General features: G+C 36.3%; 1 protein-coding gene and 1 non-coding gene across 4 annotated transcripts; both read left to right on the forward strand.

Moving 5' to 3' along the window:
- The first annotated feature begins 37,139 nt into the window (after nucleotides 1-37,139).
- On the forward strand, nucleotides 37,140-111,734 carry LOC149080227 (homeobox protein engrailed-1-B-like). Of its 3 annotated transcripts, XM_089239291.1 has the most exons (3): nucleotides 37,140-38,681; nucleotides 91,349-91,435; nucleotides 109,007-111,734. In XM_089239291.1, exons 1-3 carry the CDS (start codon nucleotides 38,183-38,185, stop codon nucleotides 109,345-109,347), a joined length of 927 nt encoding a protein of 308 aa, XP_089095417.1. In that variant the 5' UTR covers nucleotides 37,140-38,182; the 3' UTR covers nucleotides 109,348-111,734. The 3 variants fall into 3 exon arrangements, 2 of the variants coding, with proteins under 2 accessions (XP_089095417.1, XP_089095418.1); XM_089239292.1 differs by lacking the exon at nucleotides 91,349-91,435; XR_016193553.1 differs by lacking the exons at nucleotides 37,140-38,681; nucleotides 109,007-111,734 and adding an exon at nucleotides 52,490-55,419 and having other exon boundaries at nucleotides 91,349-91,436.
- On the forward strand, nucleotides 84,189-84,262 carry TRNAP-GGG (transfer RNA proline (anticodon GGG)). Its single transcript has one exon. It is a non-coding gene; the product is annotated as a tRNA-Pro (tRNA).
- Nucleotides 111,735-144,179: the final 32,445 nt, after the last annotated feature.

A 144,179-nucleotide genomic window follows, 5' to 3' on the forward strand; every position in this document is an offset into this window, starting at 1 on the left:
TATCAAACTTTTATAGTGTAATCCCGACATGAGAAAAGTTGAGAATAGGAATGATAGTGAACGACGCTGAGACAGACACTGATGGGTTTTAACTGCCTTTCCAAATATTTTACATAAGCAATTAGGGACTAACGCCATTGTCCACCAGTAGGAAGAAAACGGTCAAACGTGCTCTTCTTTCTCAGTGACCCCCACAATACTTAAGATGGTCTACGTCCATTCAAGGGTGTCTAATATCTTATTTTACCAGTTACCCGTTATAGGGGTGGGGGCTACATAGTACCTTTCAAACTGAAATTCTACGTACTACATCGTATTTCTGGAAAAAAAAAGAAGTCGGGTTCTTGGAGGAAAAAACAGAGAGAGAGAGAAAAAAAGAAACAGGGTCTCAAGAAAGAAATTCGAAAATTTTCAGTGCCTCGAATTATCCGGAAACTCGAATTTTCGCGACTACTGTTTATTCTTTGGAATCACTCTCTTTAGAAAAAAAAAATTGTACATAAAAATTGTTATCTTTCAACAATACAATAAAAATTGTTGTCCTTCCAGAATATGTTTCGCGCTTGATGATGCATTCCGTTTTTCTATTATTTATATACAGATTTCATACTTTCTTTAACCATAAAAATCGTGTTTATTATCTTATTTATTTACTTTTCCAAAGTTTTTAGTGATTTCATTTTCCATGTCCGTTCTGAAAGAGTAGACTTACTGCAACACTTGGCTGAAGAAAAATCCAATGAATATTGATATTCCGTTGCACATATCCTCACTGAATAACGAGGGAAGGTGATCACTTGAGAGAAAACCTTGTGAACTCAACCAAATCAGAAAAGCAAAAAAAAGACATTTCAGCCATGCCACATACTCTGTAGCATTTCTCTCTCTCTCTCTCTCTCTCTCTCTCTCTCTCTTGCATTTCCCAACCTTCCAATCGTTTCTAGTGTGGAAGGTCTACTGGAGGATACCAAAGAGAAGATTGTAACCAACCTAGGAATGAGTTTTTCTGGAGCGGGTATTCACGCGCGAGAAATCGCCCCCTTCTTCCTCCACTTTGAAAATTGCATAACACAAGCTCAGTATAGCAGAAAAATTGCGTGAAACTTCCCTCCTCAACCTCTTTTTTTTTATATATCATCACACTTTTTTTTTGCTTGTGTGAAGCAGAAGCGCTGTGATCTCTCCCTTTTCTTTGGGAGTGAGTGCAAGTTCCACGAAAAAAAAAAGTAATAATAAGAGGGGATCATGTTGGGGGATCATATCAAAATTATTCCTTTTATTCATTATTTTTAATGCTTTATTTCCGCGTTTCTCAGCGTTTCTGAACCCGAGAACCAGCAGAATATCTGAAACAATTCGACGGACCACCAATTAATTTCCAGCATGAGCAAACGTGATCACATGTCCTGGATTTTACGGGACATTCCTGGTTTTTAATCCGTTCCGACTTTTTTATAAAATTGTTTTTTTTTTTTGTTCTTTTTCAAATTCAAATTTATAATTCCAAAATTAGTAACAGAAAATCATAAACACTCAAATTTCAATATTTGTCGTCGAGAGGCCAAAGACTGTACAGAAGTATCAATTAAAAAGGAAGACGAAAAGGTAAAAGTTAATACAAAAGTAATAAGTGAGCTCTAATTATAGGATCCAGGGAATTTTTCTTGGAAAACAATATAACGCGGAAGCAAAAGTGACGAAAAGTTTTTCGTTATATCCGAAGTCGTAGCATTTTCGTCGACGTTATAAGCAAGGTCCATGAACCTTTGATTTTGTACTGGAGTTTTTCTTAAAGTATGGGTCGTCAATCTTTCTCAGGGGTGTCACCACGATCCGGGAATATTGATGAGTGTATTTATTTATACGGGGTGATTATAAAAAAACCATCCCGACATATGGGCCCCTAACTATCATACCATTCACAGAAACTGAATGAAATTTTGGCATAAGGTATTTTGAGGTATGCGCTCAAGAATTATATGGAAAACAACAGTGTCACTCTAACAGTTACGGTTACAGTGGGAAAATATCAAATGGCAACACCAAGTTTTTTGTATTGGAAGGCGATCTCCATACTGAAAAACACTAAATAGCGTTGGAATGGCACCTGTAGCACGAAAATCCCCGGAGCTAGGCAAGGAAAAAGTAAAAAGGACTTTGCCGTGCACCAGAGCATTAACGTTCGTTTCATTCGTCCCACCGTTTCTTCGGCTGAGGCCTGATTAGTCCTCCACAAGGTCATGTGGAAAATTTGTGAAACACAATAAAATGCTTTATTTTATGCTGCTTCTCTGTCCTTATTGGTTGTCCTCACTTTTAGCCTATCTACCGCCGGTGATTTTCATGCTACAGTTGCCGTTCGAACGCTATTTAGGGTTTTTCACAATGGAGATCACATTCCAATACAAAAAACTTGGTGTTGCCATTTGATATTTTCGAAATTTTCTCACTGTAACCGTAATTGTTAGAGTGACACTGTTGTTTTCCATATCATTCTTGAGCGCATACATCAAAATACCTTATGCCAAAATTTCATTCAGTTTCTGTGAATGGTATGATAGTTAGGGGCCCATATGTCGGGATAGTTTTTTTATAATCACCCTGTACTTGGAGGTGGTTTTTTTATGAACACACAACATCTACTACACCATAGTTTCCCAAACATTTTTTTCCACTGCCAACTTCTTTAAAAAATTTTCTCTCATCGCCGCCAACTCAAGAGAGAGAGCCGACCCATAGAATGAATCCCATACTAAACCTTGCTTCTACCGCCCTCCGGACCATTCAACCGTTTCCCCAGGAGGCGAGATTGCCCACTTTGGGAAACACTGTTCTGCAAAAACTATTCTGGGGAGCCACAGATGAACCATTAATAGGTAAGAAAACCACGAGTGACAAAAAATGAGAACCACTGCCGATAATTATCGGAGCTTTAGGTGAAGTGTCGTTACATCCATGGTCGTTATAACCGAATTCAACTGTTTTCCATAAATTCACGGACATATTCATCGGAACGAAGTAAAATAGAATATCGGTAAGTTAAAACAGATCGAAACACATTGATCCGATTGTTGACATAAATTGCTTAGTCTCACATTATCAACACTTTAAATTCATAATTAAATCTGTTTCACCATGGGTTTGTACTAAATTCCACAAATACGGAAAAGGGATTGAAAGAAAACGTCACTTGTATGACGCAGACAAGGCAATGGCTCTATACCCTCAAGTTTTCTTCTAACTTTATTTACGGTCGCGGTTGCGTAGCTCAGATAAATCCGTATTTAATGCGATGCAGCAACAGGAAAACCTCATCCTTTATAAATTGTTGTCCCCCCCACCCCCCTATTGCCGTAATTGTGCGTTTAGATATAATAAAAACGTTCTCCTTCATGAGCTTATAGGTACTGCCAAAAAAAGACCCCTCGAGCTTCAGTGCTCTTTTTCCATTCCCCCCCCCCCCCGCCCGCTTTATATATCATCGAACAATAGGTTCTATATTTCTCCATTTGTTAGATACCATAGATACAGAGCTTCATAATAGGACTACCCCCTTCGATCATTTTTTTTTTTCATCGTCGACTGAAAAGTCGGAGCGATTGGCCATTTTAGTGAATCTATTATCTGTTTATTGGGAGAATTTTCGATCTGTTGCTCTGTGTGAAACATGGATTCGATACATGGAAGGCAGAAGGGGAATGAAGTGCTAGGGATATTTATATGGCAGAAGTGTTTTTCTTCTTTCCCCCCCCCCTCCTCAATCTTTCCTACCTAGGAATATTCCACCATCTGCACTAAATATGACCATCGCTGAATTGAAAATCTGTGGGGGGATGTGAGGAGGTACAGGGTGCTCCTATTGTGGTAGAGACACCCCGAAGACCCATTGTCGTCGTTCTTTTTCTCCCTTGCAGTGTCACTATCTGAAAGCAGATGCGACGGTGAGGTCTTTGTCACGGAGAAATAGTCTCCCACGATGGGTCTCAAAACAGAAAAGAGCCCATCATCTTTTTGTGGGAGATGAATCAGTTTTGGGTGCACGTATTTTTTTTTCACTGTAAAACAGACAACGGATGAGATTGGTTGCTGCGTATTCTATTCTTTTGGTCGAATCCCTCCCGCGTCGACTTTTTGACAGTGGAGCACGTAAGTTATCCTTTTTGGTTGACGTTTCGATCTATTGTTATGGGACCTTTGACTCGGAATCCGCCAGTGCTTAAGAAGAGATCCGATCAGGACATGTTTACCCACGTTGTCCAACAGATAGAGACAATCGAGACTTACTGGATAAAAGGCAAAACTTTTAGCGCCTTTCCCACCCTCTTTAACGCGTAATCGCTGTATTTCTTTCACTATCTCCCATTCTCCAGTTTCTACACAGGAAAAAGTCTCATCTATGGCTTAGTACGAGATCCTCTATAATCTGACTGATCGCTGGATTCATGTCTGCATCAATTGAACGTCTTCAGTACCTCCAGAGAGTTAGAAAAAAAACCAAATGGGGGGGGGGGGGGTGATTTTGAAAATAGCAACCGTGGAAGAAACCACTTTACTTTAGGCAGAGAGTGCATACTTCTACATGGACATGCTCGGATGGATTGGTCGCGTTTTACTTATTGATAATACGAAAACAAAAATTGAAAGAGCAGTAGGCTTTTTTGGTTGGAATGAAAAAAATAAAAAGATGAAGCTCGTTGACCAAACGTTTGACCAATAAATTTATAGTACCGTGCAATATATGAACTTATTATGAACACAGAATGAATATACAGGGTGATTCAAATTGTTTGTCCGTAGGACTAACTCTGTGAACTTAGACCAGAGTTTTCCAACGTGAAAACTCGCGCGGAACCCTTAATGATTACGATGCTATTCCGTGAAACCCTTATCAAATTTTGAATATTTCTTCAATATACAGGGTGTCCCAAAAGTCCGCATTCTCTCTCTGCGGAACAAGAATCGAAAGTTGTAGTAGATAAAAAGTGTCTAAAAAAATGTATACTCTATATTTTTGTGAGTTACACATAGTGTGACCATATGTTCCATATTTTACGGTACTGAATTATTTTTTCATAACATTTGGCTATTTCGTCGTTTTAGTAAAAATGTTAATTTTGTTAAGCTGGAAAAAAAAATGTCGGTTTTTTTTTCTTTATTTAGTCATCCTAGTTATACACATAGCTTCAGAATAACGAAAAGAAAACATGCTCATTTAATCTTCTTTTTTTTTTCTCCCCACGTTCATTTTCTGCACAATAGGACTAATTAGACAGTTACTTATACAGTTCACGGCCGATTTGAACGGCTTTTTTATGTTTCTCACCGAGAGGTCTGTACGTCAAACATTTGGTGCATAGACTTTCCTCAATAGCAATGTGCTGTTTGATCATCATATTGCTGTTTTTTTAATAGTTCGTGTATCACAAAAAACACTGGCAAGGACAAAAGAAGGGATCGAGCACACAACATCTCTGAGCCTCTTGTGTCACAGTTCGCGAATATACCTGGGCTACCATATTTTTTTTAATTAATTATTAATTTCTTTTTAGGGGAATTTGTTAGTGTTAGTAAACATCCATGCCTGAACCGGGATTCGAACCCAGACCTGCACAGTGAGAGGCTAGCTCTCTAACCACTCACTACCACTAACGAGTGGTAGTCCATATTCCATGCTCTGTAAGTAGTATTCCACAAATACCCACGGTTTTTTGATCATGGCAACCGATACACAAGTATCACTGTTTCGTTTAAGTATTTACACATTAAAATTCACGAAATGCAAGAAGCTGTCAAAAGAAAAAGAAAATATTGAAAAAATGTTTTTGATGAAATCTGGGCCGGAACTGGAGGGGGGCAACAGTCCCGGGTGTCAAATTTCAGGGGGGGGGCGACAAATATCAGGAAAGAACAAAACTACCGTTATAACATCACCGGAATTAAAAGCGGAAGGAGCGGCAAAATCAGGTTTGCCCTCCTCACAAAAATCTTAGCTACGACCCTGGATGAAAGGATGGAAATACAGAACAAGAGAAAGAAAGTTACTACTCACTGTGTGTGTGTGTGTTTGGTCAGCCGGGTTGAGTGTGAATTTTCCGTACACTATTCTCATCCGAAATGTTATTCAGATTTCAGGACAAATTGAAATCGTGGTCTCAGAGGAGGGAAAAATTCCAGCTTGAGCAAAAACACATGAAGTTGGAAGGTCAGATTTTAGCAATTGATCCCATGTAGGGTTTTTTTTCTGGAACATGCTAAATGTTTTCTTGTCACGTGATGTTACATGACCAGCATCGATTGGACATTGAGAGCGTTTATGTGTTACTGGGGTGCGGAATCTTGACATTTTCGGTGAACTCACCCAAATACAATAATGGTCATTCGTGGGAAATTTCTCTTACGCTTTTCTTTCAACATTAAACAAAAGAATAATGGAAGGGAAAATTTCAGTTCAATGTCAATGCCTTTCTCGAGTTCTTCTCATGTAGTTCAAATGATCCGAGTCGAGGCTGGAGCTAAAAATGAGACAACAGGATATTTAACGAGTCACAAAAACTTCAATTATTCGACGTTTTCACTTCAACTACCGGTTGTTTGAAAAATTATCATTTCTATACATTCAATTTATGTAATTATTGGGTATTACAAAAAAATGCGTCACTAGAAAAATTTTTCATTGCACACACACACACACATATTATCACCTGAAAACTCCCAAACTTTGAGGACTGACTAATTCACTGATTGTTGACAAAGATATCGTATCAAGGCCGCTACTCGATACTTAGCCGGGGCAAGCACGCATTTTGACGCCCTTTTTAATGTTGAGGGAGAGGTTAAAGGATGAAATTTGTGTCCTCTCTGGTCCGGCGCCCGGGTCACCAGACCCTCTAGTTGGAACCCCCAGTTGCCCCCAGCTTAGAACAGTTTAATAAAACACCCCTTCAAAGCACTAAAGAGGCAATCTGCAATGTTGACTGCTTGCCGCAACGCCTTTGACAAAGGGTGCGCACCAGGGGCTGTGCCTCCCGAGAGCCGCGATGCATGGTTTGAGAAACACTCATGGAGTGTTGCGGTTCTTTTCTTTTAGACAACTATTAAAGAGCTGGGCTCGATGCATTATCTGCTTTGCTTAGATATGGAAAAACAAAAAAACTTTTCTAAAAAAGTGAAAAATTACGTTTTTTCTTTCAAATCTTCAGGAAAAAAAATATAAGAATACTCAAGATTTTTAAATAACGGTGATCTCTGATGCGAATTACAGTTATTTAAGTAATTTATAAGGGGTCATTCAAGTATTACATCCCCGTCAGCATCGGGGAGGGGGTTTCGGATTTTCTAACTTTTGATGACAAGGGATGAAGGTTGCTTACGTCATCAACCACCCCTTTTTGAAGATATGAAATATTATATATGATATAATATATCTGCTGACGAAATTTTGCTGACAAGGGGGGAGGGGTCAAAAATGGCTAAAAATCTGCTTACGTAATACATGAATGGCCCCTAATATGATTTTTAAAAATTTATTGTTGGTAATTTTTCTCAAGAAGATTTCCCGTTAAAAGCGTTTTTCCGCTTACAACTTTTTCTTTCACGAAGGTTTTCTGAAAAACGTGATAAAAATTGTGATAAAAATTTAGCTGCAAGTAGAAAAAAATAGCATATTAGTTGACAGTAGCCTACTCCTTGACAATAGAAACCGGCTAGTCGGAAAACGCGCGTGAACTTATTTGGAAGTTCCATTCCTTAATTATATAGGCCTATATCACAGTATCGCATTCAATTTCACAGCAATTTAAAATGAACAATTGGGAAATATCCCGGAATTTTTTTTTTGAAATAGTATACTCAGAAATTTATATCGAGTTGTGGATATAAGCGATGGTTTTTTAATAATATTCAACGGGGTATAAAAAAGATTTTCACTCATGCTCCTATTCCAAACAAAATGTCTTGCAGGTTTGAAAAAAAAAATATATTAGACAATATCAATAGCATTACACGCACAAGCGAAATAAAACGTTTTTAAGTAAACATGTTTCAGGTATATTAAACACAAACGAGAATTTTCCTTTATTTTCCGATTGAAAGACCAAACGAGTTTCCGTCCAATATCCCGAGAATATAAATGTATTGATAAATTTCGTACATGCTAAAACAACTTCTCGTAGGTCAAAATTCAAAATTCGTACATGCTAAAACAATCTCGTAGGTATTGACCTACCATATTTACACGTATACTAAGAAAAAGGAAAAATAACAAAAGTTGGTTTCGCGGAATAATATTTTATAACATTTTTGTAACACCAGTACAAAATAAAAACCGGTAAACGATATATATGTATAGAACAGGGCTCTTAACCTATGGGTTACAGCCCAAACTTGGGTCTCAGAAGCTCCTGAGTCCCCCCCCCCCTTACAAGAACCCCCTTACAATTCCGGATTATACAAATACAAATACAAATACAACGCCACAACAGACAAAATGCCCAACGAGGTGGCTGATAATCAAAACCGTTTCTTAATTAATGAAAAATAATTCTAAAATTCATGAAAAATAATTCTAAAATTAATGAAAAATAATTCTAAAATTAATGAAAAATAATTCTAAAATTAATGAAAAATAATTCTAAAATTAATGAAAAATAATTCTAAAATTAATGAAAAATAATTCTAAAATTAATGAAAAATAGCTGAAAATTATAGAGAGAAACAATTCCAGAGAAATGATGAAAAAATTCCAGAATTGAAAAATTACTCAAGAGAACTAATGAAAAATTATTCTGAAATTTGTGGTGCTTCTTGTTTACTGAACCCATATTATAGTTTTACAGAGATTTATTTTTTGTGGCAGCAGTATTATTTTCAATTTGTGTAAATTTGAATGAAATTTGAATAAGCCTCTTTAAATTTTTTAAGAAGTCCAGTACTTTACCTATTTACCAAGCTCAGTCAAACTAACTACCAGTTATGCAAAAAAAAAAAACGCCTTCTAATTTAAAAAATATCTGCGAATATTATACCGATTGGAGTTTCCCAAATAAGTGGTGACAGCTGGGCATTTCCTGGCGATCATCGTTTCGTGCTTCATCGAACTGGTAGAGTACGTTTTACCCGAATGTTTTGAGCTTATTTCTAAATTTTCATTTTCGGACTGTTGCATTTATTAGCTACTAGCAAAAATACCCGGCGCTTCCCGGGTTTTCCTCAATTACTGGGAGGATTGAAAAAGTATCAAACCATTATAAAGGAATAAACTGTTATACATAATACTGGCAGCATCAAAGAAGTGACAAACCATTGTAAAGGCATGTGCATGTCTGAAACGCATTGTTAGGGAACCACGGTAACCGAAATAACAATTTCGAAAGTGACTGTTGGGGCCCAGGAACCATTGTTGTCGGACGTTTTTTCCGCCTATTTCGGGCATTTGCCTAGCTCTGACGAACTTTTAGAGTAACCTACGGTTCAATATACCAGTCCTATTTGGTATATGTGAAAAATTTGGCAACGATCGGTCTAAAATTGTAGATTTGTATAAAGAACAAACATACATACACACTTTCACACTTCTACATGAGATTCGTACTGCCATGTCTTTCAGTAAAGATAACTCTTCTAACGCAGAAAATGAGCTTTGTAGAGTAGCTTTCCATGTTCCTCGAAATTGGAAATCTGACGTGGACTTCGTGGAATTTGGTTGCAGAATTTCGGGCTTCACCAACCCGAAAACTCAATTTCATTGTGTAGCTTGTATGAGAGCATTAGTACACGATCTCGTTCTCGGCGATAAAAGCCATCGCAATTATTACACGAAATGACTTCATTGGCTGGTAGTGAAATTTCCGATGAAGTAAACCTACTCAAAACATTATGGTTGCAACCTCACCAATTCAAATGCAACAAATTCTCTCGGTAAGCGAAGATTGTTTGCAAGATTTGTCACAGCTGGCCGACAAAATTATCGATGTTACGAAAAGTTAAAATGAAATTTCAGCTGTTAGTAGAGCGATTCTATCAACTTGCATTCATTGCAAACACAAATTTCTAATTTGCAAATTGCTGTTGATCGTGTGTCACGAAATAGGCAAAAACATTTTTACAAATACAAATACAAGGCCACAACAGGAAAATTCCCAACGAGGGGGCTGAGAAAAAAATTTCCATAAGAAATATGGATGTCACATATTTCTAAAATACACAGCAGCCCAATTAAAATGCAATCATAAAACTGAAGACTATAATATACAATGCCTATAGAAAATATTTATGGTTGTCTTATCTAAGAATGCATAGCTTCTCGATTTACCCCAACATGTTTATCGTATTTCTTTTTAAACATTCCCATTGTGTTAGAATTTACTTTCCCCGGCGGTAAGCTATTCCATTTATTTAACAACCTTTTAGAGAAAATTTTCCTGCGACACCGCAACCTAGAATTGTCCCTTATTAATCGATACTGTCCCTTTGTCAAAGCAGTCGATTGACGGCGTAGTAATAATTCATGGCCCATTCTATCCATCCCGTCGAAAATGTTCAACACTTCAATCATATCCCCTCGACACCTGCATTCTTCCAGTGTAAACATATTCAAAAAATGAAGTAACTCTCCTCATTCCCGTGTGCCAACAAGGACACGCGTAGCTCTTTTCTGCATCCCCTTTAACCAAGTCTATATTCCTCGGTAGGTACGGTCTCCAAAACCTTACGGCATACTCCAGTTCAGGACGAACTAAGCCTCAATAAAGCGGAGAATGACTTTAGGAGAAGCGAAAAGACCTTTTTGAAAATGAAACCGATCATTCTATTCGCTTTTTAGACCACCGCTGAACAATGTTCAGAAAACCTAAGTCGCTCGTCAATGAGAATTCCCAAATTGGTGACCCTAGTCAGGGCCAGTAACTCGAATTTTTGACGGACGGGGCAAACATGATTTTGCCGCCCACATAACTTTAAAATTCGATAATTTTATAGCGGTGTTCTTTGTTCCCAAATAATAATGCCAACCCGATATTTTTCCGCCCGGGGCAGTTGTTCCCCCCCCCCTCCTCTAGTTCTGGCCCTGACAATAGTTGCATTCGGTATAGTGACACCATTCAACTCGTGAGAGAAACGTGGGTTGTTCGAACCAAAATGAGCAAGCGTAGGAAATCCCGATTAGGCTCATTTGTGGATCGATCCCGATTTGTGATCCCCCCGATTTGGGGATCGATCCGAAAAAACGAAAATTAAGCTGTTTTGTTAGTATTATTTTTCGTTTGGGGAAAAAGCTTCACAGTGTATTTTGCCAACACCATTTATAGCAGAAATCTTCCGCGCGAAGCTCGTGACGTCACTGACGAAGTCCATTTCACCTATAGCCGTTGGATATACTGCAAAAAAACGGTTAAAATATCGCATGCGTCGGCCTGCTATATCCAATGGCTACAGGTGAAATGGACTTCTTCGGTGACGTTAAAACTTCTCGCGGAGGCCTTCTGTTATAGATGGTGTTGGTTTTGCACGTTTTCGAAAACTATGTGATTCGTCCGTTTCGGGGACGACGGATGAAAGCCGACACATTTTTATTTACCATAGAAAATCAGGCGTGGGATTCCTAGTTGATGCAGGCGCTAGTAGGGGCGTACGGGCCCGAGTGTCATGGTGGTAGGATGCTCGTCTACAATCATCAAGGTTGTTGTCAGGATCCCGGGTTCGAACCCAAGGGAGGATATAAATAAGATATTTTCCCTAACGAACTCGAGGCGACCACCGATAGACAGCGTCTTCCACTTCCAACCTATCTCACTAATGGCAGTAAACTGCAATATAGCGATATGGCCAGAGGTGGTGTTTGGTGAAGTAGTAGTAGCGGCGTACGCAGAATCGATCTTTGGAGGGGGCACAAAAGGCTAGAGGAGTCCACAAAACTTTTCTTCCCAAGAAATTCCGAGACACCGCCCTTCGAAAGGCTTTTAAATTAACAGAAATTGGTTAATATAGTATATAAAAGGTATTTTCTTTCGATATCTCATTTTTATTACCGAAATAATAAATTTTTTCTTAATTTTTGGTCGGCTTGGGGGGGAGGGGGCATGGGCCCCTTAAGCATCCTTCAGTGTACGTCTCTGGGCGCTAGTGTTTCCGTGATACCTAGAAATACTCGAGTACATCGAGCTGCCAATAACGATTTTTGTTTAATGAACTGAAAATTCAAACTTACGGCAACAAATTGATATAACTTGACGCATTTTAAAAATATTCATTTAGAAAAACGCATAGACCTTGAATGCTCCTTTGTTATTGCAGATGTTAAATGGCCTATATTTTAGGCGCTGATTTTTTAGATTATTTTGGCTTACTCGTACGAGTGCATGTCCTCAACTCGTACTTTTGTGTGATATCCATCGTCGAATGGTGTGGTCAAGGGGTTCCACGGATATTTCAAGTATCATTCTTTGCCATGCCACGGAGCGCTGGACAAGTCTTGCCCATCGTCCTTCTGGGCGTTCCGGTAAATGCCAAGTCACATATCCAGGCATCCTCTGCCGAACTTGTCTACGGTACACCAATACGCCTTCCAGGTGATTTCTTTCATCGTTCCAGTACAGTACCACGATGTCATATCCCGAATTTATTCGTATGATCCGTGAGCAGATAAATTTGTTGCGTCCTTTTCCGACATCGCGTCATGGACAATAAGATGTGTTTGTTCATAAAGACGGCTTTTTCTACTCATGTGTTTTTGCAGTAAGATTGCTTGCGTAAACCACTGCAGCAGCCTTATCCAGCACCGTTAAAGTGCTTCAACGAACGATAAGGTTTACACGTTGAGCATGAAGGGTAAAAAGTATTTGTCGATCATCTCCATAAAAATAAAAACGTAAACATTAAATTTTTACACGGTCCCAGTGTGCTAAAAAAACCAAATAGAAAATTGTTGCTCTGTCTCTCTTGATGCTAACAAAAAACGTTCCACGTTTTTACATGCAATATTCACGGAGATATTTGAATTCAAAAATCGCAGTAAAGTTGGAAGCATAAATGAAAGAAAGGAGCATTGTGTCTTCTATTAGTTTATATATACTGCTCACGACGGTTTTCTGAAAAACGTTATAAACGGATCCACTATGATAAAAATTTAGTTGCAAGTAGAAAAAATAATATTAGTTAACAATAGCTTTCTTGACAATAGAAACCGGCTAGTCGGAAAACGCTCGTGGACACAAATTTGGAAATTCTATTCTTTAATTATTATAGGACTACTCACTGCAGACCCATCACAGTAATTTAAAATGAGCAGTTGAGAAATATCCCGGTGTGCGCGGAATCGAATCAGAAATTTATATCGAGTTGTGGAGGATAACAGGTGAACTAAATAGGCCTTAGTTCACATTAGTTTTTAATTTCAGTTTTGCATCAGTTATGCAAAAATAAAAACGCTTCCTCATTTAAAAAATGTTTGGGAATAATATACTGATTAAAGTCCCCCAAAAATTTATGAAAAGATTGAAAATTAGAGAGAGAAATAATTCCAAAATTAATGAAAATTCAGAAATTATGAAAGAAATAATTTGAGAATTATTGAAGGCTTTCAATGACCTGGGTGGGGGTGGGGGGGGGCTTGTTTGATTTGAGTGCCTGTGCTGTTAAGACACCATGGACTGTGTTTTACTAGATTCGAAAATTATATATATATATATATATATGCAAATTCTGTTAATCAGAAATATTTAACAAGAATTTTTTTTAATTACAAATAGCCGACGATGGGTCGTGAAATTTATCTTGTTGATTTTTGGTAGCGGCTGAAAAAAGGTTAAGAACCCCTGGTATAGAAGGTGAAAGCATTCGGCGGTTCGTCCACTCACCAAAGAGTGTTCCTGCTGTGAACATATAACTATTCAAGATGGTAGAATGAACACACACTGAGAAGAGAGGCCGACTGGCACAGTGTCCCGTGGTCTGTCAGCATTATAAATCTGTCCTCCGTTAACCACCGAACTAATCACCACTAAACCGCGATTAACGATGGTAGATAAGGGTCTATTGTTCAGTGTACCACCCCCGAGACTCTTTCTTGGTTTTTTTCCGAAGTACCCCCTGCGCGTGGCCTTCATCTTCCGACAGGTATCACTTACCTGCGAACAAAAGATAGCACCAGAAAGAAACTTTTCTTTCTTAATAGGAGAACACGGACCATCGTAAAGAAAGAGAATATAAAGGGATCCATCTATATATATCCAAACAGAACAAAAAAAAGACCCGTTGTTAAGATACGGAACCTGCAGGGTTTCACTTTTTTCTAAAACGAGTGGTTGGTACCACGAAGGGCGGTAAACTCCTTCGAAATTGCTGTCCTCCTACTGTCCCTAGGAAACGTGGGAAAGTGTCGTTTACTTGACGAAATTCTTGCGCCGCTGTTCGTGTAAAAAGGTATACGACCCCATCTGTGTTTGCTATTAGTTACCCTTTCATTCATCAAGTGTTTAAAGGTCCTGTGGTGCTATTCTTTCCAGCACGGATTCCGTGAATTTTTCTAGAAATCGTGGGAAACTCTTATTCCTTCGTAGATCAAATCTTGTACGATTTCAAGAAAAAAATCAACACGAGAAGATGAATACAGTGAAACCTCGATAAGTCGTCACTCAATTTATGGAGAAATTATGGCGGCTAAATGGGAGTGATAACTTGAGCGAAGTACTGTCAGTTTTAATGTGCAATACTGTGGAAATCATATAAATTCAAAACAATATAACATTTATCAAAATATGAATAAAAGTCACAATGTGTTAACAAAATTTATAGATTACAATAAAAAAACGAAATTTCTAGATTTTGAGCATTTAGTATTCAACTTATGGTAAAATATGATGGTACGCTTATGAATCATACCAGTATTTTTACAATTTATACTAATTAGAAAAACTGTTAGCATATATAATTAGCGTTTTTCTTTCGAATTTCATTATGCAAATCTACAAAAACTACTAGCGCATCTCAAACAGAAATCATTTCAAATATGTTCTGTATTTATCTTAGTAATTGCTTTCAGTGATTATACTTTTCTTGTGAAACCTGTATCAGACCCAGTGCCTGCTTGTTTCCCGCATGGGCAAACGGGGCACGGGCCCAGGACTCATAAAATTTTTGCCTTCGGCTCCCCTCCCCAAAATTGGCTGTCTTTCATAATTTAGTCCTTTTCCCACTTTCCGTAGAATATTGTTAAACGTGGATCTTATTTTGATAGTAATTATGTATAATTGTTACATAACAATAACCTACTCTGTAGCAATGCCTCAATGAACGCTGTATAAAAGAGAGCCCAAACAATTCATGTTTGAAGAGAGTCTGAACTCATAAGATCATAAACGATTGTTCCAATCATTCAGAAACTTAGGAACAGACCCTGATCGGACCTATGAATTTCTTATTGTGCACAAGGATATAGAAGAACCTTTAGTTACGAGTTTTTTTCATTACTGAAAGCTACTTATCTCTCGAAGCAAAAAAAAAAACTTTTCTAATATTAATATTAATAGGTTTGATTATTTCTACATCCCTACAGAATTAATACTATACTAGCATAAAAATCAATTAACACAGTAGCCTACATTACAAGTGGTCTATGCCGAATAAAAATAGTTTTTCTTAAAAGACAAGTAGCCTACAGTTCATATAGTACTTCGACTTGTTCAAAGCTTAAAAATTTTCATGTCACAAAGCTTCTCGTACGTTTCAAGCTCATAGCTCTAGCATTTTTTTGAAATCGGAACCATTTTTAAGTAATATCTTTTACCCATAACTTGATATATTCATAAAATGTTTGTTTATCATAGTATCAAATAATTAGTAGCCAGCAGCCTAACTCGAATGAAAAAGCTACGATTCTGAATTCGGAACTTGCCATACTCCCATCGCCTATAAATTAGAAATTTTCAGGGGCCACAATAATTTGATAGGCCAAAATGTCTGAGAGGTTGTGAAGAACTTTAACTGTGTAACCTCTAAGCATTGTTTGCGTAGATAACTCAAAATAGCTCGCTTGCCGTTAAATACCCTGCAATTACTTAGATACCCGTAGTATAGCTCTAATCTATAGAATCATACCTCATTATCTGTTCATCTATTGAATAAGTTGATTAGGAAATGCACTGACATTTGTTAATGTATATGTAATTACCAAATATAGTCTCAATACATAGGAGAAAGAAATGTAGAAGGTAAGAAGTTCTTCATATCGAATGGTAAAACCCTTTTGTTATATATATATATATATATATATGAGCTATATAATTATTTCTAATTCTACTGGCTTTATATTTGATGGTCTGATCAAAAGGGATGGAGTAAAAAGTAATGACGGATAAAAAAAACGTTGGCGCCAACTTAATGTGTGGTGAACCACGGTTATGAAGTATACGATATGATATAGGAAATTAGCAAATGTCCGGAAGGGGAGTTGAGTTAAGTGTTCGAAACATCTCGGTTCAAAGTAGATGATGAGCTCTTTCAGCTCAAAGTCAATGATGAGCCCTCTTTTCAGTTAAGCGCATTGAATAATTTACCAAATTTTTTCCCCATAAACCCTACGGTGTATCAAGAAAATGTAATTTTCTCCGTTCATGACCAAAAGCAAAGGATTTCAAGGCTTCGGCTACGGCATTTACCTATTATTTATCTCTTCGGAATTCGAACTGTATGGAGGCTGTCGTTCCGCACAGCGGTACTTATCCGCATAACAGGCCATTATGGCCTGCATAACTCTAAGTACACACACACACATTTACTCTTATAAAACTGCCAATTTCCGAGAGCTTGAAACTTGCCGACAATTAGCTAGGTTTTTAAGTGATCGGCTAACCTTCCAGTCCTGAGGAATCCTATCAGAAAAACCAACTGAAATGAGCAGCAAGTTTATTAAAAGCACCCTACGACGCTAACGCCTATAATATATACGTGCATACCTCCTCACTCTTCATTCTAAATAGCTTTAAGGAACACTCTATGCAGTCATAAAACTCCTGCACCGTTACCATATAAGTGATGCAGCAGGTGATTAGAAAGAAATCATTTTCGAATATTTCCATCCGATTACCATTCGCATCTCAGTAGGTGATGGGATTTTTAAAAAAGCAGCACGTGGCGCACGTGTCACACCTGCTACTCCCCCAGAATTTCGCAATTCCTTCATAGTATGTTTTTGAAGAGAATTAGCTTAAACACACTATCGACGATGAAACGATGCCCTGCTCGTGGGCCTACCCTGCGTTAAGATTAGATATTGAGATCTAATTAAATGTGTTGCTTCCAATCGAGAAAATTTAGCTGCTGTGATTTTTATGACCTTTATTTTTAATAAGCTGCCTTTGAAAAAAAAACGAATCTCATGTGAATACATATCACAAATAAGAATTTTTTTTCACTTGGAGAAAGGAATAAAAGTGTAGCCAACATACGCGCGTGCACAAATGATTTCTTGCAGATGTTATGCTCCAAACACATTATAATTATAACTTTCCAAAAAATCTTTACATTAAAAGGGCTTTTAATCTACCGAAAACTTTCTTTGAATCAGATTTTTTGTTTGACCTTTTCCCTGGCATAATCATTTTCACTGATTCGCATCAGAAATGGCATAGTAGAAATTACTTAACCCCCCCCCCCCCAGTAAAATTTAGTATCTTTTTCATGAAGTACCTATTTTCTTCCGATTTTTAGTTCGTGCAATGTAAGGCTGATAAGAAAACGTACCCCATTGTAATTGCTGAATAAGGGGCTCTTAGGAGGCGAGATATGTTTCAACGTCAATGCCGTTGAGATGGTAAAATTGAAGGCACTGATTTATCCCACCTGATGTATGAGGTAGTCTACAACTACACAATAGCCTGCTCTCTACTAATATACTGGAGTTGAACAATCCGATATTGCGAAAAATGTATATGTATGTCAGTATTAGAGAAGTTATAATTGAAGAGTGGAGTGTGTGATATATTTATTTAAATGTTTTGCAAATATTTCTTACATGTTTTTATATACAGGGCGGTAACTATCGACTTCCCAATAATGACACACGTGATTCCTTGTGAAAAACTGATGTGGAAAAGTGTTTTCCGTTTTTTGATCTGACCCATAATTAATGAGTTATAACGCTTTAAAAATTGATGGTCACTTCAAAATCCTGCCAAATTCACCGAACTTACATCAAACGTATAACTTGGCGTTTTTTAAACTGAACAATGATGTAACCCTAAAAATAGAGAAAGCAAACCAGTTTTTTTTTCGTCTCGTGTGTGTGTGCATGCTTTTTTTTTAATTTTTACGCTGTTGTTAATTATTACAATTTTTTCCAAGATTGCAGTTTTTGAGTTCATCCGTAAAAAAGATTGAAAAAAAACTACTTGCCTTCCCAAAAATTCTGAAATTTTGCAGAAATGTTTACTCGCCATGTGAACCTTACATTTAAAATAAAAGTTAACCCAAGTATTTTTAAAACAAATGTTGAATTCAGATTTTTGAAATTTATACATTTTTTCAAACTTTAAAATTCATAAAATTCTAACGGATGATCAGATATCGAAGTTCGATGTTCGATCTTACTAAAACATGCTGTATAAATATTTTTGCAAAATTTCAGAATTTTTATTGTAGTAGGTTTTTTCATGTCTTAAACGGATGAACTTTCAAAAACCTTACTTTGAGAAAATCGCGTTCAAAGCGTTTTTTCTCTTTCATGTGTACACTATAAGTCATTAATCTTTAATTTTATTTTGAAAAAACTATCACGATGAAGGCTAACAATTACCCAGTTTAAAATTTTGCGACATCTCATTTATGTTATGAATGTGCGTATGAAACAGTAAGCCCCTACTCAAAACCATATTTAGAACAGCACAAAGTAAGGACGTGGCTTTTATTTTGAAAATTGAGAGGTGGGTGGGGGGGGGGGAAGCATGATTTTTCGGAGAAAAATTAAGAAACGAAATGCACACACATGTAGGAACATCTCAAAGGTGCGGCAAAATCAGCAGTGCCTAGGGTGGCTACATCTTGAAGTCCATCTCTATTAAGAGGGGCTCGGGGCAACACCTTCTGCAGCAGAAAGCCTCCGCAAGAAGCTTTGACGTCACTGAAGTCGTCCATTTCACCTGTAGCCATTGAATATAGCAATCCGACGTATACGAAATTTTCACCTATTTTGCAGTAAGCCTATATCCAATGACTGTAGGTGAAATGGACGACTTCAGTGACGTCACGAGTTTCGCGCGGAGGCTTGCTGCTATAGAAGGTGTTGCCCAGACTCCTTTCACACGTCACATCAGAGACATCAACTGCCAACACCTTCTATAGCAGAAAGCCTCCGCGCGAAGCTCGTGACGTCACTGAAATCGTCCATTTCCCCTACAGTCATTGGATATACTGCAAAAAAGATTTCGCATACGTCGGCCTGCTATATTCAATGGCTACGAATGACATGGACGATTTCAGTGCCGTCAAAGCTTCGCGCTGAGGCTTTCTGCTATAGAAGGTGTTGCAACTGCCCCTTATAAATACGCCTCCTTTCCTGACACGACAAGGACAATTATTTTTAATTGGTCATTTGTTTTGGCACAGTTTGACCTAATTGGACCTTGCGCCACAAAAATCAAAATCCAATTCAATAAATACGCCCCAGAATAAACTTTCATCTGAAAAAAATCATGAAGGCTGGAATAAATTTCAAAGTAATCCAAATCTTTTTTGTGAAAAGGTAAAATAAAAATTTATTAATATTTCAACGCGATAAAAATGAATTTTAGTCAAAAGGAAATGAAAAATCTTGCAACATGCAGAAATCGGTTTGCAAATGTGACTCGATCAATAGAAAAAATCAGAAACCATTAATTATTTTGAAAATGTCAATTCATAAAATGACTGGCTTTATTAAAAGTTGCTGATTGTGTGAATTGTTCTTACTATTTCACTGTTTCCACAAGTCACACACACCTCTTCGTCATTTTTGCAATCTTCGTTGAAGTTTTTTTATATGTAACTGTGTGTTTCGATGAAATTTTAAAATAACGCAAAAATATTGTCCTATTTCATTGTAATCTGATTAAAAGACAGCGTATAGAAACTATCGCGTAGTGAACACTACGCACTGCATGCACCTTCCTTCAAAAAACTTGACTTGATAGTGAAAGAGAACAAATTACCACATTTTGGCAAAAAAGTGTTGATTTGGTTAAAAAAAATTTTCAAGTAGATCTCATTTGGCTAGCACTTTACAAATCTGGTGATAAATTTGCCAATATGGTGTATGAAACTAACACGTAATTACACGTAACAACAAGGTTATAATATCACACTACATTGAGAGGAAAAAGTGCCAGTCGTGAAAGAACAAGGCCGAACTTGACTTCTAATAGTAGTATTGAATATTTCAGTTCATTTTCAAAAAATGTCAACCCGCTGATGGCGGAACAAATTTACTTTCGTTGGGTTTTTGGCACGTAACTGACCGTTAGAAAAAAATGACACATCACAAAAATTCAAAGCGTCATAACTCATTAAATATCCGTCGGATCCTAAAACGGAAAACACTTTTCCGTATTATTTTTTCACAAGGAATCACGTGTGTAATTATTTGGTGGTCGATAGTTACCACCCCCTGTATATATTTCATACCCCGTCTAAACATTTCAGCATAGTAAAAATCCTATCCTATTTTCGGAAGAAACTGAATATTTTTATGGTAAACTAATGTATTTCATTAACATGAGTTTTTATTATTGGACTGGCAGCAAAATAGTCACGTCAGCCTCTGATTCTATTCGTCTTCGAGATCTTACGGGAATTTTGGTGCATTGTTCTTTGAAGCAAACTGAAACATGAAACATATGTGAGTGTTGTAAGTCTTGTAGAAACTAAATAATCCATCAAAAGTGATTGATGGTAAAACGCTGTCTGTTCTGAGAATTTTCCCCGATGTTCAAAGATGCACTATTAATACAGTACATTCGTTAAGATAGGTAGGTAGGGCTACTTTAACAAGACGCATGCAGCATGCATGAAATGTACGGTGAGATGTCATTTGGATCATGCAATGTACAAAAACGGGAGAGAAATAAGCAGAAAAAAGGGTTTTTTTTAGGAAGCTGGCACGCAATACTTCGCACTCGATTTGATAATAGAGTTCTAAGTACCAAAGGGCGGAGTTCAAGATTCCAAGACATCCAATTTCACAGATGCAACGTGACAGTTTCAAGAAATTTCCCAACTTTAAAATGCATGCCACCCAGTAGTTTTGCTGGCAGTTTTCATATACTCGGTTCTTGCTGCACCTATTAAATGCAAATCAACTAATGACGGCAGGCAAACGAGAAAACAACAGGTTCAATAAGAAAAGGAAAGAAAAAGAGAAATATGGAAATATAGAGGTATATATATGTTCGAAATGCCCGTAAAAATAGGAATCTGTTTTAAAGCAAGATGTATAGCGTCGTTTTCCTTTTCCCTTCAAGTAGAAAATGAGCTAGCTAATAACGCGGGGGGTGACAGATTTGCAGCTATGTAAGTGAATTCGACGTAAAATAAGTGGAAATGATATAAAAGCATTCGTTCGTTTCAGAACAAGAGACATCCGTAAATTATTGTGTGAAATTTGATTATAATTTCATTTTTCACTTTTCTTAAGTCGAAGAAACGTTGACGTGCCTCAGATCTGGCAGTATATAGAGTGATCTGTCAGAAACCCGCGGAAAGTTTTTAGGCAGCATTAAAGTCACGCGATCACGAAATGGAGTGACCATTCTTCTGGTGTTGTCGCTGTTGCTGTCCATGACACGACAGCACTTCGCTTCCATCACCAGCACGCACTACATCGCAGCAGACTGGGCCGCTTAATGTCTATATTTCAAAATTTACAGCTACGGAACCAGCACGAAAATCTTATTCTTTGGCTGCTCCACACCCTGTAAACATTCTTTTATTTCTTTTCCTGGATATTTTTCTTTCTGTTTCCATTTCCTGGGTGTGGTTAGTGAACGTATGATAATCATATAAGTCTTCTATAGGATCGTAAGTCATTCGTCATGCCGAATAAATCGTTTTTGCGTTATTTGTCCAAAAATGCAAACGAGGGAAAAAAAACGTCGTATCGATCCTTCGTATTTCTTTATGCTTGTTGTATGGAACCCGAAATAAATTCATCTTTTTTAAACCTTAAACCAAGTTATAGAGAAGAATTTCATGTATTTTTATCTAAGAAAGAGAATTTAAGAGTAAAGCATCCCAAAGAAGTTTGAGTAAATATCTTTCTAAAACATTTCTGGAATTCAGACAAATGTTACCAGCTTGGAGTAATTAACTTACATATTCAAAAATTAAATTTTTTCAAAATTAATTAAATTTAATTTTAAAAAAATCAGTGGGAAATACTTTAATGGAAAAAATTCCTGCAAAATATATTTTTTAATCTCAGATGTGAATGTTAAATGTGAGACATACTGTATTTAAGAAATGAGCAATAATGAATAAAAAATTCCACAGGCGAGCATGAAAAGGTAAATATAAAAACTCATAGAGAGAGATAGATGGCTTTTTCTCAGCCCAAGATATCAAGGAAACATTTTATTTTCTGGATATTATGCTGAGGTGAACTCGGAAAGAAAAGTCAGAGGCTACTCTCTACTTCAGTGCCTCACGCCACAGTGCGTGAAATAAGGAAGGCAGTGTCATGTTTCCAGTGGTGTAGAAGGTAGCCTGCTTGCCCAGTATGCAAGAGGGCCTGGGTTCGAGTCCCGGCGGAGACGCGATGAATTTTTTTTCCCAAGTTCACCTCAGCATAATATCCAGAAAATAAAATGTTTCCTTGATAAAAACTCATACTTTGAAATTTTAAAAATGATCTTCAAATTAGTCTAATAGGGTAATAATCTTTCTAAAAAACTATAGCTTTTTAAGTATTTTTACTTTTATAAATGAGTAAAAGTAACTGATGAATAAAGAATAAAGATATTATTCATACGATTGTGTTAACATTCTTCTGAGAATTTTTATTGAAAACACAATTTAAATAAAGATCTCATTGGCTTCAATTATGGTTTTCAAAAATATTCGACAGAAATAATGAAAACAAACTGCACGCTGACGAAAGATTATGCTCCTAAGCTCAAAGTTATGTGACGACGTAATATCTCACTTTATGAAACAATTTCCATGTTTAGGAAAATGCTATGTTCTCCCGTTTGCTTAGCTATGTCATTTGCTCATATTGTGTATCTCCCTCCATTCATATTTCAGGCATGAATCATTCTTGCTGCAAGTTCATGAAAGTCGGGGTCGAGCTACGGATTCTTGTCGTGATTACGATGTCGGTCTTCATCCAATTTTTCCCGAATCTCTCATCCCCTTCTCCCTCTATTTTAAAACGGCAGAAGGCTTTCATGAATAAAATATTAAAGATAAAAAGTGTGTTAGTGGAAGAGAATTAGCTGCTGATCGGTTTTGCAATTCCCATCTAACCGGAGAAATATTTAATACTTTACTAAACATTATAATTATTTGTGAGTACCGTGCCATGTTTGTAACCCCCCCCCCCGTAAATGTATACCCTACCTATCTATAGAGTAAAGAAAACAATTTTAATTTAGTTCTCAAAGAAATGGGGGAATTTTTGCTTTTACTGTATATATTTACAAACTCGGTGATATTTTATGTAAAAAAGTTACATAACACCAATTTCATAACTCTAAACCATTAGTAAATTTTTATTAAATATATGACGTCACCATTGATCTAACACAAGGGTGTTCAACCTTTAGGTGAGTGCAGGCGACTTCATTGATTTGAAAACGTGTCGTGGGCCACTTTAGTGATCTGCCATAGCATCGCAAAGTACTTATGTGATCTGTAAATGTGCCGCGAGTCGCTTGGGTGACCAGGAACTGTGCTGTGGGTAGCTTAACCTAGAATGTTTTTTTATTTTCTCCTTCTTTTCCATTGAAACGCATTTTTTCTTTCCCTAGCAAATATTCACCAATAATGGAAAATTCCCGATCGTATCGAGGAATCTGAGGAAAAGAATATGTGATTAGAGTGACTACATTCCATATTTATAATTTCAGCGGTTTCGGCTCAGCACGATTTCTCTATATAACCTTTGAACCCTCTCAGGGGTCGAATTTCAAAAAACTCTTCTTACATGATAAAATGATAGTGTCGACTAAATTTCATATTTATAATTTAAGCGGTTTTGGCTCGGTATGATTTCTCTATATAACCTTTTAACCTTCTTATCATCCCCTTAGGAGTCGAATTTCGAAAAACCCTTTCTTAGCGGGTCTTTACTTCATAAAATGAAACTACTGACTAAATTTCATATTCATAACTGCAGCGGTTTCGGCTCGGCGATGATGATCCAGTGAATCCGTCAGGACATGACATTATATATATACGGGGTGATTATAAAAAAAACCATCCCGGCATATGGGCCCCTAACTATCATACCATTCACAGAAACTGAATGAAATTTTGGCATAAGGTATTTTGAGGTATGCGCTCAAGAATGATATGGAAAACAACAGTGTCACTCTAACAGTTACGGTTACAGTGAGAAAATTTCGAAAATATCAAATGTCAATACCAAGTTTTTTGTATTGGAATGCGATCTCCATACTGAAAAGCACTAAATAGCGTTGGAATGGCACCTGTAGCACGAAAATCCCCGGAGCTAGGCAAGGAAAAAGTAAAAAGGACTTTGCCGTGCACCAGAGCATTAATGTTCGTTTCATTCGTCACACCGTTTCTTCGGCTGAGATCCCATCCTGATCCTCCACAAGCATGTGCAAAATTTGTGAAACACAATAAAATGCTTTATTTTATGCTGCTTCTCTGTCCTTATTGGTTGTCCTCACTTTTAGCCTATCTACCGCCGGTGATTTTCATGCTACAGTTGCCGTTCGAACGCTATTTAGGGTTTTTCACAATGGAGATCACGTTCCAATACAAAAAACTTGGTGTTGCCATTTGATATTTTCGAAATTTTCTCACTGTAACCGTAACTGTTAGAGTGACACTGTTGTTTTCCATATCATTCTTGAGCGCATACATCAAAATACCTTATGCCAAAATTTCATTCAGTTTCTGTGAATGGTATGATAGTTAGGGGCCATATGTCGGGATAGTTTTTTTATAATCACCCTGTATATAGATAGATTTCAGAACAAGTTTTCGAGACGGTTTGCTAAATGGAGATGAGGATATGTATATGAGTGGATATTCTCGTCATTACAGTAGGTAGTGATTTTCGACCGAAGAACGAGTATTTGTGTTCTCATTCGTTCCTCGTTCTAAAAAAAGCGTCGTGGGTACTTTTTCCTTTTAAACGAGAGGTTTTGGAATTAAAATCAAAGATCAGTATAATTAAATATTCATCACGATCCCTGGTGTATCTGGTGTATACGTATATGTGCACATATATATATAATAAGGACTATTATATACCTTTGTAGTGTAAGTATAAACTGTGGCATCAGTCGGGGTGCTATATTTATGAGCAACCATAGTTTTTTGCAGCACCGTGTCGAGCATATCCTGAAGGGGTTTATAATAGAATTTTCGCATCAAAATGAAAGATGAGCATCTAGATCTAAGGATGGGATTAATATTTGATAAAAGATGTTTTACAAAACTTGAAGAAAAAAAAAACCAATCAGCCTATTCGTTACATTCTCTAAAATGTAGTGTGAGCGACACAGCTCCTAAGGACGTCACCAGCATTTGATATATCAAATAAAGAATTAGAAATTAATTCTTAAGCTTAATATCACATCGAAAAAGAACTATCGGGTCTAATATAACGGACAAATAATATATAATGCCAAATAAACTGCTAGTGAACTATATAAGGACGTTGGGGTATACTTTTATTCGGTCCATGAGTCCGAGCCCAATCAATATTCAATATTTAGCACCATCTCGATAACATCTATGAAAATATTGGGTTTAGTCACGTCACACCCCACAATATTTTTGAGACCTTCAAACATTTTCAATAACTTCACGCCTTTGCATAATATTGTAAAGTACTTAATATCATTTCTAATTTGATAACGCACTAGTCAGTTTTAAATCCCTTTCTACGAAATTATTTTAATGTACGATCCCTCAACCGAAAAAAAGCATAAAAAAAGGGAAAAGAATATTTCGAGTGGAAAAAAACATTGTTATCTACCCACAAAAATTCTCAAGGCTACCTTAACTCAAATCGACGCACACCTTTGGCAAGCGAAAGTATGGCGTTTGTATTTCTTCCATAGAGAACTTCCGACGCAATATTACGCCACAAACATTAGACGGGTTAAGTGCTCTGGTAATTGGACGCAAGTCACTTAAGTGATCTGAAAATGTGCCACGGGCACATAAGTAATCTAGAACTGTACCGCGATGATCTGTAAATATGTTTTTTGCGTTGTTTGCCTCTAGAGTGATCTATAAATATGCTGCGAGGCATTTAAATGATCTAGAAATGTGCCACTTAGTTGATTTTCACAAAATTGGGATTGAGGTCGCGGGCTAAATCAGATGACTCCGAGGGCCAAAACTGGCCCGCTGGCCTTGAGTTGAGCATATATGATCTAGCAGATAAAAATATTCTTATATAACCGCTGGAAGGATATCTTAGTCCTTCTCTGGGTCACGCATTTTATTTATTTATTTTTGTGTTGCTGTTTTTTCGATTCTATTGTCTTTTGTAGTTCTGTTTGTCACGTTTTATAGAGAAATAAAGAAAATAAATTAAAATACATTATATATATATATATATATATATATATATATATATATATATATATATAAACGTTACTTTCTATGTCATCTTATGGATTAAAATACGCAGTTTCAATTTCAGTAAATGAATCTGTCACGAGTTACCGAGACGAAATTTGTTTAGCGAAAATCGAATATCAAACAACTATTCTGTAAAGAAACGTCTCCCGGTTTTTTAAAACGCTTCTTTTTTTTTTCATTGGCCTCGGTGCAGCTGAACCTTAGCTGGTGATAGACTACACGCGCCGTTTGCTTGCCTCTCTGTAGCCGAGGCGCTTACCCCCAACTGATAGATGTTTGTAGATTGTTTCTTCGGCTCAGAGCGAGTTTCCTCTTTCTCTCTATGATCCGGCTAATTTAATTTCAGAAAGATTTAGCGGGAAACCCCTCAATAGCGGGTAGAGCCCTTTTTCACAACTGGGTTGCATCACTTGATCTTTGCACCATTTATTCCTTTGAGGTAGTGGGGAGCTAGCTCCCTCCCTTTGTACCTCCCTGTGCTCACATTCCGTTATTGCCCTTTGCAATCGGGGGAAAAATAACTGATTTGGCGATACAAGAGGGGTGAGCGAGCTTGAATATAGAATTGTGGCAATGAAAGTGAGTCACAAATCCGGAGAGAGGTATGAGAAAGTGTCTTTATTCCCACTAGTATGTTTCCAGTTTCTCTTTCTAGAAAAATTTGTTTTTTAACACACTTTTTACTTTTCGAGAGGCTGAGATTCAAATTGAAAAGTAACTACAGTATAGTATAAAGACAAATGCATAAGTTGAAACAGAATTTCAACCTGCTTTCCAAAATCTATTTGCAGAATTTTAAAAAAGCACACATTGACTATATACTAGGAGAGAAATATAATAAATACGATAATTTAAATGGTAATACATGTATACTAAGAAAATTGATAAAATACCTAAGATAACTTTTTATAATTTTAGTTATATTTAATATCCATATGTTTTATTTTTTTTCAGCCAGTTCATTGGGGTAGTTTTCCTGTTGTGGCCTTTGTGTTTGTATTTGTATAACGTTTTCATGTTTCCCTCCCATTAGAGTTTTTAAATATAGAGGGGTCATTCAAGTATTACGTCAGCATCCATGGGGACAGGGTTTCCGATTTGCTGACTTTTGATGACAAGGGCGATGGGGGTTTGGATGATGCTTACGTCGTCATCAACCACCCTTTATGAAAAAATGAAATATTCTTAATGGCATCTTACCCAATGCGCCAAAAACGAGAAAACCCTTTCGCTAGTTTGTGGGTACCTGAACTAACACTAACATTCTCCCTAATGATAAATCCCTTACAGAGATACTTCAGCTATCTCTAAATGTTTCACGGATCCTTCAAGTGCTCGAGAAATGTTTCCGGGCCACTTAAGTGCTCTGGAAATGCTTCTGGGCCGATTAAGTGCTCTGGAACTGTGCCACGCATCACTCAAGTGCTCTGGAACTGTGCCACGCATCACTCAAGTGATCCGTAATTATGCCACGTATCACTTAAGTAATCTGGAAATGTTCCGCGGCTAACTTTAGTGATGTAGAACCGCATTAAGGGCTGCTTAAGTGCTCTAAAACTGTGCCACATGTCACTCAAGGGATCTCTAAATGTGCCACGGATCGTTTAAGTGTTCTGGAACTGTTACTTAAGTGATCTTTGAATGTGCCACGGGCCTACTTCAGTGATCTGAAAATGTGCCACGGGCCACTTAAATGCTCTGGAATTGTGCCACGGGCCATTTAAGCGATCTGTAAATGTGCCACTTAGTTCATTTTTACAAAATTTGGTTTCAGGGAGCAAGTCACATCAGATAACCTTCAGGGCTACATTTGGTTTGCGGGTCAAGGGTTTACCATATATGCTTAAAGGGTGGGTCGCAATAAATTTCTTAAAGAGAAATTTTCTGTTCTTACCCTTCAAATAGCATTGAAATCATCAGAAATCGATTATAATAACATATAAAGGTATTTTCTTTCGAAATTTTAATTTTTTTTAAATGTTTTTTTACATTAAAAAAATATTTTTTTTCGTCTGGGGGGGGGGGAGGACACGAGCCCCCATATTCCCCCCACCCGCGTACGTTTCTGATCCCACCAATATGCGTTAGGAGGTAGGGGGCAGTGCTGACGAAATTTTGCTGACGGGGGGGAGGGGGGTCAAAAATGGCTAAAAATTTGCTGACGTAATACGTCAACGGCCCCAGAGTAGGCCTACAGTATTTTGTCGTTGCAGTATATATCAAGGTTATTTAAACTTTATTCCTTTATTCACCTATGGCTTCTTTTCGAACATATTTAATTTTTGTGCCCCCTCCCTGTCTTATCCAGGGCCTCATTCAAGAGCGAGATACTTTTCACTTATTGAGAGAGTTGATTTTTTTTTCCCTTTGAATAAATTTATAGTGAACAAAAATGGAGTGTATATATCCAGTCAGTCAAAAAATGGATGGTCCAGACCCGTAGGGTAAGAGTCCAGTGAGCTTCTTTCTGGTGGAGTTTTTACGTAAGGTCGTCTCAAAATCACTGGGTCCCGAGTAAAATATTATGGGGGGCCCCACCTTAGCTGGACGTTAGCTTGCATATTTATGTATTTGCTCTCGAATGTCATTGTGGATTTCAGAATCCGATCTCATCATGTCCCCCATTACTTCACTCTTAAAAAAGTTTTATTTCTTCACATCTATATTTTTTGCACACAGCTCTGTTTCGTCCCTCCTCCCCATTACACAACTGTCACGGCTTTTATTTCACTCGATTTTCACCCAAGGTCCCCTTTAGAATATCCTTGGACCGCAGGGGAGCCAAATAGCCCAAGGTTTGGAATCGCTTTTCTGTATATGACAGTATTTATTTTTGCTGTTTATTATAGTTTTTATTTTGCTTAACATTTTTAAAGTATTTTCTTTCAAGCAACGAAAATTAAGAGAGAAGAAACGGTTTTAAAACGATAATTAAAACTTGTTTTGGCCGTAAAGAATTCAATAAAATCTTGAGCGTTAACTCAAACGGGACAAAGTTTTATACAGTTTTAATAAGGGTTCGTGATCATTATCAAAACGAGTGTTATATACATATATATTTATATTCATTTACTATCTGGATCTACCAGGGCCGCAAGGTGATGTCCCGATTCATCCTTTCCTCATTTCATCCTCTTGCTGAGATAGTGCCACTTCATCCTCAGGTGATAAATACCAGTTCAGTTTAATCCCCTCCCGTTCAATGTCGATGTCTTAAAACTAGGGTACGGAGTTGGACTTCAATACTTTAATTCAAGAGAACCCGTGCGTGCCCATCATTAGAAGACCAGCACCTATGTCAAAAGTGCTCAACCGTCAGAAGAATGTGGGTCATTTCATTGGTATGAAAACGTGTCCCGGACCGCTCTGGACTGTTCCGCAAGTCACTTAAGTGGTCTGTAAAGACAATGCGAGGCACTTGAGTGATCAGTAAATGTCCCACCTACTTAATTAATTTTTACAAAATCAGGCCGCGGGCTACATCAGATGACACCGAGAATGCATTTGGCCCGCGAGCCACGGGTTGAATACGTGTGTGACCTATGAATTCATATGCTTAATCCTTTATGAGATTTTTAAAATTTCCCTGATCCGCATTATAACTGCCACATTAGAAATAAAAGCGTGTTAAGAACCCAAGATATTTCGGAGTGACCGAAATGAAGCATATCAGGTTTGACGAGATATCTCGGGATTGCCGCTGCAAGGATTTAAACTCTGACCAACATATAAATGATGAATGCATGTACCTAAAACGAGTATCTATATCGCGAGTATAATAGAATTAGGCACATTGAGCACTCTTATAGTACTTTGTAAAGCACCACGCGGTGCTCGCAAATCGCGATTTTCGTGCAATATTTACTGGCATATTTGAAGTCGGAAAGAGGAAATTTTGGAAAAAAAACAGCATTAAATGAAATGCGGATAAAACTGTGTTTTTCGCACAAGTTAACACGCTGTTTTTCTCTACTTTCTTCCGTTTCTTGAATTCGAATATCTTTGTAAATATTGCACTTGAGAACGTGGGATTTTTTTTTTTTTTTTTTGGATGGCTTCAGGAGAGACAGGGCAACAACTTTCTAATTGAATTTTTGAGCACACGGGGACTGTATGAAAAGTTAATTCCTTCATTTTCTTCTGTGCACGACCCCTAAAATTAATTTTTCAGATTTTAAGTAACTGCAAGTCATTTAAAAACATTTTGCAATTCAAAGTATGTTTGTAACGTTAACGGTTACAGAGATATCCGATGTGCAAACAATTTGGGACAGCCTGTATAATCTAACTAAACGAATAATTTGAATAACTACATATCGAAGACAGCAGAAGGCTACCAAAGGATGTTTAGAGGTGTCGTGAATTCGATACTCGGTTCGTCCTTGTCAGAAACTTTCCTGGTTACAACAGAAACGATGACATAACCGTAGAAAAAGATTGCTACCGCAGGGAGTCTGACAACACACCAAGGGGTTAGTGCCAGGGCCGGACTTGAGTAGGTGCGAAGGGTGGGGCCGCACCGGGCCACAAAGTTTTGGAGCAAAAGAGGATAAAAATACTTTGATTACATTTGACTTCAACTTCTTAATTAAAAAATACCTAATTTTGACAGACCTGCTTCACACCCCCTCCGAAGCCAAGAAGGGTGCAAACGGATCGAGTGTCTTGGGCACTAGACCAGCGGTTCTCAACCGATGCTCCGCGGAACCCTTGCGGCTCCGTGTGCACTCTCCAGGGCCATTCGAGGAAAATAAAAAACAACGGTAAATTTGAAAAAAAAATAATTATAAATATTTTTAAATAAAATAAAAATAAATCAGTAACTTTGATGAATAAATAAAAAATAGGCCTACTGGGCTCCGCCAAAGAAATTTTTTACCAAAAGGGGCTCCGCGATTCAAAAAAGGTTGAGAACCGCTGCTGGACCATAGGGGACGCTAAATTCTTTTAACCACTTATTCAAAATTACATGAAGGAGGCTTCATGTGTACTTACCCATTTGAAAGAGTATCTAGTTTAGGCTCTGGGCCGATAATCGGTTTTTCAGTCCTCACAGCCCCAACCTTTAAGAGCCAGGTGGCACATTTGCGATTTTCCCGCTGGGCAGCGGCATAGGGGAAGATAGACTTGAAAGTCTGGGGGAGACACGGTCTTTATTGCTGGGGGGAACATGATGATGATGATGTCAATTCATATATACACATACACATTAGATAAGACGACTACATCTTTGACCAAGCTGGGGGGGGGGCGGGAATGCCCCCCATGCATTCCGTATCTCCGTCCATGGGCAGCGTGCACTATTGTCCATATTTATTACTAAATGGCTTCTTTTTATGGCCATCAAATAGTTGTTTGATAGTCAGTCTCGGGAGCCAATTTTGAACCTGGCAGGCATACCCATGGACAATGGGGTATTAGGAAAAAACCCCTCTGTTCAGAGGGACGCAAATCTTTTTTTGAACCGGACCGGAAAATACTTAAGCTCGTCCCCGGTTAGGGCACAAACCTCTCGGTGAGCATTAAAAAAAGCAAAAATTTATCGAACGCTGCCGTTCGAAATCGGCAATAAATTGTAGATCCCGATCTAATTAGCCCTCGTGTAGAAAATGACCGCGGTGTGACAAAAATGATCAAAAATGATTGAAGATTCCGCATTTGCTAGCGTAGAAAAATAGAAGTGTACGTTGTGAAAGAGTATAAAATGTATTCCTCTTTCGCGGAAATATCTTTTGGATATCCGAAATTTTAAAATCAATTTTTCTTTTCCATTCCGAAATATGCCCCCACATACACATCTGATCGCTACACTTGCTCTCTGCTCTGTACTATACTGATCATGTTGGTACGTTGCGGGTGGGTTTCTTTTTTGTATTTGTTGAGTAGTCAGGGGCACATAGGAATTCTTTGTCGGTCGCAGAGAAGCGAATCTTTTTTTCCACCTCTTTCAGGCTGCATGCCTTGCATATTTTGTTCGCTCTTCCCTTCCATTTTTCGATGCATTCCAATTTTTAAATATTTGACGATTGTGAACGTGAGTTGACCACTACCTACCATCTGCAAGAAAAATGGTTTTTACATATATATATATATATATTCCTTTTTCAGGTGGAATTCACCATTATTTGTATGCGTCATTTCTTTTATAAAAGAGTGGTCGATGCATTTTTCTGATGTATGTTCAATGTTTTCCCTTTACATCGTGTGTGAAAATTTCTTTTTCCGCCATACTCGAGAATCAAGAGATTAAGGTATGGTGGAAAAGACGTGAGATAGCAATAGTATGGGTTACAATTTTTTATACGTTTATAAGAGATATTGCAGAAATATTTCATCGGCTACGCACCTATATGTATTTTTATTTAAAGTCATTCATTTCATTCGAATCACTTAGGAACATTTTAATTATTATGCGTATATTAAATTTTGATTACAAATAAAGTACGTCTACAGTATAAAAAGATGTATATACAGTAGTTTTTTCATTGTTGTTCAGCTTAAAGAATAGGCTATAGTCAAACCCCGCTGCAGTGAAAGCAGCTTGCAGGATACCTCAGAATATAACGAACAAAATTTTGGTCCTTTCAGATTAAAAATAAGATTATGTGTTTAGTCAAAATTGTGCAGTGGACCTTAAAGTTATGGCAATTGCATGTAATGAAATTCATCGGTTGTATTCATGTTTTTTTGTATTTGAAATTTACACGATTTCTTTTAGCGTTATTTAAATTTAATCACATTAATATCTTCATATTACCTCACCCGTTCTCTTACTCTCCCACAACATTCCGTAATCATTGAAAGATTGAGAGTTTTGTCGGTAACGTGTTCAAAACACAATGAACTTATCTTTGAGAAGAGCTGTGAATTTCATTAGTCAGAAATGAACCGAATGATCAAGCTCAGATACAAAGAAATGAACATGATAACTAGGCCTACTGTATTTTTGTTGTAATTGACTCGTAATACAATAACACTCCAGTACACACATTGTGATTAATATACAGAGACCGAAAATTGAGATTTCATGATTGATTTCATTTCTCAATTCTTTATTTTAATATTTTCATGAACCTATGCAATATTTGAGCTACATGTACAGGGTGATTACTCAATTCCCCAGGCCACATTTTATTGGCAAACCGTTGATTCTGGAGGCATAGTTCCAATTAGAAAAATTATCCAAATAACGTGTACAGCTCATACTTCATTCATGTTGCAAGTGGTTTTATAGTTAAAATAAAACAATTACTTTACATACGAACACCCTGTTCTTAAAAATCCAATTGTAAAGTTGTCGCCCTGTCTCTCCTGAGGCCAATAAATAAAATTCCACATTTGTAAGTGAAATATTCGCCGGGATATTTGAATTGCAAAATGGAGAAAAATTGAGAAAAAAATAGCAAAAACTAACAGACAACGCTTCGTTTTCTTATTTTTATGTTGTTCTTTCTCAAATTTCCTCCGATTTTTGAATTTAAATATATGAATTACACTTAGAAAAGTGGAATTTCTTTGTTGGCCTCAGGAGAGACAGGGCGGCAACTTTCTAATTGAGTTTTTGAGGATAAAAAATGTCCGTATAAAAAATGTTAGTTTTTATATTTTAATAACTACACAACCCCTTTCAACATGAATGACGTACGAGCAGGGCTGTCTTAAGAGCATCATGGGCCCCCGGGCCAAGTGATTTTTCTAAGGCCCTACAAGGCAAATTCTCAAAAATTTCCACCAGATCTCATTTTTGTGAGGCCCCTATTATCTTGAGGCCCCCGGGCAGTGCCCGGGTGGGCCCATGCCTTAAGACGGCACTGCGTACGAGATCTACTCGTTATTTGGATAATTTTTCTAATTGGAGGTATGCCTCTAGGATCAACGATTCGCCAGTAAAATGTAGATAGGTGAATTATGGAATCACCCTGTATATTAACACAATAACAATTAAGTCTTTCCTGATAAATTTTGATTTTGCTCAAAGGGAATTTTTAGGCTCTGAATTTTTTTAGAAAAAAAATTGTTAGAAAGTTGTTTTACACAAATTGCTGTCATAACCAGAAATTACCAACTCGTTTCCTGAAGACTGTGAAATTTATAAACCATAATGTCTTATGACCATAATATAGGCCTACTATGTAGTCCACGGTAGCTCAGTCTGTCGTCATGAAATACTTATGCAGAAAAGAATAAATAAATGTATGAATTTTTTTCTAGAGATAAAGTAATAAAATGATTCATTTTATTTCAGGCCTACCGTTCTGATTTGATTTCTGATTTCAAAGCCAAATTAGTGATTCCATAGTGTAATTTAATTCAAACATCTAATGCTGAAAAGTAATACACTGTACAAGGTAGTTCGATTAAAGTGAATTCAAATGTTTTTAACTATAGGCTATTCGAGAACCAATTCATTCATTTATCGTAGCATTCATATTATGAATTTAGTGGCGGCTTGATTAAATCAGAGGCACACAGCTTCGAGCTGATTCCAGACAGCGTAACCTATTAATGATTTCACAAAGGCTCAAAAATACAATAATTTTTGACCAAGCGCTAGCGACATCAGACAATTTATTTCTCGATTGCATGATCAGATTTGAATTGACGTTTGGAGCATGGTTCTAGGTTTCTTATTGGTAATCTTGGTATAGCCCTACTTTGACACGGTAAACGTTGTACCTAGCATTTCACATTGGTTTTTCAAGTGCCTCACTCGTTGATTTTTCCACTAAAAATGGCCCAGGATCAACATATTGGCTTACAACGAAATTAAAAATGAGAATTTAGACTGGTCGTTAAGTCCATTTTATTTCGATAAAAATATCACTGGTTTTAGCATAGGCCTATAAGGTTTGTTTGCTTGAGTAAGTAGACCTACATTCCAATTTATTTCCGACTCTAAAACAATATTTTTCTTTTCGTTTGTGTGCAGTTATTCAGATGAATTATTTTAAGTCGATCATTTTTGTGTAAAAAAAATTATCTCGTAGGTGTTGGCTTTCCTGTAAAGAAATTTTAAACTCAAAATACTTCTTAAAGAAAATTAGAAAAAAGTTTCTAAAGTAAAAACATATTTTTAGTGAAATAGATGAAATAAACAAAAATTTCCGATGAGCCTTTAACTCCATAATTTCCCAAACTTTACGTTCCATCACCCCCCCCCCAAAAGATTTTTGTTCTCATAACCCCCCCCCCCACCTTCAACTATAATCTTCCCATATGACCCTATACTAAAATCACAGCTTCTACCGCCCCCTCCCCGGGGGCCGATATTGATCACTTTGGGGACCAATGTTTTAACCTTTTCACTACTGACGGTAGCATCCCTTACAAACGTTGTTGCGTATTGATATTTTGAAGTGTGGAGGCTGTGTAGCACACTTTTTTACAATTACCAGATGACAAAACAAGTGTGGGACAACTAGTTTTTTTAAAATATAATATTAATTTAATTAATATGTTAACAAAATTCAGTTAGATGTTTCACCCCTGTAAAAGTGTTTACTTCATTACTTTCGTGTAATGCAGTAAAGCACTGCGTGCCACAAAATGATCCCTAACAAATTTATAAAACAAATTATGGCTTTCTTTGTGGTAAAATGAATATCCTCTCTCTCTCTCTCTCTTTTGTGTTAATCAACCTATTTGAATTACAATTTTTTTTGTAAGTGTATAATGCTGACGAAACTCAAGTATCAGGTTAATTAATTTGTTGTGTGGCCTACTAAAAAAATTTCTGAAAAAATATAATTTTTTTGTTTTGTTTTTACAAGAACTAAAATGATATATGAAAAACTTCACATGATAATTATTTCATTTTTTCATAATCTGGTAGCGAAAAGGTCAGATAAAAAATATCTATCAACACACGGGTCTATTTTTTTCCCAACGAGTCAGTAGTTGGGAAAAATGCGAAACAACGGGATTGGTATATTTAATCTGTTAGAAGGTGGAGTAGTGTTTTTTTTTTAGAATTTTCCACAAAAAAGGTTTTCTTTCAAACACTCCTATACTATTCGTGGGAGCGTGGAGAGAGAGAAAGAGCCGAGAGCCTTCAAATTATCTCGTCACACACGAGATGTGAGGATTGAAATATCCACTTCGTCGCTCTGAAAATCCGGAGACAAGGGTTGGGGGTTTCTCACTCGCTCAAAGCAGTCGGTCAGTGAGGCGGAGCTGGCCCACACTGACATTTTAATAAAAATAGCCAATCTGAAGCAACACCGAACGCCCAGCCAGGTAGCGAATCGTCTTGCTATTGGATGCTTGCCACGTGGGGATTCGAGGAAGGCGGAGTTAGCAGCAGCAAGCGAACCGCGCACTTCTCGGGGCAGAGCAACTATAGGATCTTTAAGAAGAGGATGGAAACGATCCCGTGAATCGAGTCAGTAAAGTTTGAAACAACTTCAGATGTACCATAAGAACTTGTAAAAAGAGGTTATAAAACAAAGCATACGTACCTGAAAACAACCCGTCAGAACCGCTCCTCCAGAAAATTCCAAACCAGTTCCTAAGAAAGCACATTTTGCAACTGAAAGTCTTGCTGATCCACAGAGCGAGAGGGTGGGGAAAATACCGCATCTCCTATTTCCGTGGCGCTTGCTCCTCCCTTGGCTATTAGTGACTCAAGAGAAACCACCTCCCATAGACCGCTCACTTCAAATTCTGATTTTTTTTTGAGACAGGAGTACAGCAACATTCGACCTCAAGGCATTCATTGGAGAAACAAGACTATTTCGTTTTCGTCCACGTGCTGCTTTTCGGCTTGCTATTACTTAATTAGTCTGTGATTGTATGTTTTTTTTTGTTTGTTTTTTTTCACGGTGAATTATTATGGTGGAAAAGAAAAAATAGCATTCTCCCGTCCTCTGTGTTAGAACGTTCTTCAGAATCTTATCTTCAGGCCTCTTTGAATTTTGAAAACGTAGATCATTTTGCAAGACTTTCTATCGAATCAACGTAAGTTTGAAGAACTTCTAGGCGTGTTAGTTGATCAACACTTATTTAATGATCGCTTATTCCACATCAGTGATGAAGGAATGACGAGTGTGCCTGGAGAAGACTTTTCCCGAAGAGTCAGCAGGGCCTGATTCATATTCTCACTCAAGTGGCAAAAACGGAAAACATTTTGTCGCCACCTGCAGCCTCGAGTTATCAGTTTTGGTATCAACGTAGCAACCTGTTGTCTAATGCAAAGAATCCGTTTCCTTTCTGGGACTTTGCTACTTGCTCTTCGTCCGCTGGTGAGCCACTGACCGTGGACTCTTCTTTCCAGAGGTCGAAAATTCAGCCCAGCGATGAAACTGATCTCGATAATTTCCAGCTAAAGTTTGCTTCAAATATTGGACTGTCGTCTAGAATACCAGGATTTAGGACTATGGCTCTGGACATGGAGCGACCAAGCTCTGTGCACAGTCCAGAGCAGCATTCATTATCCGGCGGAAGTAGCCTCGGCGGTCTACCGGCCAGTCAAATGCACGAACGTCGGTCATCGGAAGGTCGCCGGTCGACGAGTCCTGAGGATGAGCGATCGAGCAGCGAAGGAACAGAACCGCCGCACAGAGCACACCACCCAGCGGTCCAGGGACAGCCGCTACCGACTACTGCGCATTCCCTTAAGTTTTCAATCGAAAAAATACTCTCTCCGGACTTTGGACGCTTGGTATCCAGGGACAGGAGAGATTCGTTTCGAGAAGAGACTTCCGTAGCGCTCAATAATAAAGTTAACTCCAAAGAATCTACGAACTCTAGCAAGCAAAGTTCGGAAAACAAAAATACGGCTCCTTTGGGACTCGCAGACCCTACCGATTCCGGAAAAAATGTATTGTGGCCAGCATGGTGCTATTGTACAAGGTTCAGCGATCGCCCCTCATCAGGTAAGTTCATATTAATTCAATAAAGCTAATGAGAAAATGGTGGGGCACTTAGGAATCGTATTCATATACGTTTGTGTGCGATAGTTTTTTCACCGCTCTTATATTTTTAAAAAATTTCCCGATAGCATTTTCTTCTTTAGTTGAAGGAAAAAATTGTAATCAAACTTTTTTTTAGTTTGTTTACATTTGCACTTCGTGCACGTGCATCAAGTCCATGTCCTTTTGAGTTGTATAACGAGTTTATTATTGCTCTTCACGGTTATTATTTCATGATTGACCAGGTGGAAAATATCAAAGATGTGAGTATGAGCACACGCTAGAAAACTAAAATTATGTACAATGCAATAGTTCTTATTTCCAATGATTAACGATGTGATTATAATCTGGAAGACAGATACAAAATCTTTTTTAAACAAAATCTAACCTTTTTTATACAAAATCTTCTTAATTTTCATGGAGGCAATGCATAATTCAGATTTGAGCGGCAATGGAGGCAAAGCATAATTCAGATTTGAGTGGTGTTGCGTGTTTATAAGGGATTGGGTTTGAATTCGTGAGTTGTGATGTTGGGTTTGTGATAATACGCATAAGAATATAAATTGTACAATCGGAGTATGAAAACAACCTGATCGCAAAACGATTATATTTTCTTCCGATCATAATCATTTGCTATGTATTTTACGTATCTATGCAGTGAGATTTTTTATTGGTCGTTTTCTCGAAGTGGCTCCTCGTCAACTAAAACGTTTCCACACTTCTGACCTATCAATAGCCTACTTATTGGCAAAAGTAACTTTTTTCATATGTGTATGTGTTTGTTGTATCACAGTTACCACAAAATTTGTTAGTGCTAATAAAAATATTTGGAGGGAAAAAAACAGTGAAAATATATTTTTATAACCACAAAAAGTGTAAACCTGAACAAGTCATCCACTATTATGTCAACCAACTCTATTGTAATTATGCTGCATCAGTTGCAAAGTTACCTCAAATATTACTCAAAAAATTTAATGAATGTAAAATACAAACTGCACAAAGTGCGTTCTTACCTCACTGTTCAATTAATGGCTTTTTCTGGCTTGTTACGAGTCAAGCGTTTGAAGCGGCAGGCTTCTCGAATTAAGGCTACTGTATGAGAAATGGCAAATCAAAGTAATAAAACATGGAGACAATACATGTATCAGAAACTAATTCTCAAAAATTTTGGAAATTTGCATTTTTCTACAATTCTCGCTTCTCAGTAGGCTATTTAAACTCATTTTTCACAAAATGAAAAATTTTTTCATTGCGCTTTATGATTTTTTAAAACCGGTTTGAATTTTTAAAACCACCATGAAATTTCTTCAGCTTACCAAACTCACATAGTGCTACAGAATAAACAAGAATCTTTGAGCCAATGTAAATTAAAAGTTTTATGAATGTTTGAAATTATCAAATTTTTTCAATATTTAATTTTTTTGAATTCAAATAGAAAAGTAATTTTCTCAATTTTACAAAACCCTTAGAGTTTGTGTAGATTTAACATTTATATCATTTGAAAAACTAAAGCCATAGGGCTAAGAAAATTAATAGGCTCATTTACGCAACACGATGTTTTGTGAGGGGCAAAATTCGTTGCACTAGTTGTTTGCTTCAAAACACATAAGAGAGTGTTTGAGAAATGTATAAATATTTTAACACCAACTACACACACAATAAATTTTTAAATACGAAATTTAATCTATTTGTGTTTAATCAGTTTAAAATAATCACTGTACATGCCTTGCAAGGAAGGCCTTACCAGTCCTGTGTTCCCACAAAAATATTTGATGCAACTTTCAACTAAAATTTGGAGGACCCCCTACTCGGTGCTGGCAATCTACTGAGCATTTGATATTTTTTGCAAGTACGGCAGAACGAGATGGCTTTTATTTCTATATTGTAATTTCGTGAATGGGCCAAAGTATGTGAACTAATTGGTTGGAAATTATATATATGTCCTGATATGAAGTTATATTACGTATAAAAAGAAATGGACGGAATTGTGTTTTGTTTAGCTGGTGTTTATTGGTTTTTGCTTTTATCCAGAAAAATAAGAAAAAAACTACATATTATTTTGTGATTTAATATATTTTAAAATTATTTTAAAATGGTTTTAACATGAAAAGTGAAATGAAAATGTGAAAGTCATTAAATTAGTTATTCTAGTCTAGGAAACTGCGGGGAACAGCTTGTATTCAAAGAGCATGTAGCAGTTAGAGCACAAAACCCTTTTCTGCTCCAACTTCTTTGGTTCAATACAGGAATCTGTCTGCTTAATTTTAAAGAAATATTTTTGTTTTTGCTAAAATATTGTCTGGAAGAAAAATGAATAAGAACTAGAAAGTGAAGGTCGAACGAACACTTGTTTGAAGTCGAGAATTCTCAAACTTCTGGAGCATTTTGAATCAGCGTAGAATTTGAATAGTTATTAAATAAATGATAATTTTTTGCTTCAAAAACAGTTTTTTAAAACATCGGTCTCATAATATAATGGAAATAAAATTATAGAATAACGGAATTTTAGTTCCCTGAAAATTGAAAGTTTTGCATACAATTCCAAATATTTTGTTTGAAATTTCAGGGAAAGACTTTCGGGATAGATTTCCAAAATTTAAAAGGATTAGTTTTTCTAACACACTCCTATTAATTGATTACTAACGTATCACTTTTTAACACTTTATTGACTTTGAAGAACACGAAATTTCTTTTACTTTCGTACGATCACATAGTATGTGCCGAATAGTTGTTGAATGAAGGATCAGTTGGCTTTCGAATTAGGTAGGCCATCGAGTTTGCATAATTTAATTCTAGAATGCTTGAACTACACACATATCTGTTTAACGAACTTCCATCAATGTCAGGAGAGAAAGATGAAAAAATAAAAAAAACGCAAAGCTTATACGTTTGCTCCTGATAATGACGTTCGAAAATAGGCAGGTGTGTTTAGTTCACCTTTGTTGTGCTTGCTGAAGCTATTTATATAGGTGCATTATACGTTCGGTTAGGCTACTATACATGGGAATAAAAAAAATTAAATTTCAAATAAACAGGTAGTTGGCCATATATCGTGCTGTTTGAATACTTCATTTATAAAAATGGGCAAAATATAAATTTGGCATTTTCATCTTATTGATGAAAAAAAGCACAGGGATAGATTTTTAGTCTTTGGCAGATATAGTAATCATATATAAAAGATATGAGGCAAGCTCTAAATTCTCGGGAAAGCGAAATAACTTTCTTTGCAATATTTTTGTTCGATAAGTAAATTGACTGCATTTGATGTAGCAGAAATCACTTCGTTTGAATTTTTTTCGCTCTCGTGAACACAAGATTGTCTGCAAACCAGCAGGTGCTGGTGAAAGCTATTTGCCTTTTCTCATTGGCAGGAGTTGCTGGGCAACCACTCTAATGTTTCAGGGTTTTCCCCAAAGTGCCCATGGCAATCGATAACTTGAAAAGGTGTGTGTATGCAAGAAGGGGGGAGTATTGTTTCCTGCGAATTGATTAACAAGACCCTTGTCGTCGGCTTCATAGCCCTTGAGAAATGTGACAACTAACACCTTCAATATTCTCGAATCTAGGATGGAATGTCTCTTTAATGAGTGCGATATTCGTGACAAGCTCGGCAATAAGGAAATAAATTTTGTCCCGTTAAAGTTCGAAACTTGAGTTTTCTCTATCAAAGCACAGCGGGAGCATATTTTTGTAACTTCCGTTGTCAGACTAATACGTTTTGGTTTCTTATTTATTTTAGAACAAAATCATGCACTTCAAAAATTCAACCAAAAATTTTGAACTTGAGAATGTGGAACTTGTTTGATACGAATAATTTGGCAGAAAAATCTGACAAAGCGTTGGAATGGAACGTAAGACAAAAACTGTAGCATCCTTTGCTTTTTGCTGCAGATAAAATGGAAACGGTGTGTATGGAATATCAAATACGATGTATTTCGGGAACAAAAGTGAAACGTTAGACATGCTCCAATTGTCAACCTATGTTTTTTCGCTTGAAATATTTGAAAAATTGGCAATTTATGATGACGGGGTGAATCTGATTTCAGTTGAAGACTCACATCTACATTCCAAATACCTATGCATGATTATTGACGTATTTTGGTATGTATCCAGAAACTCCAAGGCTCTTCGGGCTATCGCATCAAATTACGTACGCCAAAAAACATTATAAAATATTTTCCGGAGGAATTCAGAATTTATCAAGAATTACGTATGAGGCACTAAAAGTTCTAAGATTTAGGAATTTTAAGAACATTACTGTAGTTATTTTCGAAAAGTTGTCCACGTAAGGCATAGATTTTCAATTCATGCTTTTGATATCACTGAACTCTCCATGGTACCAAAAGCTGTGAACTTTTTTATTGGTGTTGCGATACCTATATTGAAGAAACGATTATATTTGTTCGGGTTCCATGGAATACTTTCGTAACTATCAAGGGTTCCGAACAAACTAAATCACTGAAAACCTCTGGCATTGGTGGTCCTTCGCTCCCTCTGACTAAGGAGTTTTCAAGTGGGGGCTAGTTGAATAACGTCTTATTACAATCATATGTAGGCTTACGGTAACTACGTACAATTTTGTTGGTGCATAAGATTTCCGATTCTGTTCCAGATTGATATATTTAGAAAAAAGAAGTTAATTACTCGCACACATAAGTATTTTGAATGCACTCTGATTAGGTAACTAAAATATTTAAAAATCAATGACTGTGTGCATATATTTCTCTACTTCATTCGAAAATTTTTCGCAATTTCTTCTCTTACGAGATCAGCTTCTACATTTTAATCCGATGTTTTTGCTACATTATTTTTTGAATACCACAAAATTTCATAATTTGTTCTGTTACCACTGTTGCATCAAAATAACAATAGACACACATTACAAGATCTATAAATTATAGGCCTACTTCCATAAAATTTAACTTTCGAAAAAGTACTTCGTATTTGCTTCCTAGACCTATAAGGAAATGAAAGTATATTTGTGTGGGTGTGTGTTTTATAGATCAAAATGGCATTCCAAAAGCAAATGAAATATTTAAAATTCCAAAATTTCATAATGTCAGTCAAATTAGAGGTAGAAAATTGCAATAGGCTACATTAATTCTAGTGTCACTATGTTATTCAATATGCGTCACTTTATTCATGAAGAGATTTCTTGCAAACACTTCAATTAACTTCGACAGTGTTGTTTTGAAAATTATATTTGAATACCAGGCTTTTCTCGAAGCTTTCCTATTTATGAATAGATAAATAATTATCTACACATATGATACAATTATTTACACATATGATACAATTATCTACACATATGATACAATTATCTACACATATGATACAATTATCTACACATATGATACAATTATCTACACATATGATACAATTATCTACACATATGATACAATTATCTACACATATGATACAATTATCTACACATATGATACAATTATCTACACATATGATACAATTATCTACACATATGATACAATTATCTACACATATGATACAATTATCTACACATATGATATAATTATCTATTGAAGTTTTTTGTCTAATGGAAAATCTTGGACATCCGCGTTTCATTCTATATGAACATATTGCGTTACTCCAAATACTTCTACAAAAACTTTTAGTAAAGAAAAGAACCCTCATCTTCAAAGGGCGGTCTCTGGGTTATCCTCTTATACTTCCATAGGTGCACAAAACATTTTTTGCATTGTACATTCGCGTCATATATTTACTCATACTCATTCATTCGACCAATCAATATTTACTGTAGGATGATCTATAGTTAATGATTCCTGATTACGATAGAGTGGTCATACTCAACTCTATCCCGCACGTTATATGTTCAGTTATGAACGGGGGTGCCTTCCATTATATAAATTTGGTTTCTTTCATTTTCAATAAATTAATATAGCCTCACTCGTAAGAACTTTTTTTCATATTAATAATTATTTAAAAAGTAAGTTATTTAACAATTATTTAGAAAGTTCCTAAGATTATACAGTTAATTTCTTCAGCAAATTAACTTCATCCTTGAGGTCGAGGTCATTCAAACTCTACCTTTCTCTTTTTATTTCACGCATTGTTTTATCATTATTCATTTTTCATTATTCCTTCACCATTCATTTATCAATGCATTCTGTCTAAAATTTGTATTAATTCCGACTTAAATATATCAAGTAGGCCCCTACCAATCTCTTAACAGTTGTGTATCATGTTCATTTCTATTTCTTCACGCTCATTTTGAAACGAATAAAACTAACCAATGAATTTGGTCATCACGAAATAAATTTGTTTCCTCTAGTATTTGTAGAGATTCTAATTTTATTTGGATGAATTTTTCTCATTATATCAATAGTTTATACTTTTTTTTAGCTTCATTCAGTTTTGAAATTTACGTCTTTGAGAATACGTAGCGTAATGAGACTCCTGCAAACAACGAAATCAAATGTTTCTTTTGCGGTCGAATGGAATGATAAGTTCATACGGGGAGCGGAGATAATCTTTCCGGGAAAGGGAGGAAACAGGAATTCTCTCGCATAATTTTGCATGTTAGCAACAGCGCTCGCTCTTTTAACTGCCTAAAAGCAGCCGCTACTCAATTAGGCTTCAAAACGAGAAAGATCTTTCTTTTCATTCGTTCGCCTTTTCCTATATATACCCTCTGGAACTATTATTATATCTCCTCCGTCCGTGCACTGAGTCACTATAGTGAGAAGAGCTATTTTAGCTAGAGCGAGCGGAGCATTTGCGTTGGAATCGCCTAGCGCGTGCACCTAACACCTGGAGATGATTATTTGGACCTCGTCGCCCCCATGAATAGATAAATAGTCGTCACACTCTCGTATCCCATCCCTATATTCCCGCTGCCTTTCAGATCATCTTCCACTCCCATCTTTGCGTGTATAAATTGTATATACGAATAACATTATCGTCTTCTGTTTTATGTGTATTGATGGATTCGCCCATTCCGGAAATCGCTATCTGCAACAAAATGATCCGAACATGTCTGCTAATTGTCTTGTACGATGATCGGGCATTTAAAACGACGCGCACTCTGGAATAGTACAGTGAAACCTCGCTACAATGATAGCCTACTCTATAATATATCCCTAGACTATTGGCAACTTCATATGATATTTTTTTAAATCTTGTGTTTGGAGTTGCCTGTAATCGAATGTTAAACTCCTCTCGATACAACGATAACTTTTACTACTATAAACCTCTCTAAATCGATATTATTTTAGAGATTTTGAAACCGTTACAAAGATATTTTCTCTCCTTATATTTCGCTAAAAATCACGTTCACTATATTTTTAATATCCTCAATAGCTTTTGTTCTTTCGAGGGTGTTTGAAAACATCGGTATTTTAACTATGTACCCTCCAAAAGGATTAATGGAGATGCCATGAAGCTACTTTCTTTGTAGCGCACAAAATTGCAGTGATAAACCACTATACAATGTGAAACAACTAAATGAATTATTAACTCATTAACATTAACTAATTTATTAACTCATCAATTATAATGTCTTGCTGCGAATAAATACTTGTAAATATATTTTATGGTCATACTATAACGCCAATTCAGAAGATATGCCAACAACAGCATAAATTTTATGAGTGATAATGCTTCCTTTCGATATAGCAATAACCTTTCTACAACCACATTTTTCTTGGTCCGCAGAGTATCATTGTACAAATACAAATACAACGCCACAACAGGCAAAATGCCCGACGAGGTGGCTGAGAAAAAGATGCCCATAAAAATATGGATGTCATATATTTCAAAAATATAGCAACCCAATTAAAAATGAAATTAACAAAAATTGTAAACAATATATTCCCATGATAAAATATTATACAATGCCCATAAAGAATACTTATGGTTGTCTTATTCTAAGTATGGATAGCTTCTCGATTTACCCCAACATGTTTATCGTATTTCTTTTTAAACGTGTCAATTGTGTTACAATTTACTACCCCCGGGGGTAAGCTATTCCATTTATTAACAACCCTATTAGGGAAAAATTCCCTGCGACACCATAGCCTTGCATTGTCCCTCACCAATCGATACTGGTGTCCCCTTGTAAAAGCAATCGATTGGCCGTGTACTAAAAGTTCATGGTCCATCCTATCCATCCCATTGAAAATTTTGAACGCTTCGATCATATCTCCTCGACACCTGCCGAGGTTTCACTGTGTTTAGATTGAATAATGTTATAATTAATGTTTCTTTTTTTACGGGTCCGAGAATAGTATGCCTATTTCTTTTCTGGAGAGATGTGTATCCTGTTTGATTCACAAAAAACTGCGCGTAACAAGTTTTTCCGATGCTATTTGGGCTATCCTAGGAGCAAAAAAAACGGATGTGAGATAAACCGGGTTTATTATATAGGCCTACAGTACCACCACTAAGTTTCGTGTATGTTTGAACACATGACGTGTTTCTGTTTATTATTTTTGAAAATTTTAATAATGAAAAAAAAATAGTGATCTTTTTCACCTGCAAAAAGAACTATAGGCAAATTTTCGTATTGTATAATACAGTGGTTCTCAAAATTTTGTTCACTTGCGGCTCCTTGTCTATTCATGGTTTTTCTGCGGCTTCCTAGAGTAGGTTAGTAGATAATATGCATTCATAACATAACCAATTCAAATCGTAAACAGGCATTGATCATTGATAATTTTTTGTTGCACCACGGTCATTTTCTGCACACGAGGGCTAATTTTAGACCGGGACCTACAATTTATTGCCGATTCCGAACAGCAAGCTTGTTTTTTTATACTCATTGAGAGGTTGGTGTGTTAACTCCTTGATGGGGACTCCCTGCGGTAGCAATTTTTTCTGTGTTCATGTCGCCGTTTCTGTTGTACCCGTGTCACGAAAGTTTTCTGACCAGGACGAACCGGGTATCGAACTCGCGACTCCTCTAAACATTCTTTGGTACTTTAGCCGAGTATTGACCTCGGCTACCACTCCCCTCGTAAACAGGCACACACATCAACATTTCCAGCTAGTCGTGACGCCTCAGACATAAATTGGTCCCTAGGCGCACTTTGAGAAACATTGATATAATAACTGCGCAAAGCATTCTTTATATGGATATTCTTGAGCATTTCACAAGAGCGTTATCACACAAAATAACTTTTGCATAGAATGTTTTGTAAACATTAACATTCTATGCAATAATTTCACAGGGAAAATATTTTTTTTGTCTCATTTTTATGTTATTAGTCAATCTTTCTCATTCTCAAAGGTCATTGATGAACAACGCGCAGGTACGAGTCTAATCTGAGTAATAAACATCAGATATCATTATTTTAGCATGAGAACAATTTCCGTTTCTGGTAGAAAGCTTCGCTGTTCTCACGACATTATTAAAGTCGTAAAAGAAACTTGGGAATTCTTTCTCCAACAGAATATAATAATGATTAATAAATTTTCTATTCTAGTTTCATGATGTCGAAAAATATTCTCACCATAAATTCAAATGCTTATAGTCCCAATGTTTTACCGTTTGGAGAGCAAAAAATAAATACATAAGCTTACTTCAGCTTAAAAACACGAGTTCTTAAATTTTAGTTCATATAATACAAATGGCAGTACACATAAACCATTTACTTCAGCGAGAATTGTTATTGACATATTACTTTAGTCATTAAAATTGCTTTAGTGTCGGTTACTTTGATGAAATTATTTAACACAAACGTGTCATTATTTATTAAGAAAAAAACCTCGGCTAATTAACTGGACAACTATAAAATGACAAAGAAATTACGTGATGTTTATCTTCCCGTTCCCTTTTATAAGAAAGCTTAAGTGAAGAAACAGCAGCGGCAAGCTTTAAGTTTCAAGGAGTGACTAGAGAAAATTAGTGAGAAGCGAATGAAGTGCACCACATAAATGATTCATTTATTGCTTCATGGTAAAATTGCGAGGCAGGAGCATAACGTGTCATCGCCTAAGTTGATTTATTTTTAATTTATCGTTCGCAGATTTTAATGATAGCTGAATGTTGGTATAGAGCCGGTTTTGCAAGCACGAATAGTATTTGTGCTTCGAATATTTAAGTTTTATTTTCCCTACAGTGCTTTTTTGTCTTGTTAGAAAAAGAACATATTTCAGATTATTGTATAGACCGATATATATCGATTATCATACTCTATAAAAATTACATTTTCAATGCTTTTAAATTTTGAAAAATGAAATACGTAAAAACCGGTCATTTTGACAAGGTCTCGTGATTAAGCATCTTTGTTATTTGTCACACAATAATTAAATTTATCTGCCCCGGACTTTTCTTACCAGTTTGAAGGATTTCTTTTCTACTTTTTTCATAATAGACAAAAGTGAAGAAATCTATCTTGATATGATGAAAAAAATTGAAAAATTTATATAAAACACTTTTACTGTATTAAATGTACAGATGTAATTGTGCTTTTAAAATACAGTCAAGGTATAAAAAACTTCGAAGATGAAAATTCGGCTTGTTTGACATTTTGTAATGATAGACAAATATTCAACTTAATGCGTCGAAACGTGACAAAACCATCATGCGTCTTTTAGTGTCAGAAAGAAATTAGTTGATTGATCATGGCTTTTCACGAAAATTACACGCAGAATACGCCTATATAAATTCAAGAAGCTAAATAGAAATCGATACACGAGACACAAATTAAGTTGAAGCTCTTTAATTTAGTTTACCTCTCGTGGCATTTTAAAGTATGAACCCGATTCCGTTACAAAATTAAATTACTCGGCAAAAACCACTCAATAAACATCAAAGTAGCAATGCTCTTCATACAATGGCGCTGTTAATTAAAAAGAAAAAAAAATGAAAATGTGAAATTTTCTCTGACGAAGCGATTAGCAGCTTATTCTGTTAGTAAATTGGCTAGTGTGAAGGCAAATTATCGAACAAAAATAAAATAACGAGGTAAAGTAAAATAACACAATATTAGAACCATATAGTTAAAAATTAATATAAACGAAGTGTCTCATTTTAGCTCTGGCTTTCGCAGTCAAAACCGATTTTAGATAAAATTAATGCCCCGATATTTTAAAAACATTCTTCACATACGAGCTCACGTCACGCATCTGCCGTATTTTAATTGAAAGAAGCGCTCGCTGCTTCTAGTTATTTGGTATATTTTTTCGATAATCCGATTTTGTAGTTTTCTTGTCCGTTACGAGAATCGCTTCAACAAAACACCCTCACTCATGTGCCGTGTTTCTTTTTATTTTTTAACTTCTCTTGCTCTTATTTATGAATATATGTACATAAATATATCTTCACGTATATGTATATATATACACACACACATTTTTTTTTAAATTTATTTTTAGTTTTTTGTGCTTCTCTTACTCTTTATCCTTTGTTTCTCTCCCAGTCGATAAATTGCTTGTGTATCGGGATGATTTTTGCAAAGAAAAATTTAATCTTTTCTAGATGAAAACGCAACGAGTTACTTTTTTTTTCTCCCCCTTCCTATCGGATAGTGACAAGCGAGTCATCAATCTGAGTTTTTAAATAATAATCACCAGGAACACGGCACTACGTAAACTGTGCGCACTTTGCTGGAGAAGATGGAGCTCGTAAGGGGTGGGAATGAAGTGAAAGATGAACAAATGCTTCGATCCTTTAGCTAATCGGCTCCTGCAGTCACTACAACCTACGAAAAGAATCAAAAACCTAGATTGGATTTTTTTCCCCCTTGTTTCTTTTTTTCTTCTTCTTTTTTTTAAGTTGCTGTTCTCCCTCCTATCAAATATTCCATGAAAGTAAGATTTGTTGAGACACGATAACCTTATCAAGTCCTTGATTACACTTGACTATTTAATTAAAAACCGCGATCGAGACTAGACGAAAAAATAGTAATAAATATATACAGTAGGCTTATATAAAAAAAACAGCCACTCTCTTTTATCGTCAGAGAATTTATGATGGGGGGTTTTCACTCTCCCGGCTTTTCTGTCATCGTTTTGCTCCGAGTTTCGAACCGTGTACTTTTTGGTAATTAATATGCATTACTGCAAATTATTAATCAAGCTAATAACATTATCTTGTTAATTTCTATCTGATTAATGGAAAAAAAGTTAGTCGGAGAAAACCTATGAATTATCCTTGCATTTCATTAAATGTAAAACTCGTGAGTGCTGAAACAAAATCGTAATTTTAAGAGCACGATGAAAAATGTTTCGTAAGTGTCGATGAAGAATGTTTTAAATATGCTTACACGCTCTCTCTCTCTCTCTCTCTCTCTCTCTCTTTGAATATTTCTTTTTGGTTCAAATTTTTAAGACTCCTAGAGATTACCTTTTACCTTTCACATGCAGTGGGTCCCGCTTATAACGTTTTTGAGAGACCGTCATGAAAAACGTAAGGGAAAAACGTCAGGGAAAACGCTTTAAACAGGAAATCTTAATGAGAATTAGAGTTGTGGGATCACGGAAATGAGTCGTAGGCCAACTAAGCGCGAAAACGTTTCAAGTGGGAACATTATAAGTGGGATCGACTGTATTCCTCATATTGTTTAAAACCATTCCGCGAGCTCCAATTACTGTCACTTATAGCATTTCGATCTGCCTGTATCAGAATTTTCATTGTTTCTGACAACACTGTTGAGATGTTGTAAACATGAAAAAATAGAGAGGAAATAGTTGACACCCAAAAAAATCACGTTCTCACATATAAAACCATAATATAAGGGAATAAACGATGTGCTAGGTCAGTGGTTTCCAAACTTTTTGACTTCGACCCCCTTTTGACATGAAATTTATCACCGACCTCCTACATGGGGGACCATATGTCCCAGATTTCAGTTGGTGAATGTTCTGTCTCGAAAGCATTTTTCGGAGCACCTTTTTCTCTCGGGTCCAATTCGCGTAATGAGTGATGAATGAAATCAAATTGTTCACCATTTAATTGGCAGGGCTGTTTTATTATAAAATTAGAAGTGTAGGGAGGTGATTGCGTTACTTGTGATTTCGGCAGTATATTTATATTTTATCATAATTATATTGGTTTTTTATTGCTTTCATTGGGCTGCTGTATTTTTCGATATAGTTTAGATATATATTCCACATCCATATTTTTTTATGGGCATGCGTTTTCAGCTAGGGCCGTAACTGGAGGGAGGGGAGCAACTGCTCCGGGCTTCAAAATTTAGGGGCAGCAATTTTAGGTGGGAGCAAAGAACATCGTTATAAAATTATCGAATTTTAAAGTCGGGAGGGGGGTGGCAAAATAATGTTTGGCGCGGGTGGAAAAAATCCTAGGTACGGCCTTGTTTTCAGCCACCTCGTTGAGCATTTTGTCTTTTATGACTTTTGTATTTGTATTTTATTTCTATATACAGGTGCTTCAGAAAGAATCATCTAATTTCAAAATGATTCTTCGCTTGCAATCGACCATTAATAATATTTATAATGCGTAGACATTTTCCCCGAAAGTCTATCTATTAGCAGCCTACTTATCTCTCTCTCTCTCTCTCTCATCCTGGTTTTTTTTTAAATACCTATACCCCCGCATGCCAGAAGAACGAATGTGCAAATTTTCTCTTTTTTTTTTAATCAGCTGGTTTCATACCTTATTTTGCTAAGTTTTTCCTGAAACGTGAATGTGTATCCTTATTGAAACACTAAAACATTTTAGGAAAATAACTTCAGTAGAGTTACATGGGTAGAATAAACAATCAAACGCAATTTCTCACGTTCATTTTTTTCCAAGGACATTGTACATTCGTGCTTCTGGTATGGTAGGGTGGGGGGGGGGGGTGCGCTATATAATTTTTAAATCGGATGAAAGTCACCCTGTTAAAGTATTAACTTGATATATTGAGTAGAAATAGAATTTGATAAAATTGCATTATATGATACATGGTTCAGTTGAGTAAAGATATTTTATGTTTTGACGTATTTATTTTCATATTCCGCAACATAAATAAAAATTTCTTATTTGGACTTTCTTTATTTCGGAGAATCTCTTGCGATTCGGTCACACTTTGGGAACCACTGTGCTAGGTGATACTGAGGAAATGATGTTTCGTAATAAATCAATAAACACTATAAATTAAGATTCTATCTTTCTTAAATCACACTTCTGCCATGTGTCAGTTGCTTTCTTTCACGAAGTTTAGAAGAAGAAAAATATATTGTAGATTTTTTTTACGAAGTATATAGCCTACACAAAGACGAAATTAAGCATATTGTCCAATAATCAAATGCAGAATAAAATTTCATTTATGACGCCGAACAAATTTTCAAATAAACATTTTATTGCGTTCTGGTGACATCACGTTATACTAATACATTTCACATCATTTTATATGCATCGCGAATCTCAATAAAATTTTACTATTACTCTATAGTCTAAATACATAATTAAACCAACCATATGGCATTAATATGAGTTACATAATTATAACAAAATGTCATCCGAAAAAGCCCACTCATAAGTAATCAAATCTTATGAGAAATAATCATTCTCACTAATTGCATTAAATCATTACTTTCATTTACCATAAGTTGTATGTCGTTTGTAGCATAGGATAGTCTACTGTAAATGAGTGAAACAGCAAAATTCTTGAGTAAAACTTTAGTTAAAATTATTACGTTTCCAACTGAAAGCGATTTCATAGGCCTATTCTAGATTATTTTTACAAAATCGGCTTTTCAGAAAATGTATTTAGTAGTAACCTATATTGAAATAAAAAAAAAAGTCTGACGCGCGTTTCAAAATATACACTTTTCTCAATAAATGAAATCCTCAATTTTTTGTTCAATGTCTATTTTATCTTTTCTTTTGTTTTCAACGAAACCAAGAAAAGAAATTCTCGTTTTCGAATAGCTATGAGCTCTCGAGTCGTTGAAGAAATACCTACTGTATATGCTATAGTCAATCGATATTATTTTGGTGCCGTTCTAATTTTTTTATGCATTTTTATTATAAAAGCATTTGAATACTGAGCTTCAAATACTGACTGGCAGTCGAAGCCATGTACGGTCCCTAATATTTTCGGTCTGGTTAGTTAGTTGCTCACAGTTCGCGAAAGTGGTACATTTAATTACAGTTAATTAACTGTACAGTTAATTTAATGATAAAGATTTAATGTGAATTTCATAATTTGTCCCGTAAAATCCGCTAAAGACTTCACACGTGAAAGTGGTAATAGCTGCTCAGCCTTTCAAATGCGTAAACATTTCCGATGAAATTCGGAATCTTCGAATCTACAAAAAGGTGAGTAATCATCTTCTGTTGAATACTTCAATTCGTTGATTTGCGTGATTTTCCTTAATTGGTAATAATGTGCTCCACCATTTTAACTGTTAAAAATCAGAAAGTAAATTTACATCAATGGAGGCTCGGACTTTTATCCAGGTAAGACACAATTCATGGCTTCAAGTCTAGTCCTGCCTCCAGTCGACTCATGTACATTGTACTATGTGGTCAGGATTCTATACATTCATTATTTTTATTATTATTAAATATACTGAATATGTTTCTTAAGCAATCAATTATTTCATTTAAATGTACATATGCAGTTATAAAAAAAATTGTAAGACTCAAGTTAGCATGTTTAATAGAATGTGAAAATTCGTAAAAATGCATTTCTTGTGGCTTCAATTAGTGCAGTGAGACTGCTCTTGCGTTCCTTCATAAAACTCTGAGCGTCTTACAGTTCAACTAATGTTAGATAAAACGGGGAAGATCAAAACCATTTTTTTTGGATGTCCTCTTTTGAGATATATGAACAAATGTATTGAACTTTTGATCAATTAGTATCCCATACGATGTCGAACGCAATGTCCTATATGAAGCTACAGCTAAAATTTTCGGTCTATGTACTGCTCTTACACTAAAAAAAGTTCAGGATATTAGATCGCCAGGTAAATGGGAAATTTTCTGAAATTTTAAATTTTAATGGCAAGTAATATGCTATTTATTACCAAAATATATTTTTATCATATTGCACCTTTTGGGTTCATAAATGCGATTCTTACTTCATATTATTCGAACTACAATTCTACCAAGATTGGAAAAAAACCCACAATGGAAAGGATGTCTGTAGTGCTATGATTACTATGATTGGCGAGCTATTCTTTAGTTATCGAGGTCTTGGGTTTCAAGGATTATTGAATGAAGTCATGAGGAATAGTCGTTAAAACCGATTATTAGTCGTGTATGGCCTAGAAAAAAAAGGAGAAAAATAGTTTTGCTTTATTTTGAATTTACCTAAAATCGAATAAAATACGGTTAATTTTAATTTAAAAAAAAAAAAACCTTTACGAGAAAAAACGTTTTTAACTTACATAGCTCCACATTTTCTCACCAAAAAATTATGAAGTCCCTTACTTCGTTCAAAGAAGTTCAAGTTTCCATTCCAGATACTTTACTTTTTTTGCGATATTAAGCAGAAAAATATGAGCTAAGTTTTTGGTCTCGTGAGCCACACACACGTTAGGTAAGTCCAATTAATTCAATACTTATTGAAGCTATTGTCATTCTCACTGGAAGGACCGCAGCTTTTCAATAAAGAAAATATTCGCCAAAATTATTTTATGAAACAATAAACCAACTGGACTGAATGATTCCCGTTAATTGAGCTGGGTGGTGTCTCGTTTATAAGTTGCTGATGAAGAGCTTGGCAACAGAATCGGAAAGGAGTGCGATTCCGCATCGAAAGTTATTATAACGGTAATTAATTTTTTTTGCAATGAACAGTTGAATGGTGGTGCACATTTGTTTTTCATTTTGCAAACCATATAAATTTTATTATATGCTTTCATTGCAGTATTGAACGTAAGATGATTATGATACAAATGACTATTTTTCAGACCAATTATCAATTGTTGAATACTAAAGTTAACTTTAGTGCCTGAATAGAATGTTGATTTGTAAGAGGTTATATATCACTATATTTAGAATGTTCTTCGGCAAAAATCAGTTTTAATTTTCTAATTTATTTTTTTATTTTGGCCCGAACTTTGTGATTCGGTCATTTATTATGAATCGACTCGAATGACAATAAATGACATACATGTACAAAAGATCTGAAACTTATCACATCGCATCATGTAAACCCTATAGCCTACTCGTTGATCATACAATGATTTCGAAAATGTTGCCTTTAGGCGTACTGTTTTACATTGCTTTTTGTTCAAATGTATAACACTATATAAAAATGCACTCAGTGAAACGTCTCGGTAGCTAAGTGTGTGCTGCGATAACTCGCACTAGGAAAGGTGGTCCAAGTCCACAAAAATTGGGTCAGGAAAGGTGCCTACTTTATGGCCATTGGTTCTGAATGCAGCTAGTGGGCCAGAACTACGAATGACAGTTCAGTCTGCCGTAACAATCACTCAGGACCCGTTGCGCCGGTGAAGCAAAAGGCTAACGATCACCGAGTAGACGAAGCATTTCATACATTCATCTTATCTTTTCTCCCAAGTGGGATGACGGAAAAAAGTAAATGTCAAATTGCGTGATGATGTGTAATCACATCAAACGGTTTCATTCTCAAAAGTTTCCGCTTTATATCGCATTTTAAATCTGATTCATTCAATTCGAATTGAAAGTGTCTAGTCCGTTTCCTGCCTTGAAACACAAACGTTTAGCTGCCGCGTTCAATCTATTACGAGCTTTTTTGTGCCTCAAGTATAGAATTTCACCGAGATAGAACGCGGACTGAAAATCGAAACATCGATGAATAAATATTTAAATATCCGTTTGTTGACAGAATACAGATCTTTCATATCTCAAAAAAAAAAAGTTATTTCTCCTTTAATTCTACGATAAAATAATTATTCTCAAAGGAGAATCTCAGATATATAAACGTAATAAAAAAATAATAATTTACTTATCTATAACTCTTTATTTTAAGCAAAATAAACTACGAATCATATGAGACGGCAAATGTAAATTTGAAACCACCAAACATAATGCATAAGAAACCAGTCTTTTGATTTTGATTGTTCTGATATACCTAATTAAATTTTTATTTTTAACTATATTGCATTTTAAAATATTTAATGAAAACTTTCATCGATAATGTTTTCAATAGTTATATAAAGAGAAAGAAAATGAAATATTGGAATATTAAAAATACGTGTGAATATGCAGTGTCGTAACGAGCATTTTTCCGCCCCGTAGCAAATATTATTTTGCCGCCCTCACAACTTTAGAATTCAATAATTTTATTACACGGTTTTTTTTAATTCCACCTAAAATTGCCGCCCGGGCAGTTGAATTGCCCCCCTTACCCCCCCCCCCTTATTTACAGCCCTGGAATATGTAAGCTTCTCGAAATTCCGGAAAATTACAAAAATATAATTAAAAGCATTGCACCGTTGAGCAAATGATTGTTGGACCTTTTTTTTTCCTATTTAAATACGTACTATCTCAAAACGCTTAAGGCATGTCCATTTTGTTGATTGTCTTTCTTATTCGGAAGGATAATAGTCTTTTTTACAGCGCGTAACTTTTCCTTGAAACAGCGTAAGGAGAAAAAGTGGATGCACGTATACAGCGTATATAAAAATATTTTTAATTATTATTATTTTTCTTTGAGTAAAATCGCATTGTGACAAAAAGAACCAAACAGCGCTGAATTGTGCGACTCGCGTTTTTAGTTCTCTTTTCGTGATGAATGCTATTCAAGTTCGTGATGAAAAAACACACACACACACACAACTTGAAACCGGTATTTACTTTATCTGATAATAAAGGTAGAGAGTGAACCAGTGGTTTTTCTTCGCACACACAAACGCGTATAAAAAGTTGGTTAAGTGCTGTCTACGTAAATAGAAAAAACAAAAGTGCTAGTTAAGATAATTGTAGAATCAACGTTTCTTAAGTTTTTATCCGGTGGGATCTACATGCTGTCTAAAATTTTCTGACTAGAATTTTGCAAGATAACTTTTGACGAAATCCATGTCACTGCCATGGAAAATATTTTAAATACTACCTCTTGAAGCGCAATCGTCATAAGAAAGAAGTGGGCAGAAAAAAAAACTTGAAAAATGGTATGTGAATTAGACTATTAGATGGGAATAATGTCTCAAGGAGTCTCATACATTTTATATGCGGTTTCATATCCATTCAATGGTTTAAATTATAATTTTCCATTTTCTCTTTAAGGTTCCTTGCATACTTTAAAAAAGGCGCATGTGAGTGAAGTGATATTGCGTTGGTCAAGTGATGAAAACTATTTGTAAGAATTCATATGTGAAATATTATATACGTCATTATAAAACTCCATGTCAGATAAATAAATCACGGTTGTACCATGGCGTTTTATCGTAGTATCGTTGGACTGTGGGTCTACATATCTGAATGATCAAATACTAATCCGAAAATATTTAGAACAGTGTTTCTCTAACAGTGTTCTACGGAACACTAGTGTGTAAATCGTGCAATGCTTGTTCAAGTAGCCTATTCTGTTGTGAACTTAAATGTTTTTATAATTTCATTATTAAAATTGCAATTGAATCCCTTATTTACAAAACAGTTTAGACATCAAAATCAAATAATTTTTATTAGATTGACAAACATCTTATAGAGGTGTAATATTTTAATTATGTCAGTATGAAACCTCAATTTCATAAAATCTGAGCTAATAATTGCTGGCGATTAGTGTTCCGTATCACGTAAATTCTGAAGAAATATATTCAATGGCTCAGGAAGTTTGAAAAATACTGATCTTAAAGGTATAGGTTACAATGACACAGTAAGAATTGCGTAGATAACGAGATCTCAAATATGACAGAATTTTAAGTTCGCCAGATTTTAAGAAAACTTTATATTTAAGTGTTTAGAACCACACAGATTTCCAACTGGTGTTCTTTGAGGAGGTATTTTTCTTTTAAGAGCTTTTTTTGGGGTTCCGCGTATATATATTCAATCCGAAGATATTGTAAACAGAAAAATCTTTTCACTGTGTGAAGGCTGTTCTTCATTTTGAATTTCGATGAAATGGTATCATGTGAAGGAACAGGTTGAGACTCTTTGGATGACTAAACAACTGAGAAACAGTAATTCCAGTAGGTAGTTTTTCTCCTAGAAAACGTGTACGAGATGCATGTACGGTTAAGTAGTAGTTTTCTCTTGACCTTATCGGTCAAACTGTGAACATTTCAACCATGGAAGGAATTCAAGGAAGGTTTTGCACTGCAATTTTTTTTTTTGTTTCAAATTATTTTTTGTTCAATATTAAAATCTGTTGGAATTTTTAAACCAAAAACTGCTTCCAACTCTATGCGACGGTAAAACGCCATAAATACCTCCCGTTTCATTTGGAAATAATTATGGTGACCATGTGACAAGTATTTTTCGGGACATTCCCGTACAGATCGTGATGATCGTGATTCCCGTATATTGTTTTTTGGGGAAAAAAAATTCCCATGTGAGTGAGTTTTCTTGAACCACAAAACTTACGTGAACTTTACTACGGGACACCCTGATTATTAGAGAAATATTCAATTTTTTTTAGTTGTATGGCACAGTCTCATAACCATGCCCCCCCCCCCCCATCCTGCAGCAGGATCCCTAGGATGAGATCCTTGGTGGGGCTACAGGCCGGACTTCTCACGGGCCCTTCTATAGTGAATTTCTAGCTTCAAAAAACGATGAGAATTGTCCCGGGCCCCAGGGCTGGAGCCCAGTCAGCCCCACCCTTGCGGGGGGGGGGGGTGCACGCTTACAATCGTGAAGGGTTCTACGTGAGCTTTTACGTTGAAACCTTTGATTTACGCAGAAAGTAACTTCAAAGTAAACGTAACTGTAGCATTTTATTAGAGTAATTATTTCGTGAAGAGATCGAAAGGATACAGTGAATTTAAGCTAATATTATAACGACTTTGTTTGCATGAAGGTTTAAAAATCTCACGGGGATCAAAGCTCATATTATAAATAACCAAAAAAAATAAATAAAATAAAAAAAAAATAAATAAATTTATCATCGACTGCATTGAGTTGACATTGAACATTCTGTGTATGCACTGTAAGATGCGTACGTGGCTGTTAAGGAAGTGAGAAAAAATTGGAAAAAACAGACAAATAATATATCAGGGCACGTTTATGTGTGTTCAAGTCTTTTTTTTCCAACCATCTGCTAAGCATATTTTTCTATTCGTTCTTATCACCCTGAAAAATTTGTCGAACGTAGGACCACACAAACAGGGGGAGCAAAGCACACACACAGCACCTGGGAGAGTAGTGAGGGTGGAATAGTTGAAGAACGTTGAGAGTCGGTCATAGATATTCGTGCGGATGGATGGAGATGGGGAGAAGGCACTATAAGGAACTGTCGTGACTCGGATATCAAAAGCACAGCCCAGAAAATGTGTATATACGGACTTCGTTTAGTACGCCGAGTTGACTCTGGACAGAAGAGTCAAAAGCCAGGGAATCCTATAGATTTGCTCAGAAAAGAATGAATCCGCCTATTGTGTGCGGGACAATCTCTTTACCATAATTGCTCAGTTTGTCTAACAGACGGAGGGAAAATTCATATAATAGAAGATAGTAAGAGCAGGAGAGGGGAACTCTCTAGCTCACGTATACAGTGTGTTCATACGATGCATTCGGGGGTCAACTACTAATATCTTTATAAAAACCCACATTTATAGATTTTTGACACCAATAACAAAAAAAACAGTGCCAAAATGAAATTAATTTAAATGACTGTTGCAAAATGGAAAATAATTAATTTAAGATATAGCTAATAATTTTTGTAGTTATATATATTTGAGTAAAATGATTTATTAATAGTGATTACGGTCTCCAAAAAATGCACCGTAGGCTTATAGTAGTTATTTGGAAATTACTGACCATGATCGGCAAAATTCATCGCGAAAGTTCTAAATAATAAAATCGTATGGTCTAGCGCAGTTCTCAAACCTTTTGAGACCACGGCAAGAAAAACTAACACTATAATCAATCAACAATTAATTTTTATATCAATTACATACTATTGATTAGCTTAATTTAAAATGATCAGAGTAAGATTTTTATCGTATTCACTGTATATTTATCATCATATCATCCCGCGAAATAATTGATGTCACGATCCGGTGATTGAGAAACACTGGTCTAGCATAGGACCCGTTTCTTCAATAGGCAAACGGGGCCCGTGCTCATTGCTCACAAATTTAAAGCCACAAAATTGACAACTTTTTGTATTTCAGGCCACATGCCCCTTTCCCCTGCGCACGCCTGTTTTAAAGAAGACTACATATAAGGAGTCCCCATTTACCCAGGGCTTGAACTTATAAGGAGAGGTCTTGCAGAAAAAAATTTATTGTTTCAGAAATATTTTTCCAGTTATACCATATTCTTATATAGTACGTAATACTAAAATAATAGGCTTGGCATACGTCATGGAATTTCGATTATTCCACATGCATTCTGAATAGAAAACATCTGTAACTGACGATGATGCAATTTGTAGAAGATCCCCGTTTTTCTTCGGACTGTCCTGTTCTCTATCCAAGTCGTGTGAGGTCTTGCTGTCTTTCAATAAACCTCCTTACGTTCAAGAAGTGGGGCGGTTTTGTGGACTTGAAATGGCTAATTTTGATTGATTGCTCCGGACCTACCAAGACGAAATTTTTGGAGAGCCCGCTCTCCGCTTGTAAAAGGGGGAATAGATATTATTTAGCTGACGGGATGACATGAGCTATCGTGATCAGGGCAAATGCTGGAAAAATGACCATGCGATATGTCACCAACCGTTTGGGAAGATCATGGATGAACTGAAGAGCATTTTCGTTTTTTCTTATTCAATGTCAGAAAGAGACTTTTTCTCGGCAGTTTCTCTGCGACTATTATTTAACTTTACACCATCTTTATATGGGTAAAAACGTGCAGTCGACGTTCGATACAACGACCCTAACCGTTCCTCGGAAAACGATCATTATATTGAAAAACTGTTATATCGAAAGTTTGGAAAAAAAGATTAACTTTTCAAGATAATTCCGTATTCGGGCGGGACAAAAAAATATTCTTTTTTTTTTAAGTAAGCCGTTGTAATGTAAGCCTGTTGTGATCTTTGTGTTTGTATTTGTAATGACTGGGGCTCGGATTTTTATGACGTCATATTTTTACAAGTCATATTTTAGGCATTTTTGAGCTATAGCTCATATTTTAATTATTTTTGAACGGTTGGTCATATTTTATGAGTTTTCAAGCTATTGGTCATATGTTTTAGTCATTTATCACTGAAAATTAATCTAGGCATTTTCGTCCGAGGGTTACAGTATGTACTTACTTTCCATTCCCGTCTTTCTCCGTTATTTTGAAAAAAGCACAACAAAAACTGTTGCTTTCTCGGTAGCTACTACCAGGACCGTCTTAAAAGCATCGGAAGCCCCCGGGCAAAATGATTTTTCTTAGGCCTCCCTCCCTCCACCTGGCTAGAAATATCTGCCATTCAGTTTACATATTTATTCTCGAAAAATATAAGTAGATCTTGTTATGAATAAGGCCCTATCTTCACTTGAGGCCCACGGGCCGTGCCCAGGTGAGTCTAAGCATTAAAAGAGCATTGGCAACTACTTTGTTCTCCGGCTCCCCTAGCTATGTTTCTAAAGGGACACCATGAATGGCACGCTAAGCACATGCGAAAGATCTTATTCATTTGAACGAACGAAATGTTCGAGTTGAACGCTTTTCTATAATGCTTAAAATCAGAACGAGGATTTTCGGGAGGGGGCAAATTTGGTTTTTCTAACCTTTCATTTGAATTTGACGTTTTTTTAAATTAAAAGTCATTTATAAAATTTTTAATCATGTAAATCGGTAATATATAATAAATAATAATGTATTATTTATTATATAAATAATATAATAAATAAAAGGAAAAATAACTGAAAAAGGAGAGATGGAATAATGAATAAAATTATAAGGTCATATTTTGATATTTTAAGGTCATATTTTGATATTTTAAGGTCATATTTTGATATTTTAAGGTCATATTTTGATGTTTTTAGGTCATAAAAATCCGACCCATAGTAACGACAACGCATCAGGCTAGGAAATAATAAAATTTTAATAAATAATTATATGCACGCACATATGTAGCCTACTGTATCAAATTTTCTAATATCAAAGCCTGAGGTCGAACACAATTTTCGCAAACGAAAAACACGAATTTTGCTCATTTCTTTGCAAAAAAAAAAAAAAAGTAGGTAGAGCGTAAATCACGCGGACGTTGTATTGGATTGAATAGTCTTTTTTGGTTGTTATATAGAATAAAAAATAATATGGGATGAATAAGAAAACATTTAGAACCTTATTGTACCGCTCCTTATCAGGCCGTAACTAGGCTGGGGCAACCAGAGCAATGCCCCGGAACCCCAAGCCGAATTGGGGACTTCACAAAAAAATATAGCCTACTTATTTCGCATATTTCGTAGAAATTTTGACAATTTATTGTTAGAAATGTAATCTACAAAATTAGAAGAGGGAGGGGAGCTTTCTTTTTCTGAGCACAATTTTTTCAAGAGAGGCCCCATGAAGAGCGGGGCCCCGAGAAGGCACGCTACGGCCCTGCTTATAATGAAACTAGTACAATAACGCATGCTACGTTAATATTTATTTATGCAATGTGTATAATGCATCACGATGGCTCGAATCATTGCAAAGGACGCTGCTTTATCGAGTGGTAATTATAGCGTTATATTATAATAAAAAAGTCTGGAGATGCGAAATATGTGACTTATCTTGAAATTGGCCACTCCGCCTTAATCAGATAAAGGGATATTTTTTTATGTGTGTTTTGGTCGGAGCAGCGGCTTCTATGTCCGCTTCGTTGGTCATGCAGACAACCGATGAGTGTCGGGGTTGTGACAGCAGCGATCAAACGACGACCGATCCCTCGATTGTCTTGGTTGATTCGTCTGTGGCATGCGAAGACAGAGAAAGCAACGCAAGAAGATAACCCGTTTAAGCAACCGATCGCAGCTCGGCCACCTAATTAATAATTTTAATAGGTACTGCTTTTCGGAATTTCGTCGTGCCACTTATTCTCGCGTTAAATGACAGGGAGGAGGAGAAATAGTCGCCGTATGTGTATAGTGTATGTAGGAAGAGTGTAGAAGAGAGCGAACGAGTTAAGCAAGTATAAGGCGAGGGCAACGTTTCGATTTCACGCGCTCCAGGTATTTCTCCATTTCTCTTTGCTTTTCCTCCTCGATGAAGGAACAACTAAAAAATCTCTTTGTATGGTGTCTCTCTGGCGCTCTCGGAAGAAAAGTTATGCCAGCTATTCTGTCTCTTGACACGAGAAATCACGAGGGGAATCGCAAAAATCTTTTCCCACCACCACTTCTACTTCCCTCCACGCCACCGCATTCAAGAAGCTTGTGTTGCGAATCTTACCGACTCGTAATTAAAACTCTTTTTGTTTCGAATTATGGAAACTCAAACAAAAGAATTCGCGTAAACTTCCCCCTGCACCCGTTTTCTACCGCTGTTGGTTTTCTCACTTCCCCCTCCTAGAAACAACTTTCAAAAGGCGACAAACTACATACTGTAAATGTACAAGACACAGAGCAAGAAAGAGAGAGCAGAAAGACAGAAAGAACTGGAATTGTTGGTAGAGAGTGGAAGGAGTTCCAGATTAGATGAGTACAGTTTTAGGAAAATAGATGAGACAGTACATCCGCGAACAGCAAAACAAACATGCCGTTCAGGCAAATGCCTTTTCTATATTAAATCACTGAGACAATGAATGTTGCTGCTGTCGTAACAGTACAAAACGTTATAAACGTTCAGTTCGCATAGGACAAAATATTTCTTTATTCCTTTTGTTCCATCACAAAAATGTTGATTCCCAATGAAAATGTTTGTGAATGTAAACCAGATATTTACCATACTAAATATTTTCAGCGATCTTCCTGCGCTCAGAAAAAAACTTTTTATTTCGTTTTTAGAGTTTATTTCAAGTGCGTAGAATATGTGTGTGTGTGTGCTTCACGTTTTTTTTATATTAGCACATTCATCTCTAGATACAATATAACATGATTGGAAAAAGACTTAATAGATATATTTTCAAGCAATTAATGCACTTTCTCCCAGTTAATAATCATTAAATTCATTCTAAATAATCAGCGTTTTTCTATAGTCGCATGCTTTCCATTTTACCCAGTTCGGTGATTTTAATTTGTGAGAACTTTCAACCTCGAACTTATAATTTGTGAGAACTTAACTATCAGAGGGTTTGATATAAATTTAAAAGTTCCACACACACACACACAGTCCGAGGAAACGTCAAAAATGGAATCGTTATTTCAACTATGACTTCAGCAGGACTTCTCTTACGTAATAGAATTGCACACCATTTCAAAAGTTTTCAACTTTTTCCGGGGGGGGGGGGGCAAAGAAGCGTACTCAATATATATACAGTATACATTTCTGTCGTATTTTTAAATACCCTCCCCCCCGGTCTTCCCCCTCCAAATGACGGGCCTGTATTCGGGTCTGGAAGACGCAACATTAGAAAAGTTGACTTCTGAGTAACATTAACTTTTGTCCAACGCATTTATCCTTGTAAGAAGCAACACCCTGCATGAACGGCGTTATTCCAAGACACTGATTTGCTTACAATGCCGGAATGATAGAATTCAGCAACAATGATGCATATGCAGCCCGATGACAGAGTAGGCCTATGTCATGCCAAAAAACTGTTTCTTCCTTTTTTTTTGCGATCCATTGAAGTGATTGAATTCTCTTTCAAGGACCGAAATAGACACAATTTATCAGTCAAGCTTCCTTGTGCAAAATCACCGTTTGGGTAAAAATTTCACCAGTAATCCTTTCATTCCTGTAATCTCGACGTCATATTTATCGGCGAGCCATGACCCCCCACACGTGTGGGACTGACAAGGCTAAAGCCCTGGGGATGATTCTCATCATTTTTTGTTTTTTGTTTTTTCACTCTATAAATTCATCGTAGAGGGGCCCGTGAAAGTCTGGTATAGGGAGCCCGCAAAAGATCTCAGCCTAGGGGGGCCCTGATCCAATATGTGGGAGCCATGCGGTGAGCAACAGTTAATAGAAATGGTTCTACTCAACGTGTTCAGATAACCTGTCACGGAGTTAGGGTAACCAAATGAGATGCCTGAAAAACCGGGATGAATCACGGAAATCGTTGTTAAAAACCGGGACGAAACCGGAACATTTTCAAAACTCTCATTTGGTGGGCATTACAGTGTAAAATTGTAAACTAATAATGTATTACGAAAATATTATCGCACTACTTCTACACAAAATCGAGTAAAACACGATATGGGAGCCATGACTGCCAGACCAAACGTCCATATATACATGATTGAATAGGGTACGCAATGAAGGGTGAGATGCGTTACATTGTATATTCATAAATTACTTGGGGGAGGTACTTGAGTAGCCTACTCTTAGTCTCACATTATAACGTCAATGCTTTTACGAATTGTCGACCCTCGGTTTACGAACCTACTAATTCCGTCCGGAATTGTTCAGAAACTTAAATAGTTTTTTTCCCCTCCATATTACGTTAAATTGATTAATTCGTGCTAAGGACTCCGAACATTTTCAGTGTAAACGTACACAGCAGTGCTTTACGCTCAGTGCATAACGTAAACCCGATTGAAATCATTAGGATAATACTGAAAGCGCTTTCCTTCAGAAGAGGCAATCCCAATCTTACAAGATAACGGGCTTATATCGGAGCAAAGGCGCGGGGCTGTCTTCTTTCTTTAAAATCTTCTATAATCTCAGTGTCAAAGCCCTCAAAATTTCTGCCTGCAATCTGGCCACAATTCCTTCAAAACTGAATTCATATTTGTGTATGTCACTTGGACTTGGAGCCAATCAGTATAATCAATATAATCAATAAATATATTGGAGCAGCCTCCCTCCACCTCTGATTCCAGCCCTGGTTGATGGCGCCATCGATTTTCAATAAGTATGTTTTTACTGACATCCACACATTTTTCGAGCCTCCACTCAATGCATTGTCGACTTTTTTACTTCACTCCCTCCTTACCTACAACTTCGAATGAAAAAAATGTATGAAACATTCTAATTACTTATACGGGGTGTCCTATAAGTGCTAGCACGGCCTTTATCTCATCAACGTCGTAGAAGTATCACAAACTAATAAACCGGTTAATTTTTTTTTATATTTATCAAATATTCTGACTTCAATTGGGAATTATGGATAATCACTGGTGGAAGTGATAAGCACATTAAAATTCATCGAATTTACCGAGGCGATCGGTGATTATGCAAAATCACAAATTTACCGATTTTCCCGTAACATGTGGAAAATACAGTGTGTAACAAAATAAAAAAAAAATCTAAATTTTTATACGGTCCCACTGTGCTCAAAAACCCAATAAGAAAGTTATTGCTCAATCTCTCCTGATGCCAACAAAAAAATTTCCATGTTTCTAAGTGCAATACTCCCAGAGATATTTGAATTCGAAAAACGGAGAAAATTCGGGAAAGAACAGCGTTAAATGCGGGTGAAACGTTTTTTGCGCATTTAACGCTGTTCTGTTTTAACAAGAAAAACTATGAGAGAGAGATAAGGATAATAGAGTTCTATTTTCCCGCTTTCTAGACAGACGAGTGGTTACCTTGACAAATACGACGATGAATTCCAGTTACATATATAAAAGCGAACGAATATCCGTTAGCGTAATTGGCTCCAAATTACATTCACTGTCTAATTGGAACTCTCAGACGTAAATTCAAACTCATACGTATTACTTTTTATACGAGTTCAACTTAAACATGGTATTTATATGTATATAAGCCTGGTATTAATGTTTTTTACTCACTTAAAATGATTCCATTATAAATGTACATACTGCATTTTGTAAATGGGCCCTGGTAATCTATCTGTTCACTAATTGACATCAGAAATTCAATTTCTTTTTTTTTCCGTATTCCAGTCCGTTAAATCTAATAGTAAATTTCAAATTATATAAAGATTCATGCATTGAAGGGTTACGTAACATTTTTTTCTGAATATATTTGGTCTAGATATTTAATGAAGTTCATAAAATCGATTTGCTATGCAAATGTGTGCGTTATTGAAATTATATTCCAAAATAAGTAAATTTCAGATCAAACAAAAATGTGGACTTAGAAGTATCAAGAGCATAACTTTAAAACATGTAGAATTTGCTGCTATCTCCCGAGAGAATCAAAGCGAAAGAAAATGAGAAAGTCTAAGAAAATAGATAGAGAGGGTTGATGAAAATATTGGTGTTCGGAAAGTCGTGGGGAGCTGGATGCTTAGGGATGATAGCTCAATCGTTCGTTCTAGGCTAGCAAAAGAGCATTTCAAACATTGTGCTCGTATTAACGTGTCAATAAAGCGAAGGATACATATCAATATTAAGGAGCCTCTTCTCCGATGACGTCACTTGATAGGAACGGGCCAACGGCTCTAACAGAGGTGGCCAATCCACCCCCTTCCGTCGACGATAAGGGGCTTTACTCAAACAGAGCCGTGGATGAGGCACTACATCGGCCTTATCTCGACCGGAGCAGGCAACGCAATGATGATCTGACCGAAGAAAAAACCCGAAGAAAACAAACGTCACCTCATCCCACACACACGTGCTTTCTAGCGAGTGCCTTTGCTTGGCAAGAACTTTGTAGCAATAAGAAGCATTTTCCAGATACTTCGCTACCAGAGAGAGCCGTCCTCGTCAATATCTTTTCCATACAAAAATCAATTTCTAGTCTCAATGCCGCTGCTTGCAGAGCGATAATCTCATCAAAGATTTAATCCTCTTCGAGTAAACATTCCGCAGTCGTACGATGTGTTCAAACGAAATTATCCTTAATTTATTCTGACGTGCAAACAGATGAGAATCAAATCGAGCTCTCATCATATTCTACCTATTTTCGAAATATTATCGCATATAGAAAAAAAGCAAAGTTGAATTCTGTAATGAAGAAGCGGGAGAATTAATTCATTTTTCCCGCTTAAAATATCTATACAAATCGTAATATGCGATTTCAGCGGTGTTGAACTTCTCGAACAAAGTAAAATACAAAGTTAAAAAAAACAGTTCCGCACTGCCCCATAATGCAATACATTTCGGAAAGTACCTAGCGGGTATCATTTCCTAGGCGCAGAAAATTGAATTAAACAGGATTTGAAATCTAGACTGAAGAAGCATTTCTAGTAATGACCGAACGGCCATCAATCTCTTCTTGATCCGTTTGATCGAAATGGGCGGCGTACAGGCGATCACACAACCTTCCCACCATCCACTCAACCTCATTCAACTGGGCACACATACCACCGAGGTATGCCTTCTATCGTTTATATTGAAAGTTGTCAGAACTGTATACTTTAAATTACAGTTATTGCGCAAAGAATGGTCTTCGGTCGTGGACAGTGTTGGAACGTGAGCTGAACTGTAAATAGGCCTTACGGGAACTCCCTCGTATCAAATCATTTTGTCGAAATATTGAATTTCGTCGAAATAGAAGACCGCGAGATTTATAAGATTATTAATGCATTCGAAATATATTTCGTTTCGCCTCGCTTTGGAATTTTCAGTTTTTTTATTGAATTTTGATTCCGCACACGTACGACATTTATGAGAGGTTTCGTCTATTTCGGGAGAACCAAATTTTTCATTGCTTCTAAAGCGTGGAAAAGAAAATCTACGCATTTGCGCGAGAGCACAAACCACCCTAAAGCCCTTATTCGAAAATAATTTTCAAAAGAGCACGCACGCATTTCCGCTCTGGTATCATTCAGCTCTAGTAATATGCGCGCGGGTTTCATTTGTCTGACTAAGAAATCATCTCTGAGAATGATATTGGAATCGTTCAATAATAGATTGTATGTATAAAAATTCAAATCCCAGAAAGGTGAAAATAAGAAAGGTATAGGAAATTCTGATTTTGGTAAATTCATTATGTAGGCTTAGTTCAATCATTTGTTTTCACGTGTTTAGTTTATCTCATCTAGAAAGATAGTTTGGAAATAAAATTTGGGGAGTTCCACATATTCGGTATCATTTTAATTTTTAAAGCATTTATCATGATATTTTTCTGATTAACATATGGATGCATGGTTAGACGTCAGACCATTAATCTTTGATATTTAATCTTGATTTAATTGTTTACATCACCTTGAAATAGAATTGAAACAAATTTTAATCGTTCGTTAAAAAAACGAAAGTGCAAATTTCTGATTCTCAATCTCCATTAGTAAGATTGAAGAACGCAAGAACTTTGCTTTCAAAAGTGAAAAAAGAAAAATGTGTTTTATACTTGAAAGGGATCGTCTCCTAACACTTTTTGCTTTTTTTTGTCATCTATTATTTTTTAACAGCCTTTGGTTGAAGGTAATTTTATGATACGGAAAAAAATCGGGATTGGGGTATTCAGACCTGGATAATGACGCATCTAAACTTAACACATAATAACGCTTTTAATGATGTAATATGTGAATTCGTTTCAAGTAATGGCACCCTGGAAGTTTTTATGATCCCTTGCAATGCATATAACCAAAAACACTCAAAGCTTCAAAGCCCGAGTTGGAAAAATGAAACCCATTTTTATAGTGGAAATTAGCTTCCTTCACAAAAGATTATCTCGGCTCATTTTTAAAGCGTAAAGAGGGCATATTTCCATCAATTTTGGATGTAGCGCTTAAAAATCTCGCACTCCGTAGAACATCTTGCTTGATGTTTTACGTTGTGCTTGAAGAATGCTTTCGTATAGATTCCGCTCATAAAAATTTACTGTTTAGACTCGAAATGCATCACAAATATCATTCTGGCAAAAGAAAAACCACGTAGGAGCATTTTAAATGCGTTCAATAATACTTCAACGCATTAGCCGCATCGATGCAGGATCTACTCGTATCATATAATTCGACAATGCTTTATACCGGTGGGTGTAATATTTGAATGATACTGAACTTTTGCTAAACGATTCTATTTCCCATTCAACGCATAGCAGCGTATAACATACTCTAATGAATATAAATTGCTGATGCTGTCTGTGTTCCAACCCCGATAAGAGGCTTGCAAGCACCTATTTATCTATTGGATTTAAATCGTGAGAAACCTTTTCTAATTAGCCTTCGTGTGCGTAAAAATCCCCGTGATAAAAACGAGAGTGATCCAAATCGACAAAATTAGATTAATTTTGTACTATTGCTCCTCAGATGTTTACTATTTAGTAGCTACGTATTTTACTTCGTTAATTGTTCACTATTGAAACGAAATGTATTTTTTTATATCCATTCGTTGATCGTGATGGTTTTATGAAACTTAAGTTCATATACCATCAGGTTGAACTGGCTTTACTTCAGAAAAATTGGTGGTAATTAGTATAAAAATAATGCGTTGGGGGAATTTTGCGACAAAAGAAATTTCCGTCACAATTTTTCCCCCGTTTCTTTTACTTCAGATTAATTTTATCAATCATCGTGACTGAAATCTTTCTTTCACTACCGATCCTCTCAAATTTGCTAAAAATCATTTTTTGAAAAAGAGACGCACGGCACACCGATAAATCAGATGTTGGCGCTTATCCAATGAAAAAAAGCTTTATTCGAATTTTTTTTTAAATTATTCAAAAAATAAGTGATTTTTCTATCGAAATCTAAGTCTTGGCAAAACCATTTCTTTTGTCAAAGAAAGCCGATTTTCTGATACATTTATATTTATTTCTCTATTGTCGGATGCTAGATATTTTTTTATCTATCACTCTCCACTCACTCTCACCCCTTTTTAGACTTTCCATCAAAGTGAGTGTAAAAAATAAATTTTAAACATTAAAAGAAATAAGCTATTTATTAAACTCAAGAAATAACAGAATCTTTTTCTTTCCTTGATGTCGAAGCATGAGACTCTGTTCTTGATTTAGTATCTTGTTTCCATTGCGTGAACAAATAAAAAGCGTAAGACACGCATCCTCTGCAAGTGATTTGATCGAAATCGAAATAAAAAAGGATAGGCTCGGAATAAAAAAAATAAATCGGTAGACAAAGAGATACAGCTCAAGAATCTGCCGAGACCCTACGTGACAAAAACTTATATGTAAAAACTGAAACTATTCCCCCCACTCCGTCAATTCTCATTACCTTTTAGATTCATACCTATGCGTATTTTTAGTGGGTAATCACTGTTTCAAAAATCAATGAGCGTTTCGTCAAAAAGTGAGCATTAGAAAGTCTGATTTCATAGTCGTGATGAAGAAAGTACATGCTGCGTATAATGACGATATCGGCAAAATCAAAAACATCTCGTATATTGGATAGCATGAGTCAAAATTTCATCCATCTTTTCTTCACGAACAAGGCCAGACCTTATCACGAAAAGGTGGCCCGTCAAAAAAAAAAATCTCGAATGAGGACTTATCTTGGGAGTCGATCTCTTTCTTTCGGTTAGTTTCGCCCCTTTCTCTTGTTAATCGAAGTCACACTCAAGAATTCACTTCCCTTTCAAAATGACACCTTTCCTAACATTCAGTCTTAACCTTCAACCGTCATCGCTCACGAAAGCGGCTGATGACTTGATGAATCAGTGTGACCGCAGAATTCGAGTCAGGTTCACTATCTTGCTAGCTGCTGTTCCCTTCCATCCTTGATAGATCTCGGATTATCTATACTAGATCGACGATGAAACTCTGAGGTAGTTAGTAAGGCTACAGAGGAACGTCTAAGGTGATTTCGGTTTAATGCTCCACGCTTATGATAAGTTATGAAAAGGGGGTTTCGGATTTCCATTGTGTGGACGTTACCCATCCTCCGGATTCGCTATCTTGGGATTTCATCGTTTCCTCCTTCTGTTCGTTGGATTTCCGCCTTAAGATTATTTCTGTTTGAGTATCATCAAGAACAGTCCAATGAGATACATGCGTGGTCTCTATGAAATTCCTACTCTGGTTCCATTGAATCTCGAAGCACTATTGTGCTTGCTCTGTGTGCAGTTGAAGAGCAATTTAAAAACCATGATAAGAAAAATAAAACTTGTCCGATTATAAACTGGCGTGGACACAATCTCTTAAATGTTTACCATGAGAAAAAACACAGCCTACTGGATCAAATTATATAGGTGTGTGTGTGTGAGGCTATTAAAATTACTGGCAGCCTACGATAAATAAGGTGTCAACTACCATCCGTTCTCAAGTAATGAATGACCATGTGCGAGTTTCATTCTTGAGAAACGTTCAATTTCATCCGATTGTGTCACGACTTAAATTTATCGCTTCATCAAGAAGTTTTCTTAAACAAAACAAAATTTATCTGATAAACCAATGTTTCCTCAACCTGAGGTAGGGCGGAATATTCTGGAGGTGAAGGGGGTCACTGTTAAAAATCAAATAAGCGAGCCATGATGGGTGGCTATAGGGCCAGAGTGCTGTGGAAAATGTTCAGATGTGAAGAAATTGGCTTTCAAGTAAATACAGTGGAAAAAAGTTTGACTACTTTCAGAATCCAACAGAACTGCTCATAGAACCAGGGTCATCTTAACGCATAGGACCTTCCGGACATGACCCGGGAGGGGGGGGGCCCATATCAATAGAGGAATTACATAATCAGATCTGGTGCTATGATTTTTGAGTTTAAGTGTGTAAATATGCAACCTATTGGCTGCTATTGCTGCTTCCAGCTAATGGAACTTTCAGAAAATTCTACGGGCTCTATAACAGAACTTCACCTTAGTCCCCATGATGTTGAGACAAAACAGCATAGAACATCTATAAGACAACTTTAGCCGAAGGTTTCAGAGATTAACCTCATTTTTAAAAAATTTAATTCATTATAAATTTACTTCAAAAACGAACTCGATAAGCAGAAATGATCTCGCTCCTAAATGACGGTGGGAGCATTAAGTGAGAGGAGACACGAGAAGAGAAAAAAATGGTGTGAAAAAGTGGAAGGGCCACGGGCGGAAAAGGGTCAAGAAACACTGTTATAAACTAATGAAATGTGCAATATCAATCAATTGCAATATGCTTCATTGTCTGACGTTGTTTCATTTATGTGAAAAAAAAATTGCTTTCCATTAAAATCGGAGTGAATTTTAAATAAAATGGGGTATCGGGAACGAGTACTTATTTTAGTGAATGAAATGGACAATTTAATCCAAGAAGTTGAAAATTTAACCCTCTCTGGATCACCCCCAATAAAAACGTGTTTAAATCTTTTTTTTTTGCAAAAATGGATGCAAATTAGTGCTGTTAGCGTATTTCTAACATCAACACAACAATTTAATTAAAGTGGATTTTTTTAATTACCTAAAATAGTTAATTAAGGTTGAAATATAGTTTTCCTTGATTTTAATCTTATCTATAAACAGATAAAATCTTATTTAGCAAAGGTATAATTGTTACTTTGAACTTCATTTCCAATTCCTTCGATTTGGCGAGATTTTATGAATCTCTGAACACGTAAAATTTCAGCAGCCTTCAAAAAACGGCACCAACAAGAAATCAGCTTTTTCTAGATAAAAAAGAATTGCACTTGTATCAATACAAAATACGGTTACATATTCAGTATATGACTGTGGGCCGTATTCACCGACATGGTTTAAACTGTAGTCACAATTTTTTGATAAGAGATCAATATAGATCATTTAAAAACCTGAATTTAACCAATCCGTGTCGATCTCTTATCAAAAAATTGTGACTACAGTTTAAACCATGTCGGTGAATACGGCCCTAAAAGACATACTTTCTAAAATACCAAAAAATTAAGAAAAGAAATTATTATAATGGGTTTTTTCACCGTGAATCTAAAAAAAAGTAAAAGTATTATTTCCATGTTACCTCTCTTTCAGAATTTTCAAGTAAAATGACAAGTACATTTTTTTTTCGTTTTATTTGCAAACTTTCAAGTGTGCGAATGTGATTTATTGAAACGTACAGATGGTAGTAGGTTTGTTTCTCGTCTGAACAAAAAACGAACTCGGTTAAAAAAGCCTCGACATCAATGAAAGGATGCCGGAGAGCGACGATGCAAGTGAGAGAGTAAGATTCAAAAAGTGGTGGAAACGTAGACTCGAGCCCCACCATCACACGAAAGTATGTATGTATGTACTGTAGTGCCAACTCACTCCCACGACCAGCCCAGAATCCAAGGTACATACAATGTTATTACCTTGTGTGTGCCGGCGAAAGTGGAGTGAGGAGTGAGTGAAATTAATGGCGCGTGGTGGCTGGCACGGCGGGAGCCATCCGACCAGTATCGCTGGCGACCAGGCGCGGGCCCGGCCTTCCAGATTACGATGATGAATGCTCCCCCTGGCTCCCGCGTATCTCAATTTTTGAGGGAGAAAATTCCGAAAGCCCCTATCGCGAACACAACCACGGTCAGTTCACGCTCTCACACTTACATAAGCAATTCTCTTTCTCACTCCATGTTCATGCGCTCCGACCAGATTTTATAGAGACATGCGAATGCTCTCAGAAAAAAAAAAAAAAAAAAAAACAGGACCGACATATCCAACAGTGGGGACGCGATCAAAAACTCGAAATATTCACATACAATAAATGGGGAAAATTGGGGGCTAATGGTAAGCGAATTTTAGTTTTTGATTTTTTTTCAAACTGAAATAAGCAAATTTGAATTATTTTGTGTTATTGACAAATACATATATATACCTCCATTACAACGAGTGCGGTTTATAACGAAAATCTCGATATTACGAGCAATTCGCAAGTGATTATCTCTTTGACAACATTAAAGATACAAAGAATATTCGCTTATAGCGAGTTATTTATGAATGAAAATCGGAACACATTCACTGCAATGACAACGGAGATTCTCGAAAAAAAACCGTTTTCCTTTCCCTTTGTTTTTAAGAATTATACATAAAACGGACTAGAAAAAAAAAGTGTCATTTTTTCAATGTCTTCGCTCTATGCATAGGTGTTTAAAAACGGGGCATGTCATTACCACCCCATAGGTAAGACCATGTGTTGTATCTGGTTATTTATTATAGGGGTGGAAAAACACGTCATTTACCTGTAGGTGTTGGTTGGGCAGGTGGGACACGACCTCTGGTTTTGACAATGTTATTTCCCTTGAAAAATCCTCCCACCTAACCTCTTTCTTGGAATCTTCCAAAACTGGACACAGGGCAAATAGGCCTTAATCATTTTTTCTGCTTTAAATGTTATTGGGAATTTTTATAGTGCAACGAATATTGAAGTTGCACAAACTGCTGCATTCCATAAAGTGCAAAGTTGCGTTATACAATCAATATTGTGTATGCATAAGCAGTTAACTCTAGATGCATATAGTTAGTTCAAAAATAGTTCAAAATAAATGTAAAAAGGTAAATTTATCTACAGTGTCAGTCCCATTTATAGCATTTTTTTAAAAAACCGTCATGAAAAACGCTGTAAGCGGGAAAATGCTTTAAACAGGAAATCTCGATGAGTACTAAGAGCTTGGAGCACGGAAATAAGGCGTACGAAATGGGAACGTGATAAATAGGATCCACTGTAGTTTTTTTTTTTCATCATTTATGTTTCTACAGTGCAAAAAACTTAAATTCGTTTATAACGAGAAGTTTGTTAAAACGCTATTTTTCTATCTGATTATGAACTGCTGTTATAACGCACTTTATATACTGTATGTTACACGATAAAAGTATTCGAAACAAAGTGCGGTGATGATCACTGCATGACCTGAGCTCGGGTCTAATGCGACAAGAAAAATAAACCCAAAAAAACTGGATACCGTAAACTCGGGTAACTTTAGAGAACGGGCATTATTTTCATATTTGAAATTATATGGCTGACTGAGTTTTCGTGCTATCATCACGTTCTTGATCAAGAAGTGTTCACAACAATTAGCAAAATGCACTGAGGTGCTTAAATGTATCATAGAGTAATGCTTCTGATTGTTTGGCGTCTTGTTTCTTCTATTTAGTGATTAGGCAACCATAACTTTGTGAAACCTCTTAAAATTTTGATTAGTCAAAATCGTACGTCGAACGAAAACACAAATATCGGTAATTATTCAATTCATGGTTTTCTGATGATTAATTTGCTGTTTGAATTATTTCTCTATGTCGATCAGGTAATTTTTACGTAATAAAATATTACCCCTGTCAAATGTAATATGTTTACATTAGGACATAGCTCTCCATATTTCGGTAGTTTAGAACAATTTTTTCTGACCTTTGCATTCGAAGTTAGTTGTATGTGGAAGGCAGGAAAATATTGGAAGTGGCTGAACGAAGAGGACAAATTTTGGTATCTTGCTACGAATTTGATAAAGGAAATTTCTATACCAAAAAAAATTAAATGTGTTTTATTTCTAGTCATAATGAAGAAGCAGATTTAATTTAATCTTAATATTTGTATAATTTTCAGTTATTTCTGTGTTTCTCAATAAAATGTTGTAAAAAAGTGAAGAATTTTCAATCTTTTACAACTTCTCATCCCCTGTATTCAGGGCCGGACATAGGCAGGTGCGAATGGTGCAGTCGCACTGGGCCGCTAAATTTTAGGGGCCGCAAAATGAACTAGAAATACTTTGCCTACATTGAGAAAAATACTTTGATTACATTGAGTTACATTTTGACTTCTTATTAAAGCAATATCTTAAGATTCTGTCCAAGACGGGGGACCCTCGAAATCTAGGATTTTGACAACTCCCTCCCGAACCCAGAGACTGCATCTCATAAGTTCGTGCCCTGGGCAAATACTAGTTTTGGGCGGCTATTGTAGTTTTCTTTGAGGCAGAAGCGTGGGGAGAGATTTGCCTGTAATGCACAAAGCAGTCAATTTCTGCGTCCTGTAAATTTGTGGGCACGTGCCCCATTTGCTCAGGGCGTTAGACAAGAAAGAGCGCTGAATTCTCACTTTAATGACGTTCTGTATTTAAAACTACTCGGGGGGGGGCAAAATGCATGCTTGTCACAGCTGAAAGAGTATTTAGTTGTAACTCTGGGCAGATAATCCCCGCTGGATCCCGTGGTAATTTTTTCCCCGCTGCCGGTAAAAGTCGTGATTAACCAAGCGGTATCTTATGAAGTACTAGCAAAAATTATGCTGCCAAAAATGGAAAGAGGAAAAATGTTTGCATATAAATGATTCTTTCCAACTAATAGAAAGTTTGAACACAATTTTTCATTATAACTTTCATTGCATGAAAATAAACGAATTTTTCCCCCTCTAAAAGACGCATATTTTTTAGGGGTCGGCTTAAACAATACTTCTCAATTTATTGCAGTTTTGGTGGTCCTGGAGTAGTGGGGTCGGTTTATATACGAGTATATACGATATTTCTTTTTTTTATTCATTTTCATTTCATTTTTACATAATTGTTGAAAGCTGTATAAAAATAAAATTTATAGTTCCTTAAACTTCAAGAGCACAAAAAAGGACTACCGGAAGAAAACTGAAAATAAATTGTTTTTAAGAAACAATCTAAAAAAATGCAATTTTTTTTGTATAAAATCTCCTATAAAATCTCTACAGTCTAATATTGGGGAAACAATCCGACAAGAATAGGTTACTGATATGGTTTTCGGAGAAAAAACAAAGGCTTGTCCTAAAGTTACCCTGGAATGCGAAGTAACTTTAGGACAACAGAATTATATCTCTCCCTATTTATTTTATAAATAATTTTAAATAATCGGGTAGGTAAGCAAGCTCAGGGTTGCGGCTATATTTTCCCCAGAAATCATGTTCACACTCTCAGTAAGAATACCATATTCAAAATTGTGTTATTCTTGTCCTAAAGTTGCCCCTGTTTACGGTATACAGGTTGTCCCAAATTATTTGCGCAGCGGATATCTCTGTAACCGTTGACTTTCAATGCATACTAAACGGAAAAACCGTTTTCGTTTTAACTGTTTTTTTCTCAAATTTCCTCCGTTTTTCGAATTCGAGAATATCTCAATGAATATTACACTTAGAAAAGTGGAATTTTTTTGTTGGCCTCAGAAGAGAAAGAGAAACAACTTTCTAATTGGGTTTTTGAGAATACGCGGACTGTATAAAAAGTTAATTTCTTTATTTTTTCATGTATTCGATCCCTCAAACAAATTTTGAGATTTTGACTAACTGCATATCATTTGAAAACTTTTTGCAATTGAAAGTGTGTTTTGAATGTCAACGGTTACAGAGATATCCGCTGTGCAAAACATTTGGGACAGCCTAGATCAGTGTTTTTCAACCACCGGGCACTGGCATCAGTCAAACCGAGACACGAGTGATTCATCGTTTAATTTTTCCCCATTGATTTCCCATTAGTTATGCTTTTGACCGGGCCTTCCACTAGAAAAAAATACTCAACGGGGCCGCGAGCTTCCAAAGGTTGAGAACCACTTGCCTACATAGGCCTACAGTAATCCCAGATATACTTTTCTCTTAGTTATAAGATAACTTTCTGGACTCCGGGTGAAATATATAGCATAATAATGCTATTTACTTATACACCTCTCTCACTTATGCGTCTTGTTTCCTTGCACCGGCGCATATATAAGTGTTTGCACACTATGAAATATAATTGTCTTTGGTCAGTCACATAAGCATACTGAACCATACTGAATGCAGCTTTGCAGCTTTTTGCTTTAAAACAAAACTTCTTGCGAATAGGTTTACAGTTATGTTTATTTGGGCATTATTTCAAATTTTGATTTTCTTATAGTTCGATTCCACTGACAAAATTATTTTGAGTTTCATCTACATTATTTTCAATGTAACCGTTATTTCAATTAAGTATACAATTAAACACATTCCAGTTGTATGTGTAGGCACATCACACATCCGTTATACAGGGTGTTCACTCTTATCGTTGTCCAATGGCTATTTCCTGAACCGTTGGTTTTAGAGACAACTTCCAATTAGCAAAAATGTTTCACACATGGTGTCACCCATCTTCTTAAATGCCGTTCAAATGAAAAAAAATATATCAATGAAAAGATACAAAACTTAAATTTTTATACGTCTTCCCCGTTCTCCTAACTCCCAAATAGAAAGTTGTTGCCCTGTCTCTCCTGAGGCCAACAAAAAAATTTCCATGATCAAAGTGGAATATTCTAAGGTATTTGAATTTATAAAAAAAGTGAAAAAAGGAGAAAGAACAGTATAAACCAGTGGTTCTCAAAGTTTTGTCCCTCGCGGTTCCCTTGCCTATTCATGGTTCATATGCGGCTCCCCAGACTAATTTAGTAGATAATGTGCATTCATAAAAAAACCACTTCAAATCGTAAACAAACACACGTCAATATTCCCAGCTTTTTCCCTCTGAAATTTTAATTCAAATATCTCAGCGAATACCACTTAGATACCTGGAGATTTTTTGTTGGTCTCAGGAGAGGAAGGGCAACAACTTTCTAATTGGGAACTAAAGGACAGGGGGCCCGTATAAAAATTCAAATTTTGTAGCTTTTTATTAATAATTTTTTCATTTGAACGGCATTTAGGATGACGAGCGACATCATTTGAAACATTTTTTCTAATTGAAAGTTGTCTCTTAAACCAACGGTTCACAAAATAGTCATTCCTGACATCCCGTATAGCCTAATTTGTAGAAAATTTGAAAGTTAATGCATCAAATATACAAGAAACACCATCTGTAAATCATTACATGCCCCCCCCCCCCCTAGTTTTTTCTTGTCCCATTAGTCTCCACAGGCTGAAAGTTTATATTTTTGAAATATAATGTTTATCACAGGAAAATTTAACAGATTTATGAAAAGTGTAATGTTTGAAGTATACAAATTTACAGTAGGCCTCTCCACCAATGTAAAGAAATTCAATAATTCAAAATCATTGAAATCATAAAACTTGCTTATCAGGGTGAAAAACTGATTTTCGCCTTTCTTTTTCTCAGGAACGGTCCCCTTCTTGTGATTAATGACAGCAGCATCATTGTGTCATTCAGAAATATTTGAATAAAAACAAAACAAATACTGAAATTCGGCCTTGTCCCATTAGCCTCTCCTTTTCCCCTAAACCAAAAAACTCGAACCCCTTTTTGCGTTCAACGCAATATGCAATTTAGTGTTTTGTGGGGTGAACGCATAAAATGATGAAAAATATGTCTTTTTTTTAAATTAAACGATAGTAAAAAAAACCTTGGTATTTTGAATGTCTGAGTGGAACAAAAACTACATCGCGACATTTTTGAAAAGTTGAAAATTGATTGAAAAATATGCGTGCGGGTGAAAATCGAGAGATTGTAATTTTTCAAGTGATGCTTTTTCAATTTCAATGGTGTCCCGTGAAAATGATTAAATATTAATAAGCAATATTTTGCAATTCATATACGTAAGCTGTAGGCTAGCGAGAAAAGGGATTTCGAATAAAATTAATGTCGACGTTCGTTATAACGAACCCTTGTTCCACGGAAAACGGATGTTATATTGGGAGGTCATTATATCAAACGTTCGAAAAAAAATTGTCTTAAGCAAATTCATATCTGGACGGAATTTAAAAAAATTCTATTAATTTTATTACAATGTAAGCAGTTGCAGTGAAAATGCATCAGGTTAGAAAATTGCAATTATTAATCACATGACGCACCATGTTCCGAACTTTCTAGTATCAAGGGCAAGCACAATTTGGGAAACCAAAAACCAGTGATTTTGGGCACTTCTTCGCAAAAAAGAGGTAGGGCAGATCTGAGCTCCGACGTAGTATTGGGTAGAAAGGTCTTTGAATGTCGTGTAAATTGTGAGGACATGTTTCAATCTAATAAGATATTTAAGGATTGTAGAAATATATATATATATGGCGAGCACATAATTATACTGTAAAAGACGCCACTGAATAGGCGGTAATAATGATTTATCTACTGCAGCGAGAGAAACATGTCACCATCGAAATGCGAAACTTTTCTTAAAAATCGGATAACGTTACTTCTCGCGAGCACCGCGGTGATCTCTGAAAGATGAAGAGTGCTCAAAGCTCGTGTTTGCTTTCGTACTCGCGAGTATTTGCTCAACGTCGCGAAAAAACACTCTGTACAAATTCCATTCAAGGATTATAATTATCCTGATTCCCGGCATACTTTTGTCAAACTTGCCGAAAGGGTGCTTTTAATGATGGACATTGCTCGCGACTGGAAAAATGTTGAAGATCTTAGATCTCTGCTTTACACAAATGCATTTCTTTTCATTTGCATAGTTCCTTTCTTTTGTAAAATTTATCTTTAAAAATACAGGACTGTGTTGTTGATTGGAGATCATAAATGAATCGAGCAGAATGCGTGAATATTGATAAGATTAATTCATTAGGGACCATCACAAGTTTAGACATTGAACAGGGAAAGGTCCTATAATCGTCGTTGGTTCAGTTTGGCGTTGGTCTCTGGCATGGATGGTGTTTGCTCCGCTGCTCTCGGGCTTCTCGCATCCGTCGGGTCCCGTTGAGATAAGAGAGCGAATCTCTTTCGTTGGTCGCCTCCATTAAAGCGATTCGAGGTGGATGAGGGGAATCGAGCTGCTAAAACGACGGAGATGTGTGTATGTGCATGTCCCGAGTGATCCGGATACGGCTCCAAGGATTACTGAGAAAGCAGCTGCGGAAGAGATAATAGCCTTATAACGGCGTTACGATCCTCTCGGGATTTCGATAAGGAATCGCTACAACCCCAGCACGCCCACCCGCACATTCGGGGGAAAGCAGCTAATTGAAAGGCTCTTTTCTAGGCCTATCCTCGTAACCTTCCCCAACCCCGTTTAGTGTGTGTGACCCAATGCTCAGTAAACCACCTACCATCCGTCCTCGCGAGCCCAAGCGGATTTGTATCCTTGTGACGTACCAACGAGGAAGGGCCATTATTCCGCATTAGTCTACAGATTTACTCGTGGCAAGTCTATTTGTACAATCTTGGGTTGCCCGCAATCACACGTTCGTGGGAGGATGTAGCTGTAAAGAAGCGAGAGTATTTTTATATTGCTGGACGGACGCGATGATGTAAAATATTAGCTTTATTACAGCGAGCAAATTTTATGAGTCATGTCTCGGCTATATGAGAATAAACAGCCGAGAATTTTTTTCTTTCCGCGGTGCCATCGTATCGTTACTAAACAATTGTGGTTGAGGGTTTGCGCAAAATAATGGCTAAATTTTGCAGCGAAACGCGCTACTCGGAAGGGGACGTGGGAAGACGAGCTACAGCTCCCGATCCTTCTACTATCCACCCTAAGAACTTAATCACAGCAGAAGCAGCAGCGAGGAGATAATTTGCGTCTGCATTACGCTTAGTGGAGAATTTCTTTTCTTGAGTCCGATGCCTTGTTTGTGCGGCAGACGGTGCTATTCACATGGTCACCGAGCATGCAATCGCCTACTTAGCGCGGCTAATTAAACTTGTTGAGAACCACCTCACCTTTCTTCCCTCCCTCGAATATATATTCGAAGTAATTGCTCCACGCACTTTGCCAGCAAACCACACAATTAAAACATTAAAACGAGCGCGCGATTTCTACTTGCCCTTTCATTTTTGAAACATTCTCAAGAACCAAATAAAAGTTAAGAAAGGACAGGTATGAAAAGTAACGTTGAGTAGCGTAACCATTTCTCACTGAGAGTATGGCAGTGAAAAACAATCCTCTGCTGAAAGCTTCTGTGCAAGTTGCGCTTCAAAACCTAGTCGTTTTTCACTTGTGACTATTCTGAAGAGTCTGTTTCAAAGTAACGTTGCGATTTTTTTTCAACCTGTTTTCTGGATTCTGACTTGAAGTAAAAATCGTCTTTTGGGATTCTTGTGAGTCGCTCACTCCTTTCAACAAAGCTGTTATTCTTGTATTTATGCCATTTATTAAAATGGGGAAACAAACAGCTGCAGCAGTGCTAAATAATTACACACATCTCTAACTTCTATAATATTTTTCCTTTTCAACAAATGTTTTTTTTTTTTTGAATCGAATCACGTTTTTTAAAAGCATATCTTCAAATATAGGTTTTGAGCAGGCCATGTTCAAAACTAATAAAAAATTATACCAATACAATAATGAAAGGATGACGTCATTCTCCGCTATCCATACAAGTTTTTTAACAATTGGCTGTTGCGAAGATTAATTATTTTTTTGGAAAGAGAAAATTAAGCTTGGCCCGAGTCAGGTCTGGCCGTCCCTTGTACGGTCCCTTTCAGTGTACACGAGCTCTAAGGAAAGATTGAGAGATTCGTTGCTTTTATAATCTAGGGCTTTCAGCCGGAAAGTGGAAGGACGTGGGTTCGATTCCCCGCAAAGGCAGTTGAATTTTCTCTCTTTCCAAAAATTCATCTTCGCAACAGCCAGTTGTTAAAAACATTGTATCAATACAATAATACAAGGATGACGTCACTCTCCGCTACCATACGAAGGTTTTTAACAACTGGCTGTTGCGAAGATATATTTCGGAAAGAGAGAAAATTCAACTGCCCCTGCGGGGAATCGAGCTTGGCTTGAGTCTGGTCCGGCCGTCCATGTACGGTCCCTTTCAGTGTGCACGAGCTCCAAGGGAAGATTGAGAGATTCTGTGCCTCTGTAGTCTAGTGGTCTAGGGCGTTCACCCGGGAAGTGAAAGGACGTGGGTTCGATTCCCCGCAGGGGCAGTTGAATTTTCTCTCTTTCCGAAATATATCTTCGCAACAGCCAGTTGTTAAAAACCTTCGCAATACAATAATGCTTATTCTTTTGAAAAGATCATCCATCATCAATAATCAAGTCATATATTGCTTATTTTTATGTCGGAACAGCCTAGAGTTCGAATGATCATTTATTCCACTCAATCAAAAAACCGTTTACGAATCGACGAATTCATGCATATTGCGTATGTTTGAAAAAATCATGTGCATATCTAATGTATATTTTATTGACGTGTGTTTAGTGCTGTAAAATGTTTTGAAAATATACAGTGAGTATAGTATAATCCGGCCATGCGCTAGTCCGGTCCATCCTTTCCGGCGTTTTAAGGCTGACTCGTGTGGAAGAGAACATAATATTGCCTGTCGACGGCCCGACTTTGATATGGGAGGGGGATGGGACTGCGATTGAGGTCAGAGATGTTTCTTTAGTCAATGAAAAAATGTTTACATTTTTTGGAAGCCCTACTCAATTGTCCCACTTGCTCACATGCAGGAATCTGACCTGCACGTGCTTATACATAGAAGTTTACATTATTCAGCTGTTACATTATTCAACTGCCTTCCAGTAATAAGGTAATTTGACTAATCCGATATAACTATGGTCTGATATATACGGGATTAGTGAGTCTACTATTTTTTAAAAAAATAATATGTCCGCCGAGAGAAACTTGAAGGGAGGAAATCCGTTTCTCAAGTACAAGAATCGATTAAGTGGCTTGTGCCACACCATGCACCAATGGCCTTCGCTGCCGAAAAGCGAAAGATCGTTTACTCGTTAAACACTGCGACGATTATATCAGCGCAAGAAGTACGTAACGTGATGAAATGCAACAGCATCCAAGTCTCGTATGGTGTTAGAACATCCTACAATAGCTCGTTCATGACACGATCATCCATCGTTACGACATCGGCGTTTTAATCCGAAACCGAGGGCAAAAGCAACAAAATGTAGTTCGAGCGTAGCAAGAAGAAAAGAATCACGAAAGAAATGTTTTACGAAGGGGGGGGGGGGGAAAGAGCATCGCGGCTCATTTTTTGATAAGCCCTAGAAACAACTCACTTAGCCCAACACTATCGGATCCTGCCTACCTACGCTACCCCGTCTGATAAAAGATGGAGTGATACCGCTGGGAGGTCTTCAGATCCACAACGACGGAGACACGGGCCGCTTTCGGGGCCGAGGTGGTACCTACCTGACGTGCTCCGCATACCAATTAAGACCACCCAAGTTGTGACTCGACCGCGGTGGCAGAGCCTCTCGCTCGCGATCAACCAATCTTACGTTGTTTTTTTGTTTTGTTTTTCTCTTTCTCCGACGGCGCTCAATATAATAAAATAATACAAGCATGCCACGTTTATATTTTACCTCAATTTTCCACTATAGGCTCTACCAATTAAGTGAACGAGTATTCGCGACACAAATTCTCGCCCCCTTAAAAAGGAATTTTGAACGACTGGTCACATTCCGTCCCCTGAATTCAACGGGAGTAAAATATTCCACCGTAACAACCTGAAAACAAAGGAACGAAATTTCAGTAGCACCCCGCACGTTATTATGCAATCTTTTTTCCTCGCGAAAATTTTCATTCTCTTGAAAATATAGTTGGAGGGAGGATTTAAAAAAATAAAATAATAAAAAAATCTCTTCACCACCCTTTACGTACGTACGCGTTGGAAGAAAACGTGCAGGCAGCAGCGTTGCGCTCTGGTGTCTCCTCTCGGTGTGTGGTCCTTGCTACGAGCGATAATTGAAACCTTCATGCTCGAAAGCTCTTGTGCAACCTCCTCCTCAACCCAGAAAGGATCATCACCCGTAAAAAGCTTGTTTCACCTTTTTCCTATCTCTCTCTTATTATATAATATTTTTTTTTCTTTCCTACGTCAGTCGTTTCTCGATAGAGCCAGGCAGAAATGTTTTTTAACAACATCTCGAACTTCTTTTGTCGATGAAAATGAACTTTTTCAAGCTAGTACTTGCTGCTGCTGCTTTACGGAAGAAAGAGTAAAAAGAAATCGCAAAATACAAAAGAAGAAAGTGAACTACAACAGCATGTAAGAGTGAGAAAGGTTGTGTATCTCGCACATGTACACTCATACCTACATTGGCAGTTTGTTTGGCGACGCTCTCTCTCTCTCTCTCGCTTAATGACACGGTGAACATTTTGTGGTCCTTAATAGTCTGCAAGATGCTTCGTTGATTCAGTCGAAAGTGGTTTTCCGTCTCTTGTGCGTTTTACCTTATTAGAAAGCTTTCTTTATATCACCTTACTGGAGAAGCAATCAACGACAGCGAATTTTTTGCTCCCCTTCACCGTTTCACAATAACTCTTTTCTATCCTAACCCTTCTACACGGTTTGGAAAATATAACAAATATACATATAAGAGAAGAAAATAAATACTTTCACGTATTTTATTTTTACGAAGTTTAAGCGTCATCACATATAGATGGGGAAAAAATTTCAAACACTTACGTAAAAGATTTGTTTCCCTTTTACAAACTTGTTTTCTTTCCATTTCGCATTTAAGGGGTATCACGACCCCTAAAGTCGATTTTGCAAAAAAATGACTTTAAAAAATATTTCATTCAATTGCAAATTAAATGCAAAAATTTCGTAAAAAAAATATATACGTTTGAAAAATCTAACATTTATATATTAACTTTTTTTTTTAAAAATACTTCCCATTGTACTTCCATATAATGAAAAAAAATACTTCCAAACACTTCCCATACTAAAAATGCTGAATCGTAGGTTCATTTTACTGACACATTTCGAATAAACATTTCTGCAAAATTTCAGAATTTTGGCGCAGTAGGCATTTTTTCTTACCTTACGGATGAGCTCAAACTACAATCTGAGAAAATCGCATTCAAAGTGTGATTTCTTGTATATATTAACACTGTAATCCATTACTTTCTTTTATTTTGAAAGAACAAATTAGCCAATTCACACGAAATTTTTTGCACTTGATTCACAATTGAATTAAAATCATCTTTTTTTCTTCAGGAGGTCGTGACACCCCTTAAAAGAAATTCTAAATATTCCAGAAGACAATTTCAAAAAATACTTGAGATAAGAGAATATATATGAATATATTATATATATCATCCTATATATTTTTTATTTATTATTATTTATATGACGTGAATCGTTTGACATTCATTGTATAAAGACGCATGACACATAAACCGATGCATTAAATCTCAGTAGGTTTCTATTTCTTTGCCAATAAAAAAAGATAAAACAAAGATTAGTGGAGAGATCTGATTCATTTTGCGATTATACGATTACCTTTTTTATTGCGTGTAATTATGAATATCCATAAAATCCGAAATCGCTGGGTATATCTCTAACTATCATATCGACGGTAATCGTGTCTGTCAGATATATCTATTTTGTTTAGGTCTACAAAAAACGGATCGAAGCTGATTCTGCAATCAAGCTGATGAATTACGATTTAAAATTTGATAAAATGAGTTTGCATCGATCAAAATTCTACGTTCAAAGCAAATGTTACGACGAGTCATTTCTTCGGAATTAATAATTGAGTTATCAATCAAGTTATATATAAAGATCACTTCTTACGTATCGTTCGTTCATCGAATGATCGCGCACAGATCGTTTGCCATCGCTTAACGTAGAAATAATGGAATTGGAATAAAATAGCATCGCTTGATTTCGTGATCGACACAAAGCCACTTTTCTGTCTTCATGGAATTTTTTTTCGAGGGCCTCCTTCCATCTTTGTTAGATTGAGTATTTTCAAATCTTGAAGACCAATCAGCACAGCGATAACTGTTGATGGCAGGACCCTCGCCTCCTTTTTAGACAATCTTAGAGCCGGGGAGGTCTGTGCGAGTGAGTGTGACCTCGCCCATTGACGGTCAGGCAGCAGTGTTATTAATGGATGCCGAGGCGAGATTTGTTCACACGAGAACAAACAGTGAAGGAAAGGAGTTTTTTTTTTTTTGAAATAGGCACTCCCGAATCCTAAGGCCGGATCGTGATCCAATAATGAGGCGCGAGCTCGGACGGGATAATTAGATCGTGCGCTCGCAACTGCCCGTCCGATCCACAAAGCTATTAATTACTTCTAGTTAAAAAGCCGCAGCGGAAAGGATCTAGCGAACTCGAAATTCCCGATAGCAGCACGCAGGTGTACTTAAACGAAGCTTTTCAACCTCGATTTCAATTAAGATCGGGACAAAATAATTAACACCAAGAGCGTGAAAGCGAACTCGTGAAAAAAAAAAGAGTGTTTTCACAAACATCTCTTATTCCTCCTCTGAGATGCATCGTGGCTATCAGTGGGCGTATGTACGGTCTATAAAACAAAAAAATTCTGGCGGACTTTTGATACGCCTTTCATTATGATATCCATTTGCTATTGTTACCATTTAAAGAGAACGTACATTATGCATAGCTATCTAAATAAACTTATCTGAAAATAAGCCACAAATCTTACGATTTTGAAATTAAAATTCACAAAAGGGCCATATAAACGTGGATTCAAGCAATTCATAAAATTTCAGTCAACACTGATACTATTGCGAATTTTGTGAAACTATTATGTAGAAATAATCATTGATTTAGATATTCGATGCATCACAGACATTAGAATCAAAACTAACTTTTCTATGATTTCATCCAAAAATAAAATAAACTATTGCATTTCCTGCATATTTTGTGTTAAGCGCTGTTTGTACTTAATTCCCCTTGCCGCATTTTACTGACGAACCGTTGATCCTAAAGGCATACTTCCGATTAGAAAAAATACCCAAATAACGCGTAGAACTCAGATGCGTCATTAATGTTGCAAAGAATTGTATAATTATCAATTTTATACAGGAACCCTGTCCTCAAAAACTCAATTAGAAAGTTGTTGTCCTGTTATCTCTCCTGAGGCCAACAAAAAAAATCCATGTTTCTATAAGTGCAATATTCGCAGATATTTTTTAATTCTAAAATCTGAGGAAAGTTGGGAAAAAAACAGCATAAACTAACAGACAAAGCTTCTTTCCCTGATTTATTCAGAAATATCTCCGCAAATATTGCACTTAGAAATGTGGAACTTTTTTGTTGGCCGCAGACAAAGGGCAGCAACTTTCTAATTGGCTTTTTGAGAACATGGTGTCCGTATAAAAAGTTAATTTTTAATTATAATAACTATATAGCCATTGCAACATGAATGACGTGTCTGAGTTTTAGGCGTTATTTGGATAATTGTTCTAACTGGAAGTATACCTCTAGAATCAACAGTTCACCAGTAAAATACGGCAAGGGGAATTAAGTAATCACCCTGTCTCATTTGTTATTTCTAAAATTATATGTGATATAATCCCTTTTTTATGAAGATTTTCTTCAAATCTTTGTTATATACAGCCTCTTCCCCATTTTTACTGTTTACTAGAACCATTCAGCCTAATTGTAATATCACCAACTAAAAGACACTAAAAATAAGTTCTTTCTTTAAAACTGTAACTAGAGAGATAGTCAGAGATTTCGAATTAAACTACTGAAGAATGAAACACGACAAATTAACTTGCTTATAAGAACAAAGTAATCAAATATATTTTCCATTTGCAAGTTTTATATAAAATTTATGAACTCACGAGAAAAGAAGTTGCTCCTTTATCACCACTATTTCGTTGGTTCATTTTCTGGGTTCCAAGATTGGGTATAAATAGCAGTTTTTAAGATCGTTAAAAAAGTTTATATTATATATATATATATATATACGTATGTTACTGCTGTTTAAAGTAGCTGTGACATTGTGTGGGTGTCGCCAGTTTTTACTGGAGTAGAAGCTCCTGTACAAAAGAAGCATCACGGGAGGTCTTCTCATTTTTTAAACTGGCAACTCGTCTAATTACTGGGTGTTTCCGAAAAAGATTGGACACGAGGCAGAACACATGAATCAGCTATCGAAGCAGTGAATGAACGCAGTACACTTGACAAATCTTTATTTTGTACTATTGGAAACGCCTTGCATATGATACTCAATTCTTCATCCGTTACTTTAATTAGACGAGAATTCTAAAGTAACTTATTTCTTTCCTTTGGCTCGGTTGCAAACTGCACTATTCTAAAGTTACGTCCTTTATTCTGACAAGAGTGCTCTTTACAAAATAGTATATAAAGAGTAGAAGCCGAAAAATGTAAAATAATACCTAAGGTGCTCGTTTCCCGATTAAGTTCCATTATACTTTTTTTTTTATAAAAAGCGTTGTGTGTGTACCCACTCCAAATAAGATTAAAAAGCTATTTCCAGAGAAAAATGTAATTTGAAGAAAAACTGATTAATGTCGCCTTGATATCTTTTACGAAAGATGATTATAAAAGTGAAAGACTCTCGGAGTAATTTAAGGTAGTTTTAACACGCTATATAAAAGCGGAACAAGAAAATGAGGGTAACACGTCTGAGCCCAACCGAATACCAAATGCATCTGAGATTCTCAGTTGGTGTGAGGGGATGGATCACTTGTGTGTGCGAGATAGTGTTTATACTGTTATTGAAATAATATGCTAATATTATGAAAGTTCCTTTCTTCTTACCGGGAATGTTCTCAAACAGTCTATCATCATGGTGACGTTAGTTCTGCAATCGCTCTTTCACCGTAATAATTTGTCTATTTTGCATATAAAACTTATTTCTCTTCTTTTCCTGTATCGCGGTACGAGGGAAAAATGCTCTCTCCCTCTTTCCGCTAATTCTCCAACATCCACATTCTTTCAGATGTTCTCACACATCCTCTCTGCGGTGTAAGCTTTTGATTTCACCTCTTGCAATCGACACCCTTGGCACACCATTTATTTTGTACTGTTAGTGGCAATAAGACTGATATCATCGAACCTTGTTTCACACACACAAAAGAAGGGTAAAAATATACAAAAGACTGATGAGCATTTTTAAATTTTTTTTGAGAATGACAAGGGATATAACTTGTTAAATGATAAGGTTTATAGTTAAGGTGCTGGACATAGCAGCACCTTTGCCAGTCATTTGTCCCCGTGTATCAGGTGCAAACCTAATCATCATGTATTCTTTATCAGGTCCACGCAGAATCAGATCCAAACGAACCAGAGAAAACGGAAGCAGCACTTCTGCTGGCCAGGAGTGCAATGAAGACGACAGCTTAAGTGAGAACCACATTTCATGTACTAATCTTGAAACAAAAACGAGGTTGGTTCTACTGATATAGCTCTTTTGAACAAGCCGTTCCTCGCACAAGAAAACTAAGTTTGGCTAATCGAGAAAAAAATGTCAATTCGGAGTTCTTACTACTTTTATCAATTGCACTCGTGTTGGTGCTTCATGATATTAAGGAGAAGTGAGCGGATTTTTCTCGTGTGAATACTGTTTGTTCTTTTGTAGCCGTATACCAGAATCATGTTCGTGGTGTTGCACATAATGTTTATTATATTTCATGTTATTTGTCTTTGAATTATGTGTGTGTGTGTGTTTTTTTTCATGAAAAATTTATATGCAGGAGAAACTTCGAAATCAATTTTGCAACTGAATATGGTTGCTTGGTTGAAGAAATGAAGAATTGCATTGTGCAGTCGTTACATTTTCATTATAACAACTTTTTCTTGAATAAAACTTAAATTCGGTTATAATTGCAGCTTAAAAAATATGTATAACTTTGAGGCGCTTTCGAAACTTAACGTCGAGTAAAATTAGTGTTTCATTGATGGTTTGTCATTGCGAATCAAAATATGTTATCAGTTCAAAGAAACGCAATTGAAGAAAAACACTTAACGGAATGAAAATTTATTTGGTTCATAAATGTTTCATATAGAAAGGTTGTTATGAAAGATATACGTGCACACGCTGACGCATATAATTTATTTCCTCGATTATTCTGTCATCTCTAGCACAAAAATTATCTTAAAGATCAAAAATACAGTATATTTTGATAGTTTTGGAAAGTATTTGCTAATAAAAAGAAATTTTTCTCATAGGAACACGAAGACAGAAAATTTAATTTCTGTAACACTTTTCAAGTCATCCATTTCCATATTTTATTTGTGTAGGCTACTCAAGGAATAAACATAATAATTGTTCAACTTTTCTCATACCTCAAAAAATGATTTTAATTCGATTTTATTTAATCATTGTTGAGTTCCGTTTAATTTTAAGAATTAATTTTCTTATCAATGGTTATCTCGCACATTCTAATGACCATCCATAAGTTTCTCTCGATAAGTGAAAATTAGTATTCCAGTCGATGAAATGTTCTTGAAGTTTGTTTCATAGGTAAATCTCAAAAAACTGTTTTGTTCATTTTTTTTCAGTCGATTTTTCAACATTCTGCAAATAGCATTGACTCAATAGATTTCCAGAATAACAAAACCTTTAGAATGTGGAAGTGAAACAAAGAATGTTTAAAATGATAAACGTCAGTTTGACACGATGACAGCATCCGTAAAGTTTGGTCTTCACTACCACATCTCCCATGACAGCTGAAACGGATGTCATCGGGGCAAATATACCCTGAGTTGAGATGATGTATTTTCTAGATATCTAGGTTCGTACAATTCGACGGTGTCTCAACAGCACTCAAATGTTTCAAATTTTTACTAACAAGACGAAAAAGAATGTTGCTCTTTCTTAAACATCGTTTTGTTTACAGTTAAATGAAAAAAGACCGAAATTTCATTTGAAAAGCTTTTTCCATTCGTTTCTTTTTGTTCGTAGAGATTATCACTTCATACCCGAGGCACTCAAGCTATGAATAAGCATCTCGTTTAAGTGAAAAAAATCATACCATTCATTTTGGTTGCTTACCTTCAACTTTTCTTTGAAATTCGCTTTCCGAAGCGTGAACTTTTCTAGACATGCAGATGGATTCTCTGGTCTGTTCTTCATAGTAATTTTTTTATACGTCTGTTGACAGAACAATGGACAAAAGAAATTCCCAACTTCCCCTCATCCTTCTCTTTGAAGCTAGCTTTAGTACGGATATATGTGCGTATATACATGCCTGTTGGAGCATTTATAGTTGTAAAGAAAAGATGGTGTGAAAGAGCGAAGCAAATTTAGTCCAATCTTTCCACTAATGGAAGCAATAAAAAATTGAAAATGTCAGGAAATAAATCAGAATGACCGAACTTTGTTCGCTCTTCTGATCTTTAAAACCCATTATCTGTTCTTCGGGTGCCAACTCATGTAGTTTGCACGCATCTCTGTCACGACAGTGACTGCTTACAAAATATATACTATATATTTCTTTTTTTCGTTTTTATTTTTTTGGATTCCTTATTAACCAAAAAAAAAGCATGATAGTCACGTAATCAATTTAAAGCAGGCAAATTTTGAAAAACAAATTATGTTTGGATGATGCTTGTTACCAATTTATTAACTGTTTATAATTATGGATTACACAATCACATTTTCCGAGAAATCGTCAGTCTTTCACCAGAACTTCTAATAATTATCATTCGGAGATTATTGTGAAAAAGAATAAGCGATGAATATACAGTGGATTCCACTTAGAACGGTTTCCCGTTTAGTACGGCTCATTTTCTCCCAGCTCTTACAAGTTGGCTACTCATCAAGCTTTCCCGTTTAAAGCATTTTCCCTCTTGCAATGTTTCTTCTGATGGTTTTTTGAAAAGCATTATAAATGGGATCCAATGTAGGCTACTAATGTGTTTCAAAAATCACGTCCATAGTTTCTGAATAATTCATGAATAAATATTGGAGATTATTGAATTCTGCAAAAAAAATTTAGCCTACCCTTTCTCAATTCTGTATATAAAGGGTATTTTTTCAAAGTAAAATACAATTTAAACAACCAAATAAAGAGCTGAATATCAATTTATTAAAAATAAGTATTTTTATATGTCGTCATGCAAAATACTCTTTTTTTCTTTATAAGGCATAAAAATTTTTTATAAAACCTCAATAAATTTACCAAAAAGAAAAACGTATAAGCTGTATTTTAACTATACTGTATTTTTCTTTGGTAATGAGTAAGTTTATTAATCTGATCATTTTATCAAAAATGCTAGCCTAAAAAAGTGCCAAGTGCAATATCTGTCTATGATCTAGAAACTATTATTCCTATGTTGATATATTATTAGGTCACAGAAGAAAGTTAGAAAACAATATCACCAGTTTTTTTTTCATGTTCTGAAAAAAAAAAATTGTAACAGAAAGTCGAAAGTTTCCCCCATGAGTCGCCATTCATCTCGTGAGAAATGGGGGTAACTTTTCATTTGCCCTTCGATGCAGTTCTCGGGGGACGAAGAAAAATATTTTTTCCCCAATTTCCTCTTCTTTTTTTGTATATATATATTCCATACCTGTCCTACAACATATATTTATCCACGTATCCTACTTGCAAAGAAACAAAAGTTTAGTGTCTCGGTAATTCATTTACACAACCACCGCCATCAACCATCCCGGGCACATCCTGGCTGAAGGAGGTTCAAGGAAAACACCCAGGAGTTTCCAGCTTGGATTGTCCTGGTGTTCAAAGAACTGACACCTGGGACTCCTTGACTGATGACATCAATGATCTTTGGCTTCTGTTTTATAGTTTGGGAACGTTTCCAAGCAATAATAGAGAAGGATATCCGGGGTCTCATCTGGACTTGCAATATATATCGAATGTGTTCCCCCCCCCCCCCTCTTTTCTTGTGGATATTTGTTAAGATTTTTCTTTGAGAATGGAAAAAGTCGAGCTAATAATTCCTATATACGTCTATAGGTACTCAACTTTAGATAAATTGGTTCTTTCATTCGGGAGTTGTATATTGCAGGCTTAAGTTTTCATCTACATATATGTTACACGCGAAACAGTTTGAAGAAACGATGACTCGGAAAATTTCATTTCCATGGAAACTATTTTTTAGAAAAAAAGAGAAACTTGTGAGATAAAAATAATTCTTTTTCTCGACTTTCAAAAGAGAAAAAGTTTTCCCAGGTGTTTTCGAATGTTGTGTCATCTAGAATGCTTGTTTACGTCAGAGAGTATGGGAACGAAAGTTTCGGCTATCAATCACGCACGTGTCAAGCATTTCCGAAACGAAACAATGGATGATCAAATAGTTAGCTACCTCTCTAGGGAAAATACGTATCTATGTTTTCTTAATTGCACAATTCCCTGTGGCAGTAACAAATACCTTATTTTTTCGTTTGTTTACAATATATATTGGGTGTTTTTAATAGGCCTAGCGGGTGAATCTTACGAGTCTAACTTTTGTTGTATATTGCGATCTCATCTAATCTCATTAATCAGTGTTCTATCTCTCTCATACATAGACGCACACTATGTAGATAAATCCAATTATATTTGCATCATTTACTGTAACATATTACGTAGGCGTACGTAGTAAATAATTGCTCGAACAGTTATCTATTACTTCGTATTAGTAGGCTTAATTATATAGCCGCTTTTCTACACTTAGAAGTAGCCTACTTATTAGGTGACTGACACGATAAATTTTGTTGACGATTTGATATTTGACCATTTATAGATGAAATATAAAATACAAAAAAGCAACATCGCCATAGGATATTCATATAAAAACACAAAATCAAACTAATAATTGTAAACTTTCATCAATCAAGTCATGTTTAAACAATATCGGAAGTTATTTTGAAAGCTCTGAGAAAACGTTGCATATCCATGAATGTCTTGTTCTCAGTTGTATAAACCGTCATATTTAGTTTTATATGTTTAAATTATAATACACGTTCCTATTTTAATCATCATCCACATTTTTAAAGGTACCTTGTGACCATTCTCACGATTTGTTTTTTATACATAAATCTGGTTTTACACTTATATCAACCATTGATGAGCTGGACTATATGTCTGGATATAGATATATTTCAATAATTATTTGCGTTTCGCAGCAGAAATAGAACTATTTTTCGAAACAGTTTTTCAGTGAATAATCTTTGTTTTGTTTTCCATGAAACCACTTCAAATCACTCTGAAACTAATATATTATAGTCATGGCTCCCACAAGGGTGGGGCTGACAAGGCTCCAGCCCTGGTGCCTGTGTGTGGGACAATTATCTTTTTTTTCTCATGCTATAAATTCACTATAGAAGGACCGATGAAAAGTCTGGCTTGTGGGGTCCGAGAAAGATCCCAGTCTAGGAGCCCTGCTCCAGGATGTGGAGGCCATGATTGTATTACAGTAGTCTCGATAATTCGAACCTCGAAGATGTTCGTAGAATGAGCGGTAAAATTGCGTTGAAAAGATGCCTCTCGAAGAATCCGAGATGCTCGGGATTATTCGAAATTCTTTTTTCAACGTCTGTTTTCGCCACTAACATTTTCTTTCATTTTGTCTCATTTTTCTTTACAAAATATTACAAAATACGAATGATTCCAGTCTCAATGGGGTTTAACAGGCACTGAAGGGGCCTTTCAGGTCAGAATTTTTCACAGGCCTCGCTTTTGTAAAAAGTTATAGTTTACAAAAAAACCCCTTTTTTTGAAGCCTTCAGGATCTCGAGCCTCTGTCAGTCTCAGTTATAAAACGGCCATGAGTCTTGCAGTTGTGCAATGAATTAAAGACAAAACAGGTAAGAGTATAAGTACGCCCCCTCCCCACTTAAAAATTCGTTTTCTATTATTTTTCGGATAATCCGAGTTTAAATTAACCCGAGGTGGTCTCGGTCTCGTACATCTCGGACTATCGAGACTATTGTACTGTATTTGTTACTAGCATTCAAAACCGAATTCAAATGATACTCTAATATCCATCTAGTTCCCCCATTGAAATGTTTCCTATTGTAACTGTATCGTCACACGCTTAATGCGCATTTCATGAGATAGCTCATGAGATTTTCTCTTAACTTATCCGAAGTCCTGTATCAATGGTGTCATATGTGTTCCCCTGAAAAATAATATAGCTGAAAGAAAGGGAAGTGCAGTGATGACTTGATGGGAAATAGTCAGAGGTGGGAAATTCCTCTTCAATAAAGGATCGGTCAACAAAAGAACGAAGCCACTCTTTCCAATAGCCGCTTATTTGTCACACAAATGGTATCCCCGCTGCGAGCAAAAAATCCTTTTAAAACGCATCCGAGGGAGGCCCTACCGCGCAAAGAATGGGCCTAATAACCCCTTTTGTAGTAATTACGGCTGCAAAGTCAACCATCTTGCTGATTTACGAGTTCTCGCGTCACTTCTATTGCTAGACAAATATAACGAGAGGAGTCCACCCCTCCCGTAAAAGGGCTCCATCACTAAACGAATTTTATCTTCTCTCCGAAAAAAAGCAGGCCGTGGGAATCGTTGTGCTTTTTCAACTTTTTAATTTAGTGATGATCCATTGTATTAGATACAGGTAGGGTAACCAGATCAGGTGCCTGTAAAATCGGGACAAATTCCAGAAATTGTTGTTAAAAACCGGGACATTCAGTAATAGTAACCAAGACAAAACCGGAACATTTCCAAATACAATGCTATCAGAATTTTTACCAAAGAAAAATACCCTATTGATACTAGAATTTTCTTATTTGCGAGAGATGTTGCGAATTCTCTGAAAACTATCTTGGTACTGAAATTTAACTGGATTAGTAATTTTTCGTCGTCTCTGTGTTTGTTTTATTTCAATAGCATGACTTTTTTAATCGATTTTATTGAGTAGGCCTATGTCTATATCATAAAGTGATGTAAAAGGAAGCTATTATTTTGCAGTTTCAAACTTCCTTGTTAACAAAAAAAATCGTTGTTGGATTAAGTTTCGTAGACGTAGATCTGAGGCTGGTTGCCTCAGACGAAATGGTTAGTTGTCTCCTGTGGCAACTTACCCCTGCGGGACCTAGTGTGCTTGTTTGCCTTCACTTGGTTGATTTCTTTCAATATGTATAATGAAAGAATAGTACTTATTATGACTCACTTTATTTCAATGCATCCTGAGAAATTGCAATTTCAAAGAATATTCTAATATATGCCCTCACGTTGATTCTAAAAGCGAGTCTGGAGAGCACGGGGCCCCGAGCTCTTTTTTTTGGAGCCCTTGAATTTATTTAAAATGTTGCATATGTGTATTAATAAAAATACTCAATATTTTGGAGGCTCTCATTTCACTGTGTGGTACGGGACTCGCTGTACCCCCCCCCCCTTCTGTTACGATACCACTGTGAACAAGTGGCCACGCTTGTCACAGTAACCAAAATTGTTGTTCAAAAGTGGCCATAAGTAAAATCCAAACAAATTTCAGATTAATTACGTTATCAAAATTCATAATGTTTGAGTGTAACAAGCAAGAGAAGTGGGATGCATACAAGATTAAGTTGAAGGAAGGAATGAATGCAAAGAGAGTCATTACAACGCTAGGGGGTATCCATGGCTTGAGATATGAAGAGACTATTCATTGAATATGTTTTCTTTGAAATAGCGTAGTCCTCGTTCGTCATATGATCGAAGTATTTAAAATTTTCAATGGGATCGATATACAGTAGTTGGATCGTGAAATATTCGAAGTTATGCCGTTATTCAACTTCTTCGACTTGGGGATGCCAGTTCCGGTTAATGAAGGATAATTCTAGATTGTGTCGAAAGGTTTTTTTTTTCCAATAGGGTTGTAAATGCATGGAATAACTTACCTTCGGTTGTCTTCAATTCCCTCACGATAGACACCTTCAAGATTAAATGCATATGATAAGTTTGGTGGGAGTAATGGAAAAACTTTCCACTCTTGAATGAATGACAACCATTTGTTTATGGGCAGTTTATTTTAGTTTCATAGTTTTTCTGATTTATTGCTGCGGAATTGCTGTGAACCATGAAAACCTATTTTGATGGGACTGTTTCTATTATTTAGTTTTATATTGATTTTTTTTTTTATTTTACCTTTTCATTTTTTTCAATCGCCTTGCTGGGCAATATACCTGTTGTGGATTTTGGACTCAATCTGATCAACAATGGGCATGTGCAGTTAAATTTAGCTAGAAGTTTAAAAATTTAACGGTTTTTAGAATTTTTTTTTTTTAAATTGCTGAAAATAAGTCACTAATCGTGACTAGAATAACACTTATGTGTGAGTGTGTTTTTGCCACACATTAATAAAACATTCGAAAAACAGTGATTTTTTTTGTTTCTCGATGTTGATTTAATTTTAATTACGTACATATTTTCTTTTTCCACAGTATATGAAATACGCGAGAAAGAGGCGTCTTTTTCCTCTTTTAAAAAGACAGTTTTTCTTTGGCTCGCGTAAGAGCGAGCCGACTTATGTCGTTTATCAGAGGGCTACTTCTATTCTCAAGTACGTATAATTGTTCCCCCATACGTCTTCAGCTACCAGGGTGGTCTGATTAGGGTTATGTATCCACCATTTTTCCCCTCGAACAGTTCCCACGTTTTGCATTCACCTGAGAACTAACTTATACGGTTGGTTACAGGACGTTACGCAAAAAAAAGAGAAACTAATAGGCATGATAGTAGTATACTTTTATATACGTTCGTAACCCATTTTTTTTAAAAGAAAAGACAATTTTCAACGTAATTGTTTGTTCTGTCCTTTCAACTTTTCTACCAAATAGTCCCTATTTTTTTTTTTTTATCATTGTCACGATGTCATGGTCCAAAGAAAGTAAAGGAATTTGCTTCCTCTTTCTTTTGACCTTATATAAGTTAGCGACTTATTACAAACGATTCGATTACATAGTAATTTTCACCAATGCTATCATTTCCGCATGTTAAACATTTATTTATTTACGGATTTATACAAAGTTATATATGTCAGCTTAGTTATATCTCTCTGAGATAGGCTACTTTATTTCTTTAACGATTTCACAACAAATTGTTTTACGTCAACCTTTATTTTAGTAGGCATACTATATATATATATATATATATTGATTTTTCATTTGGAACCGTAAAGTTTTCAACGTGAGCTAGACTAATGATAAGTAGTCTATATCTGATGCGATCAGTTTAGTTCCGTGATAGTTCTGAGGACACAAATGTTAATAAGACTGAAACCTGTAGTTTGAAGCTTTAAATCCAAACAGCTGTTTTCTTGCCGGTTATTGAGATTCTAACCCGGACCAATTTAAGATGTAGATACTCTGCCCACTCAAACGACAGATGGCGATAAATTATGCATTTCAAGCAACTAAATTCAATAGATCTTAACTTCACGCAATTCACAAACGTTTATGCTATAATAGGCCTGCCTATGGCAGATAGGTAGATAGAACCGCTCACAACCCCGGACTGATGCAAAGCAACTTATTTCCGTTACCTCAAAAGAGGCAGGGTTGTTTCGGAAAATGTTAGCAAAGATTTATAGCAATGCCCCTCCACCTGCCCTGTGCTCGCAAGTATCAAATCACTCGCGTCGTTCTCCTCATGAAGACAGCTATCAAGTCAATGTAACGTACAAGCTATTTGACTAAAAATGAATAGCTGAATGTAATGACCGAGGAGAAAAATTGCACGCTCCCAGTGGCACACAAGGGCCGGAGAACGCAGACTGAGATTTCAAAAGAAATGTGGGGAAGACTTGTGGGGCAAGTAAGAAGAAGAAGGTGGCATGTTGAAGTGGAAGAGATTCGAGAATGGTCTATACACATAATATATATACAAAATATATACAGCGTCTCCACTGTGACGGTAAACGAGGAAACAAAGCCTCCATCCACAGTGCTGGGCAGTTTTGCTTCCCTTTATGTACACATATGAAAACTCATAGAGCCTCCACTGCGACGGGAATAGTCAAACACAGCCTATGTTCCAGTGCTGGGCATTCACATTTGAATTACTCACATATATTATTTACATTATATAAAAAAAATTCCCTTTTTTATATAATTAGGAATGCACATAAACATTACTATGAAGGCAATACATATTGGGAACAAATATCATTATGAGCTCATACAAATATTCAAGGTTACAAAATTATTATCATACTGTGTAAGTGTATATACTAAAACATTTGTATTATTCTTCCAGTTTTTTACGACAGTGTCGCCTTTATAATAGGGTGTGTGAGGATACTAATTCTTACTTTCGAAAATCCTGCCTATGGCACGGATATCACCGAACTCAGTAAATTCTTTATATTTTTTCTAATCCCTGACACAAACGTGAGCGGACTAACACAAATTCTCAGACACAATACCATGTCTGAAATATTTGTATTTGATGAGGTTGTACGTCAAAATACAAAAAAATAGATAAATATGCGTAAACTCTTTTAAATGTTGTTTCATAAGAGCGGAATTATTAAGAAAAAATATTAAAAAAACAACTAAATTTTTCCCCCCAATGTGTGGCATTTAAATGTAAAAGAACTACACGAACAGGAAAAAAAGCCTAGCAAAAGGAAAAAAACTCATTGGTATCAGGGAATTGTAAAGAAACCAAAGAATGGTAGCAAGCAATGAATGTACAGAGGCGGAGCGAACGACGCATGTCTAAAAACAATTAATTATTAACTTTTGCTTCTGTAAGAGTTGTTCTTCCCCTCGACATAAAATATTTGAGCAGAAATATTTTTTCGGTATTTTTTCTTCTACTTTACGAAAAGTAAAATAACATTTTCCATTTTTTTATCGTGAAAAAAAAAAACTTCCTTAATTGTTATTCTCTTCTAATTGCAAAATAAAAACGTATAAAGATGGTTTGCAAGCCACAAAAAAACCTTCATATTTGCTTAGCTGTTCACAGCGTCTTTTCATTTATTTTAGTCGGACAATTTCTGTGCGTGGAAATTAATTCACTTATTTAGCCCATGGTTTTTGTTTTAGTTATTTTTTCCTAGGCTTCATCTTGCTGTTTTTGCTCAGTATATATTTTTTTGTTTCTGAACATTCGTGAAGTAGGCTACTTCACTTGTATTTTAATTCCTGTGTCTAACACGTGCATCCCGAAATCTCAACATTCTTCGAGTGTCTAAGAAAAGAGTACATTGGAGGGATTTTTTTCTCAAACAGTTTGCAATTGTTTTTTAAATAACTGCCGCATTAATTGTTTAGAATTCATTTCTCCCATCGTCCGCGTTGTGAAATGATTTGGAGTGATATAATAAAAAGCGTTTGTCTTACCATGGGCATTGTTTCTGTCACTGGACTTTTTGTGTGCGGGTTAAAAAAAATTCTTAAATATAGCTCTGGAAAGATGCGGTAGCCCACATCATACTGTTTGATTCCTCGGCTTACGAATTTTTTGGCTAACGTAAATTTTCTTCGTGATTTTTCAACCTTTGTTAACGACAGGCTGTTCACATGGACGCACACGCTAACATAGCACAGCCACAGCCACGATGTGAGCTGAATTTTAATCATAATCAAAATTAATGTCACTCGAGCCGATTAATTTATGTCCACCTTAGAGAATTTCCAGATATTCCTTTATTTCTCTCTCAATAAGCTTTTAAGCTATTTCATGTAAAATGTGAATAAGCTAAAGAATAAATTGCATTAAAAAAAAGCTTAGATGGAGATAATTTCAGTGCAAGATTCTAGGCATAAATATAATAAAGTATTTCCCTTAAGTAGGGGCAATGGAATGGCCCGGAGGGGGGGGGGTGATAGAAGCTATGGGTTGATTCGGGTTGGGGGCGATGAGAAAAAATATTGAAGGGGGTGATTGTGAACAATTGTGTGTTTGGGAAACTGGTTTTTAGATCATAATTTCCCAAATTTTTGGTTCATCGCCCCCTCTACCAAGAATTTTTTTTCATCTTCTCCTTCCTGAGCAGTAGACCTACAATACGACCCTATCTCGTATCCATAACTATTATTGCCCCCAGGGTTCGATATTCAAATCAAAGCAAACATTTACACGCATATAGACCATTGGCCGATTTAAAAGATTGTCAACATCTTTATGGGGGGACGATGTTGCCTACTTTGGGAACACTAATCTGAATAGCATGGACATTCTCATCAGAGCTTACTTATCTTTTCCATCTGCATGCGTTACACACAGAAAGGAGTTAACCACATCAGATAAGGACACTTACGAACATGACTGAGTTGATCTTTTTATTTTACACTAAAATAAAAAGATCTTCACACATTATCTCTCATCTTCCTTTAAATTCTACTCAATGCAATTGTGAAGCATTTCACCCTTTAATCAGTTTTTGTCTTCTTTACAGTACTGCTTAGTGTCTTATAAGACTCACCTTCAAACTTCAAGAAGCCGTACCTGGATCGCATTAAACATTTTTCCATAGAAATCTATGGGAAATCACGTCGGCTAACGAATGTAATTCCGGAACGAATTACTGTATCTTCGTTAGCCAAGATATGACCGTAATTGTCTTTCTCGAAAAAGCTGAGAACCGTCAATGCCTTCAAATTTTAATCAATAAAAGCTTTCTGTTTCTCCGACAGTTGCGAATAAAAGTGTTAGGTGTTCTACATTAAATTCTGAATAAGAATGTCTTGATTTTTAAGCCGGGTGAGACAACACTCCAGTTAGAGCACATATAGTAAAACTTCTTTTATACGTCACTCAGTTATGCGACTTCGCGCATTTATACGATGTTTTGCTTCAGTTGTTTCCTAATGTTAAAATAATTTATTTTTTCGCCGTAAAACGTCAATTATTCGACGTTTTCACTTCGACTCGAAATCTAGATCCTTCAAAAAAGTAATTTATATCCATCAAATGAGCGCAATTTCTGTAGATAGTGAAAACGCGTTGCTGAAACAGTTCCTGCAATTATCACCTCAAAAGCCATAGATTTTAGGGTTAATGTTGATTTAAATGAAAATAGTCATTGAGCTGGCTGATGATCATTTGAAGTGGATACTTAAGTAATTTGTTTATTGCTTGTTTCTGAGAATATTCAGGCATGGTGAGCCCCCAAAAAACCGATTTCAGTTGTTTGAAAGACCATATGTCCTTTCAGAATTTTTCGCTTAATGTTTACAGCGTTTTCCTCGGAGGGTGCGAAAGTCCATTTTAAGCTTTTGGAGAGAACAGGTCAATAAGAGATATAGGCTGCTGTGTGGTGGCTGAAGTTGGTTTTCTGTGGTTCCCAACTTCAAGGCACAAATGCGAGCCGATCTCCCCGTTAAAAAGTCTCGCCACAGAGAGCAACAATCCTACAACGATAAATCATTCAATCATAACACTTCACTCATAGTTAGAAAAACTGGTGGCAGATGGCAGCACTACACATAACAAGCATTACAGAGAAACAAAAAACTTCACGTCAGGTTTCACTACACGTACACGCACATTCCCGCATGTACCGATTCGTTGGGGGTTCCGCGGGGGTGGGGGTGCATATGTGGTGTAGCAGTAGTAGGTAGGGCCTCCAAAAATGGCTCGGGGATCCATGATGTTCTTAAGTCAGCCACCTCGTTGGGCAATTTGTATGTTGTGGCGTTGTATTTGTATTTCTTGTATTTCTTGTGTGTATATATCGTATATACAGAATGTTACCTTGAAGTGCCGACAAACTCAGAGGGGTGATATTAGGCATAAATAGGAACAAAAATTGCCTTAGAACATGACATCGCAAACCACGTTTAAACGGTGAAAATCGCAAAAATACTTATGAAGGGGTGTGACGTCGAGTGGGACAAAAAGCCCAATAATAAGTAGAAAAAAAAACATTTATTTGACAGCATGATTACAACACAGCCTGTGGTGTACAAAATAAAGTACAATAATAACTTCGAACAACTGAATCATTTCTCTTCGTCTACTTTCTGGCATTGAACTGTACTGCACAGGCTGTATTGTAATCATGCTGACAAGTAAATTGTTTTTGTACTTATTTATTTCCATTTTTTTGTACTTATTTATTGCCATTTTTTTTGTACTTATTTATTTCCATTTTTTTTGTACTTATTATTGTACTTTATTTCGTACACCACGGGCTGCGTTGTAATCATGCAATCATGCTGTCAAATAAATGTTTTTTGTACTTATTATTGGCTTTTTTGTCCCACTCGACGTCACACCCTTGATAAGTATTTTTGCGATTTGCACCGACTAAACGTGGTTTGCTATGTCCTATGGCAATTTTTGTTTCTCTTGATGCCTGATATCACCCCTTTGAGTTGAGGCACCACCCTGTATATCAGTCCTTCCGATCAATACCAGTGGAATTTTCTTTCATTGTGGTGCTTGGCTTGCTGGCTGTGTCTTTCGCATTTATACGACGTTATGACCCGGCCTCTTGAACGTCGTATAAACGAGGTTCCACCGTGTGTAGCGTTGTGTGTATATATATATTTATTATATCATCGAGCGGAGACCACGTGTATGTCAATTACGTTATAAACCACGGGTAATTATGAATGCTTTTCAGGTGCATCAAACGACGTTGAAGGGCTTTTTATAAAAGCTTTTGTTTTGCATCCGCCGATGGGAGTCAACCATGCAACTAGGGTGGGCAGCACCAACGTTCATTGTAAATGCTGCCGATCTCCACTGACCAAGAGGAAGCGTTCGAACGCACAACGATTAGCTGCTTCTAATCAAAAAAGGTGCTCGACACAAAATGGAAGGAAGTGTAGAGAGAGCCAGCCTAAAAATATATAGAAAGGTGGGAAGTAGAACGAGAGAGGGGAAAGGGGATCATCACGTTGAACCTAGTCACGTAATGCAATCAGGGCTCTCGGCACCGGGGTTCCGTAAAAATTTATCAAGTTCTTCATAAATAGCAGAGGTGTGCAGGCCGAAATGAAGAAGAAATTAGAGGGAAGACGGCAATTTATGACTTTTTTTGCTCTCTCTCTGAAGCGATGTGAAGTGATTACATATTGCAGCGGTGTTGAAGACGATAATGATGTTTATAACTTAGTGTGGGATGGAATTGCCTCTTCGTTTCGCGGGAATCTAAAAGTGTAAAATATTTATTAATAATTCATCTCTGACGATGAGTTTGAGATTTCCATAACTTTTTTCCTTTCTCTAATTTTAACTATTCCTAATGGGAGAAAAGCAAACGATACGTGCCTCTTCATGAGGATACAATGACAACTGTAAATTAAGGCATCTGACTTACATTTGAAACGTCATTTCGCAAAAAATATCAATGTTTTTATTGGTTGTTTATATCAATGTTTTCTGGCAGTCGTGTGGTTAGGGAACTAACGCACTGTGCAGGCCTGGGTTCGGGCATGGATGTCTACTAACAAATTCCCTGGACGGATCATGCTTATCCCTTGGGAATTCGTAAAGGTCACGTTATTTTTTTTATTTTTTATTAAAGCCCCATTTTTTGTGATTTCAAAACAGGCTATGGTTTGTTTATGATACTTAGAATTTAAGTTACGTCTACTTTCGTCTCGTGTTTTTACATCAAGTAAATCTGTAAATAAAAGCTTTAAACGCGTTTCACGAAGAATGCTATTTTTGGTATTTTTCTTGAGTTTGAAACAATTTCGAAAAATCTGTTGATTGTATCATAACAAAGTTTTAATATATTTTACCATATAGGAAATTTTTTTTAATTTTATTTTACATATCGTGTATAGAACACGTGCATCAACGGATTTGGGTGTGACTTATAAGCATACCATACAATCGTTTAAATTTTAATTCATAACCTGCATCATCACTGGCTGAACGTAAGCGTACTGTGAAGATAACAAAACATTTCATTTATATAATTTTTGCAATCTCATGTTTGGACTATTACAAGAATTTTTCTGAAAATTAGACATAAAAATAATTTTTCATAGGAAGTTATTTAGCATAGTTAGTCCAAAATTGATTGTTTTTTTCATTTTGAGACACTTTCTATCAAAAAATGTTATTAAAATTCACTCCAGTACCATTTTACAGAAGTGCTAACAAAGGTAATTGGACACATTTTAAACTGTCAAAGAAAAGTATCTTCGAAGAATGAAAGTAAAGTTTCTCCGTAGCAATGTCACCACTTTTGCCCCGAAGCAGTCTTTCTGAACAACAAATGTGTATGTTACTTTACTTCCCGTGCTACCTGTCTCAATAATTTCATGAACGCGCACTGTTGAGAAAAATATATCTTACTCCGATTATATAAAACTTAATATATGACATGACGTCGCTCTTCACTTGTTACTGCAAGATATACAGAAAACTGGATGATTTGAAAATATTTTTTGAGATGGGGTTGAATTTTTTTTAAGGAAAAAAACTGCTCACACACACACACACACACATTGCACGGTCCCGTTCGGCATATATACGCTCCAATGAAAGGAGATCTTTCTCCTCTGTAACATAGTGGTGAGAGCACTCGTCCGGCAAACGAGGGACCCGGGTTCGACTCCCGGTAGAGGAAGAGATGAGTTTTTCCTTCCTTAAAAAAATTCAACCTCAACAAAAAATAAATATCTTTACAACATACAGTTTTCTGTATATCTTGCATAAAACTTCAGTGTTTAGTTTCTGTTGCATCTTTCCGTGAGAATAACTTATTTCTCGCCTATTCTCTACAGTATAAAAACTTCAAAAGCAAGCAAAAACGAAAAAATCAAGTGATCAAAATACTTTCATAGTACCCTACACTCATGCTCAAAAGTTAAGCAACAAACTGATAGTTGTCTGTTGTAACGGTGTGATGATTTGGACAGAAGTTGATATTGGCCCCCCCGCATCGACCTTCATGTCTTCACTTAGAGGTTCAGAGATCATAGTGCACTATCGAAATGACATCCTTGCAGCAAATGCTCGCACCTTTTATTTCTGTTACGGGATCTGATGCCATGTTTATGGCAGGGCCGTCTTAAGAGCATCATGGGCCCCCGGGATAAGTGATTTTTCTGAGGCCCCATTAGGCCAGTTTACATGCATACTCTTGAAAATTTCAACCAGATCTCATTTTTGTGAGGGGCCCCTCCTTCTCTTGAGGTCCCCGGGCCGTGCCCGGGTGGGCCCATGTGTTAAGACGGCACTAGTTTATGGACGATAATGCAACAGTTAACGCAGTTTGTGTTGTTGAGCATTACGTTCAGTATGAAACGCTGACTCGTATGTAATATCTACCCATTGCTTTTGAATTAAACCTAATATAGAATATGTTAGACATCCATGGAAAACATTCAACTGCTTTCCATGACCCTCCCCAAAGCCTCGGTGCACTGCGAACGAGTCTTTCGCTTAAATGAACACTGATACCGCAAAACGCTATTGATAATCTTATTGGTATGGATCGACGTTGTCAAGTCTATGTATCTAGCATACGTGGTCATATCCCATATTGACCTACCTTCTCCAATGAAATTTTTGTGGCTCAATATCATTGTTCTTTTCTACGTCAATTATTCGATTTTGGATTTTCTATTTTCCATGTAATTTCACCAGTGAGTGTCTTTTGCTTCACATTATGGCCTATGTAAACTCCAACAAAAAATAGTTAAACTATTTCCTTTTATAAGTATTTTTGATTTTGTTGCTTAACTTTTGAGCATTAGTGTAGTTTCATAAAACACCGATTTCATTGATACTGCTTTTGAATATATATTGAATAAAACGACAGAAATAATCCATCTCATACTAATTCATTATTTTAGTTTTTGTTGAGTTATAGGACTACCTTTTTCCTCGGCCTAGTCAAAATGTATTTTTCAATGTTCAATAACAAATTTTAAACTATTGATCTGAATATGCCATTTCTATTCATTTTTATCATTTTTATATTAATGTCGACTAGTTTTAATAAATTGTGATGTTAAAATCCGAAGAACAAAACAAAATGCATTCAAATGTCCATTCGTTTAGGTCAAGTCACTTTTCAGATCAGTAAAAATATGTTTTTAATTCATTACAGGTCCTCGATCACGACGAGTGAAAAAGAAGGACAAGAAGCCCGATGAAAAGAGGCCTAGGACTGCTTTCACGGCCGAACAATTGGCTCGGTTGAAACAAGAATTTCAAGAAAATCGGTATCTGACAGAGAAACGGCGACAGGATTTGGCCCGTGACTTGAAACTTCACGAATCTCAAATTAAGATATGGTTTCAGAACCGTCGTGCGAAACTGAAAAAAGCTAGTGGTCAAAGAAATCCTCTCGCTCTCCAACTTATGGCCCAAGGATTGTATAACCATAGCACCATTCCTTTGAGGGATGAAGACGATGATGAGAGGCCAAAATCGTCTTCGTCTTCTTAATAGATGGAAACTTTCCAAGTTTCTAACTTGACAATGCTTCACCGGTGGTGTAATACTAAGGCCTAGTGGTAGACCAGAAATCTTGGAACTCCCTGTGTAAGAACTGCACAACCGAATTCACAATAACATATGACTTGATGACGAGTAGAGATGCGAGTAGAAAAGGACTAGAATGTTTTGACTAAACTACTCGCTAAACATCACTATAATAGCAGAAAACGAAATCATCACTCTTAGATGAACTTGGATTTTATCCTTGTACAACATAATATAGGAAAGAGCCCAGTTTAATCATTCTTACGAGCAGGGACACGATATTCTGGTTGATCATGATTAATTTAAGTATGGGGGAACAATCAACTATCTTTGTCTCTTAAGCACCATCGTAGTGCCCAGTTGAGCAGCACTGTTCGATTCACCACGTGCAGTCAGCCTACGTACTGGAAAAAAAATCAAACTGTGATAATTTCTGAAGAAAACTTTTTCTTCCTTGCTATGGTGTGAAGTATTTATCACTGATTTCCGCAGATTCCATTTTTTTTCTGAGCAGCCTCTTGGTTTCCATTGAAAAATAGCCTATACCATTACTTTCCTTACTATACTCGTACCTTCATCTAATGTTCACATAGTGAATATACTCAAGATCACATGCGTGAACGGCGAGTAAGCGAACCTTCTCCGTACTTAATTCATGATGTTTTATTAAGACTTGTCGGCGATTCGTTCTAAAATGGCTTCATAACTATACGTGAGCCTTATCTGGAATCTGAGAGACGAGACACAGATTAATGCTTAGAGAGTAGAGAGATGATCGTCATTACATGTTCCTGCATTCCAGTCACGTGGATGATTAGAGAACATATATCGAAACATCTTCTTTACCTATAAAAAATGCTGTTGATGTTCACTTGTCGAGCCTCCACTAGCAAGAAAGAAGCAATATTCAATGTACCAGATCTCTACCTGCGATATCGCTGTCACGTATATTCTACGTGCATATAGTTTTCCATACTGTTTTTTTTTTTTTTTTGGTTTCTAAATTTTTTTTGGTTTCTAATTCAGTAAAAACTAACAACGAGAAGAAATGTCTCAATAATAAAGTTACATTACTTTAAAATAATTTACGTCCAGATTTTGATCAGAAATTAAGCAAATTTCATATTTTTATCGCACGTTTCCACGGGAAATCTTATCACTATTTTAATAAGTGCTGGATTATTGATTGTTGTGGATTAGAATGCAAGCGACATCAAAGCGATATTTGTGTCCTCGTATTTGGTAGGGTATTTTCGTCGATAAACAGCCAGAATGGTGCCGAGACAGTGAATTTTGTTTCGCTGCACAATGCGTAGCGTGTACTCGTAGAGAAAAATGTCATGAACTCGTGAAAAAATATTTGTTCTTGAATTTTGGTCTCCCAAGAATTGAAAAATAATTTAACTGTTTATATATATATATATAGACAGCTGCGTCTGTCGAAATTACACTTAACTTATTCATTGTATAGAACTTTATTCATTTACATACCATGTATAATATACACACCTTGCACTTTTTCTTTTGATCACACGTTCATTGTCCTTTAAAAAGAAACCGAGCTTGTTCTAGATACTTTAAATGGATATAAAGCACTGGCTCTTTTCCTTATTTTTAGGTAACACATGCAAAAAAAAATTTTTTTTTTTCGAACACGTGCATATTTCGGTACATGTGTGATATTGCAATGCTTGCCTGCCATAGAATATTTTGTAATTTCAACGTAATGCATATCTTATGTGTAATGAGACACGGACATCTCACTATTCCTTCCATATATGAACGAAAAGCTATAAGAATGCTTTGGAATTTTTCGATCGTATAGTTAGCTATCTGTAAACTCACTCCAATATAACACGCTCGTCCAAAAGTTAAAGAATTTCTGCAAATTTATAATGCCCATTAAAGATTCAATCAAACCTATCAGTTTTTATTCGAACTCAACTGGTGTTCATAAAAATAATCTATGTTTGAGTCCCCACATGATAGAAGTGCGTATTCTACCATTTAGTTTATCTTCTGATTAAGTATAATTCGCAGAAAACCATATCAATAGCCTGATTGAAACTTACTTATTTGTACAGATAAATCATTGAAAGTTCACTTTTTTATTTCAATATCGAGAAAACGGGAATATCTATATGGATAAGGTCAAGCTCATACCCCCAAATTATACTTATTACGCAATCATAGCTGCCAATTCTAATATGTTGAAAATATTTGAAATGCATGTGATTGACGTTTTCCACACATAAAATATTATAAAACGATAAGAATGAAACACTTGAATCTCACTTTTATGTACAGATAAATTTTTATTGTGATCTTGATTAAAATTTCTCTCACTCACATGAATATTTGTATGTTGTTCATCTCTTTTTATTTTCGATGTTCTTGGGGTGTTGCTTCCTTAATTTTTACTTTTATTTAACAATTAATTTGTATAACCAATAATTTTAATTATTTTACAAAGAATCGTAGATCCGAACAAGAGTATTTCATTATTTTGTCAAAACCAAAAATTTAACTGCACAAAAAATGCAATCGTTGGCTTACCGCATTATACAGGATGATTCGAATTATTTGTCCATAAGACTATTTCTGCAATCGTTGACTATAGAGAGTTGTTCACTTTTAATTACAAAAAGTTTTCATATGACACACACACATACGGTTTCTGAAAATATCGTAACTTATTTGAAACACACGGGGTACTTTTTAGCACACAATTAGAAAGTTGGTGCTCGGTATCTCCTGAGGCCAACAAAAAAAATTCATGTTTCTAAACGCAATATTTGCCGAGATATTTGGATTCAAAACTCGGGGAGAAGTTGAGAAAGAACAGCATTAACTTACTGACAACACTTCTTTCCCTCATTTATTCTGTTCTTTCAACTTTTCTCAGATTTTTGAATCGAAATATCTCAGTGAATATTAGAAACGTGGAATTTTTTTCCTTGTTGGCCTCAGCAGAGACAGAGCACCAACTTTCTAATTGTGTTTTTTAGCACACGGGGACTGTATAAAAAGTTAATTACTTCATTTTTTTATGTATACGACCTCTCAAATGGCATCTCGTTATGGCATTTTAAGAAACCGCATGTCATTTTGAAAACGTTTTTTGACATTAGAAGTATAGTTCTAAAGTCAACGGTTGCACAGATAGTCAGTCTATGGACAAACAATTTGAATCACCCCGTGTATTATTGTGTCGGTCAATGATGTCCGAAGGTTGTTTTAAAGAGTGGTTATCTGGATTTCAATATTCAATTGAGTCTGGGAAAGCATGACAACTCCATCAGCGTCCAGTAGAAAAAAAGAGCCGTGCTAGGCTCTCATAGCTAAGATGGAAGAAGAAGAAACATTTGAGAAGATTTGAACTCCGTCGAAGGCACAGTGGTCGGCTGTAATTTTCTGCGGTTTCTAACCTTCGAGGAGGGAATGCGAGCCCAGATTCCATTTTAAAATGTGTCTCCGCAGAGGAAAGGCGATACTTACATAACATGGAAATTCAGGCATCTGCCATTTTCGCTACCAAAAATGGAAGTCAGATGGCAGCATCCACCAAAACTGACGAATTCCACAGAGGGGGATGCGGTTAAGTAGTAGTTGTACGAAAAACTGATTTCCTCGCTCAGTGTATGCATTGCTGATCTTTTCTAACTCATATTTCGGTCATGATTAAAAGTTTTGGCAACTGCGACTCTGGCAGACAGAAGCTTTGCAAAAAAAACTTCTCGCGTCATTTGATGTCTGAATTGTTACACCATCGGAATCGCTGATTCATTTTTAACATCATCAGAAATCGAATCAGTACGTACTGAATTAAAATAAGTTATTATTGCTTTCTTTGTATCTAGAAACAAATGAAGAAAAGTATAAATAGATGTATAACGTTTTCTTGAGACTACAGACTAAGCTACTGTGGACTTCATAGTAGGCATATGTTATGGTCTCCGAAGTCAATGTTCATAAATTTCAGTCTTCAGGAAATGAGCTGTTAATTATTCTGATTAATGATAGCAATTAGTATAAAACAACTTTCCACTGGATTTTTTTTTCAAAAAATTTTTTATCCGAGCATGAAAAACTCGAACATAAAGTTCATCTGAAAAGACTAAGGTATTCATTATTTTGTTAATACAGGGTGGTTATAAATAAACTGACACTACTCTGACCTATGTAGCGCCCGTTGCGGTGGACGTATTTCACCGAAACTTATTTGGACCATGCAAAAAAAGATAACTGCGATGAAAAGCACCACTTTTTCACCTGTTAGTCACAAATGGAACTATTTTTTAACGTGAATATGTGTTTTAAATTATCTGACGATACTGGGAGCATTCGCAAAAAGTTGCGTGAAGAAATTCTTTAAACGCTCATATCTCAGAAAGTACGAAACACAAGTCAAAAGCAATGCTATCATCAGATGCAAATGTCAAAGAAAAATTGATGGCAGATGGCAGCACCACACATAGTAACCATTACACAGAAACGAACTTCACGGAAAGTTCACTACACGTACGCACACATTCCAACATTATATTAATTCGTTAGAAATTTTATAGAGGAAAATGCACGAGATGTGTGTGGTTTAGTAGTAGTAGATGCAAATTGCAAAGGAAAATCCAGTGATATTACTTCGGTTTTAATATCTCTTTCCGTTTAGGCACCAGGCGTGCTGCCCTGATTCGAAGCAAATTGTTTTACGCTGTATCTCGAGCAGTTCACACCGAAAAGAGACGACATTGCTATCGCTTATTAGCTATTCCAAAGACAAAGCCGATGATAATGACACAATTTTATTGTGTTAGTAGAACTTTCTACCGCGTACTTTCAAAAAAATCATATTCACGTCAAAATTTGCGGCCGTGTCTGTGGCACAGTATATCCCAATTTTCTATTGCATCTTTCTTCTCACCAGGGTCTATATGTCCTGTATGCCAAGTTTCACCAAAATACCTCCATTGAAATGGGCGCAATATACAAATGAGTAGCGTGAGTTTATTTATAACCAAACTGTGTATAAAATTTTTCGTTATTTTCAATATATATATATATATATATATATATATGGTTTCTCGACCTTTGTGAACCCAGCGACCAATAAAATGCCCGAAACCATTTGACGAATCGCTAACCAACAACATGACCACATGATTCGTATTTCACGGGACGGTTTTGTATTTTTGGCCACTATGAATTTTTCATACAATTGTCTGCTTTTTATACACGTAGTTCATTTGAAATTTTAATATTTACTAAAATTGTGAATTCGGATAATTTTCATAATTTATAATGATAATTGCATCTATATAAATAAGAATAAATAAACGCATATTTATAATAATCAAGAATTCATGAAGTGTTTTCATGATCCACGTTTTTTTTCAATTCACTACGATTTCCAGTAGCCCTTTTTATTTCCTGCCCATCGATAATTTTTCCACAATTTTAGTAATAATTTTTGCAGACTTATCGCGACGTTTCCCATTACAATAGGCTACGTCCCGTCCGCATTTAAGATTTAAATTTCCTGCATTTTTTAAATGAAATATGGTCTAACCAGTGATGATGGACATTTCTTTCGTAAAATACATTTTTCTTTACTGTGATTTGCATTAGCCAGCCTTTTATTTCCCACGCCCTTCAGAAAGGTTACCAATAATTGGCTAATTTGTGAAAAATTCATTTTTTTTTTCAATTTATTAGTGATATTCTGTCATTAGGTTAGCATCGCTTCTCGACCTTTTGGCTATGATCAAAACTTAGTATTCAATGTTAGCAATTTCCCGTAGTTTTCTCGATGAATATGGTCATCTTTAATAAGCGTGAAAGTCTAAATTTTTTTATTTGATTCCATGAGCATATTACTAATACTTGTTACAACAAATTGAATAATTTTTTTTCCAATTACGATTAAATTACCTAGTCTTATTGCGAACCTCCTGCCCCATATTCGCAGATCAACTCTAATTAAGAACCAATGATCAAAATTTAATGGGAGTTGCACATTTTCAATCTAGTTTCAAATCTGCACGTACTTTATAGTGGCAGGCTTTAACACATCAACACATTTAATGATTTCACGCGGGTTTTCTTTTCATGCTAAAATTTTAGAAAAGTTCCAATGAATTTTTTGTTTATCACTTTAGTTGCGATATCTTAGATGTCCCACGAAGATGTTTTCAATTCAATCAAGTGCTTATTATCTCCTGCCACGTTTTTTTGAGAAGCCGAGGCTTTCTTTTGAGCAATAAGACCACCTCATTAAAAAAAATGTTTGTCCTAAAGAAAAAAGACTAGTGAAATGCGATCCTTTTACCTCCCACGACACAACAGTAAGGTTGTTCTTTCATGTGTAAACGTTTGCTTTTTCTGTGAAACGCTATGAAAGTAAATACTGTACTTAAGGCGGTTGGTTTGCGTCGTATCTTCTCCGTAATAGGAAGAAAACGAATCAGGAAACATAAATTGTAAAACTATAACCTAGTCACAAGAGCGATTCTCCTGACAGATATTTTCCCGTTGGTGAGTGTTATATGAATGCGGAACTTTCGGGTAACAAGGTGTAATAAATCAGATACAGCAGCGAAAGGGAACAAGTAATGTTAGGCAAAAAAAAAACTACAAAGTTTTCCGAAAATATTTCATGATTCGCTTTGGTTTAATACTACATGCTTTCTTCAAATTCATACATTTTACATCTTGAAATGAGCCAAAATTTTATCATTGAATCCATCCCGATTTTTATCATAAAAATATCATTGGACTTTTCTATTAATCTCCAAACGTTCCCAATCCGTTGGATTTTGAAATTTACGGATAATTTAACTGTATTCAAATAAATTTTTAGATGTAGGAGATAATAATGCGCATCTAAAACTCAATAATCTTAGCCCTTAAATGCTCAATTTTTTTTCGGCCTGATAATTGTTTTTTTCATAGTCACACGTATTGAAAGCCGGAAAAATCATTAAAAAAATCTATTTCGAATTGTAGGCTACTGCTTATACAGGTCCTCACTGAAGACGTGCAAAGCCTCAAAAATCGTACACAAAATAAACGTATCGAAGTAATATTACTTTTCAAATATATCGTCTACTTTCTTTGTAATTCAAACTATAGTAAGAAAAAAAATTCGGGTTGCAAACTTCAAGGTAAAAAAAAAAGAAATGCAAACAAACATTTTTTAACAGATTAGCGAAATCACAGCCACATTTGTTCTGTAAAAACGAAGGTGCTATCGTTAACACCTACCTGCAAACTCAAAATATAAAATGGAAAGAGTATGACTTCACCTTATGTGCAAAGGCAATTCTGAATTTTTATCTTCAAACTGGCTACAGTAGGATTGAACATTTAAAGAACAAATGCAAAGTACGCATTCAAAGGGGTCAAACATTTTCAACTTGGAAAATTATTCTTAAAAGTTCTTCCGCAACTTTTCTCCGCTTTTTGAATTCAAATATCTCAGCGAATACTGTCCGTAGAAACATGAGTTTTTTTTCTGTTGGCCGTAAGAGCTACGGGGCAAGAACTTTCTAATTAGAAGTTAGAGAACGTTAAGGTTGCTCGTATAAAAATTTATATTTTTTATTTTGTGACACACTGTATTTTTATTCTCAAAACTGGTACAGGGTAATTTTTAAACGCCTTTTGAGCAGTTTTTAATGTATAACCACACCCTTTACGACGGATAGTTGATGAGACAAAAGCCGCATTAGCACTTACAGGACAGCTTGTATACTACTGCATTTGCAGTTCAGATATGAAGATTTTAATCTTTACAATTGTTAAAAATCATGCGAATTCCTGTATGGGCTATTCAATAAGCATATTAACTTGCGTAATTGCTACGGCAGAATGAGCTGAAACACTAACAAACATCACATTGCTCTAAGGAAAAATTTGTGAACGCTTTTTTATTTGGGAAAAATTCTTCCATGTAGATAGACCGAATTGCACCTTCAAATGTTGTTTAGAAAACCTTTCGAAACGCAATTCCGAGCAGTAAAAATAGCTCCAAAGAAATCTTTTAACAATATGACATGCAAAGGATTATTTCATCGTACAACGTTCTTAATTTACTGAGCGTTTAGTATCTGTCGTTCTCTGGAATTTGACTAGCACATCAGAAGAACTTCGAAGTTTGTTGGATGACGCGCCTTCCAGTCGCGAAATTTGAATTCCAGCGTTTCAGGCGAACAATGGATGGGCGGAGCCAGTGATTATCAACTGTCATTAACACCTCGGGAAGGCAAACGCGGAATATGCAAATAGCCAGCTGCTGGTGACAGCTTCCAAATAAAGCCGCCGACTCCCACGAAAGGGTGGGATGTTGGCTGCTGCAGCTTTAGCGAAATTTGAAAATTCAAATTTCCGAAACACTGGTTTGGTAAATCAGCTGCGAATTGCAGAGGTGCCGTTCCCCGCAAGTCACGAATACTAAAAATCTTTCTTGGAAAGGGGTGAAATAAAAAGTGAATGATTCTGCAAGATTCGTCGTATTATTCTTGAAAAATTTTCCAGGCTTTGGATAATTCGGTATTTTGCGATAAAGAATTTTTTTTTTCTTCAAAATTTTACCTCGTGCTGTATCTGTTAAGAATGGTAGAAAATTAGTAACATGATAAGTATATTTGATGGTAATTATGCATTTTAATTACGCGTCTACTTGTTCACTTTTTCTTGTTTTAACATTTCTTATACTTATTAAAGTTCGCGTAGACTTCGAATAAACTTTCAATCTACTCTGTGAAATAAATTGATGAAGATAAATCGACGAAAAAGAATGACTTGTATTCAGCTAGAAGGATTTATGATGAAACTAAAGGCAACTACGAAATGTATGACGTATTTCTAAACGTATCGTTTTAAGAAAGCACTTCGTTTAACATCGTTTTTTTATTATTTTGCTGAATATTGAATAATTTCTTCTGCTCATATATATAATTGTTTGAGAATTCTGCAGAACGCTGAATTTTTTCAATAATCTGAAAACTGCACAATTTTTATAATTCTAGAATGAGTGTGTTTTGAGCAAGATGAAGGATGAGGACAAATAAATAAAATTTGTAGTTTCATATTCCTACTATTCTTTGGCTTCAGAAATAACAGAGATTCAAAAATGAATATTTTCTCTTGATCCATTAAACCCTTCACATGGTTACGACTTTCTACGAAAAATAGAGTATGAAAAATGAATTCATGAATATTACACACGTAGTCATGATCGGCAATTAAAAAACAGTTTTCAAAATTACCACCATTAAAAAAAAAAGAATCGTTGCCCTCGTAATTATCTCATCTCTCAGTTATGGACTATACAAAAGACCTATAGTGCATCTCAAAAGCATAGAGAATGAGTATTTTTTTAAAATAAAATATGAACGAAAGCAACAATAAAATAAGTTTTAACACAGAATTATAGAACGAATTAACATATGCCTTCATAATTTCGACATGAATAACAAAATTCCACTTTGAGTTATAACAAAAAAATTGAAAAAAACTCTGTTTCAAAAGTGTAGAGAAAAACGTATAAAAAACGATTTTCCAAAGAAGTTCAACAAATTTGCCCAATTGAAGTTGGATTGCCCAAGGACAGTACTTCGAGACAGTGTATAAAAGAATCGATAATTTACGCTGTTTATTTAGTTGTAAAAATGCCAAGCAATATTCATTTTTCTCGTGAGAAGGCCTTCCTAAAGAATTGAAATGAATGGATAGACTGTTTCGCAAATTTCCAAGAAAGTTAATAGAAGTTGATATGGTCAGTTAATTCACAATGTCCTACCAAGAAACGGTGATTTTATCGGAATGGATCAACCTGGACGGCCAAGAAAGAGATGACCATGTCATTTTGCATTTGTGTTCATCGAAAAAATTATCACTACGTGAAGTGTTTTGTCGTTCTAACTCTAACTGCACACAATGTCTCAAAGTACACAATCCGTCGAAGTATCCTAGAAAGCCTTATTATCCTATGACTTCATTTTGAAGGAGAACAGAATTAGTTACGGTCTTACTTTTTACTTCAAAACAAGTTTTGTTGAAAACGCTAACGCCACCTAGAGGAGAAATTCAAGAAATCCCTTCTTTTTTGTTAATTCAGTGAGGTAAAGAACGCTATTATGTTTTGAGAAATACTCACACGTTTATAGGCCTATCAATCAATCACTTTAATATAAAATATTTCAATCTCAATATCAATTAGAAATAAATTGGCTCTCATCACAATGTTCACAAAGTTTTAATGAGTGGACTGTAATTACCACAAAAATAGATCTCACATACTCAACTCAGGGTTTGCGGGACAAACGCGGCCCTCGAAGAAGTTTGATGTAGCCTGTGACCTTAAAAATAATATGATTATTAATAATGTAATAAAATATATGAGCTAAGAATGACTGGCGTAATATCTGCTATAGAGTCAGCACACACATATCCTCCAGGTTATTTTTCACTCTCCTCTGTAGTTAAATTAATATGTGTAAAAAACAGAAATAATAATGGTCTGAAGGGGGGGACATGGGCTGAAAAAGGTTGAGAAATACTGATCTATATATACTTTAATCCAGGGGTCTTCAACCTTTTTCTAGTGGCGAGCACCGCCTGTACCCATCATCAAAAGAAGAGCACCCTCACGGCAAGTTTGAAGTACGAATTCATGAAATCAGAATGATTTCAATTTCCGAATGCAATTTGTGCAGTGTTTAATTGGAACGTTGATGAAATGCTCGCGAGCACCAAATCGAACACGAGCATCGAGAGCACTCTGGGTGCTTCAGGTAGCGCCATGGTGATCGCGAGCAACGAGTTGAAGATGCCTGCTATAATCCCTTGAGTGGCCTGCAATAAAATACAAAAAAGAAAATTCGGAGGTAAAGTAAAAAAAAAAGTGGGGTACAGCCCCCCGCCCCCGTGATGTGGCCAACTTCCTAAAAACAGCTCTCCATCTTTAATGAAAAAAAAGCAGGTACGTAACATTTCGATTTTAAAGAAAATAAATTATTTTCAAAAATCGCGGATAATGTTTTATGGACATGTTGAACTCCGAATTACAGTAGCCTATTACGGTGGGAAGGGGAAACCGGGGATGGTTGTCACACTTTTTACATTGCAATTAATTTCAGGTATGTAATTCAAACCAATCCAAATGTTTATATATCTACATCAAGTATGAACAATTGGTTTATACTAGAGCTTTTTTTGCGGCACGCTTTCGCAGACCAATGAGGTACGATGTCACACAACATTAGGAATTCACTCCTTATAAAACATTGAAAATACTTACTAAATAAAGCAATACTATACTATATAGGTAGAACTAGATAAGAGCTTTACAAAATTGATCATGAATTCTTTTGTTCAACTCTATTGTATTACCAATCTGCCCATGAAAATGGGAAAAAAAAAACATGAAATAATTTGTTACTTATATAGGTTTACATAGTTTTACTTATGTATCCCACTTCTCTTGCTTGTTACACTCGAATATTATGAACTTTGATAACGTAATTAAACTGCAATTTGTTTGAACTTTACTTATGGCCATTTTTGAACAGTAATTTCGGTTACTGTGACAAGCGTTGCCACTTGCTCACAGTGGCAACTTAACAGTTGGGAAGTGCTAATAGTAGAGGTATGATTTCAATTTTAAAAAATGTCCGAAATTCGTTCAAAAATTTTCCTCTACCAGTTGTGAGAGAGAAAATAGTATGTAATAAAATAAAAAAAATTAATTTTTTTTTTTTTTAAATATGGTCCCCATGTCATCTAACTTCCAATTAGAAAGTTGTTGCCCTGTCTCTCTTGAGGCCAAAAAAAACTTCAAGTTTCCAAGTGCAATATTCGCTGAGATATTATTACACAGAATAGATATACCACAGAGGCACAATTATTCGCATGAGGACCAGGATTCGATTCCCGGCGGAGAGGATGAACTTTTCTTTCCAAACTCGAGATCTCAGACATTAATGTCTAGAAAATCGCTTTCTATGTGGCCATGACCCCTATATTCTACAGCAGGGCCCCCCCCCCATTCCAGACTTTCAGGGACCCCCCCCCTCTATAGTGAATTTATAGCTTCAAAAAACAAAATTTCACGAGAATCGTCCCGAGCCCAGCTGAAGCCCTGTCAGCCACACCTTTGTGTGAGGCTGTAATATATTTATGTTGTCAAGTTATCCGTGTTGTAGTGGTGCTGCCATCTTGCTTTCACATTTTGAAGTGAAAATGGCAAATACCTGAATTTTCGTGTAATGTAAGTATCGTGTTGCAGGTCTGCCTGCTGTCCACCGAGAGACTTTATCAGAAATAGAAGACTGGCGCCATGACCTCCTCAATGGTGGGGTCTGAATGGGTTCCATTAAATGGACCCGGTGTCCCGGGATGATTCTAATCTTTTTTTCCACTCTATAAATTAAATGTACAGGGCAAGTGAAAAATCTTGGCTGGGAGTCCGTCAAATATCACAGCCTAGGGGCCCCAGGATTTGGGGCTATGACTGGCTCACAATTGGAAAACCGCAGAAAACCCAATTCAGCTGATCATCACTGTGCTGCCAGCAGGGTTCGAATCTACATTCTCGCGAGTCCATCACGATGCCCATACGACCATACAGCGGTGATCTTTACGTAGCAGACGAGTGTGTTCGTTAAGTAATTTTCAGGAAATATTGAAAAACTACAATTTTTGTGAAAAAATGTATTAATAACTTTATTAATTTATTTACAAAAGTCCATACTTAATGAGACATCTGACATGAACTCGGAGAAGGTGTTCTGGTTGTAAGTAAATAAATAATTATATATATACTCAGTGTTCAAGCGGGAAAAAAGAGAAAGAGAGAGAGAGACCGAAGAATATATATCGGAGGAGTTAAAGTAAACAACTGTAACGTGCCTGCGCAGATGTAGCAAGAGCCGTGTGATCCCATAGGATTCGGAAGTTTTTCCCATCTGCTGTTGTAGCTGGAAAGGGGCCATTCAAGTATTATGTAAGCAGATTTTCAGCCATTTTTGACCCCCCTCTCCCCCCCTTGTCCGCAAAAGTCAGCAAAACACTGACCCCCCCCCCCCGTCAGCAAAATTTCGTCAGCAGCTTAGATTATTTTATATCTTCAAAAAGGGGTGGTTGATAACGTAAACAACCTTCGAACCCCCCCCTCCCCCTTGTCATCAAAAGTGTCAGCAAATCCGAACACCCCCCCCCCCCCACGATGCTGACGTAATACTTGAATGACCCCAAATCACTAGCAGAAGATCGCTGCTAATGAACGAAGTTCTCGTATTTTCTGTGAAATGGAATCAGTCTTGCAAATAGACATAACTACGCAACATGGGCGGAGATACAGGGGGGCATTGCCCCCCCCCCCAGCGTGTCAAAGGTGGAGTCGACTGATCTAATGTATATATGAATTGACATCATCATCATCAGCAATAATTACCGTGCCCCCCCCCCCCAGACTTCTAAGTCTATCTCCGCCTATGCTACGCGACTTGTTTATCGCATCAAGTTTCTTCCAGTAGACGACCGGCCTAAGCTAAAACATTCGATTTTTACTTGCGAGCTGTTCATGAAGTTTCTTTACTTAGCAGCAGAATAGCCCAAAGGTACTACATATGTCTCCTTGACAAGCCAAACAAGAACGATTTTTAACCCTTGAATGTTGGAGGAAATTACCATGTGTGGAGGAAACATATTGCTGTGCATTCTTCCACAATGATAGAAAAGTAAGTTTGCAAACAGTAAAGGACATTTTTATACAGTCGACGCTCGATATAACGACCCCCTTCGTCCCATTTAAAACGAACGTTATATTGGGCGGGTCGTTTTATCGAAAGGAAAACATAAATGACAGCCGTTATAAGAAAAAGTTTGGGACATAGCCTACTGGTCGTTGTAATGGAATGATCGCTATAACGTGGGGTCATTATAATGAGCGTCGACTGTACTATTCAAATCTATGTAAATCATATAAATACAATGTGTTCCCTGAAGTACAACATCCCATATTTTTTAAATATTGATAATACATTTCTTTTTGTCATGTAATAGCATTCAGGGTATCATTCACCTCATTTGCTTTATATAACCCTCAAAAATTTTCTCATCTGCATATTTCAATGCTTGCTAATTGAAAGGTTAAAAAAATGACTCTTCTCCTTAACAGACATACAAAATATTATAAAATTGAATGTGTTTAATTATAAGAAAAATCATTTTAATCATACTTGAGGGGGGGGGGAGGGATTAAAAAAAGTTGAATTTTGAAATCGCATTTCAAATCGCTTAGAGAAATAAAATCAGCAGAACATTATATAAATACCAATACACAAGGCCAAATGCCCAACGAAAGCCCATTAATGTCGATTACTTTCGCTTAGGAAAAAATTCCCTATCTTGCGCTCTCATCTTTTTGGAAACAGGTGACCTGCAATCGCAGCTTAACTTTCATTTTATGTCATTGCTTTATAATCGGTTTCAAAGTTGGTTCAGTCTTTCGTTTTCTCGACATTACGAACGGAGGATATGAAACAACCTGCCAGAAAAAACTATGCAACGCACCTTTCCTCTTCTGCGTACGGGCTTGAGTCCCGTATATACAAGACGACCAGAAACTTTCAGCCCCCTCCAACAATGTTTTCTTCATGTCGGCGCCTCTGGACCTACTGCATGTGTGTGCCGTATATGCAGAGGCGTCAGAGCTGGAGGTGCTTGGGTAATCGAGCACTCACTGAATTGATTCAGAAATCGAAATTTCCTACGTGGAGTGCATCCACGAACTTTGTACCATGTAGAAGTAGGTTTCAAGTGGACGTCCTTTTTCGTCGGACTCAATGCCGGCTGTTGTCAATGTAGCTTGCCGTATGTTGACGCTTGCAGTGGACGACCGGCTTTATGCATTTATACAACGTTTTGACAAGGCCTCTTGAACGTCTTATAAACGAAGTTCCACTGTATAAGGATATATCTCCGAGACCGTCCATTCGTTTGGGAAAGAGCGTAAACCATCCCAAGATGGTCTCTCTGGGCGGTCAGCGGTCATGTTTGTCTGTCTGTCTGTATAAGGATATAGAGTTGGAAAAAAATTACTTCAAGCTTCTGATATCACTCCCACCAGAAATGGTGTCTGAGTATTCTTGAGATTCTTCCGTATTTTATAGTAACCACACTCCCCCACTCTTTGCCACATCAAAGGGAAAAAAAATGGGAAATAAAAAAGGAATTAAGCAAACATGCGTAAAGTGTTCAAACGTATGAAGAGATATGTTAAACAATAATATTTTAAACAACTTTGGTCGTTTGTCAAAAGTCAAAGTATTAAAATCGAAGCCGTCAAAAACCTGATAGCGGAGAGAAAAAAAGAAAAAAAATGTTTGTAACTTTCCTCACCTATTTTTTTATTTATTTTTTCAGTGTCATCCGATTTGGTTGAGGAAAGGTAGCTAGCTCTCTTGCTGTTGCACCACGAATAAGAATTTCTCTCCACTATCATCAGGCAGTCGTGATGGGAAGGGGAAGCCAAAAAAAAAACAGTTAAATTAAGGTTTGCGAGTCCTCGGCCGGAATATTTCTCCTCCTCAACGCGTACGTACGTATATGTACGAGCGAGTATGTGCAGCAAGCAGGAATGCCAATTCATCTTGCCGAAGACTGATGGAAGTCGCGCGCTCGCAAAACAAAAGGCAATTTCTGCTGCCACCGAAATTCATTGAAAAGTGCAAAAAGCAAGAAAGTGTGTAGGTAGAAGCGAGTGAGTGTCTGGTGGATAAAAGGCTCTCGAACGAACCCTTCATTCGTAGGCCGCTTCTTCTCCTGATGTTTCCACCGACCCCCCGATCGAAGGTTTTGCATTAGCGTCTGAAGGTTACAGATGGTTCCGAATCTCTCCAAAGTGGGCTTCTATCTTGCCTTTCCCATCCTCTCAAGTGTTGATTTTTCCTGCATCCCAAAAGTTTTGCTGTTCTTTCTCTCTGCACTGTTGGACCTCCAAATTGCTTTCAGATAAAATATTTCAGCTACAGCATAATTGAGAAATATTTTCTCTCCTGTTCGGCGAAAGAAACTAAAGGAAAATGCGTTAGCTTATTTCGTAAAATAGATAGAATCCTCTTTTTTTCTCTCTCTTTTCTCTGGCATATCCTTCTTTTTCACTATTTTTTGTTGATGTTGTTCACTTCTATCTGCTTTTCCTTTTATTATTTATTTTTCATGGCTTTTTTGTACTATTACTATCTTTTTTTCTCACCATCCCACCATCTTTCTCCTCCCAAAAGCATTCAATCGGAAAAACTTCTTCCAGCATGGATTTCAGATCTTCTTTGATTTTTATTTAATGCTATCGAAAGAGATTTCATATTTATTCTTCGCTTCTTGTTTTTATCGTTCAATGGGTACTCATAACAATTTGTGATGAAGTGTTTGACTTGGATGACAAACAATAATAATAATAAATACATACATATTTATTAATTTTGATAATAAAATTGAAGGCTTTTCAACACCATGTGAAATTGATTGGATTGACATATTCTATGTACAAAAGGGATTCCCAAACTTTTTACTTCGGCCCGATCTCGATGCGATTTGGGATACCCAAACTGCTCTCTCTGTGTGTCTGAAGCATTTTTATTTATTTAAAAATACACCAAGTTACAGAAAACCATCCAATTATAGCAAGGTGAGGAAATGTAAGAACAATAAAATCAAATCGAATAAAATAAAACACATAGACATTGATTGGGAATCAGAGAACCCTGTTAGCATTTCAATATTATTTTAATCCTGAAATTTTCTGAGCCATTTTTAGCCGATCTCATTTGCTGTGACACACCATTTATGAATCACTGATAGAGACAAAAGGTGTGCAATAGTTGATTGCTAAAAACAATTAGGAATTAACTCTATACTCTATTGTATTAAGTTCTTATATAGAAGTAACTCCAATTACAAATTTTCAATGTTGTCCTTGAAGCCATTTGAAGTAAAAAGAAATATTTCTTGAACAAAAAGTATGGAATTTAAATTTTTCATATGGTTCCCAGATCCTATATAAGTCACATCTATTAAAACCAATTCTTCATGCGTTAACATGCAATACAAAAATCAAAATTGACGGAAATCCATGTTAGAAACATTTTTTGTTGATGGAAGTTACCGTCGAGACTAACGGTTCGGAAAATAGCTATTGGATAACGGAAAGATTAGACACCCTGAAAATTTATGTATTTATACACGCATATGAATTATTAATGAATGTTTCAAAATCAATAAATCTGAATAGGAGCCTATTTGAATCATTTGATAATTTTGTCAAACTACGTCATTTATAGGCACGCGTGGGCTAAATAGGTAAGAACTTGCAGTTCAAAGCCAATTTCAAATAGCTGTTTTTCCATGCCAGATAGCCTACTTAAATCCGTCTTCTATGGGTATCGCTCCTTGGTGAGATAGCCAACTACTCAGCTGAGTAGAACCACGGTCCTGGTGAATGGCTTATATAATTTACTGCAGTGTCAGAAAATTTGGTCATCTATACCTCTCAATGTTACTGCAAACACAAGGTCAATCTAATCTCCAAGCTCGTTAGAAAGAGGCTTCGATGACGGGAAAAGAAACAATCATGTAGGCCCTATACAGTAGTATGTCAGTAATTGTCAAATAACGGAGGCCTAAATACTCCGCTTATTTCGATGAGGTTTTTTTTTAAGTGTGGTCCACCACTTAATAGAAATAGGGCTTGGAGACGCATCTACTTTTAAAAAGCTCTTTACGGATTTTGAGAGTTCAGTGTGTAACCGTTACAGCTTGAGGTTTGTAAACCCCTGATATAGGCTATCTACGTGCACAGGGACGTCATAAGTGTTTCAGACTTGTGTGAGCTAGACTTGAGCTTTATGTGAAAAATTTCGACTGAAACAAATTTCCAATGTGTTTCTTACTTATTAAAGTAATTAGCATAAAAAGAGTAGTCTAATAATGAAATTTAAAACATAATGAATTTGAACACTACGAAATCAACATATCTCAGTCGTAAATAATTAAATTTAAAAAAAATAGGACAAATTAAATAATTCTTATTTAGTCATAATACGGATGGGATTTTCCATGCTATCAGTGAATATCATGTTAGATATTTATTTAGAGAAAGGTGTACTCTTTCTCTCCACTTGTTAATTCATGTTTGACCTGTGCGTTTGCGTTTCATGTTAGACCTGCGTATTTGCGTTTCATGTTAGACCTGCGCATTTGCGTTTCCTGTTAGACCATGCATTCTTTGTTTGTATTAGTGTGTACTATCACCTCCTAAAGTTTTCCCATCTTTTTTGAATCACCCTGTATAGTGACAGATAGAATATTTAACCAAATGGAGCGCATACATATTCAGCATATATGCTCTCCATTGGTAAAATTTCCTATGTGTAACTGTATCTTAGATGGTAAAGCATTCGAGGGACTCGGGTTCGAGTCCCGGTAGGGACAGAGATGAAAAGTTTTCCAAAATCAGTATCTCTACAAAATTAGCCAGTTTTTCTGTATATCTTGTATCAAGTTAGATATTATTCGATTAAAGATAGACTAAAAATTAGTTAAGTGCTGCAAGAATCGTGTGAATAATAGGCCTGCTTATTCATGACATAAGTTCATCTTTGCACTGAAAATTCTCGATTCAGGAAACAAAATTGCAGAATTTCGAATTGCTATGTCATACACTAAAGTGGCAAAAAGTGAATGCACAGTTAAACACTTTTATTCTTATTAATACTCTCATGATTTTATCAATAGTGATTGGCCTACATCAAATGCATTCTTTTAGTTTTTGTTATGAATCCATTCATGATTTAAAAACAGCATTATAGCAGAAAAGTATAGAAATCATCTATGTAGGATAACGGTTCTCAAAGTGTGCGTCAGCTCCTAGGAGCGTCGCGGAGAGCTGGTGATATAGATGTTTATCTGTTCGATGCTCTGAAGTGGTTCTTTTTAGACTATTGTGGAAAACCGTGTAAAAATTTTTACTTGGGCAAGGGAGCAGCAGCAGCTTATAATTAAAGTTTGAGAACCACTGATGTATAGGGTATCATACTCGTTCATGGAAAACATGATATGTAATTTAGGACCACTTAATTTTTTTTTCGAATGTGCACAGTAGAATGCCATAATACCTTTTGGTCCTGTTCTTATAAATTTTGTTAACACAGAATGATGGGAGAGCAACAACCTACACTGGTACGAAAATTCAATTATTAAATTTCGCTTATACTTCGAAAAATAGATGGCAGCACTAAAAGCTCACGCACAATGCACAGATCATACTCACTGTTAGGTACACACGCACACTTTTGGCACAACTCATTCGGTAGTAAATCGCCCATGGCAATAAACTGGAGTTGAGCTCAGTTTGAAATAAAGAATGATGTTTAAAAGATGACTATGGGATAGTGTTTTTATTTTTATTTTTGCTGGTTCAGAGAGAGAGAGGAGCTATTTATCTGTTCCCTCGGAGTGTTTTTAGTGTAGTGGTAATTGGAGCTGCAAGTATGATTTAATCAATTTGTGAGTAAATCCAAGTTATGAAGAAAAAAATAGTCGTTAAAATTCTTTTAGACTGTCGCTTCTCAATTTATGGTCCGCGGAGTAGAGATGGGGAGAACTGGATAGGCGGTGTATAGGCAGACTAGATAATTTGATTCTGATTCGATGAAAAATTATTCGATTTTTGCAATTAATATTGGTAATATCTTTATGAGTAACCATATTTCATCGAGAAAATATCTGATATTGTTATTTGTAACCAAAAATTGCAGTTTACGACAAATTTGCTAATTATTCCAAAAATTGTTGAAGGGCTGAGAAAAAAGGGCTATGGCAAATCGCATTTAACAAAAATGTATTCCACGGGAAAAAATTTTCACCGTGACTAGGGTAACAATATATCATTAAGAAAATTACGGAAATTGGTATCTAAAATACTGTGAAATACGGGGGGACATCGCCAATTGCTTCCACAAATGTTGCCATAAGTCGACAAAATCAACAATTATTGGTAAAACTGTTGAAAAATCACCAGTCAGCGAAAAATGAAGGAGGGCTGTTGAAAATCGCAGTGAATTGAAACGTAATTCACCGAAAAAGACGTTGAACATCACAAATATGTGATATTAACAATTATATTTATAGCCATAAGTTACGAAAATCATCTTCATTCCCTGTTTAAAGATTACAAATTTAAACAAGCTTCATTGAAAAAACGGGACAATTGTATAAAACAATCAGTATGATCAAAAATACAGGAATGTCCGGTGAAATATAGGAAATATGGTCACCCATCTTATGCAATAAGTTATTAGTGGTCCGTCGAATTGTTGAGGACATTTTACTGGTCCATGGGTTCAGAAAAGTTGAGAAACTCTGTTCTTAGATATGGTTTCTTAACCTTTTTTTTCTCGTGGCTCCCCCGTCTTACCCAGAATCTCCCACCCTCATCCACGAGTGACACCCTCGCATTTCTATGTATTGAAAGAAAATTGATTTTTTCAATAAATTTATAGTGAACAAAATTTTGTTGATAAGATCGGTCTCCGGACCACTGGAATGGAGTTCAATGAGCTTCTTTCTTGTCCTAGTTCTATTCAAGGCCCTCCCAACGCATGGGCTCTTGGGCAAAGGGATGTTCTGGGAGCCTCATACTTAGCTAAAAGTAACAGCTACACATTTGCTGCTCATTTTCAAACATTATAGTACCAAATCTTATCACGCAGGCCCCCCCCCCATTATTGACATGAGACCCCCCCCCCCGCATATGTCCAGATGGGCCCCTGCCTTAAGATTCCTGGGTTTTATGGGCGGTTCTGTTGAATTCTGAAACTTATCGTACTTTTTCCTACCACATTTCTCTGACCTGAAAGCTTCATTTCTCTTCTCATCCAGCTCTCTAAGGCCTCTTTTAACCTGTTTTATCATGGTTCACCTTCCCCTTTTTTTATCTCCCATGGCTCCCTAAAAATATCCCAGTACCACAAATGAGCCATATGGCCGCAGGTTGAGAACCACTGTTCTAACCAACTTTTCTGAGAGAGAGAGTAGGTGTACTATATAACTATAACTACTCGCGCGATACAGTACCGTAACACAGAATGATATGCACCGTTTTTGAGAGTTTATTAGGAAACACTCACGCTAGGCATCCCAAATATATGCAAAATGATTTTTGAAAATGATGTTGATGCATTCTAAGAGATGGTGTGCAAACAGGTCTGTTGTCATTAAAAGCCATCATAATTTAAAAAAAAAAAATTGGTGCAAAGTAGCCCAACCCAGAGGAGGGTTACTTTCCACCACCTTATATATTGATTATTTTTTTAGGAAGACATCTAGGAGCACTATCGACCCACTTGAAATTTATTGTGTTACTACATAGTAGGACTATGGGGTCTTGGACGGAAAAACATTATCAAAATTTCCAAAAGTGTGACTTACCTCATTCAACATGTAAAAATAGCAACTATTTTTTTTACGAAATTTGGTATTATTTTATCAAAAAACAAGAGACAAGCAATATTCATTTGAATGTAATAAGATTGATACTGAGCTGAATTAAGCCAAAAACGAAGTTAAAAAACAACTTTTCTGGGTTGTTTTTACGAGACTTTTTTTGGGTGGTGAAAAATATAAATATATTCAAAACGATAAATAATCAGTGAATTACAACTTCATGGGTATGATTTGAAAACAATTAGTTTCTACATATAAATAAACAATATTTACTTTCTAATTAAGTCGTTTTTCGACAGCAAAACGCATTTTTGACGTTAATAATTCTTTTAAATCATCTGACGATTGGCTACTGGGAGCATTCGCAAAAAAGTTACGTGACGAAATTTTTAAACGCTCATATCTCAGCAAATACCCAACGCAAGTCAAAAGCAATGTCGTACAATCTCATGTATCGTCAGATGCGCATTGCAAAGGTGCACTTCAGTTTCAAAATCTCTTTCCGTCTGGGCACCAATCCCTCTGCTCTGATTCGTAGCAAATTGTTTTACGCTATATCTTGAGCAGTTCACAACAAAAATAGACGACATTGGTATCATTTGTTAGCTATTCCAAAGACAAAGCCGACGATAATGGCATACTTTCATTACGTCAGTCCTGGTACCTACACCGCGATTCAAGGCATAAAAAACGTATGAACGTCAAAACTTACAACCGTGTCTATGACACAGCCTTTCCCAATTTTTGACAAAAATTCCAGGTGAAATCAACTAGCATATATATTTAGTGAACGATATATCTAAAATAGCGGATGCATCACTAACATGATCCAATACATGAGTTATGTATAGGAGTTAGTGATAATGTCTGACCGACATGTCTCCTGTGGGGAAAAAGTGAAAAACGTTTGGAAATTTTCATTAGAATAACCGCTAGGCAACGACGAATCTTTTTGTAGGATTGGTGCAAAGTTACCCCTCTCTGGGTACGAAGGAGCCCCGGATTACAGTTCCATAATTAATGTACAAATATTCGATTCCCGTAACTTTGTAGAATTAGCTAGTCCCGTCGACGTTCTTCTATATTTAAAGAAATTGCTTATCAGTCATTTGCCGATATCTTCAAAATTAGCCTCAATACCCCCACGGCATGGAATCATTGCCAGACTGTCTAGAATAAATGTGGTTTCTACGGTATGCGTTAAAATAGCAATTTCAAGAGGGGAGGGGGGGGGAGACAAAAAATTGTCATGTAACTATAAACAGAATAATTTCGTTGGAGCAGCCAATGACAGGCTCTGCAGTAGAAGTGTTTCTGCCCCCCCCCCCCGTATTCTGTTCAGTATTATGGAGCGACGAAAGAATGAAACGAAAAAACAAAAAAAAAATGGAGTGCAGAAAAATAGAAGTGGGGAACTCACTGACGAAGAAAGAAGCGTTGCCCGAGGAGTGGTTAATAAGCGCAAGGTGTGACAAAGATGAAGAGTACAGCTCGAGGATTAGGAGTAGAGGAGGGAGGTGCTTCTTTCCAGAGGTGTGGCCGCTTGCGCTTATGAAATATTTACGACCCTATTAGCTCGGATGGAAACAGATGGCCGCGACCAGAATCCCAATGCCAAACACCGCCGAAGATATAAGTTTGTGTGTGTGTGTATGGAGGGGGGCAAAAAAAACGAAAAAATTACTGTAAAAGAGAGAGAGAGAGAATAGAGACGTGTTTCGATGCGTTCGTTCCTCTGAAGAAGAACCCGTTAGAAAGCGGAAAATGATGCCTGGCATACTAATCAACCTGCAATCCGATGCGTTAACGAGTTTATTCAATGGTGCCACACGAAGAAAATATACACTACACGCACTCAACAAACCTCCCTTTCATGTGAAAGCTCGTTTTTTCCCCCCTTTCCTCGTAATGTGCGCAAAGCTGCAAATGACAAAATTTATCATGGAAATTATCATCCTATAGCTTCTAGATGAGAGCGAGTTTTGCAATCGGTAAAAGAAACGCTAATTGAACTCTTTTTGCATTTCCTCTGCTCTTTTTTTGAAACGTTCGCCAAAATAAAAATTGAGGTAGGCTGTGTGTGTCATAGACGTGGCCGCAAGTTTTGACGTGAATACGTTCTTTGTGCCTTGAATCGCGTGAGACGTAACGAAATTTGAATTATCGAATTTGTCTTTAGAATATCTAACAGACACCTTTGTCTTTTATTAGCGTTGCGAGCAACTCGAGATATAGCGTAAAACAATTTCGTTACAAAAGCGGGTCGCGAGCCTGGTGACCAGACCAGAAGAGGTATTAAAACCAGAGTGATATCATTAGATTTGTCCTAACGAGATATACGAGTGCCCGCAGACGTACAAAATAGCTAGTGATATATTCTGAATTCGTCCTGAGATTTGAGCGTTTAAATTATTTCGTTGTACAACTTTTTGCGAATACACCCTGCATCGTCAGATGATTCAAAAAAAACGTACTCACGTCAAAAAGGTTTTAGAAATGGAAATTAACCCTTCATGGTCCCGTGTATATTTAAATATACAGGGTGTTACACAAATTTATAAATACTTTAAAATTCATGAAAATTGAAAGAATTGGTATAAAATAAATCCCACTTTTAAGGTTTGTCAAAAATTTGTCATAAAAAACGTTGTAAGCGGGAAAACGCTTCAAACGGTAAATCTTAATAAGAATTTGTTAAAGTTGGGACACCCGCGAAAATAAGTCGAGCTGAGCGGGAAAATGTTCTAATTGGGACGTTATAAGCGGGATCGACTGAATTTGAATGCGGCTTGTGAAAAGTTATTCTCACGAAGGGGTGTCGTTGTTGTTGTTGTTTTTGTACAGAAAAAAAAGTTCAGATTTTTGTCGATACAGGAGTGATTGGACTATTCAATTTTTTTATTATCATATATCATAGGTCTAGGGCGCTCACCCGGTAAGTGAGAGGACGTGGGTTTCATTCCCTGCAAGAATTTTCTTTAAATCAAATTTTCTGTTATAAATTTTATTTCCAATCAAACATCATTCCCCCCAGTTGAATTTTCTTTCCTAGATTTATCTTCGCATCAACGTACTGTCGTAAACTTCGTATGTAGTAATAACTTCATTTTCATCGTCACTCGTGTCCTTCACAAATGTAAATCATGTAGAATAAATACATCATGTTTCCATAAGTCTGTGTCCTTTTTGGTTTTCAAACATTTTCTCGAATTTCTAGAAATATACTGGATGAATCATTCTGAAATTTCGGTCACATGAGCCCTAAATTATTAGTCGCCATTTCCATTGAAAATTTAGTCACGAGTACATTTAAGGGACCAACAAAAAATTAAATAAGAAAAAAATGTTTTGACCAACCTTGTATCAGGGAAAGCTGCAAATGACTCTTAACTGAGAAAAATATTTTGCTGACTTTGTGCAATATTTCTGTGCATTTTTGTGAGAATGTGACGAATTATTATTGAATGAGATATGAGTATTTTTTTGTAAATGATTATTAACTGCTCATGCGCTAAAAATATAAATTGTATTTTTCATAATCTGATTGCCAGATATATAGTGCAACTTATATGAGGATTCCAGCTGAATGTCCTAAAAATTCACAAAGATATACGCAATATTGTGAGCTGTAATTTCGAAACTTGCTGAAAGCAACTGAATAATAAGGGATTTTCCACAAATTGGTGTGTTGTTTTTTTGCTGTTATTGACATCATATACACGTGTTGTGCTAAAACACTTTTCTTACATAGCATATCAGACACTCGTCTTCGCTTATTTACATAATGCCGCGTTCTTATTCCCGAAATAATCAAATAAAAGAAAATAATCGTATACCAATTTTTGGAAAATCTTTTGTTATTCAGTTACTTTCAGTAAATTTCGAAATTACAGTTCACAATATCGCGTATATCTTTCTAAATTTTGACGCCATTCAGCTGCATCTTCGTGTAAGTTGCACTATATTTGGCAATCAGATTATAAAAAATACAATTTATACAGTCGATCCCGCTTAGAACGTTTTCCCGCTTAATATGACTAACTTTCGTGAAATTAACTTTTTTGCTATGTTCATAAAAATGATAATGTTAACTTTTCCCGTATACAACGTTTAAATTTTTTGCTATTCTCGCTTACAACGTTCAGAAAATTCACATCGGGCTTTTCCCTCTTTTCAAATCATCGTACTTTCTTCAACGTTTTTTTATGTAAACAAACGAAAATGGTGATTATGTGTGTGCTAGCGATTAACCATTACGTGAAAACGAGAGGTGGGGGCTTTTCTTTTGTTGGTATCTGGAATAATTATTTTTTAGCAAATGGAATCGACCGATAAAAGTGCGTTTTTTTTCTTTTTCCTTTTTTTTCCAAGGATTAGACACAACAATTCGAACAAATTTTTTTTCTTGTTCTCTCACTTTGTCCAACAATAGCGCGCAGAGTATAATTGCTCTTACAACTGTTCAAATGCACAAGGCTGATCGAAGTTATGTCTCTGAATAGGGAAAATAACAAATAAGAAGTAAATTGGAAAAAGTTCTCAGAAGAGGTTACCTTTTTTTCCTGTGTGGTCTTATCCAAATTTGCCGCATTAGATCGATTCGAAAAAAATTAATCTTCTCATAACAGACGACTGCATATAGCAAAGGAATAAACGGCGGTCTTCCTCATCCACTTCTGAATCTATTAATACAAAATCACGCCCCAAAAGAGTGACATGGACACAAAACATGACCAACTTGGCAGATTTTCAGACGACAGCATCAAGTAGCATTTAATAGCAGTTTTTTCTGATAAGAAAACCTGGATTTCCACTGTACTTCTTGGAATTTAATTCTTCACGGAAGAGCCAATACGATGCTTTCATGACCTTTGAAATTTCGGAAAATGAAGCAGTAAACGCGCAAGTTTTTGCCGAGCACAGTTCGAGTCCAAATGTCTCAGAACAAGTTAAAAAGAAAAGCTTTAGAGGAAAAAATAAAAATTCTTAAATTTGTAGATGTAACCCAGGGCTGGAACTAGAGGGGGGCGGGGGCAACTGCCCCGGGTGGCAATTTTAGGTAAGAACAAAACACACCGTTATAAAATTACCGAATTTTAAAGTTGTGGGGAGCGGCAAAATTATATTTGCCCTGGGTAGCAAAAATCTTAGTTACGGCCCTGTGATAACTGCCAGTTGCACCCCAGTCACTGCAGTTTTAGCGTTTGCAGAAGTAATTAGAAGACTGAAAACTACTTACAATCAAAAGGACTGGAAAATAAAAATCATCTATGATGGTTTTATTGATAAAGAAAACCGAAGTTCAAAGACGTATTGTTATCAATCAAAAAATGTAAAGTTTCTTTTTTTCTATACATTTCTTGTTTTTTCCCCTGCAAACTCTCTCTCTCTACACATATACATCCTTTATTATAATAACCATTAAATACATAAATATTTAATAGAATAACAAATAATTGCTTTTTATTAAATTGTTATATTCACCGTAATGTTTGTTACTAAATTAAAAACAAAATAAACAAGCTATGATCAGTGTAAAACTATGTCTTAAAATTCTTATGGACAATATTTCCCGCTTATAAATTTTTTATTACATTTTTCTTGAAAAACGTTATAAGCGGAATCAACTGTATTTTTAGCGCATGCGCAATTAATACTTAATGTCTTTGTAATTTAATATTAATACTTAGTATCTTTTACTAAAAATACTAATTACCTTTCACTAAAAATACTAATTACCTTTCACTAAAAATACTAATTACCTTTCACTAAAAATACTAATTACCTTTCACTAAAAATACTAATTACCTTTCACTAAAAATACTAATTACCTTTCACTAAAAATACTAATTACCTTTTACTAAAAATACTCATATCTTTTAATAATAATATGTCACATTTTAAATTTCCATACAGTATGTCTCATGTTAAGCGTCATGTTTTCTGTGAATTTTGTAAAAATTGGTTCAAAAATCGGCATGTTGTAAGCAAATATCATGCGATGAAAATTGGAATTTTTATAGAAAACATTTATATTTTCGCGAATATACGTGCTATTCTCACAAAAATGCGCAGAAGTATTGCACAAAGTTAGCGCAATATTTTTTTCAAGTTGCTAGTCATTTGCAGCTTTTTCTGATAGAGGTGATCAAAAACTTTTTTTCCCTATTTAATTATTTGTCGGTTCCCTAAATGCACTCATGACAAAATTTTCACTGGAAAGGTAAATATCAATATAAGGCTCATGTGACCGAAATTTCAGAACGATTCACCCGATATTTTTCTAGAAATTTGAGAAAACGTCTGAACTCCAAAAAGGACACTTTTGAAAACAGTGTATATTCGTACATGTCATGCCATTTTTGTTCCAATAAAGCTACGTTCAAAATTAGTTTGCAGATGTAAGGAGCGAGATTTCGAGCTGAAACTTTATTTGTAATTTATCGTTATCCTATAATCACATAGCCTTCGTGGTGGTGTATCGTAATATCATATATCATCATTGACGTACACAAAGGGGGGGAGGCCTCTATCCCCCCCCCCCAAGCCGAGATTATAATGTTATTTTGCAGGAAAAAACGTAACCCTCTTCCCTTGAGAAGGAAAAAAAATTGAAACCCCCCCCCCTGAAAAACTTCTGCTTACGCCTATGTATATCACATACCTATAATATTATTTACTTCCTCAACACGTGATTATCGGAATATAGGCCCACCCTTCTCTTATAACGGGTGTTTCATCAAAAGTGTCCGGAACGCGAATAAAAACTCATTTTATGGTTCATTCTAAAATGATGGTGAAATATATAAAAAAAAATCAATAAAAAAGTGGTAAATAGATCTGTAAAATAGCGGTACTTCCATCAACAAGTAATTGGGGTAGATATAAAAATTAAAAACGGCTCATAATCAAAAACTATCAATTAATAAATTGGCCACGGAAAACGTGTTGCCTTGTGCCATTAGATATCCGTGCTTGATATTCTTTATTTGTCATTCGCTAGAAAGTAAGTCTCAAAAATGTTTCAGACAGAAAAGACACGAAAATTTTTGCAAGAATCAAGTATAAAATACAGAGAGGGACAAATTTCATTAATTAACTTTTTTTTTCGATGAGGGTATCGTATAAATATCTTTATTTCTATATTTCGTTCAATTAATTATTTTACGGAAGTGCAACTGTCACAGATAAATTTCTCTGTTTTTGCTGTTATTTGAAATTCTACTGTAAGTTTAAAACCGACCCTAAAATTTTTATTCATTAAAGCTTTGTGAATGCTTTCATACTGAACTGCTACTACTTAACCGTACATGCACCTCGTAAACATTCCGCGGGGAATTTCTAACCGAATGATTTACATGCAGGAACGTATCGTGTGTGTGTGGTCCTAAAGTATTTATGTTTTCAGAGCTATGCTTATTTAGTGTTACACTGGTGCTGCCATCTGTTTTTGAAGTGAAAGTGACAAATGCCTGGATTATCATGTTATGTAATTATCATGTTGAAGATCTGCTCTCTGCGAAAAGACTTTCAAATGGGAGATCGGCTCACACTGACGCCTCCAGATCGGAAAAGCGCAGAACTAACACGGGGAGATCGGCGGTGTATAGCATGGCTCCTACAAGGGTGGGGCTGAACGATTCTCATCATTTTTTTTTGTTATTTCACCCTTTAAATTTATCACAAAGGGGCCCGTGAAAGTCTGGTCTGGGGGCTCACAAAAGATCTCAACCTAGGGCCCTACTCCAGGATGTGGGGGGGGGGCCCATGGTGTATAGGCAGTTCCGCATGGTGCATTTCTCACATGGGGAATTTGGGGAAAAATCCACACAGTTCATTTCCGCACTTCGACAAGAAAAGTTTTTCTCGTTTTTCTTTTTCTGTTTTTTTTCCCTGTCTCTTCCTTCTTTCCTTCTCTTCATAAATGGATTAAAGTTATGAGGGGGCTGTATAAGCATGAGATTGTGCTACTGAAATCATCTTTCATGAATATATGTGATGGAAATTATGATTTTGTCATTTTTTCCATTCCAACTAAACTCATATCTCAACCATACCTCAACTTTAATTTGATTGGATTTAATCGATGAATCCAAGTGTAAGAATTATGACTCATGCTTTTTCAACTACTTTTTCATTATTCGAGACATATACAACAAATACAGTAAAGGCCCGTTATAATTAGAATGGCTTATAACGACAATCTAGATATAATGAGTGATTTGCAGGTAATTGTGAAAGAGCTAATGTTACAAAAAAACATCCGCCCATGATTGTGAGCTGTCGTTATAACGGACTTCATATTATAGGACGTCCGTAATTAAAAGACTCTATTTTAAAGTAGCCTACAGGTGAAACCAGTCACGAGAAAATTGTAAACTTTTGTGGAGGACTTCAAGAAGTGATGGGAATTTGTTTCAAGGAAAACAGGAAAACATATGTCACGACCAGAGGGCGTTTTATTAAGAAATGACACATTTAAGCAAACGTTTACAACTTTAACAATTGTTAAACACTTTTACAATTGTTACTGCAACAAAACATGTTTCACATGATCGCCATCATTTTTTCAGATACCATGTGAAATCGCAAGATGGCAGGTTCCACAAATGACTGAAGTGTGTGCAGGGAAATGTTCAGCACGTGGCGTGAAATGCTGCTTTTAAGGTCAGGTAAAGTTCTTTGACTGCCACGACTTACCAGACGTTTCAAATGCACTCAAAGCCAAAAATCGCATGGATTAAGGACCTGGGATCAGGGAGGTCATAGATTAGGGAAGTGCCGACTGATGGCACGTTCTTCTGTAAAATGTGTTTTAAGAACATTCTTAACACACACTGCAATGTTAGGGAGCTCCGTGTTGCATAAAGATTTTGTCTGCAAGGCAGTGACGTGCTTGCAGAGCCGGAACAATTTCGTTCTGTAAAAGCAATGCATATCGCTTCCCTCTGATCGTACCTGGAACGTAACTCCTCGTAGAAGTAGGGACCGAGAATAAATTATGCACATCATACAGTCACTTTTGGTGAATGCAACGGAACCTCGATATCGTGCGGATTTTCTGGTTCCCAAATTCGGCAGTTGCGAGTATTGACTGCACCATCCGAGTGAAAATGCGCTTCGTCTGTTCAGAGGGTATTCCAAGGCCATTCTGAATCGACCTCAACGTGAGCTAGAAACTGCAGTGAGAACCGGAGTCGAGCGTCATAATCATGTGTAACACACCGCTGCACAAGTAAAAGTTTGTACGGATGATATCGGAGGATATTCCGCATGATCTTATGGACAACGTAGCCTACCTATCCAACAACCGCGCTACACGCCTGACACTACCACACATACCACGAGGATTTGAAGCTTTGTCCTCTTCCACCTGAAGCGAAATCCCCTGTACTGCGTCTATAGATACGGGTTTTCTTCCTCTTCCAGGACGAACAGCCAACGATCCTGTGGTTTCAAATTTCATTATCATACCCCGAAGGTTTTTAACATTCATTGGACCTTTTCGAATCCTCTTCCACGTCCGATACTTCCGTAGAGCAGTTACTGCGGAATTGCTGCTTTGGTAAAGTAATTTGACCAAGAAAGCGCGATCTCGTAAACTTATCGTCATTAAAAGCAGCAAACACATTGAGAAACAAGATGTCCGCAAATATTTCTAGGTTTTACAACAGCTGCTGCGTGACATCACATAAACTTACATGTTTATGGTATTCAAAGAAGGTACAGGTATTCAAAGTGAAACGCCCCTCTGATGGCGACATGTTTTCCCCCCTGAAACAAATTCCCATCACTTCATGAAGTCTTCCACAAAATTTCACACTTTCCTGATGACTGGTTTCGCCTGTAGGCTACTTTAAAATAGGGTCTTTTAATTATGGCCGCTCTGTATATAAGAAAACAACCTTTAATGGGTGAACACATCGTTGTTGTATATATGCCAAAATATTCACTTCATTTCTTACCCTAGATCAGAACAAGAGAAAAAAAACCCAACCTACAATGCTTTCTTCTGAAGCTTGCACAGTAGGTGCCTCGATAATTAATTCAAAAATTTAAAATTTGTGCACTAAACTGAAGCTGAGCATCCACAGGTCTGAAACACTTCCGAGGTTACCTGCCTTTATTACCAAAGAGTTCTTTCTCAATAAGGTCTTTGGTGTTAAATTTTTCCCAGAATATTTTCAGTATCATTTTAAGATTGCTGGTGGCAATTCTATTCCGTAGCATTGATTTATTGATACTGAATAAAATGGCATCAATAATACAGTGAATTGTGTGGTGCAATATTTGGCGTAACAGATTCAATTTCATAATCGGTAAATCAAATCCAAATATCAGAATGCTTATCCTGGGTTTGGAAGAGGAATCTAAATACAGTGACTTCCTCATGAGTCGAGCAGAGGTGAATTTAGAGGGCAAAAAAAGATATGGAAGGTACGGCTGAACTCAACAAACGCATTTCAAACATTCTGCTTAATTATGAAAGCACGAAAGATATTAAAAAAATGTTTAGAATTCTTGGCTTACATTGAAAAATTAGAGTCAACTTTTGCAACAGAATTTTATTATGTGGTTGAACATGTATAACCGGGGAATATAAAAATTATTACAATACTTCACAGTTAATTAGATTTTAACCATGTTTCTCTTTTTCAACCGAAATATTCTTTATTCTTTTTTTCTTTTTCATTATAGCTTCAAATTATTTTTGAATTAGTAAACAAAATATTTTGCAGTCAAATTTTCGGTTATTGTTTAACGTCACTTCTTACTTGGAGCTCTGATTTGTTTCCTGCATCGTATAAACGTGCTTTTGAAAATTTTTAAAGCAGGGTTTTTTTTCAGACTTGGCAAAACCAGTAGGATAGCTTGGGCGACAAGCTATTTGAGGGCCGTATTCACCGACATGGTTTAAACCTGTAGTTACAATTTTGGAAAACAGATCAACATAGATTGGTTAAAACCCTGAATTTAACCAATCCGTGTCGATCTCTTATCAAAAAATTGTGACTGCAGCTTAAACCATGTCGGCGAATACCGCCCTTAGGAAGCTCTTATTTTCACATGTGACCTCTCTCTCTCCTGCTAACGACTGAGGCATTATGTCGGCTGGGTCAAACAAAGCATAATATTTAACATACATATGTAGCAACGTATTACATTTAATACACAGGTTACGGTAAAAGGGGAAAATTCGATGATTATGCATAGCCATTTTGGTGAGTTCAGATAGTAGAATAGATTTTGTTCATTTACCAAGACTTTATCACATTTATCGGTGATTATGCATAATCACCAATTTATATTTATAATTATGTATCATCGACAATTTACCAATACGACCTTATAACCTGGGGATATTATGATAGATATTATGTATATCGGTGTACATTGGCGTACGCAAAGGGGGATTTTGGAGTTCTAATTCCCCCTTGATCCAAGATTATAGTTATTTTGCAGGAAAAAAAAGTAAAACCCCCTCAGAAGGAAAAAAAATCTTAAACCCCCCCCCCCTTCGAGAAAAGTCTGCGTACGCCTATGTCGGTGTATCGGATCCGTAATGTTGGTTTTATTTGTACATAAATATGTGTGAAGAAAATCTCGTTTGAGGCAAAATACGTGTTGTGGACGTATAGCAAACTAATAACCTGGTTAAATGAAGAAAACAGAAGTGATAATTTTTTTTAAATATATTTATCAAATTTACCGACTTTAATTAAGAATTATGTATAATAGCCGGTACAAGCGATAAGCACATTAAAATTCATATAATTTACCGAGGCAATCGGTGATTATGCATAATCACTAATTTACCACTTTTTCCGTAACACTTACCGGTAACAAAGGGTTTTTTTGGGGGGGGGGGCCAAGAAGTGAAATAAGGAAATAATCCAAATTATTCGGCATTCTAGTGATGAAAAATAGTTGAACTTTAACAATGTGATGTGGATACAACCCTATGTAACTCCAATCCATTTCAGGAAAGGAATAAAAGAAAGTAGGGTTGGAATGAGAAAAAAATGAAGAGATCTACGGGGAGCTTGATTGTGCGGAAATGTCCCCAAATTCCCTCGTGCAAGATAATGCACCGTGCGGATCTGTCACCAAGTTGACGGCGGTTCGCATTCGTGCCTCGAAGTTGGGACTTCCATACCCCAAAGCAGAATGTATCGCATTATTCTGCACAGCCTCGGCTGACTTGAAATTTTCTAAGGTAAAAATCCCCATAACAGTGTTTCCTGCACTTTCTCTTAAAATTCTTCTAGATCGTTATGCATTTGCACCAATTGTTCTGCGACGTACGTTGCAGTTTTCGGCTTATTCTGCTTCCATACACTGAAAGTGGTACAAGTAGGCTTATTCCTGATAACTAATGAATTTTTTATCTTTCTCTGCTTATTTTACATAATCGATTCCATGCCTTCCTGCAGGAAATTACTTCGCTTATTTGTGGATTTCATATTTAAAAAGCCAAATTTATTTTATTGTCATTTAATCTAGTCAAAAATTTTGTCACGATCCTTAACTTATTACAGTAGGCTAATATGTACGGTATTTTGCGATCTAAATACTGTATATTACAAGTTCATTTCAGCGATTCCTCAACAACCATTATTACGAAAAACTAAAAAAGAAATGCTTGTGTTGGTATTTTTTGTGATTGATGAACAGAAAACCCGAACACATTTATGAGAAACCGAGAGTTTGGAAAACGGCATTCTTCTCCATAACCTGTAACTCCAAACTTCAAACAGTAATACTGTGTTGAGCACCTCAAAAATTATTGCACCTATGATTTTTTTTCCCAAACATCTGTATAGTGATCGTCACTGTAGAAAGGTTGTGTTGTGTTGCAGTTTCAGTTATACGGCCTACCAATTTGGGCGGACTCTAGGGCGAAACTTTTCACCGCTCCTCACGATAAGACAGGCCAATAAAGGTTGTGCCCTCTCCCCGCGCACATTTTCGCGCTCCTGCCGTGGTCATGATTGATTTCACACTTTCTGGGTGGTCTTGGCCATCAAACATCAGGAAGCGAGACTTGGAAGAGAGTTACTTCCCTTTATAATATGAGCGTCTGACCGACCAGCCATCTATGAAACAAGCCGTTTTTACAACACTGCGATTACGCGCACCTCAACTAAAAAACGAGTTTCTCCCCCTTCAATTTTCTCCACATATCCTCAGAGTTTAAGATTTTAATGGCAAAAGGTGGGCAAAGAAAGTAATTTGTGTTAACCACATGGTCATTCCCCCCCCCCCCATCTTATTCAACTTTTCTTTTACTG

Source organism: Pholcus phalangioides, unplaced genomic scaffold (genome assembly GCF_987345545.1).
Source record: "Pholcus phalangioides strain wild (caught in Gottingen) unplaced genomic scaffold, Ppha-v1.0 ptg000011l_1, whole genome shotgun sequence".
NCBI classification, from domain to species: Eukaryota; Metazoa; Arthropoda; class Arachnida; order Araneae; family Pholcidae; genus Pholcus; species Pholcus phalangioides.

Coding starts and splice junctions, on each gene's coding strand:
- LOC149080227 (XM_089239291.1), top strand. CDS start 38,183: ATGGCTCTGGACATGGAGCGACCAAGCTCTGTGCACAGTCCAGAGCAG. Junction 38,682..91,348: donor CAGCGATCGCCCCTCATCAG/GTAAGTTCATAT, acceptor ATTCTTTATCAG/GTCCACGCAGAATCAGATCC. Junction 91,436..109,006: donor CAATGAAGACGACAGCTTAA/GTGAGAACCACA, acceptor AATTCATTACAG/GTCCTCGATCACGACGAGTG.